The sequence below is a fragment of the Abramis brama genome (assembly GCF_963993115.1).
Source record: "Abramis brama genome assembly, chromosome: 1".
Taxonomy (NCBI): Eukaryota; Metazoa; Chordata; class Actinopteri; order Cypriniformes; family Leuciscidae; genus Abramis; species Abramis brama.
The window spans coordinates 29,015,278-29,148,249 of NC_139963.1; the positions used below are offsets into that span (position 1 = coordinate 29,015,278).

The 132,972-nt window shown below is 38.9% G+C and overlaps 3 protein-coding genes and 2 long non-coding RNA genes across 6 annotated transcripts in view; 2 read left to right on the plus strand and 3 right to left on the minus strand.

The window, feature by feature from the left end:
- syt3 (synaptotagmin III) overlaps nt 1–7,853 on the minus strand; it is a 37,108-nt gene extending 29,255 nt beyond the window's left edge. The window contains exon 1 of one of the 2 annotated variants that reach the window (XM_084117190.1): nt 7,689–7,853. The gene's annotated coding sequence lies outside the window, so the exon portion shown is untranslated. The remainder of the gene's footprint in view (nt 1–7,688) is intronic. The other variant, XM_084117189.1, reaches the window with a different exon arrangement.
- A 17,988-nt stretch (nt 7,854–25,841) lies between these two features.
- Nucleotides 25,842–46,384, minus strand: LOC311083447 (protein kinase C and casein kinase substrate in neurons protein 1). Its single transcript, XM_084114974.1, has 10 exons — nt 46,081–46,384; nt 42,388–42,454; nt 39,653–39,809; nt 37,579–37,814; nt 37,230–37,385; nt 36,256–36,431; nt 36,018–36,138; nt 35,393–35,466; nt 26,328–26,407; nt 25,842–26,235 (listed from the first exon to the last, which is right to left on the minus strand). The coding sequence occupies exons 2-10, from the start codon at nt 42,445–42,447 to the stop codon at nt 26,126–26,128; spliced, it is 1,170 nt and encodes a 389-aa protein (XP_083971100.1). The 5' UTR covers nt 42,448–42,454; nt 46,081–46,384; the 3' UTR covers nt 25,842–26,125.
- Nucleotides 46,385–51,727: 5,343 nt separating this feature from the next.
- Nucleotides 51,728–53,181, plus strand: LOC311089043. The gene is made up of 4 exons (XR_014607616.1): nt 51,728–51,798; nt 52,133–52,168; nt 52,742–52,780; nt 52,992–53,181. It is a non-coding gene; the product is annotated as an uncharacterized lncRNA (long non-coding RNA).
- Nucleotides 53,182–55,872: 2,691 nt separating this feature from the next.
- shank1 (SH3 and multiple ankyrin repeat domains 1) lies at nt 55,873–120,362 on the minus strand. Its single transcript, XM_084124794.1, has 25 exons — nt 119,245–120,362; nt 104,227–104,430; nt 101,294–101,365; nt 101,010–101,118; nt 99,509–99,663; nt 99,253–99,420; nt 98,116–98,232; nt 97,700–97,777; nt 96,937–97,003; nt 96,413–96,582; nt 95,677–95,801; nt 95,340–95,488; nt 93,809–93,922; nt 93,345–93,420; nt 73,957–74,039; nt 73,269–73,393; nt 72,953–73,088; nt 72,779–72,859; nt 66,101–66,127; nt 65,944–66,000; nt 64,671–64,783; nt 64,424–64,520; nt 58,595–62,153; nt 57,189–58,091; nt 55,873–56,908 (listed from the first exon to the last, which is right to left on the minus strand). The coding sequence occupies exons 1-25, from the start codon at nt 119,728–119,730 to the stop codon at nt 56,821–56,823; spliced, it is 7,359 nt and encodes a 2,452-aa protein (XP_083980920.1). The 5' UTR covers nt 119,731–120,362; the 3' UTR covers nt 55,873–56,820.
- On the plus strand, nt 89,115–90,977 carry LOC311089816. Its single transcript, XR_014607758.1, has 4 exons — nt 89,115–89,563; nt 89,744–89,889; nt 90,190–90,269; nt 90,551–90,977. It is a non-coding gene; the product is annotated as an uncharacterized lncRNA (long non-coding RNA).
- Nucleotides 120,363–132,972: the final 12,610 nt, after the last annotated feature.

The window sequence follows — 132,972 nt, forward strand, 5'->3', positions numbered from 1 at the left end:
AACAAGTTTATCTTGGTAAGCTGTTGTTGCTTGATACTCTGAAGATTAAAGGTGAGGTGTAATGTCTACTCCATTAACGATGCTAAACTTGTATTGCTAATTTGAGCTGTTCGACACATTGGCTCAACCAATGGTGTGAGTTTTGGGCGAAATTATCGATTTGATCAATAATGATGGGGTCTTTTTTCCCCAATTCAATTTGTTTGAAGTGTGTTATTTCTGCACCACTAAATTGCATAAATTTTCAGCATCATTACTCCAGTCTTCAGTGTCACATGATCCTTCAGAAATCATTCTGATACCGTTCACTTTATTTAAACAATTCATTTTGATTTAACGCCATTGTATTAGGTTTCTCGTTCAAACAGGATTACATTGTGTTAAACAGACTTGAAATGGTTTTTATTAATGTTTTTACTTTGAAAGAACATGTTTCAATTAAGTTGGTCAATGTTTATTCAATTTACTTAAATCAAGTTCACTCAATTATTTTCAGTCACTTAATCCATTGGAGTTGAGAGTACATAAATTATTTTAGTTGTGTTAAAGTAGCATTATAGAAACTAGGAACAGGATTTCCACTTCCCATCATGCTTTGCACAGGGCTGGATAGGGAGAGTAAATGTTTAAATAAAATGTTATTTTATCCATTTTTATTTAGATGATAAAATTGGGAGACTTGTTAATGTTCTTTTATGTTTACATTTAAAAGAGTTTCTGTTATGTTAGTGTTTTTTTGTTTTTTTTTATGTTAGTGTTTTCATTGTGGTGAAGTGTAGAGCATGTGCTTGGGTTAAGGACCTGCTAAAAGGAATTAAAATGGTTTAAAAACAACTATGGGCATGCCTATGAATGTATCAAAACCACCCTCTGGCTAATACAATAAGAGTCTATACAGAGTTATTCTCATTAGATAACATTTGTAAAAAACAAAACAAACAAAAAAACATTGAATTAAGTGCATTCACTAAATAACCGAATCAATGAAACTGGGTTATTTGTTTTAATTTTTATTAGATATTAATTTTAGGATAATTGAACATTATTTTTGGACAAAATTAAGAATGTTAACCTGATTCAACTAAATGGCATTGAATTAATCTTATGTAAAAAACGTAAAGGTGCTCTAAGCGATGTTGGGTGACGTCACTTCTTGTTGACGTTCGAAGTATTGTTAAACAAAACGAAGGCAAGCTCGACCCTCCCCCTCCTCATGCCTCATTCTTGCTGAATAAAGTTAATTTACTTTAAAAAAAATACTGACCTCAAACTTTTAAATAATCGTAAGAAGTGCCCTTGCAAAAAAGAAAAACAGAAAATAATTAAAGTAAGTTTTTTAACATTGAAGTTTGGTAGACAGTAGACACACTTATCACATTTAAGGTTAACACTGTGTCCTAACAGGGTGCAACACCACAAGATTCAAGTGACAGGCAATTTGTCTGCAAAAATGGGGCGTGACACGACATTGATGTCCTTTTGTGCACAACACAGCCAATAAGAACAGTTCTCACGCTGCAGATGAAGAGCATAAACTAATAAAACAAACCTTGTATTTTTATGCTTTTGAATGGGCAAATTTTGAACCCTCATGTGGAGGATAAAAGCATTTAAGGTTCACGTTAAATAGGCCAATATTCACAACATTTTATTACTTCAACACGACTGCACTAGATGTAGTTCATCATAGTTCATCAATTTGAAATTCCAAGAAGCTTTTCATTGATGGATTAGAATAAAGATCAAATCTACACGGAGTACTGCTACCTGCACTTTTTTTTATATATACATAAAAAGGACATCAATGCAGTATGCTAACATACATCGCTATCTAGTATACAATGATCAAAACTTTATGATTTTTGACATTCCTTTTAAGGAGAATTATGAAGAACCTACAATACAAGTAACGAATCTGTGGTTCGATACATGCAGACGCCATTGAGAAATAAAATGTGTTGTAGCGATTCATCTGTTAAGGTGTATAATTTGTCAGCATGGGGTTCTGTATCTATGAGATCTCAGTATTCTTCCTTTGTTCTGTGCTCATTCTGTCTCACAAAACCAGGTCAAAGCTCCACCTTTCATTTCCATTCTCTTTCGCTCCGTGTCTCAGCCCTCCTCCAAGTGTTTCTTTTCACCCTTCCGTCCATCCTTCATCCCCTCTTTGCATCAGCTAAAACAGTGCAAGCCCAGAAAAACTGTGCAAATCTATCGATATGTGAATCAATTTAATGATTGTGTGCTTTCATCTGAGAGTAATTCATGCTGCCAAAATCGCTCAAGAAGTCCGATCTGTTTCACTGGTTGACGGGACACCTCCTCTTATTGAACCAATCGTCCATCTATCATCCTGATAGACTATCTTTTCATGCTTTTTAGGTCTGTAAAATGTCATTGGTCTTTGGTGGATTGTTTCTTTCCAGCAAGCTGCATCTTTTCCGTCCGCTCCGATCAATCAATCAATCAATCAATCAATCAGTCAAAGCCTTAAGTACAGCTATAAGTCATTCTGGGCAGGACTCAGGTCAAGATGTTCACCCACACACTTGGCCCTCTCCTCTAAGCTGCCTAATCAGCGTGTCCGAGCGGTCTATCACTCTGGAACGTCGTCTAAAGGAAACCCAAAACAGATTGAGGTCCATTTATCTGTCCATCTTAGATCTTTGGTCCATTGTAAAAAATAAGCTTCAGATTAGCCCATAAAAAAGCACCCCCCTCCCCACAAAAAAAACTCCTGTCTGCACTCTTCACCAATGGCTCGGCCTGTAAATCTGTCAAGGTTTGACTTAAAAATGCTGCATATCTCAAAGTGAAAGATGGCCATCTGGCAGCAAACTACAGTGTCACTGTCCAGAAATGCCAGATCGATTCAGAACAAAGTTAGAGAGGAATGGAAACGGGGAAGCAGGTGAGAGAAAGAGCCAATGAAAGAGAAAGCAAGAGAGAGACATAAACTATAAAGCTAGAGAAGAAAAGGAAGTCAGTCACAGAAAAGGGCATATAACATGTGGCATTGAAGTCTAGACAGAAAAAGCATCTTGATGCTAGTGTAAATTTCTAGAGGATATGAATTTACAATTGATATACTGTAATAAAACTACACTGTCGCTCTGGGGTATTATAGGCTGTGCGTCTTGAAAAAAAGCAGGAATAGAATAATGTGGTGGTAAAATCCATGCAAGTGACACCGTCATGAAACAATCGGCCAACAGAACATGAAACCCATCTCAGACATTCCATTGACTGCTGCCCCGGTCTCAATCAATAGCTCCAGGAAAAGCATTATCCCACAACAGAGACCCCAGGAACCTGTATGGTCACTGTCCAATCACACGCAAGCCAGGTGGAATTGCCACAGTCCAATCATGTCATAAAGGCCACAAAAGCCCCTGTCCAATTACACATTACAGATGAAAATCTATAATAAATGCAATGATTACATGGATATGTACACAGACACACACAACCGGAAAGGTCAATGTTCAGTGACATCCATCAAAATGGCAATAATTGCATTGCCATTACATACGTACACATTTGAAGGTTGCAGCTCTGTTTGGTGTCTAGACAATTCACACAACACCTAGATGTCCAGTTTAAACCGGAAAGCAGAAAGACTAGATCAGGTCGCTGTGTCATTGAATGACAGACAACAGAAAGTGGTCCCAAAGCAGAAGAGATGACTTCAAATGCTGACCAAAAACAAAAAGTAAAATAAATTAAAAACATTTTACAAAACAATTTGAACATTTTTCAGATAAATAATAATTCAGATAATAAAGGTCACAGGCAAAGTGGTTTAATCTAAAATCTGCGTGGCCTCTAAAAATGGCTCACAGATTGTCATTTCATTTCACGAACGTGACTGAAAGCGATGATGTCCGAGTGGATTAATTTTAAACTTGTAATTAGTCTATTTCCACCAGTTTGATCCATTCAAGCGGATTTGCAGACCGCTTTGGCGGACATGATAAAGCGTGACAAATGAGGCCATCCTACGATACAACAGGTCCTAATAACCTCTAAATAACGGCAGCTAGCACTCACAAATGTGTGTTATCATAAGGCAAGCACTGACAATGATAATATCGCTGACTGTTCATACATAAGACACCTGGCACTCACTACATAACTGTCAGGTGTCTTAGGTTGAGATGTGTCAGGAGGCTGTCCTTCAACGCCACAGATCAGCAGCAGTCACTCAGGTCACTGCATGTATCTACAGCAGAGAGCAGATGGGTCTGAGGTTCTGTCCTCGGCCCTGAGGTGAAATTATTCAAGCCAATGAAGAATGATGCAATTCGTTTTGTCCCGCAGGCAATGTCCGGTGGCCTATTTAGGTTTACCAGTTTGTAGGCTAATGGTTAAGTTGCTGTAAAGTCTGCAAAAGATGGCAAATCTCAAAATAGCTGGAAGCAGTGTCCTCCATTCTTTAAGAATCTGGCAGAAGATGAAGACACGCAGGATCAAATATATAAACATCACACAAACCATACACATTATGACACATTTTAGTGAGAATGCACACCGATAAAACTTTATAGTGAATACAATTCCTCTATTTTTTGTTTGGAACTCTGCTTCAGTATTGCGGCTCTTTGGCCCGTTTTCCAGTGTCAAATCTAGTGTTTAAAAATTCAGATATATAAATATAATCAAATGTTTCAGTTGCTGTGTAATGGAAATCAGAGCTGTCATGGGATCCTAACTATCTCTGATCCATCTAATCCATCTCCAAATGCAACTTTTAAAAATGATTTGTCCTTTAATATTTAAACAGGACAATTATAGCTTCAAACTGAAAGTTCAGTCATCTGCACATCAAAAATGCATTCAGATTAAGCAATGTTGCTTGGTTTATTTTTTAAAGGAAATAATAATAATTAGAATTATTATTGTTGTTAATAAAAACAATACTTAATTATAATAAATGATGTCTATCTATTGGTAAACCAAGCAAATTTTCTTCTCTTCTTAAGGTCTGAGTCCGAAATTCTCGTCCGAAATTTTCACGTTAAAAAATAAATACGACCTCAGGTTGTGTCAATCACGCTTACACACTGCCTCGTAAAAAAATTTGAATCGGGTTTCATTTTTCTGCATTTTTCGCATCCGTAGCAAGCATTTTGAGAGGTGTTTTGACAATTCAGAGCCACCGAATGACGAATGTGAAAAAACGCATATGAAAATTTCGAAATTAATTAAATATAAACTATATATATATCTATAGTCTGGTTTCAATAGCAGCCTAAATATCAATTTTATCAGATACTGCAAATATTAAATATACCTCAAAAAGCCATTAGGATAAACTGAGAATATCAGGCAAATATGAGGCACATTTAACATTTTGTTATGTACAAAGCATTTGTAGTTTCCACAGTCCCCTGCCTCCTTTTGAAGTTTTCCCGTCTTTCCTCTTTACTCAATGGAAACCTGCCTTACAACTTCCCTTATTCCCCTGAAATTGATAGATGTGACTGAGACTAATTGTAAAATAAAAATGATGGCTAATCCTTTTCTTCTCTACTGAGGCTATGAATTTGAACACTTCTATTGACAAGGGATGTAAATCCATTAAGTATAACCAATAGGATATTAGAGTAATTTCTTAATGAAGCAGTTGTGGTTTTTCTTTCTCTCATTCTTTTACGTTCCCTTTTTTCTCTCACTCACTGTATCACCCCCATGCCTGTGGTCTTATCTGCAATGTCATCGGGAGTCTAATCTGCTTTTGTTTTCTGTAAGGATGGTGTGTTTTTGTTTTTTAAAACCTGTTGGAAGATAACAGTAATTTTCTTTACCCCTCTGGCTTCAAAGCAAAGTGTTTCCAGACTTCCTGCAAAGTGGGAATGAATGAATAAATGATAACAACGCAGTTTTAGTAGACTCATGTAGCAATTTCTCTTCATCTCCCTCCCTCCAATGCTCTCTTGCTTTTCTAACCCTTCCTTCCTCTTTTGTACCATTCCACATTGCACTGGGAGAGGAAACCAGGCTAAACGGCCTTCAGTGCGGCCACAACCTCTACTTAGGAACACTCAGCCAGATCACTGCGTCATCTCATCGTCTTGCTCATATCTGCCACAATGCTGTGAGTTCCTGGACACTTTCTCCATCCCCTCCTGTGTCCAGCGTATTCACTGGCCACTAAACACACATCAAAACTGCGCTGCCAACAGCTGCTGTCATTTACACAACCGGATCTCTGCCACTGGCCAAAGACAGGGGTGATATTACATATCACTGTAAAAAAATGATACCTTGGGCCTCTGCGGCTTGTGGTTGCAAGCTGAGGTAGCTTAGAGCATGCCGTAACATTGTTTTCAGTGTCTAAAAAGAGTTTAGTCCTGTTTCTTTGACAAAAACAGTCTAACCTGCACGTGGCTATTGCGGTGAAACTCTGCTGCAAGTTACCCTCAGGCCCAGATGGAATCTGCAGACTTTTTCTGCATGGATTTTGGGGATTTCTATGGAATACATTCAAAAATAAAGCACAAGAATAATCAAATTAGTCCAAGTATTTAATAAACAAATACGCAAGGGGGGTGCGGGAAGGTTCTAGAATTATATGAATGGTACACATCCCAATTCTGAGTAAACCTGCAGGTTTCATGTGGGCCTGGTTATTCCCTCCCATCCTTAGCCTTTTTTTTCTCTCTCTCTCCCGCAATCCTCTGTCCAGGCCCTCAGAGTATCTAAATCATCTATAACATCACACGGGAAAACACAGGCAAAAGAAAGAGCAGTGAGCAGTGCGAGGAACCCTGGGATACTGGTGACGTTCTGCGCCAGCCCTTAAGATTCAGCTCCCACACAGATAAGAGTGTAGAGGGAAGCTCTCGGCAGCCCGACAGCCAGGCAACGTCATCACCCGCTCCGTCACATTGTGGGGGGAATTAATCGCCCCCTCATATGGCTTTTACGAATGCCGTTATATGCTGTCAGTGAGCGACAGAGAGAGGATTCCTGTGACGGTTCCATATGGACGTATTAATATTTGCATAATTATGGTCCTGTGCCTGAAAGAAGTCCATGTAAGCCTGCCTTTGAAGACTGTGGGGAGGGGTGGGGTTTGGAGGGGAAGGAACACTGATAAGGGGTTGAAGAGGAGGGAAGCAGCTTCATATGTACATTTCACATTCTTGCCTCGTGCATATTAGATATGCATGAGCAGATTAAGCATGTAGAGTAGAAAATATAGAAGTTAAGAACAGAATTACATAAGTGACAGTCTAACTGACTGATGATCATTCTATACATTGTTGCACACACACACACACACACACAAACACACACATATGCACATCTGAAAATGCGAGGTCACGATGCTCAGCTCATATTCATGCATTATTTTGCAACAGATAAATGAGATTATTAAAGCAACTGAGAGGTTTTTGCACGACGATACCGGACAGACGTGCAGACCTATACAACATATAAGCGCGCGCGCGCACAAATAAGACATATTATGGATAACCTTAACACAACAATTCGTAGAGAGTCTGTACCGTTTAAAGCAATGCAGATCTCGAACGGAACGACTTTCTACATTATATGCACACTCTCTTCTTCGAGCTTACATTCATCCAAATATACATTTTTCTCATGCGACGCGTTACAACAGCAACATCATAACATCCGCCCCGCACACCCAAAGACAGATAAAGGCTGAAATACCGCACCTGGGACAGACGGATGCCAAAGAGTAGACCGAGAGGGACAGAGGAGGTGTCTCTCCGCTCCCCTCTTCTTCCTCTCTTTCTGTGTTTTCGCCTGTCTTCACAGCCTCGTTTTTTTCTCTATTTCACTCTCTACCCTCCCTCCCTTCTCTCTCCTTCGCCTTGTGCACGGAATACTAAACGAGCCTCGTCTCCGCTCACGGGCTCCAGTGCGCGTGCAGTGCTAAACACATACTGATGTATGGCGAGAGAGAGAGAGAGAGAGAGAGAGAGAGAGAGAGAGAGAGAGAGAGATAGAGAGAGAGAGAGAGAGAGATCACTAATATACTTGTGTGTGTGTATGTATATGTATATACATGTATATGTATACATGTATGTATATATATATATATATATATATATATATATATATATATACAGTAATACATACACACACACACACACACATATATATATATTTATAAAGAATAACTTTTCATAGTGCACGTTATAAAAAGGTTTTCAAAATTTCCAGTAATAATTAAAGTGAGATTACAAGCTAGTGGTGTCGAATCCTAGTGTCGCTAATCTTATATTGCATTCACAAAGGCTGCATTTACATTAAAAGTGACCCAATGCCAATTTTTTTCCTCCCATGCATGTGGCACAGATCGGATATATGACCCACGAACGTGTATACACAGGAAAAAAGCACATGGATTCCAATATTCTCAGATTTCAGTCCTCATTCATATGTGGAAAATCTGATATGAATCGGATAGGCTTGCGTGCATTTGCGTCTGCCATGTAAGCAGGCAGATCGGATATTCCCATGTCAATGCGACTCGTAGCCTACGTTGTTGAAAAAGCAACTCAGGTGTACACCAACCGTGATCACATGGCTCTTTTCAATGGTGCAATGGAGGAAGAAGGCTCAACCCAAATGTTTTGCGGACTTTTAAAGATGGTGCGGAAACCAAAAGCTTGTATTATCATTTCATCAGCGCCCATTGCAAATCGAGCCGTTTTTAATTCCTTTTCAGCCTAAGCTTTTCCTGGTGAGTTCATCTACCTTTGGTTGTTTCACTTTTAATGCAGATACCAGATATGGGTCACTTTTAAAAGATGATTTTAAGCTGGTCGTCAGAATAAATCAGACATAGCCAACAAATCGGAACTGGGCATCAAGACCTGCAGTGTAAATGCGCCTAAAAGATTAATTCGCTAATTAGTTCAGTCTGCTGGTTACATCGCTGCGCTTTTAGGTGGTGATAAGTGAGTCTTTTAAGTCACTGGGTGAATCATTCACTCAACCGATTCACTAAACACACAGAGTCATTCACAATATACAAAGACGTGTTACATCTACAAATCTATGCTGGGAGTACACTGCACGTTTTTACACACTCGCCAACAGTTTTGTGGAAATCGCAGACAAACGCCTGAAATTTGGAGGCAAATCAGTGCTCGTTCACGTGAGTGACAATTGCATAGTGTGTATTATCAAAGACACAATCTGAGTGCCGATGACCGTGATGCCGGGTAAACTGGATGATTTTCATCGGATCGCTATTCGTTATTCTCCCACTACACGTTATTCTCCCACCACACGACTGTTTGGGGTATCATTTAGTTGCTGCTGTATGCACATAACACCAGTATTTCCCAACAGTGTTCCTGGAGGCACACCAACAGTGCACATTTTTGATGTCTCCCTTTGGGCAAGTTCACACTACAGGACTGTAAGACTACCTGAACTGCTGTGGTGCTCACACTACACAACACGTTTTCTTGTCATCTGTCATCGTCTTGTCATAGCAGCGCGCATACTACACAACACAACGCTGAGGAGGTGCACAAACTACAAGACATTTGGTCAAGAGGCAGTCCTGACCAACAGAGAGGGAAAAAAACTTGTTCTCAATAAATTCACGCAATTGATTATGAGAGCTTTCCATTTACACCATCTGCACTGTGATTGGCTGGATCAGTTCCACCTTGTTGTTGCATTGCACGCACTACAAGATCACATGGTGATAATATCAAACAGGTTTGAAAATATCGCAGTGTCTGTGACCGCTCGAAACAGGCTCAGATCACGTAGCTGGCCTGCTGATCCATAACGAGCATTGGCGACCTCAACGAGCACCGATTTCAAAAAAAGTTTCTCCAAAATAGTCAACCCCGTGAAAGAAAGTCACTGTGATGCACTGATGAGATTATCCTGTCAGTCTAATTTATATAATACCCCTGTATTATATAAATTAGACTGACAGGATAATCTCCTATATTTGGACTCATTAACTACAACATTTCCTATGTAATTATTTCAGATGGGATAACAACGTGGGCTGTATTAATATATCCAACTTAAAGCCAAGGGCGCTTTTGTGATCAGATCAAAATTAGTTTAGGTACAGAACCTGAAGATATGCAAATCACTCTGTCTAAACTGTCCAATATTACAGTCCTCCAGGGGCTTATGAATAATCATTACTAAAGTTGCTATCCTACTAATAAAGAAATATGAGCATCTGTCAACACACAATGAATCCAAATGCCCATACAGCCAATCATTTTGTGCTTGAATGTTTACCGGTCATATATACCGTCATCAGTGAGATGGTGTCAGGATCTCACACATACAGCTGCACTGAAAATTCATACAGTGTGAAGCGCAGGATGCCTGTGCCTTGAAATCCTTCCCTTTGACACCATATAGAAGAGCAAATAGTCAATTTGGAAGGGCAGAAATCCTTTCAAATAATATAGTAGCACATTTATTTAAAGCAGCTATTATAGTGAATGTTCAGCTGTCATTATGAATCCAGGTAATAAAGCTATTTCAGAAACATGAATGCCACCCAATGATTTATGCTCTATCGTATACAGTATTGATGAGGATTCTGTTGAAATAAAGGGCACATAGAGAAGTAGCCTGAAGCAATGAGCACAATGATTGGGGTATAAATGAGTGTAAACAGCTGCCTCTGCTAACTGTCAGAGCAGTGCACACTGAGAAACAGAGGGAGACAACAGGAGAGGACAGGGCAGAGCGAGAGAGAGAGCACAGCAGTAAGGCTATCGAGAGAAGAAGAGGGAGGGAGAGGACAGACTTAAAGACAAACTAAAAGAGAGCAAGACAGGTTAGAGAGAGAAGATCTGAGACAAAAAGGGCTCAGAGAGAGGAAACTGAAAGCTTGGCCTCAGGCGGCTACACTGAGAGCTCATGTCACTGAGGGAACATGTACTGGCACTGCTCCTGTTTCCTACAGGAAATTATATTTACACACACTCATGCACGCAGAAATGTGCATATTCTTGGACACCCATTTCTGGCTGAGGAAATGCTGCAATTCAGCTGTGGAGACGGTTTCATGTGCACAAATAATGAGCCCATGAAAAGCTGCACAGTGGGATTTACACTAGTAGGACGTGTTCCTGGATATTCTAATTCAGAAACTTGTACAAAAAAATACTGGAACCAAAAGATTGTCATGACATTCTGTTCTATTAACTTTTTTTTACGTCTATATTCTTCCTTCAGTGCTGCCCAAACAATGTAGCATGATTCACCAATGAATGGCTTTTGTGATTACAAATAGAAAGACTCTTTTGAGGCAGTTATTTTTAATGAATCGATCAAAGACTCTTGGATGCAGGAGTTCATATATAAACAAGTCTAATGACTAATTGACTGAATCTGTCTTCATGTATTAAATGAACTGGTAATGTGATTTTGACTCTTTTAACTCAGTTCTATTATTTGGCCAAAAAGATCAGTCCTGAACAGTTATGTATATTTAGTACTCATGTGAAGCAGTCGAATGACTCTTTCACTGACTGAAGCGGCCTTCTTCAAGTACTACAATATTGCAATATCGACTTTGTTTTTGAACTGAATTGAATCAACATTGAACTGAATTGAGCTGAATAATGACACCCTACACTGAAAAAAAATATTCGTTGGATTTAATCAATTTTTTATTGTAAGTGGTTGCACACAATTGATTTTACCTACATTTAAACAAATGCATTAAGTTGAACTTAAATTGATTATGTTGAACTTAATGCATTTGTTTAAATGTAGGTAAAATCAATTGTGTGCAGCCACTTACGATAATTTTTTTTATTAAATTCAACAAATCATTTTTTTCCAGTGTAGCTTTTCTTCTTTAGAGCTGCTTATAGCTGACTTGAATTAATTTCATTATTGATGAAATTTACAGTTATTAAACTGAACTTAATCAACATCGAAATGATTTGAGCTGAATAATTGAATCTTCTAAAGAACTGCTTTACAGTAGGATTAGAATTTGTCATATCTGATGAAGTTTACATCATTGATCGTTATTTTCCTGTTCATTACTGTGAAGCTGTTTTGAAACAATCTGTATTGTATAAAGCGCTATAGAAATAATGGTGATTTGACTTGACTACTAAATGAATCGGTAATGGAATTGATAAGGAATGGTGAAATTTCTCACAATTCCCATAACTATTCCTGGATCAACATCCTTTGTTGCTAATGTAACAATATTACTGTCAACCACTATAGCCATAACAATACCTCTAAAATCAGAGAGGAACAAATGGGTGAAGTTGATCCAAGAACATGCCCTTCTTGTACGAATCCCTTTAAGCATGAAGAGCCATCTAAAGTGACGTTTGACCTTATTTTTTTTTATCTATTTTGACTCCTGACTCTGTAAAATCTCGCACCAGACTTGAGAGGTACAGCAAGGTGGCGCGCTGTGCTGATAACATCTCAAGCCTCGGTGCCCAAGTTCACCTCTCTCATCCGCAACAGTTTGTCTGCCCTTCTTCACTGGATTGCTCCTTTTTGAGTTCTCCATTTTATTTTGTTACCATGACAACCGTCTCTAAGTGAGTCGCCCACATCTCTCATTCCCTTTCCTCTTTCATTTTTTACTTTCCTTGCAGTGACTTTCATCTTTCTGTCTTCTCGACTCATTCCCCTACTCTTTCTTGCACCATCATGACTCTCACTTTTCCACTCTTCAGGCTTACCCCCATTTTTTCCCTCTCTCTCACCACCACAATATGTGGAACAGATTTATGTTCAGTCGTCTTCACTACAGTCTGCTATAAAATATTTATGCTTCATTGCAAACATCTCCACCATATACTGTGGAGTTTCAGAATGGTGCGGAGGTTTCTTTTTTTTTTCCTTCCTAGTCCAGTGTGTCTGAAACGGCAAACAAACAGACTTTAATAAAGGCTTATTGTGAGGATGACAAAGATCAGTAAGCAAAAGCTAAAAAAAAAAAAAAATATTGTTAAAATAATATATGTTATACCAAATTACACATTAAATACATCGGATGGACGGATGGATGGATGGACGGGATTGGGATGGATGGAAGGGATTGGATTTTTTCATGCTGTTGTCCTCCAGGAACAGGGTTGAGAAACACTTTACTAGATGTAGTCTCATTACTAGTCTCATTCTAGCATTTAATGCTGAGGATGACTCTAGCCTTCAAGCTTCCAAAGGACTGGTCTAGGAAGGCCACATCCTCACTAGGATACAGACTCCGTTTGAGAACACCCCATGTCTACATGCCTATTAAGGGTATGTTTACACGACAACAATATGCTTAAAACAGAGAAGTTTTTCCTTTGAGTTTTCCACGTACAGACGACACCATTGTCAAAACGATCCCCATTTACACGGATCCGCGAAAACGACTAAAACCCTGTATTCTGCTGCCAGGTGTGATGGATTTTTTAATGAATAAAATAGTAAACTGTATATCAAACTAATCATAACTCTAACATCTAACCTTACTTCTCCTTTAGGCCTAACATTCACTTGAACAAAATGTACTCTGAAGATTGTGTCGAAACCAGTGGAAAATTCTGAGATGCTGGCTAGACAATATCAAAAATATACTGTCTAGAATAGTCTCATGATATATTGAGTAATCAAATGAACTTCTAACCCTTTTCTATTTTTTTAATCATTTGAGATCTAAGTTGCTTCTACCCAGTAACAGAAGGGTTTGCATATGAAGAACCAATCAAATTGTAGGGAAATTATGTAATGTTTAATGTTTCATTTCAATAGTTAATGCTGCGCAGCAAGTTAGTTAGGGGAACAAGTTAGGGATTGCGAACTCAAAGCCAGTCGTAGACTGTAGACGCAGAGCTAGAGTATAAAGATATTATTAAGTGTCGACTGCAGACGCTTGGGTGTCGATTGGAGACACCCCAGGTAATTATGAGTCAGGTACATAAGAAAAATCTACCACAGGCCATTAGATGGCAATGAAACACGTAATACGCAAGTGCATGACGTCATCGTCTTTAGAGATTTGTGTTTTTGTTGTTTACACGGAGACATTTTCAAAAGTTTGTGTTTTCAGGCACTCAAAACGCTGTTTTCGTTTAAATGAAACGCCAAATCGCATAAAAAGTTTTACGTTTTTAGTTGAAAATGGTGTCGTGTAAACAGCCCCTAATTGCACTGAGTTACTGCCATGTGATTGGCTGATTAGATATTTGTGTTAATGAGTAGTTGAACAGGTGTACCTAATAAAGTGGCTGTTGTCTTTAAAACCCCAGCTTCACTATCCAGAAATTTGGAAGTAAAGAAACTACATTTGAATGAGCAACATGAATAAGACACATGAATGACGTAACCATTAAACTATTTGCCCTATGGTGCTAAGATAATATTCAACCAAACATGCTGCTGTCTGGCATTAGTATCATCATCATCACCATCAGGAGGAACGCTGTGAGCCACATTCGAATGGGCAGTCATGAATGAGATACATGAATGGAGTAACCGCAAATCTTAAATGTTAATTGCCATATGGGGCAAAGAGAGTGTTAAAACTAAAAACTTTGCTGCAGAATTTAGCATATAGCCCAGGGATAGTAGGCTTCTGTCTGAGACATTTGCGTGGCCAAGTTTAAAGTGAACGTGCAAACCTAATCGGATAGCAATCCAAATGATTAGAGAGCATGAAATGACATAAGTTTAAATGCATCCTACGTTGCAAAGAAGTCATGCCTGCTTATGTGAATCTCTGAGAAATATGTGCATGGTTACATCAAATTGTGTTAGGACAAATGTGTCTCTAAGACTTATTTGGCATGATCATGTCTCTTTCCTTTTAAGCTGAAGAGAATAGTGATGAATAATGTAAGAAAAAATGATGTGGACGTCGAAGATCTCAAAAATGAAGTTTATTACAGCATAGCAGTGGCAAGATACACTAAGCACCTTGAATGAACCCAAAACATCCAAATCTCAAACCTTTTATCCTGCTACAGTTTACCACTCTTAATATAAATGAAGTTGCTCTTGTTGTAATAGCTGTGGTCTGTATGTTAATGAAGTTGAGACACCCCATTGTCTGAGAAGGTTCTCTGTGTCCTACACCCACTCCCATTCTACAACTGATGATGACCATTTGCTCAGGATGTGATCAACCCAAATGGTGAAGAAACAATATACAGTAATTTCACTTCCTGCATCTTTAATAATAATTAAGCCATTTTTGGGATGAGCTCATTCTAAAATATATTTTGGAGTGGAATCTGGGTCGAGGCAGACTACAATTTCTTACAATATTCAATCCTCCGGCATAATTCGCGTGTGGCTGTTTGCATGGGAGTGATAGAGTGGCTGAAAAAACCCCCCCACAAAACAGCGAGTCCACTTCACCCGAAGCAGTCATCTCCTCAGCGTCTCTCTTCAAAGCAAATACTGCTGTTCACACATTTCTCACACCCCAGGGTTACACTGTGGCAAAGGCAGAGTGGTGGCATAGGGAGATGTCTGCTGATGTTTTTCACCACTGAAACAAGGCGCTCTATATATCACACTTCTCTGGCTAAACTGCACTGCTGTTCAGATGTCCATTTTAAAGCTTGATGCATTGCTGACTGTATGGAGTTGGCCAGCAGGCCACTAAAGCACTCTGCACAGAGAAGAGAATTAGAATTGGGAGTTCTCTGTACGGGTATGAAAGTACATGGGGGTGATTTAAAGGTGACACAGGTTACCAGACACTCAAACACTGCCAAATACAAAGAGATGCAGGGAGGTAGACCAATGAAGAGAGAGGCTGTGTTGCATTCCGATCTCTAGCTGCCTATATTGCGAAGGACAAAATATTTTTATTTCAAATAAATGCTTTTTTTAAACATCCTACTCAAAGAATCCTGAAAAAAAAAATGCTACATGGTTTCCACTTCAAATATTAAAGGGTTAGTTCACCCAAAACTGAAAATTATGTAATTAGTTACTCACCCTCATGTCGTTCCAAACCAGTAAGACTTCGTTCATCTTCAGAACACAAATTAAGCTCTTTCTGAGAGCTTTCTGTCCCTGCATTGACAGCTACGCAATGACCACTTTCAAGGCCCAAGAAGGTAGTAAAGACATCATTAAAAGGAATCCACGTGACTCCAGTGGTTTAACCTCAATTTTATGAAGTGACGTGAGTGCTTTGTTTGCAAAAAACTAAATATTAATCTCACACGCATTCACAAGAGGACCATGCGTGTTGTGTTGACGCTACCTTTCTGGGGCTTAAAAGTGGTAGTTGTCTATGGAGGGATTTCATCAAAGAGATCTTCATTTGTGTTCCGAAGATGAACTAAAGTCTTACGGGTTTGGAACGACATGAGGGTGAGTAATTAATGACAGAATTCTCATTTTAAGCAGCACAACTGTTTTCAACATTGATAATAATAAGAAATGTTTCTCGAGCACCAAATCAGCATATTAAATGATTTCTGAAGAATCATGTGGCACTGGAGACTGGATATAAATCTTATACTGGATGGTTGTCAAACTTTTATGTCAACCGTCCCATTTAACTATAAGGGCCTTGATTTTCTCTTATGAAGTCACACATTAAGTGTATTTGGTATCTATCAGCAACATCACTGTAAAACACAGCATTATGTATTTTCATATAAGCTGTTAAAAAATACAGTGCTATCATGAAATGGGCAAGTCGTTTTTTTTTGTTTTTTTTTACTTATATTTTATTGAACTTTTTGAAACAGAACAATAACAATATTAACATGACTGGGTTTTACATCATTGTTAATTACTTTGCTTGTACAGTGACCAATTTTTCCATTTCCTTTCCAATTGTGGTTCTTGTAGTCTCAGTCTGTATGTCATTTTCTCCATTAGGAATATGTCCTCAATTATAGTTATCCATTGCTCCTTTGATGGCACCGTAGCTTTCCCCCATTTCCTTGTGATAGATTTTTTTGCTGCTATCAACATTATTTTTACCAAATATTCATCACATTTAGGAATAGTACCATCACCAAAATTACACAAATATAAAACCTCAGGTTTCAAACGAATTGTATATCCCAAGACTTGGCACATGACAGTACAAGTATTTTCCCAAAACTCTAGAAGTTTCGGACATTTCCAAAAAATATGTGAATGGTCAACATCTGTCTCCCCACATTCTCTCCGAAATGGGCAAGTCGTTTTAAGCAAAACTGATATGTGTAAACAATGGCATTCAGCCATTAAACTAATATAATGCACATAAAACTACAAAACATACATAAATTAACAAAATGATGTGTCTGTAGGGGGTGGAGGTGGACTTTAATCTTAATTTGCTCTTTTAACTCTGCAGGACTATTTCTCTTTGCATGCACATTAGGTATGAAATATAATCTCTGCTCATTTTTGTGATTACTTGAGAGTTATTTTCTGTCCTTTACAACTGCTACTTGTGAGACAATGCGACATCAGTGAGAAAGCCGAGGCAGACTGCGTGTCATTGGTTATCTTGCACGTCAGACTGTATCAGATACATCGTAGTCAAAACTTTGGTCATGACCGACATCAATTTCTGTTTTACGTCATCAGCCCATGTCACGCATCACTACAATATAGCTACTCACCTGGGAATCGTATTTCCTCTGCTATCTCTCTCCAGGTCCATTCTGGGACACTCTTAGAAATGGCCATATAAACACATCTTGAGAAATGCAGAGAAGAGTTTCTGTTGAACCTGAGAGAAACAGATCAAAAAGAAGGAGATAAAAGACAAACATTTTGATATAAATCCCAATGAGATGGGGGAAGATGGGGTGGTGAGGGACCTGAAGGACTTAAAAAAAAACGGAGCAAATGAAAAAAGGCTTTGTTTATTTGTTGTGTCAGGGATGTTTGGTTTCACAAGCTAATGAGAAGCAATTAGACAGCTGCCAATTAAGCATGACCATTAGACTGTGACTGAGAGGATGGGGAAAGACAGAAATACTGATGAGGGATGGAGCACAGTGACAGGAGACTATTGGGCTTTAGGGGAGAACGAGGGAGGAAAAAAACACAGTAATTATTACAAACAGAAACTTCTGGTAACCTAGCAAAGCCCCAAAGTGTTCATCTCTGCCTGTAAACAAGGAGCCCTCAGGGCCGCCTGAATACAAGCACTCAGTGATATTGGTCAGTCAATGTGAAACCCATGTGCATGATATCTCCCTCAACATGTTTGAGCTGTGGAAACAGAGCCATCACTGAGGCAAATAAGCTACATGCTCACTCAGTCGTTGTGCCTGGCGCTGGGGAGCTCCACTCTTCAGGCGGAACAGTCACACTGTGGAGGAGCAGAAATCTGGAAACAAGTGTGTCTATGTGTGTGTGTGTGTGTGTGCACATGTGTTTGTGTACGTGTAGTCCTGCAGGGGGTGCTACACTCAGTTCTTGCTCTGTCTCTGTGAGGGTTCCACTCAGCCATCTGGCTCTCAGCTGAAGAAGTGATGCTGAAGTAATGATTAACCTCTACAGCGCTCCAGCTCTCTGCTAATGGAAGCTATTTCTCTCTCTCTCTCTCTCTCTCTCTATTTCTCTTGGCCCTTCCACCTCCTGCTGCTACCTGAGACTGGTCACTAAGAGAGATTGCATTGATGGGTGTCTAGGGGTGTACAAGGGGAGACAGGGGCTAGATGTCAGACATGAGGGTGAGTAATTAATGACAGAAATTTAATTTTTGGGTGAACTAACCCTTTAAATGTATATATTCAATTTATTAATTGCAATACTTGTTGACCAAAACATATTTGTTGATATTTCTGTTACCTTTTACTTTTTTTTTTTTTTTGCTGTTTCATGAATCATTTTGTGTTTTCTAAATATTTAATAACTTGACAAACTTGGCTTTTCCAGCTAAAATTATAGATGTATTAATTAATTTTGAGTTTGTTTTTCAAATCTATGTTCTTACATTCAAATACAAATTGTAACTTTGCATCGGATTTGCTACCTTAATTCAAATTCAGGATTTGAACTATATTTGCATTCTCATTTAATTTCTGAATGGTACACAACCTGGTTCAACTGTACCAACTGGGAATTGTATCTTTTTTTTCCGTGGCAATGACAGCTGAAACGTACCAAAGCCAATACAATTAAGGTATGTAGCTAACACAGAAATATTTCAAAATAAATCTACCCTGAGAAATAATTAAAAAGAGATATATAGCCACAGTTTTCCCTGTACATTCATATACACTCACATAAAGTATCCAGAATGTAGAGAATTGCCCATCTAAGCCTTAAGCTTCTCTGAGGATGCACACACACACACACACAAAATTTCAAGTCCCTCTTCTCCAGTCAAACTCTTATTTAATTAGGCTAATTAAGAAGCTAGAATAACCATTTCCTGATTACTCATAATTTTGTTCAGTGTAAGAATTGAGCAGACAAATAAAGCCAGCACAAGTCTGTTCCCTTAACTGACCCAGTAAGCCAGTACACACACACATTTTCTTGCCATCTCACCCACTCACGCTGTTAGTGTGAAGGATGACTTGAAGCTTTCTGTCAGAGGTTTTATATGATGTGACACAGTAAGCTCCTTAACACATGGAGTTAATGGACTCCATATGGGGGAAAACGAAACAACGAAGATGAGTGTCCTATACCGAACCTTGCTCAATTCACAGGCTTTTAGATGATTACACATCTGGATATTTAAAGGATCTGATTGTGTTGGTGTAGTCTAACAGTACTATTACTACTAACTGGTGGGGGTTACTGCATGTTAAAATTAAAACATGGGAGAATTTTTTTTATTATTCCTTAAAAAATAAAGTTTTGATGATAATTTATTTGTTTTAGTGTTTATTATTCACGTATAAATAGTATTTTATTAATAAAATAGTTACCTTTTTAATTACATTGAGACACATCTAAATTCGTCACCAGCAGTGGGGCCGCAGTGGCTCAGTGGTTCATGTAGGTTGTCCACAAACCGAAAGGTTGGTGGTTCAATCCCCGGTTCCACTTGACCAAGTGTTGAAGTGTCCATGAGCAAGACACCTAACCCCAGCATTTACCATTTACCAATTCTACTGTACAACAGTAATATATTTCTGTCAAGTTAAACCAAACTTTAATTTGATGGGTTGCCGTGAAGACATGAAAGCTTTAGCGTAAGTTCTGTTAGGAAGACTCAATCGTTGGGTCTCTTATTACCTCCACATCTAACCAATCATGTGCTAATACTTACAGTATAAAAGATTGGTACTTACACATGTCTGAGTTCACAGATGCTGACGCTGCCAATTACCTCCATCCTCCCCACCTCCACCAAGATGGTCCCTTCCCCTCCATCCTCCCCATCTCCACCAAGATGGTCCCTTCCCCTCCATCCTCCCCACCTCCACCAAGATGGTCCCTTTCCCTCCATCCTCCCCACCTCCACCAAGATGGTCCCTTCCCCTCCATCCTCCCCACCTCCACCAAGATGGTCCCTTCCCCTCCATCCTCCCCACCACCACCAGGATGGTCCCTTCCCATACCTCCCGGGGGTCAGCTGCGCCCCTGCCTTCGTCTTCAGGCAGGAAATGCAGTTTCCACTACCCTCGGATTGCGTGCTACGGACGCTACGCCAAATAACTTTATAAATATTTGCTTACTGGGCTGTTAATAAATATATGCTTTGTTATATCATTCTATCTCCCGAGTCTTTCTGGTAGAACTTTGAGTTTCTGTGTGTTTATGACATGATGATAGTTTTTCTCAAATGAAGCGGTTCAATGCTCATGAAGTGACTTTCAGAGCGGATCTAGAGTCTGGAGATGAAGTTCATGCATTCGTGTCCTCATATAGAAAAAAAATGAGGGCCCCCCCAAAACAATGGTAGGGGAAACACTGCCAGATAAAGGCCATAGAGATGGTACTGGATGAGATATGAAATACCACACCATCACTTGAACAAAGGATACAGTTACAAGAAAAATGTATGCCTTTGGATAAACAAATAACACTTGCATAAAAAAGCAACCATTTTCAAATCATCATCTAAGAAATTATGTAAACATTATAGGGTTGGAAAAGTATGTGACCCCATTAGATTAAAAAACTGGTTGACCTTCAATATCCTCCACAAAACATTTCTTTCAATTGCTGGTCAGATGCACAAAGGTCAGGAGAGATTTTTCACTGTTCCTCTTCAGCTCATCAATAACTTTGGGATGTCTGGTGAGAATCGCTCTCTTGAGGCCATCACAAATTCATGGTAAATCCAATCAATTACAATAAACAAAAAATAAAAACCCCACAAAAGTCCACTATATTCCAAGTGATGTGATGATGCTTCACAGGATGTTCATTTTTTGGGTGAGCCAACTCTTTAAATGGTATTTTCCCTGCCTTAGCCTGTGCTTAAGGTCACTCTAAATGTTGATAAGCAACCAAAATGTGTCCTTGTGTCTGTGCTGACCTCAACCTCCACAACACCGTTTATTTGCACCCTAACTGGGCTAAATGGAATTAGGCTGCAAGTGTGGCATACATCTGTGATTGGATGATGCAACTAGCCATCTTATAACTCTCTGCTTTTTCAGCACAGCCACAGGGTCAGGGTGACTGATGGACTTTATTCTTGGTGGAAAGTTTCTTTGGATGCCAATTTCAGCCAAAAATGTCAGTATTTTTCTAATAATGGTAGCAGGTAGGGGGTCAGGCAGCTTTGTTGCACACCAGTGAAGGCTGATGTCTTGCTCTAAAGTGAAGCTTTTCTTTCAGTTTTTGAAGCTTTCTTATGGTCTTTTATGCATTGATTAGTCACTGTTTTTTTCACAATGGGGTTGCCAGCATATGCTGTAAGGAGGTGTTACAGTCAGCCGATCATTATCGCAAAATAAACCCAGAAAGGGTGACCTGGTATCACCCTGAGGGAGTTTATTTTGTGATAATGACTGGCTGCTGCTGTACATTCTCCCATTTGCCTTCTCACAAAATAAATAAACGTGAAATTTTGAGCAGAGTTAAAATTATTTTATAATCTTACTGCTTATCTTAAAGCTTCCATTAAGGGAAATTGCTGGGCACTGCTGGATCCCTGAAGTAAAACTTCTTTCATTTTCTCCACAAACAGAAATTGATTTTTTATAAATCAATAAACCTTTAAAGACAGACCTGTTGTGAGATCAGAGGTTGTTAATCAATGGCAGCCTATATGCTTTTGTTGAAGCAATCATTCACAACATTTCAACTTATTTTCAAATAATCATGTTTAATAGCATTATGTGTGTAATGTATTTAGGATAGCTGTATAAAATTTAGTATAGAAACAAACACTAAAATTTAAGATATATTTTTCTTTCAAGGGAAAATATAAACTTAAACAGACCTACTCAAATAAGGATATAATCTCCATTTCTCAGTGTGACTGTTTCACTCTCTTGATCTTTCTCGTTTATTTTCACACACACACACACACACACACACACGACAGTGAGGGGGAGCCTATGACAGATTGCTGAATTGCTCATATGCTATATGTACCTTGCTGGAAGTGCGTGAGTCACCCTCCGCACAGTTATTCATGTGCATTTATCAGAGACATGGAATAAAAACCATCAACATACATCCACGCATGTTTGTTTGCATAAAGCATTAGTAGACTTGATGACTTGGTGGTTCAAGTAAACATAAATATAGACCTCCATAATCATGAGGCTTTCTGCACGCGCGCGCAAATCCTACTTAAAATATAATGACTCGCTTCTTAATTGTCTGTTGGTGTGAGTGAAATTAGGATAGCAAAATCAAACTGTTTCTCGGGCTGTGGGTCCAATCATACTGGAGCAAATTTAATCAATTAGAAATACAGCTAGCTAATGCCAATACAATATTTGGCCTAGGGTTTTTTGTTTCATGTGCTAGGCCTAAAATTACCTCTCTGTTTTTATTTATTTATTTACCTTCAAATGCGGCGATTTTCGTTTTCAGTCTATGTCAAGCTAATATTTATGCACGTTTTGGGTACATGTAATCAAGTGTTTGTTTTAAATACATTTTTCTTACCTTTTTTACAAAACAAAAAAAAAGTTGCCCCGATGTCCAAAATAAAACGTAGGTCTTGAAGCCAGACCCAGTTGTGTTCGATGTCAGCGTTTAGGGGTTTAGCTGTTTATCAGCTAATTGCTTCATGAATCAACTGCGCCCTCTGCTGACTGAGACCATCGACATCTCTTACACGACAGCACAACGTAGGCCTTGCCATCTATTTCTATAGAAGTTACATAACAATTATCCACTTGAAATGATAAATAGAGCACATCAGTATTGTAAGATAATCAGCTTATGAGAACATCCGGGCAGGCAAATTCGTGAAATTTGAGAGGCACTTGGTGTACGTTGAAAATAATATCGATCTATAAAAGCATCTAGCATGATGAGTTTGGAATAGGCCTACAATGTTCTTTCTGACAGACAGTAATGTTCAGTAGAACACAGCGTTCACACCATAAATATATTAATTCTCTTTGCTTAGTCTATTATTACCATGTATTCAATTTTGAATGTGAGATGTTCAGTTCTCACTGAATGAATATTTATCTTTGCATATTAATTAATTTCATGAAATGTGAGAGAATTTTATGCATATTAAATGCATAAAATTGTGTGTGTGTGTAATAATTTAAATACATGATACATTTAAAAAATAAAATATATGTGCTCTGTAACTGTAGAACTAATGGTGTACAAAAATAATATGATCTCAGCCAATGTTGATTTGTAGAATCCACAAAGTGTACACGATGCCTTTGTAAAGTCCTGTTCTGGTGGAATTGGGAGATAAGATGGGTTTTATGAGAAGAAAATTACCTTTATTTTAAGTAAGGGATATTTTTCCCTTTCGTCAGAACCCTCACAGAAATGTGCCTACCAGCAGGAAGATGATTTTTTAAAAAGCCTTCATTTACCATCAATATAGAAGCCTTTTTGTACAAATGATCCCAAAATCTGCAAGTGGAGAAGTTTAAAACTCTGCAGTGTCCTGTTTGATGAATGTACCCACCCAAGTAGCAAAAGTGCTGCCAGCACTGACCGCAGAGACCACAGTGGCAGAGGCGCAACATATGGACAGTCAGTAGGGAGGCAGTCGGCCTGGCATCTGGGATTTAAGAATTATGGATAAACTGAACAAAGCATGGGACACTTTTTCACTATTAGGCCTCTTCACTAGGCCTAATACTGTTCTATGGTATGTTTGGCTATAGTTACTGTCATACATGCAATGGGAAAGAGTAAAAAAAAATTGCAAATTGCTTGGTAAACAGTGTGTCTGTGAAAGTTTTAAAACCTGTGAAATAAAAGCACATTTTTGGGTTTCATCATTGACCTACTCACAGCTTGTGCCAGCTTTACTTAGCCTGAGTGTTATTATTTTCCCTGTAAGGTATTTTATGCAGACAGAGAGCAGTAATCAGCACATTTTTGTGCCGTGCTTATTTTTGCTAATGTGAAAGGTTAATGTTGCTCAAAACTGTGGGAAAGGAATTGACCCTAGGAAAATCAAGCCCAGAGTGGGAACATTTCTGACTCATGTACTCGTCATGATGCACGATAAGCATGTATGTGACTGAGAATGTGTGTGACAACCACTCAGGGCAACACACTGAATGATCTGACACTATTAAAAGATGTGCTGCCTGTGGGGTCCAGTGGAGCTGAAATCCTGAGATACGTGAGCAGGCTGACTAATACGAGTCTGCACGCACACACACACACACACACATATATTTGCCTTTAAAGGGGTCTCAGAAAGTGAGGATCAGCCAAAATGTCCTCACTTTACTCTCTTTATCCTCACTCCGATGGTCTAACACTCAATCCGGTCTTAACACACACACACACACACACACACACACACACACACACGAATATTTATTTAAAGCCCCATTTATTTGCACTGGCATGTGGCCTGGGGACAAGCACAGAATGAAATATGGACAGGAATAATAAAATGTATATGATGTATAATAATGTGTATGTGCATAATTGAAGTTTTTCCAAGATGATTAATAAGAACAAGACTCCCAGTAATCTGTATCCTTTTTAATACTGGTATTATTTGCATTTGATTAGTGATGGTGCATAAACTACGGCCCTGATCCGATGTAATTTACCACCACAACTGCACAAACAAACATTGGGCTTATTTGCATACATACTTTTTCTTTGGTTAGAATGACATCTTAAAACACAACAGAAATACACAAGATGAGACCGTAATGGGTCCCATGGATATCATTTTAAAATGGTGTTGATTAATACTGCCTTTGTGTAACTAAAATTACTAAATGTGAGACAAGTGACATTTAATAACAAGATCAAAGCAGATAAAATATAGCATATCATCATACCTATTAACACCTTGCGTGAAATTCGCAGCTGTGAAAGACATCATACCCATCTGGCCCCTTTTACACAGGCATGAGATATAACAATTCTCATCAGAAGAAGTATGTCATTGATAAAATGTAAATATGCACTGAAGTCTTTGGTGTGAGACATTGTCCTCAAAATACTCTGTAGGTTCATGCATACATCAAGACAATGCAGTTCATATTCTCTATATATTAGAGGATCTTTGTACCTATTCATATCATAATTGTATGAAAATCTCTGCATATTTTGATCTAAAGCGTGATGCACAATAAAACATATATGCCCAGTTTCACAGACAAGGCTTAAACTAGTCCTAGACTAAAATGCAAGTTTGAGCTGTTTTAACTGAAATCAACTTGCACTGACGTATCTTAAATTATGTCAGTGCCGTTGTTTTGTCTCAAGATGCACATAAGTAATGTTTTTTTTTCAAAGGCCCGTTTATAAAAGCTACTTAAATGTCCTAATTGAACTAAGGCCTAATCCTGGCTTAATCTAAGCCCTGTCTGTGAAACCTACATTACAATGTTCTCAAGTAAGATCGTAATGAAAGCACTTTGGATGGATTTTCTTGTTCAGATCCCAACTTCACACACTTAATTCAGCTCTAAACCTGTACCTGCACCATCTGTCATCCGCTCAGAGAAAACAAAGCAAACTTCAATAAACATGGCTGTGAAACTGGCTTAAACCTGGGTGCCTGTAGGCAATTATGTACCCCAGAGCGGGAGCTCTGTGTCGTCCTGTGGATCTACACCACCTCCACGTAGTTAGCAGGGTAAAGACCCTCTTTCCCTCCATCCATCATGCCTCTGCACCAACCCTGATCATCCTCATCCTCGATTTTCAGAAACTCCTCACCTGAACACACACACAAACAGAAAGCATCAGAGGTGGTGCACGTACATCATATAGACACAAAATATGAATATACAAACACAAAGACAGCTGACCTGCTTTGAAGGAGAGTTCATCTGTCTCCTGTCCAACATAGTCATAAAGAGCTCTGACTCTCACTCCTCCAATCATTACACTGAGACGAGGAGGGAAAACAGACACAGTCAATCAACTAAGCACTGCATTAAAAATGTTGCAGACCACTCCGACCTTATTATTGAGTTAAAAAGTCTAAATTATGACAAAAACATAAACATGACATAAAAAGTTGAAATTATGAGATTGGTCCCAGACTAAAACGCATGTTTGAGCTGTTTTAAATTAAAGCAACTTGCACTGACGTATCTTAAAATATGTCAGTGCCATTGTTTTGTCTCAAGATGCACACCAGTAATGTTTTTTCTATGACATGTTTATAAAAGCTACTTAAATGTCCTAATTGAACTAAGGCCTAATCCTAGCTTAATATAAACCCTGTCTGTGAAACCAGGCCAAAAAGTTATAAAAACTCGAAATAGACAAAAACATAATTAGGACAAAATGTTTAAATAATAAGATAAAAAAAGATGATATGTGACCCTGGATCACAAAACCAGTCACAAGTCGCACGGGTATATTTGTGGCAATAGCCAACAATACATATGGGTCAAAATTATCGATTTTTCTTTTATGCCAAAACTCATTAGGATATTAAGTAAAGATCATGTTCCATGAAGATAATTTGTAAATTTCCTACTGTAAATATATAAAACATTTATTTTTGTGAGTGAATGCAGCACAATCGCGAACATAAATTTACAACTTTAAAGACGATTTTCTCAATGTTTTGATTTTTTTGCACCCTCAGATTCCAGATTTTCAAATAGCTGTATCTCGGCCAAATATTGTCATATCTTAACAAACCATACATCAGTGGAAAGCTTATTTATTCACCATTCAGATTATGTATAAATCTCAATAAAAAAAAGACCCATGTGAAAAAAACAGGTTTTGTGGTCCAGGGTCACATATTATAAAATTATTATTACAAATTTTGTCAGTTATTACAAAAATATTGACTTTGTCATAATTATCTCTTTTTTGACTTTGTATCTCATAATTCCGACTCAGTATGTTGATTTTGATGTTTTATCTCATAGTTATGACTTAGTATCTCATAATGTTGACTTAGTATTTAATAATTGTAACTTTTTATTATAATTATGATTTTTTATGTCATAATTATGATTTGCCATTGTATTATTTTTTCTGACAGAAACAGGTTTCCATAGTAATACTGTACATCAGAAAAACGTGATCATCTTTTTCTTTATTTCTTATATAAAACTTTTAAGTACCATATAACTCACGAAATTAATACAGTGAAACACTAGACAAAAGGAGGATATCAATGGAAGTTAATGAGGATAAGACAACTTTAGGGTCGATTCTTTCCACATCTGACCAAACAGAATGCCACATACTATAACATTTCAGACTATTACCATCCTTGGACAGGTTTAAACAGAATTTATCCGATACTCTAAAACGTTGCTAGAAAACTTGCATATAATCATGACACATGATTTACTAATTTAACATCTTTTTATTATCATATCGATTCAGTTCATTGAACTGTATTGTCGATAGTAACTGTAGTGAATGTGTTGTAGAAACATTATAGTCTAGATGGAAATAGGGGTCCACGCGCACCCCCCGGCTTTTTTTATGCCACCTGATTTTTTTAAATCTTTAAAGTGTCTATTTTCAGAATCTGCCAGGTGCCAAGCTGAAATAATGTCCCAAAGGCTTCATTTTTAACCCTTTGCTGCACCCGACCAGAACCCGAAAAATAAAAAAATTATATAGAAAGTGGCATAACATTTGAAGTAAACAACATACAGAGACAAATTAACATATTTTCCCATACAATTCTGACCCCAGGAATTGAATGGAATGATTATTTTTGACATTTGAAAACATATTGACCCTATTTCTGGACAAAAATAGCAAAAAATGGCCAAAAATGTGTAGAGGATCAACTATTTTCATTTTCTCAAGCGCATAGGGTGATTTTTTTTTCCACAAACTGTTATTTCTTTATCATTCAAGTGTCTATTTTAAAATTAAATTGGGTACCAAGCTGAAATAATGTCCAAAATGCTTTATTTTTAACCCTTTGCTGCACCCGACCGGAACCCGAAAAATCCAAAAATTATATAGAAAGTGGCATAACATTTGAAGTAAACAACATACAGAGACAAATGAACATATTTTCCCATACAATTCTGACCCCAGGAATTGAATGGAATGGTTATTTTTGACATTTGAAAACATATTGACCCTATTTCTGGACAAAAATAGCAAAAAATGGCCAAAAATGTGTAGAGGATCAACTATATTTTCATTTTCTCAAGCGCATAGGGTGATTTTTTTTTTTTTCACAAACTGTTATTTCTTTATCATTCAGGTGTCTATTTTAAAATTAAATTGGGTACCAAGCTGAAATAATGTCCAAAATGCTTTATTTTTAAACCTTTGCACTAAACCCGAAAAATCTAATGTGATATAAAGTGCCATAACTTTTGATGTAAACAACTCACAGAGACAAATGGACACATTTTTCCATACAATTCTGACCTGGGGAAATTGTTATTTGTTATATTTTACAACATCTTGACCATCTATGGTCAAAAACAGCACAAAAAAAAGCTAATTTGACACCATTTTTATTATACTAATAGCAGCCTGAAATGGGGTTTATTTTAACCTTTTACTGAACCTATCCTGAACCTGAAGAAATTGAAAATAGCTTTACTTTTGAAGTAAACAAAACAAAGAAAATTAACTTAAAAAGTTTGGGAATGTTGGGGCTTTGCAGTTGGCAGTTGGTGGCTGTCGGTTGGTACCTGCAGATCGCCATCTCCCACTGCTCTCTCTTTTGGAACAATTTCAGTACGTATTTGAAACTATAATTAAGATATACCTTTGTAGTCATAACTAAGTCATAAGTCATTTTTCAACAGTTTTTACTATAATCACAGGCTTTCGGAAAGCGAGAAGCTGTCATATCTACACAGTATCCGAGATATGAGACTCTGTTAAGCAGCCAGTTCACCATACCGCATGATGGATATTTGTGAACAGATTCCATTAACATTAGAGGACTTGCCTTTGAATACAATTGGCTATCACCAATACTGCTATAAAAGCTTTACAGGGAAAATAGATTGTTTTACAAGTGCCAAAGGCTTCTACATCTGGAGAATCATCATTGAAAAAGGACTCTCTGCGCCATGTCAAATCTCTGTCAATTCAATCTGAAGGATAGCCTTAGCCTGGGTGCCAGCCCGAACCCCGCCCACAACATTTTTTGGTCGGGAAGTTCGGTCTGGACTCGATCCGTTGAGGAGTAATTATGCCCGACTCCCAGAAGGCCGGGCCAATCAAATTGCCAGGGCGGGCTTTAATCGATGATGGACAGATGATCTGCGGTTACGTAATCACCCACGTCACCAAAGAGCGCTTGGGTTGAACTGGTTTTCAACAAAGACGACTGCAGCAGGAGAATTGAGATGTTTAGATTCCGCTATCGCGTCTGTTATAAAATAAATCGACATTCGCATTCATTTTAAAAGACGAACAGAGAACCGCAATCAAGGCATTTGTCGATCGGAAAGATGTGTTTGCCGTCCTTCCTACGGGATTCGGCAAAAGTTTAATTTATCAGCTGACTCCGATGGTCGCTAAGAAGATGGGACGCAATGAAAACGCTGTGGTCATTGTGGTTTCTCCTTTGGTCGCCCTCAGGGAGTGCTTTATTATTACTTTACTCATTACTTTACTACTTCTTCCTGCGTGTGTGCAGTTGAGCTCTGTTGACAACTATGCGTGGCTCACTGCGTTACTCTGATTGGTTGTAGAGGTCTATCCAATCGAGTTGTTGTTTTTCCTGGTTCGGTTAAGACACGCCTCATAATGAAATCCCTATGGAGCAGTATCAGACTCACATTCTGCCTAGAATATGAGTATGACGAAGTCAGGCTAGGATAGCCTGGAAATCCAGACCTAAATCTAAAAGATTAATGGTCTGGTGTCGACTAATGAAAATCGCCCAGCTCGAGGGGCGGCACCAAGCGTGCATTTGAAAATCTCACTGCACGCAATTGGAAAACACTACGACCAATCACAACAATAAACCCCAGCTACCAGCGGAGCTAACTGGTAGATTATACTCTTACCGTATCCGGTCGGCAAAACAGCAAAAACGTCCTTCTTGCAAAGGAATGATTCGAGCGCCGTTTTCTGTTCCTCTTTTAGATAAAAAGCCAAGTCTAACTCGTTCATTGTAGCGGCCAAAGCTGTTTCAAACAACTGGTATTCATCCATAGCCATCTTGCAATGTTTACTAATGACTTCGACGTCACAGCGCTGTCATCATCTGTTTAGCTCGCCTCTGGCCCGCCTATATCAGATAACCCGATGTGATTGGTGCAGCTCCGATCGAGGGGCATATTTAGTGAGCATCATTACTCAACACCAGAGTAACTCGCTGAGCAAATTCAACTTGTGCTCTCGTGAGAACTCTGGATTACCAGGGTATCTGAAGGAGCTCCAAGAAGGTGTTCCTTCTTGTTTCCCAATCATTGCATTTTCTGTGACAAAGCAAAATCCAAGTTCAAGGGCAAGACTGAAGAGCTTACAAAGTTTCAGAGTTGGAAACACAAGGAACCAGCCTGGAAAGTTATTGAACCTAGGGCACAGGAATTAAAGAAATAGGCTCTTTATCGCAAGGTGTAGGACAAGGACCTTTTTGCAATGGAAGCTAAGTATCATCTATCATGCAGAAACAACTTCAACACAGAGTACCAAATCCATGAGCATGGAAGGGAGAGGGCAGAAAAGGCAGCAGACAATATTGACAGCCTGCAGGCCCAGAAGATAGCAGCACATAACAAGTCGTATTGTGTGGTAAAGGATTACATTCTTAGGAATGTGATTGAATGCAAAGAGGTTGTCCTGCTAAGACCCAACTTGTACATGAAGACATTGGAAAATCAAGGTTCCCTTTCGAGAACGGTAACTTCATATTGCATAGCTAATACTCAGTGGGAAACTCCTTTCCTCGAGAATATTGAAGCTAATAATTTAAAACGCAGTGCAGCTGCACAGCGAACACAGCAGAGCGTCTAGCTCGCCCATTGGCTGTGCTGCGGCAACTGCACAACCTATGGCCAAGCGCCTCTGACGTGATGGGCGCCAAGTCTGATTGGGTCACGTCAGAGCGCGCCTAAATGGGCGTGGCCTTAGTCTATAAAGGAAGCCCATTCTGGCTAAATAGCAGGTTTAAATCGACTGAAGTGACAAATCCCGACAGATTGTAATAGTGCGGCAGGCTACGCAATACTCGTTCCCTTACTCTCAGGGAACCGAGGTTACGTTAGTAACCGAGTACGTTCCCTTTCGAGAACGGTCACTTCGTATTACGTAGCTAATACGCAGTGGGGACGCAATGTAAAATGCCGCACTATTAGCAAGTGGCTGCATACAACTGGATCCTAGGGAAGCACCCCGAGGTTCACAGAAACAAGCCATAACAAACCCCAACATAGTGACAGTAACCAGACGTGAGTTGGGTTTCATGAATAAGGGGCTGGAGTATAAGGGTCGCTCCGAACATAAGTCCCAGGACAATTGTGCTAATGGACAGTAATCGGTAGACTAATAAGATTGGACCCTAGCTGGAGTACTGACAAGTAAACTTCCTGAGGGGCATGCACGCACCTACCCTGAAGGACCCCTTATAGAGAGAGCGCACTCTGGTGTGAGCCGCTCTCTCTCATCATTGTAGAGTCGATAACTGTGCCCATAAAGATTACGTTCTGGCTGGGTAACAGTTTGCTCTTGGAAAAATTGACCCTGAGCCCCAGGCATTCCAAATAGCTGAGGAGCATAGATCTGTCTGTCAATAATTCGGTCTTCGACTGACACATAATGAGCCAATCGTGGAGATAGTTAAGCACACGCACTCCGTTGCCTCAGGGGAGAAAGCGCTGCGTCCATGCACTTTGTCAAAGTACGGGCTGCTAGAGACAGACCGAATGGTATGACCGTGTATTGATAAGCCTACCCCTCGAAGGCGAATCTCAAGAATGGCCTGTGATGGGGCGTTATCTTAATGTGAAAGTAAGCGTCTTTCAGATCCACCGTAAAAAAAACAATCCCCCGTGCGAACCTGCGCGAGGATTTGTTTGGTAGTTATCATTCTGAACGGCCATCTCATGAGAGCTTTGTTCAGATGTCTCAGATCTAGAATGGGGCGAGTGCCACCGTCCTTTTTTGGTACAAGGAAGTAACGGCTGTAAAAGCCTTACCGGCTCAGCGCGGGGGGACTAATTCTATCGCCCTTTTTTCTAGCAGATTTTGCACTTAGGTGAGAAGCACGTGAGCCACGCCGCTTCTCACCGAGGTCTCGATGACCGCCTGAAACCATGGGGGTCTGCGAGGGAATTGGAGCGAGTAATCTCTCTTTATAATGTACAAAACCCATTTCGACACTCCAGGGATGTCTTGTGAACCGCTCTGGATCTCCAGCCAACAGCAGTGGGCGGGCATAGATGGGCGGCAACTGCTTCTTCGAGCGGAGGCAGCTTCTCATAACCTTTTTCTGCTGCGCCATCAACAGAGGAGAGCGTGACAGAAGTAAAAGCGCTCGTGCGTGCTGAGTACGGCGCACGCCATGATTTTGTGAGTTCGTCGTGGACCTCAGGGAAAAAAGGTGCTGGCTTGTGACGGGGGCCTGCTGGCACCCAGGCAGAAACCATCCATCCAGCCTGCTTCTAGGTGGCTCCTCAGGCGAGGCCCATTCGAGAGCTAGGTCTGAAACGGCCGCAGTGAGGATACACAGCATCTCAGTGTCCGAATTAGCCTAGTTCCGGTAGCAGCAGCGCTAGCACCAGACTGTGAGAAGGCGGGGTCAGCTGGGCCTGTCCACTCTTCCTCAGGCGCAGCGATGGAGAGGCTGTCGTCGTGTTTTTCGTGCGATCCGCCGAAGGAGACGAGACCTGTCGCTTGAAGGGAGAGGGGGCATTGGTCTGCCTGAGTGAACAGGACCGGCGAAGTAGAAAGTGAGTGAGAAAGTGAGAAAGCGACAGTGTTGCCGTCTCGACAGAGAGCTAGCCGCGTCCGCAGTGTTGAGATGGGCAGGCTCTTGCAGTGAGAGCAGCCTGCGGCAGAGAGTGCAGCTTCAGTGTGGGTGGGTCCCAGGCACGTGGCGCACTCCGAGTGTCCATCTTCCTTGTGTATGCGTGCTCCGCATGAGGTGCACGAGGGGCGAGGCATTTGAAACAACATTCGCTAAATTTGACTCTTTTAGAACTGAGTGTCGCAGCAGCGAACACAACAGTAGCAGTAAAAGGATATAGCATTTTTCTCGCCGGATGGCCTCAGGAGAGCAGTGACAGAAGAGAAGCGGCTTTGAGGTGAGTTGAAGGCGCTGTCTGCTGTATGCAAGGCTTGCTCTAGCTGTTATTGTTTCGACGGCGAAAGCTTCAGAGGAGGTCAGAGTCGTGAAGAGTCGCTGAAGGAGATAAAATCTGCTATTTGGCTAGAATGGGCTTCCTTTATAGACTAAGGCCACGCCCATTTAGGCGCGCTCTGACGTGCGACCCAATCAGATGACTTGGCGCCCATCACGTCAGAGGCGCTTGGCCATAGGTTGTGCAGTTGCTGCAGCACAGCCAATGGGCGAGCTAGACACTCTGCTGTGTTCGCTGTGCAGCTGCACTGCGTTTTAAATTATTAGAAATAAATTATCAAAAGAGAGAGCAGTGGGAGATGGCGATCTGCAGGTACCAACCGACAGCCACCAACTGCCAACTGCAAAGCCCCAACATTCCCAAACTTTTTAAGTTAATTTGCTTTGTTTTGTTTACCTCAAAAGTAAAGCTATTTTCAATTTCTTCAGGTTCAGGATAGGTTCAGTAAAAGGTTAAAATAAACCCCATTTCAGGCTACTATTAGTATAATAAAAATGGTGTCAAATTAGCTTTTTTTTTGCTGTTTTTGACCATAGATGGTCAAGATGTTGTAAAATATAACAAATAACAATTTCCCCGGGTCAGAATTGTATGGAAAAATGTGTCCATTTGTCTCTGTGAGTTGTTTACATCAAAAGTTATGGCACTTTATATCACATTAGATTTTTCGGGTTTGGTGCAAAGGTTTAAAAATAAAGCATTTTGGACATTATTTCAGCTTGGTACCCAATTTAATTTTAAAATAGACACCTGAATGATAAAGAAAAAAAAATCACCCTATACGCTTGAGAAAATGAAAATATAGTTGATTCTCTACACATTTTTGGCCATTTTTTGCTATTTTTGTCCAGAAATAGGGTCAATATGTTTTCAAATGTCAAAAATAACCATTCCATTCAATTCCTGGGGTCAGAATTGTATGGGAAAATATGTTAATTTGTCTCTGTATGTTGTTTACTTCAAATGTTATGCCACTTTCTATATAATTTTTTTATTTTTCGGGTTCCGGTCGGGTGCAGCAAAGGGTTAAAAATGAAGCCTTTGGGACATTATTTCAGCTTGGCACCTGGCAGATTCTGAAAATAGACACTTTAAAGATTTAAAAAAATCAGGTGGCATAAAAAAAGCCGGGGGGTGCGCGTGGACCCCTATTTCCATCTAGACTATTAGGAACAGTTCTGTTGTTCACTTACACTAATGTTATCACTTGTAATGTCTTTCAAATGAGTTTTTTCTCTTTTAAGTCGACTGTGATCAGCATTTGCCTCAATTGTGATTCGCAGACTCCACAGATTTCCTCACAAAAGGAACTAAAAATGGACTAAAAATGTTTTGCAATGATTTTCACACTTCATTTAAGTATTGTATGTAATAACCACTCAATGTTTGCAACTGTATTTTACTGAAAATCACACTGTTCAAACCCCAATTCATGTCCTGTGAAGCTTGTCTGAGCAACAGTAACCAAGGCAGCTGAGCTTAGCAAAGGTTCAATACACAGCAGCAAACAATAACAAGGCCAGTCCAAGTCAGGTTTGTGTATAACAGTCGGGCAGCCCTGTGCTGTAAGAGCCCCACAGCAAATATCAAAGTAGTAAACTGACCTTCTCTCCATCATTGCTGCTTTCTGCTCCACCTCCTTCTTTCCCTTTTTATGCTTCTTGTCTGGAGTCCACTCCTGAAATAGAAAGAGAGCGAAAGACAGAGTGAGAGAAGGAGTAAATGTGGGTTTTGGCACAACAGAACTCAGTCTATTTCAAGATGTGCCTCTGTTAGATACATAATTAAATATCACAGATAACAACAGAAATTAACTCTAACACTCTAACTCTGACACCCTCAGGAATGCATTAACCTCAGAACAATACTTTAAAACCAACCCTATTACAGCTTTCTACTAGTTAACTACATTAGTTAACATTAAATGATAATGAACTGCACTTCTACAGCATTTATTAATCTTTGTTAATGTTAATTTCAACATTTACTAATACGTTATTAAAATCAAAAGTTGTATTAGTTAACAGTTAATGCACCGTGAACTAACATGAACAAACAATGAACAGCTGTATTTGTATTAACTAACGTTAACAAAAATGAATAAATACAGTAACAAATGTATTGCTCATTGTTAGTTCATGTTAGTTAATACATTAACTAATGTTAACAAATGAACCTTAAATGTAAAGTGTTACCGTGTTTGGAAGTATAAATGTATTTGCAATATACCTGAAATTGAGGCCAGTCAGTGGGCATTCCCGGCCCATGTGTATTCTTCCACCAACGCAAATCCTCCTGCTCGCTGATGGACATCAGAGTGTTATGGAGCTCATTGTACACGGCTTTTATGCTAACAGAGAGAGAGAGAGAGAGAGAGAGAGAGGGAACTTGTATAATTCACTCATTGTGAGTAATACTGAAATTGACTGAAATTGAGATTTTGACCAGAATGACCCTTCTCACACACCTGTCATTGTTGGTGATATCCAAGTGTCTGTGGATGGAAAGGAAAGCCTGTTTGAGGAAACTTATCCTCTTCCTCTCCTCCTCTTGTGATTGGTCAAAGATAGACTCCATTTCCTCCATGTAGCGCGGAGCATAACGCGTCACTTCCTCGAGAACCTTCTCATAGCGGGCTCGCACCTGCACACAGGAATTTGCGGTCAATCAGTCAGATGTGTCGCTCAGTGCTAATGTGACCCTTCAGATTGACTTTCATCAAAGGATCCTAAAACAATGTAGCACAGTTTCCACAAAAATATTAAGCACTACAGTTTAAACATTGACAATAATAAAAAAAAAAATTCTTGAGAACCAGATCATCAGATTAGAATGATTTCTGAAGGATCATGGGACACTGAAGACTGGAGTAATGATGCTGAAAATTCAGCTTTGCCATCACAGGGATAAATATACACTATTCTATATATTAAAATACAAGTTTTACTTTTTTTACTGTATTTTTTAAATGAATGCAGCCTGGGTGAGCATAAGAGACTCATTTCAAAAACGTTAAACATCATACAGAACCCAAACATTTCAACGATAGTGTATATATACATAATTAATAAAAACATATTTATAAAAAAAATTATTTCAAATATTAACATTAATTAAATTACAACCCATGTCCCCTTGAATGCCAATGAAAGATTATGTCACAAGACTAACATGAGCAGATTTACATGTTAAGTTGTCTGTTTTGTTTACTTTGCACCAGTTGGTTTTCCACCTCAGCCCTTTTCTCTCTTCTGTTGAGTGCTGTAGATTTACTCTTGATCATTAAGCAGCGTGACATACGTTGTATAATTTCACTGTATCATAATGCAGTCTGTAAATTTACAGTAAATGTTTTTTTTTTTCTGCTTCTTTTTTTTTTCATTGAAACTCTCCATGATTTTCTCTCTCTCTTTCTGATAGTTTCCCCCACACAACACTCACTTTCTCTGTCTCCTGGTGAGCCAGTTCGGTCTCTTCCTGGATCTTCCTCTGTTTCTCAATGGCAATGTCAGGGTTGCCTTGGGCGTGGGCCTCCCGCTCACGAGTCATGTGTTCCTTGCGACAAGCTTTGTGAAACGCTGTCCTGGCCTTCTCTAACTGTCACAAGAAACACACATTCAGAGTGGTCAGATTCATTCAGTATTGCACACTGTATACATTCATTTTCAATAATTCAGTTCATTACTCGCAGTTATTCCACATTTACCATAGGTATACATTCTTATCTGGAGACAGAAAAAGTGAAATTAGTATAAAAAAAAATATCCCAAATCCCTGCATTGCTTTCTACCTTCTTCAATCTCTTGCCCCAAGGCTTCTGAGCACGTGAGAAACCGGTTTCAAAATCCTGGGACTCCTTGAAACCTCCAAATATCTTCTTATGGAAAGTGTCCTTCTGCCATGTCCGGATGCGATCTCCATCCTCTGACACCAGAGCCCGGCAGATGGAGGAGTGCAGTGAGGAGAGGCGGTCAGCAGAAGAGAGGAAGCACTGCCACGCTCGTAACAGAGAGCCGTAGAGAGGACCTGGACAAAGACAAACATTCATGAAATAAATGAGAGGACCTTTTAGGGTCACAAACAGAAACCTCTTCATCAGATACTAAACTAAAGATGTGGTCATCTCATGTAAAATGCAGGTCACAGAAAAAAAACCTTACATATCTTACATGTTATGTTAAATATGGCACTGCTCATACTATTTTTCAGTATGCAGTATGTAAACACACAACAGTATGCACATTTTTGAATGCATTTTAAGGCATGCATTTACTAAAAGTAGGGAAATACTTTTTTCTTTTTTTTATTGCAAATGAAAGATTACAGACATTAACAGTGAGAAGAAAGAAAGGGGGTATACGGATACCATAAAAGAATGAATTGGGCTACACAAATCAATACAATATTACATTTTGTCAATATGAAAAATGAAAGGTTCCTTAAAACAGACTCAAGGATGTGTGGGAAATACTGTATACAGCAATACTTTTTTTCTCATTATTTACCTATTATTAGACAAAACTGTATATGTAATTTTATATGAATTTAAAAATATTCATATTTATTCCCAAGATGAACTTGTTGAATTAAACAGTGAGATCATGTGACAATATTCTAGCTTTAATTTTTTTTTACATTGGCACACAGTCTACAGTAAGCAATAATATTGTATTATGTTCTAAACATTCAAAATTTGAATGAAAATGCAAAATATTATAAATACTGGACAATACAGTGAGGTCATGTTACAATCATTTAGCAGACAATTAGCATAATTGTAATGTTAAAGTAAACATTGAAATGCATAAATAAAACATTTATCATTATTTACTATTATGCATACTTATTTTTAAATATGACAATAAAATCTACAGTACATACTGCACAGTACGCAGTAGGAAATACGCTAGTATTGCGCTCTACACATTCAAAATTTTACTGAAAATGCAAAATATTAATTTTTATTATTTCTGAACTTATTGAATTAAATAGCATAGTCAAGTCATGCGACAATCATTTAGCATTAAGTTAGAATTGTTGTATGCAAACAATTGACTTTTAACATTATTTACTATTGCTGAATATAGTACATATTGCATAGTAGTACACAGTAAGCAATAAGTTAGTTTTCTATTCAGAACATACAGTTCAAAGCTTTGGGGTTGGTAAGATTGTTGGTACAGTAAGATGTTTTTGAAAGAAGTCTCTGTTGTTTACCAAAGCTGCAAAGCTTTTTTATTATTATTATTTTTATGAAGTTTATTCCTGAATTTTCAGCATCATTATTCCAGTCTTCAGTGTCACATGATCCTTTCAGAAATCATTCTAATATGATCATTTAAAGCATCAAAAAACATTTTTTATTATTATCAATGTCAAAAACAGTTGAGCTGCTATTATTAATAATAATAATATAAATTTCTTTCAACAACAACTAAAAAAAATCGCACTGACCCCAAACTCTTGTACAGTAATGTGCTCTATCGTTCAAAGGTTTGAGGTCTATTTAACAACAAATCCTGAAAAAAAAAATAGTTTACATGGTTAATACGGTTTACACAAAAATACTAAAGTGCACAGCTTTTTTATTTTATTTTTTATATTGATGACAGTAATAGTGTCAAAACAGCATATTAGAATGATGCTGAAAATCACAGGAATAAATGACATTTTAAAAATATAATAAAATACAAAACAGTTATTTTTAAATTGTAATAATATTTCACAATTTTACTATTTTTGATCCAATAAATGCAGCCGTGATGAGCAAGAGACTTCTTTCAAAAACTAAAAATCTTACCAACCCCACACCTTTGAACAGTATAGTACTATCTCCAAGTTCTTGACAAATCTGCAGTACTTACTCGCATCCACTAGGGGTTTCCATTTGGTACTCCACTCACTAAGTTGCTGCGCGTACTGTCTCTCGACCCTGGCCCTCTCCTGGAAACACGTCACTATGTCATTACATGCCTGGAAGGCATCTTCGGTCCTCTTCACTGTACGGTGGTAGTTCCCTGGCTGAGAAAGAACATGGATAGAACTGTAAGGTTAATAGTATAATACAGAGGGAAAAGAAAATGAAAGACTGGCTCTTGGCGCTAAAGGTTTATAGTCTATTTAAAGGTCAAGAATGAGGTATTTACTCTATGACACAGGGAAAATGTCCCTCTGTCATCTGAGCGATTGGCCTCATTTCTTTTCCAGCAGGGTCACTGGGTTTGTTTGCTATGGATTGGACAAGTTATCAGTATAGCGTAAGCTTTGTTAATAATATAAACGGCAGAAGACAACATGTGGTGTGGAAAACCAAAGCACATTTCAAACATTATTCTCCCGAAAAAACATCTGTGACTAGATGAGGACCAGCGAGACGAGAGAATTCAGGCCATGGCAAGTGGAGCATAGCATGGACAGCGCAGTGAAAGGGGTTGATTAACTGCAATAACACGATAAATGAGAGAGAATGAGGGAGGAGAGCGAACGTAATGACAATTTCAGAATGGGCGTTTTGTTTGCTGATGTGGAGCGTGTTCTACTATTTTGCTGGCAACCATTAGTGGCTCCCCCACGATTTTATCAATTCACTCTCTCTTCTACATCTTCCTTTTGTGCCGTTCTTTGTTGGTTCTTTGTCTCTCTCTCTCTCTCTCTCTCTCTCTCTCTCTCTCTCTCTCTCTCTCTCTCTCTCTTAGCTGTGGTTTGCACCACATATTTTCCCCAGTCTTAGAAAAAAGTAAAAACAGCTGAGGAATTTCAACTCCAGCCAAGAGCGGTGCAGAGAAGCACCTGCCAACCAATCAGAGAATAGCAGAAACACAACAAATAACACAATCCCTGTCAAATGGAATATAACATTCAGCTGGACTCAAAGCTGCAGTATTTAAACAGAGCTGTTTCACTGAACAGACAAGCCTATTTAAAAATCAACCCCATTCAACTCTGGCTCAAACTTTCAGCATTTCATCACTGCAATCCTTTGCCAATGCTGTGGTTAACCAATCACAGCGTCTGGGATGAACACAAAAACCCTACTGCGCTCAGTTCTGGTCAGCCGCCAGCCAATTACAAGGTAGGACATGCAACAAAACCCTTGCAGGCGATATCAGTGTGGTTGTTGTAAACTGACTAAACATCAGTGGTCGGAGCATTTCACTGAAAACTGTACCACTGGCCAAGCTCCAGATGGGATGGCAACTCAGCAGAAAGTGCTCAGGCTAAGAGGAGAGCTGAGGAGAATCTTAAACAGCTTCATACAAAGTGGTAGTGGGAGCTCTAGATGGCATGGCATTGATAATAACAACAAATCACCACAGAAAACTAATCAATAAAAACTTACTTAGATGCTAAATTAAATGCATATGTAAAATAATAATTTAACCAATGAAAATATATTTTAAATGATCATTTTTAGATAATTTATCCCAAAAATTATAGTAAAACCTAAAATTACCTACTTTGTGGGGACCAACCAACAGTCCCCAAGAGAAAGTATAAAATTAATATATTTATTTAATAACATTGAATAATGTCAAACAAAAATCTGAAACTGCAAAAAGGTTTTTGTAAGGATTCTGTGAGGCTTAGAGGCAAGAACATATCATTAGTTCAAAACAAAGACATTAATAGAATGATACAGGAACAAGTGTGTGTGTGTGTAACTAACATCAGGTAGCTTCAAGGGGACTGAAATGAGTAAAACACTTTGGATAAACACAACTGCTAAATAACAGCTTGTTATTTGCTTTAAATATAAGTCTGAACATGAACATGACAGTTAACGGTGCCTGTAGATAATTATATATACAATACCATCACATTATTACCATTTTCAGTGTCACAAGAACCTACTGTATTAGGAATATTTTAACTGCTGCAATAGAGTATTTTACACACACACACACACACACACACACGTGAGGATATATGTATATATATATCAAAGACACCTAATACATGAGCAAAAACACCTATTTTTTATCCACATACTGTAGGCATTCACATTTCCACATGTGTTTTAGATTAAGAAAGAAAGCCTCAGAACATCTTAAAAATACTACAGAATTTCTACAGTAGAAAAATACTGTATTACTGACAACTATTCTCACAATGGTGACACAACTAGACAACAAATTTTAAAAGGTTATAAAACTATTAAAAGGCAAGCTACTGCATGATTCCCAGCAGTATTGGGGAACAGAAAAGTAAACCAATTAAGGAGCTGAGAGACAAAAGCTGAGCTAATTAAAATGGGTGGAGGCACAATGGATGAAATTTATAGACGGAAATTAAAGTTTAAAAAAACCTTGAACCATTCTGAAATAGTCTCAAAGAGGTGAAAACACTTGACTTGAATTTCAATCTTAATTTGGCTAATAGAGTGTTCAGTAGCTTTTGTGAACCATTTAACTTAATGTCCGTACAAAATCTTGTCATTTGTTGTGAATAAAACTGTTTAGGTGTTTAAACCCAAGACAAGCTACATCACCCACGTGCATTTCTGGTAACACATACTTAACAAAACAGAAGCGGATGGTATTTCTTAGAGGTCCATCATCCTATCTGACTCATTGCTGTCCTTCCTCCCCCTCTCACTTACCATCCAGAAGCTCTGATTGTTGGCATCCTCAGGGCCTGTCTCTGCCAGGAGGGCTGACATGATTAATCTGGAATAGAGATACATGAAAGCATTAAAGGTGCACTCATTTTCCTCATTAAAAAAAGTTTACAGAAAAATAAATGGTCACACTTTAGATTAGGGTACAATTCTCACAATTAACTATTAACTATGACTTTTTTCCTCAATAAACTTCTATTTTCTGCTTACTAATAGTTAGTAAGGTAGTTGTTAAGTTTAGGTATTGGGTAAGATTAAGGGATGTAGAATAAGGTCATGCAGAATAAGGCATTAATATGTGCTTTATAAGTAGCCTACTAATAAACAGCCAATATTAGTAATATACATGCTATAAAGCAACTAGTTAATAGTGAGAATTGTACCCTAAACTAAAGTGTTACCAAATAAATTAATAGTACTTTTGAAAAATGTTTAAAATCATCTATATTCACATGAAATTAAGATTTTTTTTATTCTATATGGGGTGGGTCGACTCATGGAAGATCACATGACCAGCCGAATACTATTTCACCTTGGTAACCATCCTGTTGTTGTACAACTTCAACTGTGCAATAAATTGATCCTGGCGTCGACAACCAAAACCATGTGTGTGTGTGTGTGTGTGTGTTTGTGTGTGTGAATCTGCATCCAAACCACTAGTTGTCAGTATAAGTCCAAGACGACTGAAGTATCAAACAACACAACAAACAACTGTTACTGATGCACATTTAGAGCAAGATTACTAGTATTTTTTATATATTTGTTTGTTGTGAGTTGCAAAATTAGCTATGAACAATAGAGGTCAATACAATTATAGTTTTGCTTGCATACTTGCAATTTGACATGTCAGAAGGACAAAAGGCTGGAATTTATTTCAAGATTGTCTTTTAACAGGCATACAATACTAAGATATGTGTTTCAGAGCTGAATATCGTACTGTGTCTAATAGCATGCTGGGAGGGCGTTGTCTTTTACAAGCTTTCTTTTATTTAAACTACAGTTTACGAACTGCGTCGGAAAGTGCATGGCTCCAACAAACAAGTTTAATGGTCTTGAAGTCAAGTACATGAAGAAAGGAGGATAGTAATATATAAGGTTATTTACTGAGGATCAAAGGAGTTTTCTGGATTAAAAATGTTACTAGTTAAAGTGTAAAAAAATTTGAAATGGCTAAAAGCAGATGTGAGTGTTGAAGTGGCTTTGAGAGTTGTGGGTTATAGTGAGACAGATAGTGCTCGATATTCTCCACTGCTATCTGCCTTGATCCAGAGCTCTGGGATTTGAAACTTGAGCCATCCCGAAAATAAACAGGGGTGAAAGTTCACCAACACCAATATATACTCAAACACACACGCAAACACACTAGTTCTCTTCTGAAACACATGTTCATGAGCTTGCAAACACTGGTACATGTGGCTGGCCGACAAGCCCACACAGGCACATGTTTGAGCTGCCCCAAACACACGCCATTGACAGCCCAACATGCCTGTGGCCATTTGTTTCTGTAAATGCAATAAACCACATTTTGTCACAAGACACGGAGTGAGAACAAGATGACAGAAGGGAATTGCGTGAACAAGCTGTTATTTGTCTTCTTTCTCTCTCTCAATCCCTCTCGTGGGTCTATGTCCCTCAGTGCATTATCCTAAATGGTCTCTTTCTATCCCCTTTTCCCACTGCAGGGGTCATGGGTATAGTAAATCACCCTATATTTGAACTTTAACCTCACTTCCTGTTCCCTCTCTGTTCCTCTCCCTCCAGACAGCCTTGTGCTCTTAGAGAATATGAGCAGGGAGCACGCACTTAAAGGGATAGTTCACCTAAAAATGAAAATGCTGTCTTTAATTTCACATCATCTTTTTACTCTCTTTGATGTTTTGATGTTGAACAGAGCCTAAAGCTTTCAAGCTTCAAAAAGGATGCAAAAAAACACCATGAAAGAATCATAAAAGTGGCCCATAGGATTCATACACTACATGCCAAGTTTCCTGTAGCTTTGTGTGAGGAACAGACTGAAATGTAAGATGTTATTAAGATGGATCTTTGCAATGAGACCATTCATTTTGTTAGAAAAAAACTGATCTAAATGGAATGTTCATAAATCAGATTGATACATTCCGTATTGTGACTTCCGTACATCTGAGATAAACAGATTGTTGGGTGGGGACTTTTTTTATCTATCAGTTGTTGATTGGACAGAGACAGATCTGAATGCAAGCTTGCGCTGATTGTAAGAAAGAGAAGTGGTTTAAGGGGACTGAATCATTGGAGAAGTCCACAATATGTCACCAGAGAGAAGTCTGCCAATTCACTGGATGATTCAGTTCTAACATTTTGATGAAAAATTACGAGCTCAATAAAGATAAATTTAAACATATGTATGGATGAATCGCAATAAGATCAATACGAAGCATTTAGAAAGTAGACTGATTGGTAAATTTGCATTTCATGCTCACTTTAAGGGATAGTTCTCCCAAAAATGAAAATGCTGTTATCATTTACTCACTCTCAAGTTGTTCAAAAACTGGTTGAATTTCTTTCTTCTGCTGAAGACAAAAGAAGATAGTTTGAAGAATATAGGTAACCAAACAGTTGATTGGCCCCATTAACTTCCATAGTATTTTCCCCAATACTATGGAAGTCAATTAAACCACTCCACTCACTGGAGGGGAAGAATTTCAGTGAATAAATAAAAAAGTTTTAGTCTGTTTTGCACCCAAAACGTATGACTAAGACTTAGAAGAAATATATTGCACAAGCCAATTTTTTTTAATACTTTTATGGTGCTCTTTGACACAATTTCAGTCTGCAATGCATTCACTGCAATGACATGGGGAAAAAATAATCAGCTACATTCATCAAGACATCTGCTTTTGTGTTCTGTGATGATGATTGTTTAATTATTGTTTTTGCCACAACAGTTCCAAAGAAGACAGAAAGTAATACATGTTTGCAGTTACATGAGGGTGAGTATGTGATAACAGTAGTTTAATTTTTTCACTTTTTTGCCAGTTTACATTCAGCCTTTTGTGTAAGGTTAACCTAAAAGACTTCAGAAGAGTTAATTCTTCGTAACCCATCTCTGTGGGTCATACTGGACCCTCATGCAATGTTATGTGTAAGTAAATAAAGGATGAACAAATCTGCTTGACTGAATTAAATCATCACTACTTGGAGGGTGGGGGGATTAGATTGAAGTTTTGAGGTATTGTAAAACACCCCAAGAAACTTAATCTAGATTAGCAGATTACGAAGAATAGCATTTTAGAGAAGACAAAGTGCAATCAAATTGATCAAAAATAGTTTGAAAGGTTCTGTAACTTTTGAGAGAAGGGAATGACCCATTTCTCCGAAAAGATCATCATGACGTTGCTGTGAATCTCTCTCTTCTCTCCTCTTATTTTCTCTTTTCTCCCCCTTTCCAAAGCCCTTCAAACCCCGATACCCCTCACCCACCCTGGCTCTCTTTCTCTCTCCTCCCCCTGTCCCCGTTTTGAGTGTCACACATAACTCAACACACACCCACACACTGAAGAAATATATAGCAACTTATGAATACATCAGACAGAAATAGTCTATGAATGCTGCAGAACTCATCAACGCAATGTGATCTAACTTGACACAAACACATCAAGAATAAATGAAGGGCAGAGAAAAACGAGACAACAAACTCACCTCTATCTTTTCCAGGGAAAGTTTCCTTTAGTTTACACTTTTCTTTTCCAAAGTAACTGACTTTTCCACTTTTAAGACCACCATATGGTTATGGTATGTTCTGGACACCCTCTTTCTCCTCTTCTCTGTCTTTGACCCGCTGTCAGTGTTTAATGATGTGGCTTCCTGTCACTTTCTTTCTCTCCTCTCCTCTCCTCTCTCTCTCTAGTTCCCCCTCTTTCCGAAGCAGCTGCGGACTTTTCACTCTGAGGATCATACTACATGACAACACTCCTCCCTCTCCCTGTCTCTCTCTCTCTCATTTGAGCAGAGAGCTGCTCCTCACAGTATAAAGTAATAATGAAATGCGTTCAGTCCAGACAATTAGTGTGGATGCATTTTATTCAAGAATAACCTAAGAGACCCATATCTGTTGCACACTTTTTACTTACCACCCCTAATTAGGTAGAACTATTTCATTTTCTGTGAATTGTGTCTGTTGTAACAGCCAAATTTATTACAAACACAATGTACATACCTCAGAAATGCCCATGGTCACTCTGAGGGGTTCCACACAACAGTTGTCTGGCACATCCAGTGGTTCTTAAGGAGGGAAGGAAGGAAAGAAAGAAAGAAGGGGGGGGGGGGGGGGGGGGGGGGATAAGAGACCCTCAGATTGAGTTGAACAAAGTCTATGACTCAGTATTAAAAATATGGCAGCTGTTGTACACACTGGCAAGAGCCCATCCCAAATATCTCTATGTATAATCTCATACTAAAGCATTTTGAATTAACCTTCATAATTTATATAATTATACACATAATAATAATAATTAAATTACTTACATATTTATGCTGATACTGGAGCTTTAAATGTATATCACTCTTAATGAACCAAGCAAAACTCTCTAACTAGTGCTGCCTCCCAATTCGCCTACTTATGCTACGCCCTAAAAGTCTCTTTTTGTGAATAAAAATTACATACTTTTGAGAGTGTAGCAAGAGAATAGACAAGCTTTGGGACATACTATCATGTCATTAAATTGCATCTTTTAATGGACGCTCTATCGCAGTTTTACATGCTGTCACTGGCGGCATCCAAAATCGCATAGTTCCCTACTATATAGTAGGCAAAAAACAGTATGTGACAAAAGAAGTGTCCGAATTCACAGTACTCAGGAAAGAGTAGGCAAAAAGTACACTGTAAAAATGAATACGCTATATCTAATCAATAAAATTGTGGCAACAGATAAGACAAGCAATATTATTAATTAAATTTAACAAATTAGAATTGAGTAATAATTAATCAAATTAATTCCTTAAAAGTTAACCATTTAAAATGAGTAAAATTTACAACAATTTTTTTTTTTATTGCCAACATTGAAGACACCTGATGTTAACAAGCAGAATCACTGAAGGAGAAAACTGTCATTTTAAGTCACCATTATTGTGATCAGTGTTTGTTTTAGTTGGGCTCTTGACCTTAAATCATTGACTTTAGATTTTGTTTGGCTGCTGTACCTGAGTTATAACAGCCAGATGAACAAAGAGAAAAGGTGATCTGATGGTGTTGGTTGTGTTTTAACATAATCATTATTTCACAATCAATTAACCTGAACCACTGAACTCATATAGAGCCCAATTTACTTGGGAACCTAATTTACCAATTTAGGTTTACTTTATTAATTATAGCAGCACTGTTCTTGCACAGCATAATATTTTGACCAAAGATTTCTTAAACGTGTCTCATATACAAAAAAGATTTTTTTTTGTTTTGATTTAGTTTTTAGACACACAGACATCAATAATCAGCCTGTGAATCTCAACAATGGTGACAATTATAAAGCATGTTGCAGTGCATTCTGGGTGCAACCAATCAAAACTCATTCATGGCTCCCATCATACATTGCTGCATGAATAAATAATGAGCTTATGATCACAAGTGATCTGTTTGTCACCATTGCTGAGATTCATACGCGAATTCTTGATGTCTGTGTGTGCCTACATAAAAACTTTTCTTTGAAGTTTTTTTTTAATTGATTTGATCATATGGATTTCATTGAAAAGGCTAAAAATATTATGCTGTACAAGGACAGAGCTGCTATAATTAATAAAGTAAACCTAACTCAGAATTTGGGCTCTATATGAGTTCAGTGATTCAGGTTAAATGATTGTGAAATAATGATTATGTTAAAACACAACCAACACCATCAGATCACCTTTTCTCGTTGTTCATCTGGCTGTTATAACTCAGGTACAACAGCCAAACAAAATCTAAAGTCAATGATTTAAGGTCAAGAGCCCAACTAAAAGAAACACTAAAATAATGGTTTTCTCCTTCAGTGATTATGCTTGTTAACATCAGGTGTCTTCAATGTTGGTAATAAAAAAAAAATTGTTTAAAAAAAATTGTTGTAAATTTTACTCATTTTAAATGGTTAACTTTTAAGGAATTAATTTGATTATTTATTACTCAATTCTAATTTGTTAAATTTAATTAATAATATTGCTTGTAATCTGTTGCCACAATTTTATTGATTAGATATAGCGTATTCATTTTTACAGTGTACCCGGATGACCTACTTCTTCTGGCAAGATTCTGAAGTGTGCATAAGATGGACACTTGAGGCTACGGGAGGCTATTTATGAATGGCAGTGAAGCGACGTAACAGAGTGGTTCAGATATGACATCACTTTGTAGGCCAAAACGTGGTTAGCAATTTAGCACTTCCGGTTCCATCGTCCCGAAGTCAATGGGTTTATTGAATGGGGTTTTGGTTAAATGGCTGAAATAAGGTCTGTGGTGAGCACAAGCTCAAGACACTTTCACGTTTTATTCCATGACATAAAATAAATCAATATTACATAATTTTTGAAGCCGTTACGTGTCTTAAAAAAGGCGATTGCTGACAAGTAGCTAAATGGGACTACAGAGGCTGTCGAGGAGATTAAACGTCATCATGCCGAAAAAGTAAGCTCAGTCCGCTGTTACAGCCTCGTTGTGCTCTTGCAAACTATTCTAACTCAAACGTTCTGGGAAAACGTTTTTAGATAAAGACTGAAAGAGTTGTCAGAAGCTTAGTGGTGATGACGTTGACGTCGTGGGACCGTGGTGTAGTTCGTTTATAGCCTATCTTTCAATAGGCTTATAGGCTTCAAAATTCATAAAAGTTGTGTTCATCTGTGATAATTATATTGATGGACAAAACGTACAAGTATCATAAACTTTTGTTGATCACAAAGCTTGTTTTTAGCGATAATCCAAAAGCCTATGGGAAAACCAGTGTGATGCTAACTGCCGGATGGCCTACAAGGTGACGTCATATCCGCACCACTCTACTGACGCTGGTAGGTCACATGATAATGACAACATGGCAAATGTAGTATGTCCAGATTACATTCACACACATTCATACTATTTAGAACGTACTTTTTTGCAGTCGTGATTCAAAATAAGTACCTGAGAGTCTGCGATTTTGCATGCAGCCAATGTAAACTGGCCTGTCAGTAATCTTGTCACAGTTAAAATCCTCCACATTTCATTTAATTTAATTTCCTACTGTAGCTATTGGATAAAAAAGAAGTAGCACGTTTATCTGCCATAGGTTTTCATGTAGAGAACTCTCCTAAAGTGTTTGCATAATGATGCAATAAATGAATGCAATTAAAAGTTAATGGTCAAATGAATCTTTATAAAATCCACATTGCTGCAGATGAAATGTAGCCTAACTTTCTTTTTTCTTTTCTTTTTTCTTTAAATCAGGTTAAATGTTGATTACATATTAGTCACTCAAACCCCTTAATATAGTTTTTTTTTATTTTATTTTTTATTTGTGTATTTAATTCTGAGCCGAATCCTCCTCCAAAGTGCAATGGGTTGTGGGCAATATTAGCTGTTATATCCTGCACGGATCAATATACAGTAGACGCCTAATACATAGACGCCCCATTGGCTGCTTTGGGCCGTTGCTGCAATATGTCAACGAGTCCGACATATTGAACCGGGCAAGACCACTCTATAAACAAATAAACACTTCAGTACGATAAAGGTTCTGTTGCCAATTATTAAGAATCTCGCTAGTTAGTGCTTGAGACTTGTTCATTATTATGTCATAGGATGTGAAGATAACTTCACATCAGCTCAACCTTATTTATCTGAAGCATTTATCTTAAGGCTCTTTTCATTTAATGTAATTTATTTCTATATATAGTTTGGCTCCTAACATTATGCTGCAAGTTTTTTTTAACAATTAACCACAACAATAAATGTTTTTGTAGAAATGTTATAATATAAAAATTGACTTTATTGTCATTGTACATAGTACAACGAAATTCTGTCTGGTGAATCTCAGTTAAAGACCTAAACAAAAACAAAACTTAAAATGAACAACAATAAACAGCTACAAACAGCAGCAATTACAGCAAAATAAAGTGCAATTATGTCACTATAGCTGCAAGGTGTGTCTGTATGTGCAGAGATTGTAATGGAGGTCACAGCTCTTGGAAAGAAGCTGTTTCTCAGTCTGTTTATGTGTGTTTTTCATAGCCCTGTATCTCCGCTCTGTACATTTAATTATCTAGGCTATAAGCGTTTCACTGATTTTTACTGTCAGTAGACCATAGTTATACAAATGAACTAAATGCATTTATTTCCATTCAAATGGATGGAAACCAATAGAAAAGGATTGGGCTTAAAATATTCCTTATCCTGTGGGTTCCTCTAATGGGCAACATTAATATCACAGCTTGGATCCCTAATTATAAGATAGTCTTTATGGATCCAGTTAAAAAAAATAGTACAACTACAGTACAGTACAGTATAAATTGCATGAAATATAAGCATAACATAAGGTCAGATGTAATAGTTCAATACAGTATATGGCAGTTTTCTTCTATAGCATATTATTAGTATAAATAATATTCTTCATAAGAATCATGTGAACTTTATATGATCTCTTCTTTTATATATAAATTATAGTCTATTTTTTCATAACTAAATACCGCAATAGTCTGACTTTGGTGGCCAACTAGCTGTGTCAACATAATGTTATAATGACCAAATACAAACAAAAACAACTGTTCAGATTTACCAGTGAAAGGTAATTCCCCGAGATCTGCTTTGGATTGTACGACCGTTTGTAAAACCTCAAAATAGTCAGGCACATTTTCTTCAGTCCACTTATGAGAGTTACGGCAAGTTGCCCGGACAAATATGGCGGCGCCGTTGACGTACGATCCAGCGGCCAATGGGGCGTCTTTGTATTTATTATGTCTACGGATCCACACTTTGAAAATCGACCGAAAATCGACCTTCCGGGGACTTTTGACATACTCTTTTCAACATACTATGCTTTGGGGCACACTTTTTGTAATCGAATATACTATTTAGGATGGATAGTATGCACATAGAACTCTGGGAATTAGTATGAAGTAGGCTCAACCCATAGACAGTAAAAGAAAGGCTCAACCACAGACTAATATTTAGTGAACAAATTTGGTACAATTGCGGGTACAATAAAAACATTTTTTTTACATTAATTAAACTGATAATACAAACAAAACTTCTAGAAAGATACAGATCACTTTTAAACTTCATGTTTATTACTAGAATCTTAAATTTGGAAAGGCGATATTAATGGAGACCTAAAGGTCCTACTCAGGATATATAAACCGCCACACTGCCAGCGATAGAGTTCTCTTTTCAGTCGGCATTGATAGATGTTGGTGCTGCATGTGCTGGTAAGCGCTTGGGTTTTTGATCGTGTAACTGTTAAATGTATATTATCTGTTTTTTCTGTAATTATGACAAAAGATTACTAGAAGTTAGTTCATAAAATAATTTTCTAGGTACGTTGATTAGTAACTTAGCGCTACCTTCACCACGTGGCGCGTGTAACTGTTAGATCCTCAACGGAAGCGGACAGTATGCGAATTTACTTTAATAAAATACACTATTGTCTGTCAAATGGTTCAGGGTGCGTTTGCACTGTATGCAATGGATCTGTTTTTGAGACAAAAATGGTATTAATGTTAGCCTTACTTACCTGCGGCCATCATTTGCTTTCTTTTGCAGAAGACGTTAAATCAGGGCTGTCACTGCTGCCTTGAGGTGAGAGAAAGCGGCATAGCTTTTAAAATGAGTATACATCTGTGTTGTAGGATTGTTAAACGCTTCTATGATGTTTTAGCACTGGGCTCTGAGCTTATGTGTAGACAAAAGTGCAATTCTGCTCCTGACATGGCAGAGGCTGAGAAGTGTTGAAATGCAATTAAAGACAACAAAGTCTGATCATCCAGATTAAAAGTTTACATTCCTTTGGCATTTAATGTAGTGTTTCCGCCTTGAGCATCTGCACATGTGCATATTTTTGTTATGGTGTATGAGTCCCACAGTTCTATGTGTGAAGAGTTAGATCTCAATCATATCACACACTAATTTTGGGAAAATGTGCAGAAGATGCTGGAAAGTCAAGGAATTTGTAGGATTTTAGCTTCATTACTCGGGACAAAGCAGGAACAACTATCAAAACTAAAAAAAAAGAAAAGAAAAAAAGATTTGAGAACGCTACATGCCATAAAAAAAAACTGGCTAATTTGTGTACTTTTAGCTTGTGGACTAAGTGTAAACATCTGTCATGCGAGTTATTCAGGGCAGTACTAAATCATTTGCTTTCTTTTGCAGAAGACCGAATAAATCAGGACCCATCACTGTTTCCTTGAGGTGAGATAAAGCTGCATTGCTTTAAAATGAGTATACATCTGTTGTATTTGTAAAAGGCTTCTATGATGTTTTAGCACTGGGCTCTGAGCTTATGTGTAGACAAAAGTGCAGTTCTGCTCCTGACATGGCAGAGGCTGAGAAGTATTGTTGAAATGCAATCAAAGAAGAGATTAAATGCGAGATTTATAATAAAACTGGTCTTTTCTTACAGAGTGGAATCTGGTGAGAAGTGAGTGTGGCCTGGTGACGAGTTTCCGCCTTTCTGCAAATGTTTTATCCGTTTTAGGATATTTTTTTTTCTTTTCTTTCTCGACTATACAAATGCTTTGTTTATAGCACTGATTGTTTCCTTCAAGTATGTTCTTTTTTGACAACCAATAAATGAGACTAAGACCCCTCAAGCTCTGCACTGTTTTCAAATTGCATGATCTGAAAAGCTGTTCTTATGAGTTGCTTCAGTTATACCAGGGTTCCCACAGTCAATGATTAAAAATCACTTACATGAACTGACTAGTAAATGAAGTGCCAAGCGGTCATGCTCATGGCAATCTCTGCAGGATTTTGTCCCTCCAGGAGCAGGCCCGTTTCTAATGAGTATTTGTATAGTACTTTTCATATTGCAATATTGCTTCATTGTATGTCAAAATAAGTGTGAAAACCATCAGTAAGCATGTAACAAGGTGACTAGCATGGGATAAAAATGGCAATATGTTTAGATTAGAACACTAAGAACATATCTTCCTGGCAGTCACATAAGATTGTAAAGATGGTAAGGGAATTTAAAAATCTTACTGCCATGCAGAAACTGCACAAGCAATACACATACTTGAGTAGACAAAACAATTTAAGCAGATCATCTAAAGTTTACATCCCTTTGGTGTTTCATGTAGTGTTGCTGCCTTGAGCATCTGAACACTTGCCTATTTTTGTAATCGTGTGAAAGTTAAATTCTGATTCTGCAACATTCTGTACATTTATAAGGTTTAAAATGAATGTCCATATGCCAAATAAATGACAATATAGTAAAAAAAAAACAAGTCACTCAAAGTAATTCCTGCATTTATTATAATTCTAATAGCCTTTATTCATTTCTTAAACATGTGTATATGAATGTGTATAATTGCATACACATATATATATATATATATTTTGTAAATAACCTCTTATCTGTTCATAGTTAATTTTCTTCAATTTAAAAGAAAAGATGCTTTCTGCACACCCTGGACAGCTACTGCATCAATTGCTCCTGTGTGTGATCAGTGACCTCTTCCTGGGTCACATTGTCCAGACCCTTTAATGGCTATGTGATCTTCAATGTGCATGGATCCTCAGCATGATCATGGATAATTCTGTAGCTTGAAAAGCTGTCTGCATACTGTTCTGTTGTTAGAAGTTATATTTAAACTGTCTGGGAAGAGAGAACCATACGACTTTTACTCCACCTAGTGGACAATACAAGAAAGTGAGAATTACCATTCATCAGGGTACAACAGCTGTTATTGAAGCAAATCAGTTCTATGAATTTGACTCTGAAAAGATGAAACAACAGAGAACACAGGATGTGTAGAAAGCATGATTCGATTACACGTTAAACTCATGTTAAACATTTGGAAGACAGAGATTCTTTAAAACTTGGAATCCTTTTTTTCCCATCTCAGAATGATAATTTCTTTCATTGTCCTTACTGTTATCAACATCACTATACTTACCAGTCTTAAACATCAAAAATACAATAAGTTCGTCAATCTTTTTATCCAATATTGATGATTATGCTAAAGTGAGAGCTGTGATGAATGATGCATAAATCCCACACTCATTCTGAGAAGACGAACAGATGCAAGATGGGCAGAGAGAGATGGAGGGGGCGAGATCTTTACTGATGGTCCTGAAAGAGACACAGACAGGTAAGTAACATAAAGGTGAAGGCGTCTGTGGTTTGGACTCAAGGTGATAGCAGATGAAAGGAAGAGAAAAGAGAAAGGAAGTGCAATGTGATGATGAGGAGCCCTTTTAATTGATTGAGCAACTATTTGTGATGTGGGAGATGAAGGCTGGAGGTCACTAGATTTACTTATTAGTTTGGGAAGTGAGGGAATATGAATGTAAAGGGTTTATATACTACCGGAGACAATAAACTCCTTGATAGTCCTTGCATACAAAGTGGTCACATTAATTTTGTGTTGGAAGGGAAAAGCAGGAGGGTAAGGAACATTGTAAGATATGATAGTCTTGTCTCTAATTTAAGTCTTAGAGGTACCAAAGATCTGAACACATAGCATGTTGTCAAAAAAAAAAAAAAAGATGTCAAGAATAAACACCCGTCCAGCATTTGCGCTCAGAAACAAACAAGAAACACTGCAGAATAGCGATAACAGCAAGGACGATGAGAACAGTGACTTCAATAAATAACATTATCTCATGTTAAATCAACAACAGAATTCCAGACCCATTTAGAGTTTAAAAATTGTTATAGGAACAATCATTGTATTAAAACAGATGTTAGCACATATCCCTCACCCATGTCAGAGTGCATGTTCATCTTGCCTTTGCTCCATAGAAAGAGTGTTTTTTGGAAGGAGAGAGGGAGAGTGACTTGGAAAGAGAGAAATACAGGCAGTTTGGTTTTCCCTCTCCCTCTTCTCCATGTTGTCTCCTCTTTTAAAATGGAGCCTTGATATCGTCAATAGGTTTGCTGAAGTCGTAGTCACCTCTATATTTTGAGTCTGTGGTAAAAATGTTGATAAATTTTCAGTATATATATATATATACTTTTCTTTGTACAATGTTGTATGATCTTTCTTCTTTAAAAGATTTTTTGCTTGTTTAAACATGATCTTCATCTTGTATCCATACATTGATATTTTACTGTGTCCCATTATGTTATATAAATAAAAGTATGTTGCTATCAGTAGTCAGAGGATGTAATGTCTTTGCATGTGTGTGTGGTAGAATGCTTGTGTGTCTATTCTGTTGGTCTGGGCACTTATTTTTGCTACGGGTTTGTAATACAGTGACCAGTCTGTATATGTATGCATGTATATATATATATATATATATATATATATATATATATATATATATATATATATATATATATACATACATATAATTTCATTATAAGACATGAGAAGGTAAAGAAGAAGTTCTAGTGAAATAAAAGATAAGCACAAGCCCCAATCTGGCTTCGGCAAAATAGAATCCCTCCATTGGTGAGGTAAAAACACGTAAACCACGGTCATGCCTCTAGTGATAACCTTTCATAACATCATGTACGTACACACACACACACACACACACACACACACACACACACACACACACACACACACACACACACACACACACAAACAAACAAACAACAGGAACCCATGCATAAACACAGTCTTACCAAATAAGTGCCTGCTGTTAAACTGACCTCTATTTTAAGGGCTTCCCTAGTCATGCCAGACAGGAGGTTTGTCAGTACTTGCCCTCCCTGCATTGGTCTCCATTGAATCTGCTCTAAAAACGAGACCGTTAGTAAATATTTGTTGATGATAGAGACTTGGCTCAAAATCTGAGAAAAAGAGAAAAGACAGCAAAGGAGGTTTCAATATCTCTCTTTCTCCCTATCTCTTTCTAAAGAACTACAGAAAAACAACAAAGCTAAAGAGCATTGTGATTGTTTCCCTCAAATTATTTGGCTCAGATATGTAGTATGTTACCTTCTCATGTTGTTCCTCATGGAGTTAGATTCCCCTATTCATTCAATTATTTCCATTTTGATCACCTTGTGAGTGCCTGCAAGCTCAAACTATGTGTTCTGTTTAAATGTTGATATGTACGGATGTGTATGTGGGTGTTCATGTTTTCGTTGACTGAATCAAACATGTAAGTGCAGGCGTTCACAGTTCGGCAGGCCTTCAACTCTCTCTCTTTCTCCAGTATCGCTTCATCTGCAAGCTGGCAGTTTGATATCGAAGTCACCTCTTCTTGCGTTTTTCTTCATTCAGGGAATAATCTCTGATGGCAGCAGTTGTCACCTCATCATTCTTGTTCTCTCAACTCCGGTTGGCCTCATCTCTCCTTCTGTCTCTCCGTTCATCTCGAGGGGAGAGGGCGGAAATGGGGAAAGTGCTAGAAGACAGCCTGATGATAGGGGGGAAGGTGGAAAGTCTTTATAAGGAAGTAAATTTTGTTCTGTTCATCCCCCACTTTCTGTTCTCCATCTCTTTCCCCATGCCATCCTGGACCCCATGCAGCAGCCCACTCCATATGTTCCCAGAAGTTAGCAATCAATAGCATATCAACGTTTCACCTCATCTGTACTAGCTTTATTTCTCATGCACTAACCCTTTCTCACCCTAATCCCTCTCCATCGCTGTCCTCCCTTGCGTCTCTCTGCCTCCCCTTCTTTCTCTCCTCTCACCTGTCCATCACTCTCCTGAGTGCCCTCTCTATGTTCATACGATGGCCAACCCTGGTCACACCAAGGTCCAGGTAGTCGTCCTTAGTAAGAGAGGGCAGGTGCGTGCCATCGATCTCGTTGTCAAGGAAACGCTCTCGGTGCTCACCCAGGTTCAGGTAGCCCAGCCAATCTGCAACATCATACTTGGTCCAGTATGGGAGTGGTTTGGAGGCAAAGGGTTTGGTGGGTGAAGGGGGTGGGAGGTGGGGGTAACTCAGGCAAGTGGGTGGAGGAATGGGGTGAAGAGGTGGGGATGAAGTCCCTGAAAGGAAGTGGGTGGGGGACAGGGAGCGAGAGACCACCAGAGAGGAATTTGGAGGTGGAGGAGCACCCGACTGGGCAAAGAGAGGGGGAGAGGGGGAGAAGTAGGGGTCCCCAAGGGGATTGGCAGGTGAGGGAGGAGTAATAGAACCACGGAGGTCATATAGGCTGCTATAGAGGGGCGTGGTGGGGAGAATAGGAAGAGAAGAGGGTCGGGGAGGGCCAAGCTTGGGCCGGTCAGATGGAGAAATTAACGGGCTGGGTGCTCGTCTGCGCTGGGCATGATGTGACTCTGCCTTCCGAGACTCTCGGCTGGGGATAAATTGGAACTCTAGGGCTTTGGTGCGATAAACGGGCCGGTGTTTGGGCGAGGTGGGGTATGGTGAATACGAAGAGGGAGAAACAGGTGAGTGGGACCGGGGAGGAGGTTGGGATGAGGCAGCAGGGGGCTGAGGGGAAGGAGATCGAGCCCAGTTTGGGAAAAGTGGCTGGGAGGAAGGGGTTGGGGAGGGAGACAAGGCAGGCTGAGAGAGATGAACAGGAGATGGGGAGCTAGAGCGGACTGAGGGAGGACTCAGTGCACCTGTGGAGTCCTCTGAGAACCTGAAATATGAGAAAACACAACACAAATTAAGGCAAAAGAATAAAAGATTGGACAAAAAGAGAGAAAAAGAAAAAAAAGTTTGACAGTAAAGAGAAAGAGAGAGCAAGGAGGTATAGTGAAGCAGTTACCTGTGTCTGATGTGGGACAGACAGATGGACATGGACAGTGCAATAAAAAGCAGAAATCACAAAAAGAGAGGAACAGTTTAAACAGACACAATTACACAATACACACACAGAGTTTTTTGGTGTTTGAGACATTGTTAATAAAAATGGCAGTTACAAAACTATTTTAGAGCACTGTCGTAAATTAACTGTTAGTCTAAATACCCAAGGAGTCCTTTAACTTAATGGCTCAGATTTCCCATGACTTATGGCATCCCAAATCACACAATGCTCATGCAGCTGAGAAACTCTCATGCCACATGCCTCCTTTCAAGGTCACCATGCAAACATTAACATATAGCCATGCACATATACCTATACTGATAACACACAAATACCTATGCCTGCTCAGTGATCTCTGAGCCCCCCAGTTCTCTGTTCCTTTGCTCCTCTGCTGTAATTTGGTGCTTAGTTCGTTGATGATGCTTGCCTTCATACCGGACACGGGAGGATGCAGTTTACGTGCCTCCACATATGTCCCCACAGTCTGGCCCCCTCCCTCTCCCATGGTCCCAGCCGACCCATCACCCCACAGAGGTTTTATCTCTGGAGTGCGGGGACGGTCAAAGTACATTACAGAGGAGCGAGCGATCCCTGGCCCTTCCCTTATCACATAGCCATCACGGGCATTAAAATCTTCCTCCTCTCCCTCTTCTGCCTCATCCTCCTCCTCTTCCTCCTCCCTACGACGGTGGTAGGCAGGGGGTGCCGTGCTGGTTTGGCGCCGAAGATCTCCAGGCCGGCTGCCTTCTCTGTACCTCTGTGTTTTTGGGTAGGTGGATGCAGTGCTGGCGGCTTTGGCATTGTGCATTTCAAAAGTCTGTCCATCAAGGTAGCTCATGTAAGACTCTAAAAAGTCTGCCCCACTTGTTCTGTCAGCCTCGGTTGACCCACCTCTCTCTCCAACTCCTATGCTACCTATGCCTGCTCTCTCTAACCTCTCTCTGACCCCACTACCACTGAGTGCAAGGATGTTGTCTAAGTGATGGTCACTGCTGCTTCGACTGTCCAGCTCCTCAATCCCAGAATCCACCACTGTCTCCTGGGACTCGCCACTCTTGGCTGCAGCTGTAGAGGGTGGTGGACGATACTCTGCACTAGGTCGCCTGCTACCCCCTGTAGCTACTGTGGAGACAGTTGCCATGCGTGTGTGTGGTGTGACAGCGGCAGCAGTAGTAGTAGTAGAAGAAGAGGCAACAGTTGTAGAAGCAGTTGTAGAACAGCTTGCGGTCACAGTTGAGGCACCTCTGAGAGAAACAGAAGTGGCAGGGGTGGATGTTGCTACTGGGGGCCCCCGGTAGGCAGGTGGAGCTGGAATAGAGAGAGGAGGTGGTGTGGGAGAAGAGGAGCGCCCAGTAGAGTGTGTACTGTTGTATAAGTGTTGCGACTGAGATAGGCCAAATGGTCTATGGTAGGAGGTGGGTGGTGGCGGAGGTGATACAGAGGGAGGTGGAGGTGGCCCAGAGGGCTGCAAGGTAGAGGGGGAGGGAGGCGGTAGAGGGTTGGGGGAAGATTGAGAGGGAGACGGGGCTGACTGGGTTAGGTTGGCAACCTCACTGTCATAGGATGTAAGACTGGAAGTTGTGGAATCTCCTGCCTGGGGGGAAGGCAGTGGTGTGTGAGGTGGGAACCCAGCCATAAAGGAGTCTTTTGGAGGGGGAGGAGGTGGTGGGGGAGGTGGTGGTGGAGGATGAAGCTGCTGACGGGCTGTCACATTGTGAGACATCATTGCAGAGTAGCTCAAACCCCGATCAAAACTATTGGCAAACTCCAGAGGTGGAGGGAGAGGATCGACAAAAACAAACTCATCATCTACATCTACCGAGGGAGCTGGGGGAGGAAGAACCATCAGACCTGTGCCACTTCCACCTTCACCTGTGGCTCCTACTGAAGGACGTGTAGGGGCTGCTGTTGAAGGAGGAGATGGTGGTGTTAATGAAAGGATGTACGCCCCAGCCTCACTCTCCATTCTCAAGAACGAGGGGCGTCGAGGCTGCTGGGTCGTTGGCTGTGTAGACTGTTGCAGTGACTGTGTCTGAGCTTTTTCTATTTCTCTTTCTCTCTCTCTTTCTCGTGACCTCTCTCTCTGACGCTCTCTTTCACGCTCTTTGTAGGTGGGTTGATAGTGCTGAGACTGATAGTGGTGCGTGTGGACAGTTTTGTCCTCAGAGAAACGAACCCTTAGGCCTTCTCTGGGAGCAGAGGTGCTAGCAGCCTCCCTATCTGCACGCTCTCCTACCCCTGCTTCCTCACCCCAACCGCTCCCTGCTCCACGCAGGATCCTAGGAGATGGAGGGCGAGTGGATGTGGTGGTGGCAGCTAGTGATGAGGAGGTAACAAGGTATGAGGAGGAGCTTGATGACTGAGCAGCAGAGGAGGTTGCAGGGGAAGAAGAGGCCATTGAGTAAGAGTTGTGTGATGTTGATTGTGCAGTGGATGAGGGAAAGGCCCCAATGCTGGACAATTGACGGCTAAAATGGTGTTCAGTAGTCCTCTCCCTACGTATGCGACCATCATCCTTCAAGGCACGTTCCCGTGCAGCCAATGCCAAGCCTAGTGGGGATGAAGGGTCCAGGACTTTCCCCGTTAATGGGTGAATGAACGTTGTAGTGGAGGCTTGCTGCTGTTGTTGTTGTCGGCCTCCTGCCCCATAGAAGTCAGCAGGTACAGACTTAGGCTGGTAATCCCCAGGAGGAGCAGGTGAGGAGTACTCAGGCAGGCCAAAGGCAGGAGGCATACTGCGTGTGTGGTGGATAAAGGTATCACCTGAGAACATTCCTTCATCTATAGATTTGGATGGTCGCAGGCGTGGTGAAGGCTGGGAACTCAGCTGCTGTTGGGAAGTCTGGGTTCGTCCTCCTGCTCCTCCAGCTCCACCCAACTCTTCCTCAGCAGAAAGAAAAAAGGAGGCACTCTTTCGTCGTGCTTCATGGAATCGCTCTCGATCCCTGCGAGCTGCCCCTACTATGGCAGCACCAAACTGGCTGGTGAAGTCCAAACTCTCTTGCGTACGAAGTGATGGCAGTGATGGGGGTGGAGGAGCAGGTATAGATGGAGGGGCTGGTGGTGGAACAGTGGGTGCAGGTGGGGGAACAACAGGTTGGGGTTTAGAACTGTCACTCTCTCCTGGAGGAGGCGGTTCGGCTTCCACGCTGCTGCCTTGGCTACTGCGACCACTGCTGCTGGTGGAAGGGGCTTTAACAATGATGGTTGGGATAGGAATGGAGCTCTTCTCCACGGACCCCTTCCCTTCCAGTGTGCCCTGGCCCTGACGCAGATCCTCCACCTTTGACTGCTTCACCAAGGGCCCCTTCCCTCTCCGGGCACCACCTTTTGGTACACCACCTGCCCCTGCTCCTGTCCCTAATGCACTGCGGTCCATCCTGGAAGGTTGGCCCTGTGTAGTCTGCTGCTGTTGGGGAATAACAGTAGCGACACTGGTGGGTGGGACTGCGTTGCTGTAGCCCCTTCTCAACACTGTAGCCTTGGCCCCTGCTGCTCCTCCAGCCCCTGCAAGGTCCCCTGTGTACCCAATCACCTTCCTGGAGGCAGTCCTGCTTGGCACGGAGGGATGGGCTTGAGCATGGGAATAAGCGAGGTCCCCAGCTCCGGACCCAGTAGGTGGTCCAGGGGACCTGTCTCGTGGTCCATGAGTGACATGTACTGACTGTGAGTAGAGCTGATAATGTGCAGAAGAGGAAGTGGATTGGGACACAGAAACAGACGGTTGCTGGGATGTCTTGCCCCTAAAGCCAAGAGGAGGAGCTGAGGAGAAAGGGGGCTCAGGGGGAGCTGTAGTAGGAGGAGGAGGTATGTCATCTGGGCCAGGTACTGAAAGACTACGGGCAAACTTCATGGCTGGAGGATGAAGGAACTGCTTCTCCTCCTCAAGAACCCCTGCAGAAAAAGATAACAAAAAGGAGAGAGTTTAAATACATTTTCAATTAAAGTAATGAAGGGAGAATTAATAGAAAGGATAACATGTTACAAAACAAAAAAGGCAAAACAAAAGTATGCTTGAGAGTGAAGGAGAATGTATGACAGCTGGAAGTGAAAAAAAAAGAAGAAAAAAAAAAAGATATATTTCCTAAAAATGAGCAGAGGGCAAACAAAACGGGATACAGAATTGAGACCATCTTGTAGTATGTCTGTCTGTCTGCTTGTCTGTTTGTTACCTTAACTAATCTCCCAGCGTGAACATGTACAAGCCATTCACCTCTCTACTTTTGCAATGCTGTTTTGTGTTAGTGCAGACTTTAGTTACAGTATTAGTTACAGTATGTTATAGAAGGACAAATGCTATACACACACACAATGTCTACCTGATGACACAATAAATTACACAAATACACAATAGCTATAGCTAAAGGCAAGCAAAATAAACAAATGGCCTTAATTTTAATTTTAATATAAAGATCCCAATTGTGTAAGCCAAGAAAGTTGAAATTTTCATATTGAACTTTTACACACAATTTGGCATTGTAAGCTTACACATCCATGGCATGGGACAGAAAGTGTTTCTCATCATACAGATAGTGTGCTAATAATCTTGGGGATTTTAAATGGGCTGTAAATTTTATAGACCAACCAAAACTGAATACTAAATGCCCCAATACACTTCCAGCGAAATCGAAGAACGAACTGAAGTGACATAATTTAGAACAAAATCAGGCCAAAACAAACTTTGTTTGGAGTTCCTTTTGGGAGTTCGAAACAGCTTGCCAAAGCAAACTTTCCAGGAAAATTTCACTACGGCTGTTAAACACCTTTGTACTACCATTGATCTGTGGCGATTAAGTAATAGGTAGGTGTGCACGGAGGCTCCGCCTTCTTTCATGCAGAAATCTTTACTAGTTAGGGTTAGGGTGAGTCCGTCGAGGTCAGATATCCGTGAGTAAAAACATGAACGCACTGGAGAGCCGCTTTTTGCCCGTCTGCTCACTGGCAGCCGAAAAACAAGATCACATCACCCCAATCCTACGTTCTCTGCATTGGCTACCAGTCCGATACAGAATTGACTTTAAAATGTTATTATTTGTTTATAAATCTCTTAGCAACCAGGCCCCCAAATACCTTTCTGACTTAATTATCAGTCATAATCCATCCAGATCACTCAGATCAAGAGATCAGCATCTCTTGGCTGTTCCACAATCTCGCTTAAAACGCAGAGGTGATCAAGCTTTTGCAGTAGTTGGCCCTAAGATGTGGAACACCCTACCACTACATGTTAAATCAGCTTCCACATTAGCTGAAATCAAATCTTTGCTGAAAACACATTTCTTCTCTAGTGCGTTCAATGTACCATAACTTGTATGTTTTCTGTCTTGTTTTGTTTAGTTTTTCTTACTTTACTGTACAGCACTTTGGCTAACCAAGGTTGATTTTAAATGTGCTTTATAAATAAAATTGATTTGATTTGAATTTACAGTAGAAAATACTTCTGTACTTCTGATTAGATGGGACATTGACACTGTTTATATTTAAGATGGTAAAGCTGCTTGATTTTAAGCAATCTATTGTTTAAAGTGCTATATAAATAAACGTGACATGACTTTACTAGAGTGCCGAATTGCAGAGCTCGTGCAAACACATCCATGTTGCTATAATCAGATGCTTTTCTTATGCTTTATTAAAAAATGCTTTTCTCAAGAATTGTTTTCTCAATTTTGTTGTGCGTTTATTTTGTTATTGAGAGGAAAGCGTGCAGCACATTTATACATATTCATCTAAATGCCGTTCTCAGCAGCGTGGGTGACGTCAGATGTTCTCTAACAGTATATCGCTGCCCATGTATTTCGAACTTCGTTTTAGGCGAAGAACAAAAAATAATTTCGTTGAGAGTATATTGGGGCCTTTATGTTGAGCACCAGATGAAAGAAATAACATTCACCTTTGTTATGACAATTTATCTCTTTTGTAACCCAGTCAAACTCCTGACAAGGTTCTTATGGACCGTTTCAACAAACTGAAATGTACAGTCAGTATTCTAGAGCAATAAAGCATTACAGATTATAAGCATTAAAGCAAACCCACAGTTGCACTCTTTTGAGTGCTCTAAACGCACATACCATAGACGTAGAGCAGTATGGCTAAACAGACAGACAGGTGGGCAGACAGACAGATGGACTAACAGACAGCCTCACCGATGGACTTCTGTCGCAGCATACCGTGCGGAGGGCCATGGCCAGACACAAATTGACCACGGTCGTAGCCTAGCCCTGCCCCAGATGATGTCATCCCCATTCCCGATTGGTCGAAATTTGGCTGCCAAAAAACAATGATTTTCATTGAACATTATGGACAAAATTTTTTAAAGTCTGCAAATTTGCTAAAAGCAAAACATAGTAAACCCTGAGCATCAACACCTCATTCCATAATCATCATGATCTTTGTGATAGTAATCTACACACACACCTCATTATAAAAGCCTCTGCCCCGTTCTCTTTTTACCCCCTGAGCCCGGGGTCCTGGAGCTTCATTGGTACTGATGGACTGCTGTGCTGCTGCTAAAATCTCATCCAATTTATCTGACATAGAATAATAGGACAGATAAAAAAATAAAGAATGAATTAACTTACAAACAATTTATTCTTAGCTTGAATTAGTTTGAACTAAAGGAATTTTTCACTCAAAAAATAAAAAATAATAATTTTTAATTACATTTTTAGTGATTTTCCTACCCATATTTTTTTTTAAATCCTTTTTTCCCCTTCCATTGAACAAAAAAGTTATTTTTAGAAAAATACCCAAGCTGCTCTTTTCCATACAACAAAAGTAAATTGTGGTCACAGCTGTCAAGCAAGTTTGTCAATTAATTACTGTAAACCCTTATGCTCAAAAGAATAATTGGTTTAAGTAAGGTAAACTTAAATTAAACAAATTAGTTCAATCAAATTTACTTTTATGAGTATTTAGAAATGTATTTTTCTTTCGATCAGTATATTTCTTTCGGTCAGTATATGCAAGAACACAGAAAAGAAAAAAACGATGATGGATGAAGTGGATGTTCATACCAACAATCAATTGAAACAAAAGGCTGAGGTAACTAAGTGAATAAGTGGCCATTCACAAGGAAAAGGTGTACAGCCACGCTGTTTTAAATTGTAAACATGCACTAGATGTATATTTTTTACCACTGTGCCACGTTTTGTTTTTTATGTGTTTTAAAACATTTAAAACGTGCTGTCAAAAACACATTTTCGTTCATTTACTGTATTGTCGAAGGGTCTCTAGATGTGCATTAGCCAATAGTTACATGAATGGATGAATGTACTGGAATTCATATTCTCAAGAAAATGAAAAATGCTTTCATTGAAATGAAAAAGTTGAATTGAACACCCACTTCCCCCTTCCTGTGCGTACCCTTAGATAAAATCCTGCAGGTGCCCCTGCTATACCCCACACAAAACTATAATTTGGATTCAGAAGACTTGGAAAATAGTTTACAAGACTTGGACTATTGTTATGATGCTTCACAGTGCTTTTTTTGCCCTGGTCTCTATCCATTTTCATTGTAAGACAGCAGCTCAGACATTCTGCTTAACTTCTCTTTGGTGCTCAGTCATACAGGTTTGGGTGAATAAATTATGACTGAATATTCTTTTTTTTTTGGTGAAATATCCCTTTATTTCTTTACTTTATTTATGACTAGACATATGACAATGCATACAACTATTGACCCTCTTACTCAAAGCCATCTGATAAACTGTCCTCTTCTTCTCTGTAGCTTGTGAAGATTCGAACTCTGTAACAGAGGGACAAGTTTCATTTTATAAGAAATATTTGCAGACCCATTAGGTCAAGTGTCTCATACAAGACACAGAGAGTGGAACAAAGAGCTTTACCTGATTTTTTTTTCCATGGGGCAGAGGCTGTGATCAAGCAAACAGAGAGTCAATGTAAGGTGGAAAACCATCTGCCTGTAGTTATACTCTATGAGCTGTTAATGCTGCAATCACATTCCCTTCAACTAACAAATAGGTTAAAGACTTTTTAACATTTTATTAACACTCCTTTACAGGATGCACACAAAATGTACTCCCAAACTTGTACAAATGTAACCTTAGCAAAAGGAGAAACTGAAGTGCCTCTTACCTCTGTCCACTGTGTATGGAATGCCGGGACAGACAAAAAGATTAGGGAGGTTATAAAACAGATTAGTTAGGGCTTCAATCACTAAAAAAACAACCTGTGCAACAAGTGTGAAGGAAAGGTTAAAAAAGCCACAGGTGAGTTTGTAGGGAGTGTATATGTGTGTAATGTCTTCTCCTGTTATTGTCACTTGCACTTCGTGTCACATGTATAGTAGCCTATAGCCTTCTCTATCAGCAGTGAGGACTACACATGTGATAAATGCAGGGAGATAGTCAGGCTGACGGATAAGATTTCAGTACTAGAGACACGCATCCAAACTTTAATCGAGGATAGTAAGAATGCAAGGGCTTTAAATACCGCTTTGGATGCGACTAGCTTAGTGAACTCTGTACATTGTTCAATTCCGGCTGTAGAGCCCGTGCAGCAGGGCAACTGGGTGACCGTGAGACACTGTAGTCGCGGGACAAAACACCGCTCTTCCGTTCCGATTACAACATTAAACAGGTCCCTACTCAGTGAAACACCCACTAAGAATCCTGCTGAATGTGCCCTAGTTATTGGTGATTCTATTACACGGAACATGAAAATAGAAACACCAGCCACCATAGTCACATGTTTACTGGGAGCCAGAGTGACTGACATCAAAGCAAATTTAAAAGTGCTGGCTAATGCTAATCGTAAATTCTCTAAGATTATTATTCACGTCGGCACTAATGATGTTCGACTCCGGCAGTCGGAGATCACTAAAATTAACATTAAAGAGGTGTGTGAACTCGCAAGTACGATGTCAGGCACTGTAATTTGCTCTGCCCCCCTTCCTGTTCGCCGGAGTGATGAGATACATAGTAAACTGTCCTCACTCAATGGCTGGCTGTCTAAGTGTTGTCCACAAAATAAGATAGGGTTCATAGACAATTGGAAAAGTTTTGGGGGCAGACCTGACCTGTTGAAAAGAGATGGTATTTATCCCTCCTGGGATGGTGCTGCTCTTCTCTCTAGTAATATGGCACATAGTCTTAGAGCTCAAACATGATGATTTGGGGCTATATTACCCGTCTCCATACCGGCGTGACTTCGATCTTCAACCAGACGGAACTGGATGATATTCTCATTGTTCCAAACCAGTCTGACTTCTGACCTATAATGCTGCCTGAATCATAATCATACACTGTTCGTTCATTGGCCAGAGGAGAACTGGCCCCTGACTGAGCCTGGGTTCTCCCAAGGTTTTTTCTCCATTCTGCCACCTGATGGATTTTTGGTTCCTTGCCACTGTAGCCTTTTTCCACCTTTGTTGCCATTGGCTTGGCTTGCTTAGTTGGGGACATTAAATTTAACAGTTGATTTAATATTATTGATCTGCCTGCATTGACACTATTATACTATTATAAGAACTGAGCTGGACGATGACATCACGGTTGACTCCAGAGCGGCTATATATATATATATATATATATATAAATAAATATTAACTAATTTAATAACTTTTTTAAAACAAAAATGAAACAGCACTGAACTTACTTAAGCTGGACTATGACGCTATTTTCTTCTGGAAACAAACTTTTTTGCATTATTTTCCTATTATCTCTGTAAAGCTCCTTTGAAATAATCTGTATTGTAAAAAGCGCTATATAAATAAATGTGACTTGACTTGACTTGACTTGTAAGTGTTTCTGTGTGCATATAAAGCTGAGGGATTCTGGGGGAATTAGAGGAGGGCTGATCTTCTTGCCTGTAAAGGCTAATCATCTGCCCTTTTGTCTTCATAGAGTTGTTTCTGTCTTTTTTATTTAACTGCCTTTTTTATAAGGTATAGTACCAGTGCAGCAAGACATTAATGGCAGCGCAATCTCGGATATCTTTAGATCACGGCAGCCAATGAGGTGGGACACTGCCGTGTCCTTAGCTTGTAGCTTGTGAAGATTCAAACTCTGTAGTTTCATCTTATAAGAAATATTTGCAGACCAATTAGGTAAAGTGTCTAGTTAGGACAGGACCCACTTTTTTGATTTTTTTCCCACATTTTTTCAAGGCTTGCACCTTGGAACCTATTTCAAGGTTTGCGTTCTCGAGCCACCAGGCACGGTGAACGGGAACGGTGTCGTGTTAGTGGCCCCTAAGCTAATAACTAATGATCTTTGCAACAGAAGTGAATCAATCAAAACTAACTTTACCTGGATAATAACTTTATTCTAGAGCTGCTGTAAAGCCAAAACAATCTCTGTTACTTTAATTTCCTATTATCACTGTAAAGCTGCTTTGAAACCACCTATATTGTTAAAAGCGCTATATAAATGAACGTGACTTGACTGTACCAGGTGACGAGGTGAGTGCGTAAAAAAGGTAAGGGCTCTTCACTCACATTAAATTGCTGCATCTGATTAGGCAAATGGTATATATAATGGTATAGATGACATTATCTGCACACATTAAACACCCAAAACACCTGGAAATGTTCTTCTAAACTGAGAAGAAACATCAGTAACACATCAAAACCACTCTGATCACGTTATTATAACGGAGTACTAACTTAAACAGCGTTAAATGTAAAAGCACACATGCATCGCTATTATATGCCCTACATTAGTCTAAAGGCTTCTGACATTAACGTCTGGATCTACATAGCACACCAACCACACATTGATTTTCATGTGACACCACAATAATAAACTGGTATGCAACAAAGTGGTAGTTCGTTGAATAAGCTGAATATGAAATGGAAGCTGAATGGAATATTTGGTTCAATATATTTTGATCTTTATAACTGATATATTGGCCAATATAAGATATACAAATGTAGAGCTATTAACCACTGGAAATAAAAAAATTATAAATACCCATGGGCAACGTTCTTTAAAGGTCCCATGACATGAAAATTTCACTTTATGAGGTTTTTTAACATTAATATGAGTTCCCCTAGCCTGCCTATGGTCCCCCAATGGCTAGACATTTTGATAGGTGTAAACCAAGCCCTGGGTATTTTTGAGAAAATGAAAGCTCAGACGGGCGAATCTAGAATCTTCCCTTTATGTAGTCATAAGGGGAAAGGTCACCTCCCCTTTCTCTTCTTTGCCCGCAAAGAGAATTTGTCCCGCCCATGAGAAAATGAGCTGCGCGGGCGCGATATTGGTTTTTCCTCGAGAGACATCATGGCTTGCGAACGAGCGAAGCATGGCAGCTGCTCAGTGTTTGGATGTACAAATGAACACAAAAGTATTTTTTTAGTTCCTTCATCCGAGCCTCTGAAGAACCAGTGGGTTATGTGAATTTTTGATGTGTAATTGTTCAAGTTCAGACAGATAATCTTTCTCTCAAAATCGTTCAATACTGTTTATGCATCAGTAAATCAAGCCAGTGACTAAACGATCAACTTCACGTCGTTTCTCTTAGTAGGATGAAAATAATCTTACTTAAACTGTGATTAATATATACATACAGAAAGCAATCAAAGAACAATCCCTTTCCAATCGCCCAAGCTGTCAATCACACAGCGTGAGTTTATCTGGACACTTGCCAAAACTCGTTATGAAATCAATGACGCTGTTACGCTGCACAACAAAGCTCTTACTGTACTTACCTCATGTTTGCATTGGTGAAATCATTAGTGAGTGCAGAAACTGCGTTGCAATGATAAGATTGTTATTCACGCGATCAACAGGCTGTCATCTGCTCAATGCTCATCACTGCAACCTTTTATGTGATGGGAATAGATCTAAATACTTAAAAAACTTCTCACGATTCGTTAATCTCGATATCTGTAATAGTAAAAACGTATAATAGCTGTAATAGTAAAAGTATTCGAGAGAGTTCCACATGTAATGCTAGCTATTTCATATGCAAGCATGTCAGCCAATCACAGCAGTGGGCATTTACACTAAAGTCTCACACAGACACGCCCCTTCAAACAGAGCGCTCAAATCAGAGGCTAAAATCAGGCTAGGAAAAATGCCTTTTATTTCTAAATTATTAAAAAAAATTATCTTAAAAACATACTAACATTATAAGGGCACCCCAGAAACATTATAAAATAATAAAATAATCCATGTCATGGGACCTTTAATAAAAGCTAAATGGAAAATATAACTTTCATAAATATAATTAACAAGAATAACCAACCAAGATCATTTGCCTATAATTTATTGACTTACACTTCCATTCAAAAGTTTGGGGTCAGTAATATTTTTAAAATGTTTTTGAGAGAAGTCTCTCATGCTCACCAAGCTAGCAAATCAGAATTTTCAGCATCATTACTCCAGTCTTCAGTGTCACATCAGAAATCATAATAATATGCTGATTTGGTACCCAAGAAACATTTATTATTATTATCATCAATGTTGCAAACAGTTGGGCTGCTTAATATTTATGTGGAAACTGTGGCACATTTTTTGCATTTACAATGCATTTATTTGAAATATAAAGTATAAAGTCTGGTGCATTTTGATAACTTTTAGATCAATAGCGTATCCTTGCAGAATAAAAAAATAATAATAATTATTGACAGCAAACTTTTGAACAGTATTGCATATATATTGGGCTATTTTACTTATTGGACTGATATTGATGTGATAGCTGATATACTGTCCATCTCTACTAAATATACATTTGTGTTCATATTACTAAGTGCCTAGAACAAAACTCTGAATACCTTGTGAAGATTCAAAACCATTAACTAGGCAAACTGGCAACATCTAGTTCTTGCTTAGAAGTGTTAGTTTAAAACCTGACTTTCCTGCCAATCTGATTGAGTGCTTTAATCAGCACTCACTATTACTGAATTGCATTACCCTCACACTAACCCTGACTACTGAATTATGGGAACTGGGCTGAGGAGAGCATTGAGCATCTACAGTAGACAGTGCCACAAGGGGCTCTGAGCTCTGAGAATATTGCTGGTGCTGAAGAGAAGGGAGAAGGGTAAAATATGCCTCAATGAACTACAAAGGTAAGGTACCCTACTGGTCTTGATTTTGGTTTTAAAAGTTAATAGAGGAAGGTCGGTTGATTTGGAGGTAGACTGTTGAAATCATCTAGTCTGATTCCATTGATGTTATAGACGCCTGATTGATAAACTAAATGACTGTAAGTGATGGTGACACCTTGAGCCAGTACATACTGCGGCTCTCTAGCAATGCCCATCGCCGCTGTGTTAATAGCGACCCGCACAGTGCTCAGGAACCCATTTCTCTGACAGCCGTAAGGGAGGTGTTTTAGATCGAGGTTTAGGGTTAAAGCTAAGAGGAGTTGAGGAGTTGCAGGTGGAGGATTGAGGGATAAGGTGGAAGGCAGGGGAGATATAAGGGCTGGGAGGGGACAGTTTTTGGGGGGTTACCTGTAGTGGGGGTGCTGGTAGTGACAGTGTGGAACTTCTGAAAGAACAGTGAAAGAACATTCTTAATGCTGTCTCTCTCTCTCTTTTTCTTTTGCTCTCTATCTCTATGCCATCCTGTTCATACGCTTCCCTCCATCATTTTGTACTTCCTTTTAGTGTATCACTGTGATAGTTTACTCTTCGATTCACTCCCATCCCTCCCCCTTCTGACCATTCAAACTATTGCATTTGGCTCTTTCATCCTCTCTTGAATTCCTTTCTTCACTGTCCTCTCTCTTTCTCTCTCCCTCTAAGCCTTCTGGTTCTGTCCTCTAGTGCAGTGATTCCCAACCGAGGGTACGCAAACGCCAGGGGTTACATAAGCAGGAAGTGCTAAAAAAAGATTTTGCTTTTCTAAACCAATAAGACAAAAAATGCATCTTAAAAATATTAGGGCTGTTAATACATTACAATAATTGTTTACAATTATTGTCATGACTTTGTTTTGTACTTTTTGTACACAATAATGCTATATGTTCTATATGTACTTTTATTCAGCAAGGATGCATTAAACTGATACAAATTACAGTAAAGACATTTATAATGTTATGAAATATTTCTATTTGAAATAAATGCTGTTCTATTAAACTTTCTATTCATCAAAGTATCCTGAATTTTTTTTTATTAATTTCTACAACAATACTAAACAGCACAACTGTTTTCAACATTGATAATAAATTACATATAATAAAAACAGTAATTCAAATTGTAATAATATTTCACAATATTACTGTGTTTACTGTATTTTGATCAAATGAATGCAGCCTTGGTGAACATAAGCGACTTTTTTTTAAATGATCTTAAATGATCTTTAAATTACCATAAGCGTCATGATCTTAATGACCCTCAAACTTTTAAACAGTAGTGTATGTGCATAGACTACATAAAACAGCTGACCGAGATAGATTTCGGTGTCACTTCATTAAACCATTTGTGGTTTGTGTTGATGAAGGGGTACTCATACTGAGGGGCTGTAGGGGCCAAAAAAAGGTTGGGAAACAGTGCTCTAGCTTTTTTTTTATCCCTTCATTTTTCTATCCTTGCATTTCACAAGCCTTACCCATCTCTTCCAGTTCTGATGTCATGGATTTGGAGCGCAGAGCAATAGCTGGTGTGCTCAGTCTTTTACTCTGCTGTGGGACTGTGTGGAGAAAAAGAGTCACCAGTGTCATGATCATCACCACCATCATTATGATTCACTGATGTCTTTGCAGTGTGTATTTGTATCTCTTACTTTTCTTTCTGACCCCTTCCTCCATATCAGGATTCCGGGTAACCATGACAACCTTGACCATGAGACTGTTGCCACCTTGCCTGATCATATTGACCACCTGCCTGTGTCCCACCTTAACCACATTCTGACCATTCACCTAGAAAAGAGAAAGAAACAATATACAGAGAGAGAGAGAGAGAGAGAGAGAGAGAGAGAGAGAGAGAGAGAGAGAGAGAGAGAGAGGCCTTAAGTAATAAGGGAAATTCTAGAGAAACATCAAGTAATGATACAGAGGGAAGAACAGAATACAAGTTCCATGATGCAGATCTGCGGACACCTCGATAAGGAAGTCTCCCATTCGCAGACCAGCTCTCCAAGCCACGCCTCCCTCGTCGACAGACTCAAGGTACTGCAGTGCTGGAAAGGCTGGGGTGGGAGTGAACTCTTCTATAGGGGTCTGAGCTACAAAGAGAGGACATTTATACAATCAGTCTAGCGTGCTTATCCAAAATGTTTTATTGAGGTTTAAAATACATGGACAATTATAAGCAAGGAAATTATGAATAATGATGAAAGATGATTTTGTTAAATGTTCTAATTCCAGTTTTGGAACTCTCTCTCTCTCTGTGTGTGTGTGTGTGTGTGTGTGTGTGTGTGTGTGTGTGTGAGCGAGAGAGCGAGAGAGCGAAAGAACAAAAGTGAATGTGCCCTCTCTTATGCAGTGTGTGAATTATTCAATGACTTTCAGGGGGGTCAACTTATCAAAAGAATTTTGGGGCACAGTCAGTTGTGGTTAATGTCACACACAACCCAATTGTGTTTTGCCACAACAACCCATCAACTTTAATAACATTAAAAGAAAAAAGGAAAAAACACAATATTAAATTGTGATCTAATTTTGTGGCTAATAAAAAAAAAAATGTATATGCTTTTAAATCCCCCAACCTGATTTTGACTTTCTCTGGAGGGTTCAAGTTTTAAGGAACCCTGCAAAACCCCCTAATAAATTGTCCCCCTGCTCTTACCCTTGGCTCCTCTCAGGACAAAGCCAAAACCCTCATTGTCTTTTTTCTGCAGGAGGACTGTCTTCTCCTTGATTATGTAGTCACTAAAAGAAAGAAAGAAAGAAAGAAAGAAAGAAAGAAAGAAAGAAAGAAAGAAAGAGTAAAGGATAGAGAGATTGCGATAGAAGAGGCAGATAAAAGAAGAGAGAAGATATGGTAAATATCTCCACTGCATCAGGAAAACACTTAATTCCTGAACAAGCCATCGAATGGAGGAGGTGGCGGGGTCAGAGAAAAGCAGAGTACAGTGTATGAACCATAGACTGTAAAAAATATGTATAAAAGTATGAACGAATACATTGCAGGACAGCCTGTACTGACTCTTTAAAGGTGAAGTGCTAAAACAGTGGGGAAGCACAGATGTCATATATCAGTGGAAAAATACATAAAATATGTATAATGGGTTTGTAGAAGTGACATGGCATTTTCACTGTCACACAAGATAAAAATTAATGTAATTAGTATTGTCATCATTTAAAATGCAGTAAATGGTAAAACATTTTTCTGTCTTGCATGGACCTGTTGATTTCAAAACTGCTTTGTTATTAGATTTTAAATTATTTGGAGCCAAATCTCAAAAGAATGGTGTGACTGTCTCAAGCATGGTTCAATAAATTACAACTTTTATAAATTAAAAAAGCATACAAATTTTACTAGTGTCTATTTTAGTAAATAGCCATCATTTTTTTTCATCCATATATTTCTAAAAGCGTAGGAACTTGAAACATTTTGTCACCATGTCCTCCGGTGTGACACCATATCCTGATTTTAAATAGGGTAATTCCACTAACAAGTTTAATTAGTTGAAGGACCCCATTCAAGGTCATGTTACTGAAGCCCCCTGTGAAGCACATGATTTGTGCACATGATAAGTTTTGTACAAATATGTTATTTTTTTGGAACCACAATAAAAGTGTTAAGTTTTGTTGTCCTTTGGTGCGACACCCCTTAATTCTTAATTATTGCTATGTCACACCATAGGACACATTTCAGTAAAAATGTTTTTAAAAAATAGTGAAAGAATTGACAAAGTTAGAGGCCCCTTATATTTGCTCCAACATCAGACTTCACACAACATAATATATGCATATATATTATATATATATATATATATATATTTTTTTTTAAGTGGTGTAACTACCCATAATATGTATAATATTTTATGCTTTTAATTGCATTTTAAAATGCAGTGATACTGTATGCACAGTCATGTATTATAAATATAAATTAACATTTAAATGTGTTACGTATATATAATATAACAGGGCTCCAGACTGCAACCTTTTTTCTTGCCGGTGTGACCACCATGTTGCCCAAATGATAAGAGCTGCCATTTCTGTTGCATATGAACAGCAACAGAAGCTCAGAAGGTTTACTCGCGGGCCGATCTCGATCACGCAACACCGTTAATACAGAGCGCTGGGAGATCTAGCAGAATTCTCTGTTATAAACCATAGATATAAGATCAAATAGCGCTGACGTGGAAACTCCCCCCAGCGCTAACAAATCAGGTACTGGTGCCTCCATATGTATATAACTTAGTGGCACTGGTGTATAAATATTTTTGTGAAAAAAACATGGTTACTACAGCACCATGAGGTCATCTCCTTCATGGCCAAGGGGAAATGAGAGGGGCTTGAAAACATAATGGTCAAATGGCCAAAATTGTGTTCCGTTGCCTAGATACAGGGGGTGTCTCACATTACCCGATGTCTCACATTACCCCGTTCTCCCCTACTGGATGGGACATTCTGATCGACAAATCTGTTTTTACAACAGTAAACGCTCTTTTCATGTAGTCGTGATGTTATATTGTGTCATTTTTATCAAAATAAAACTGAAAAAAAAAGTAGACCCCACTTTATTGACAGTATAGACCTATGTTGAACTTTATTCTTGTAAAAACAGAAGCAGTACCAAAGTATTAAATAGAAAAGTATCTGAATTGTCTGTGTATTTGACAAATATTGCATTTATTTCACTTCAGATGTCATAAAGTATGCAAACACAGCGCGAGTGTCACTACAAGAAGCACAATGTGTCCGACTTCATTTCTCTGTTTTTAGCTCATGCACGCGACAACTCTTGCCGATCGGTTACATCCAGCTGCAACCGATGTCGAACCATAGACTGTAAAAAAAAAAAAACACGAACACACCTCACATCTTAAAAAAAAAAAATACAGAATCGATACTGGTATTCGATACTAGTCGATTCCGACAGTGGGGCTATTGAGAATCGAGGAATGAGTCGACTACCCATCACTAAATATAATACATATATAGAGTATAAACAAATTGGTAGCAGTACACTTCCTGCTCATGTAATACTGATAGTTCTGTCCCACTAGTGGTCCCACTATTCACAGCAGAGCCCCTCTGACTGACTCCACAGCTTTGTTTACAATACTCTGGCATCCGTGTTCTTGAGTCGACAAGTGCACAGCAGTTCAGAACACAATATCCCATCCTTTAGCTCTGTGTTCAGGAGACTTATCCAACAGTATTCTCTCATTGCCCGAGGACCAGAGGAGAGGGACCAGGGGGACAGACCAAGTCAATGCAAAACACAACAGCAGGTCAGACTGCACATGGCGATTCTCCTTCTCTAAACAGCATAACAAGAACAATTTGGCCGGAAACCAGTCAGTGAGGCTTGATTTGAAGGCTGTCTGAAGTTCATCCATTGGACAAACCTTCACAACATCGTGCCAATCTTGAATGTAGCTCAAACGTCACACAGCAGTGGACGGGGCAGGACAAGTCCACTCACATCAATAACGCAATCTCACTGTTGTGTAGTTGGGAAAGAGGCTGCAGATCTTCTATGTGCTGTTTGCATGTGCAATGGGCACTGCAAGTAAGATGTTGGCGGTTGCCTAAGCAACGGACAGAACTAGATATAGGAACTAGCCAGACTAATATATAGACATGCACAGTGAGTGATACAGTAAACACACTTGGCAGCCATATTGAACAGAATTAGTCATACCAATGTTCACCTCGAAGGGATCTCAGCAACACGCCCAAGCATAATGTTTTCAAAAGCAAACCAGATTATGCTGGGCCAAGTACATAACTGGTCACAGCAAGAATATAAAATAAAATTGCAAATGCCTGGTTGTTATGTCTGAGATCACATCTATATTTAGGCAAAGGACTGTTTGCTCTGAATAGTAAAAGGTTTGCAGATATTTGCACACATACAGACACACATATATACAGTGAGGAAAATAAGTATTTGAACACCCTGCTATTTTGCAAGTTCTCCCACTTGGAAATCATGGAGGGGTCTGAAATTGTCATCGTAGGTGCATGTCCACTGTGAGAGACATAATCTAAAAAAAAAATCCAGAAATCACAATATATGATTTTTTAACTATTTATTTGTATGATACAGCTGCAAATAAGTATTTGAACACCTGTCTATCAGCTAGAATTCTGACCCTCAAAGACCTGTTAGTCTGCCTTTAAAATGTCCACCTCCACTCCATTTATTATGCTAAATTAGATGCACCTGTTTGAGGTCGTTAGCTGCATAAAGACACCTGTCCACCCCAATCAGTAAGAATCCAACTACTAACATGGCCAAGACCAAAGAGCTGTCCAAAGACACTAGAGACAAAATTGTACACCTCCACAAGGCTGGAAAGGGCTACGGGGAAATTGCCAAGCAGCTTGGTGAAAAAAGGTCCACTGTTGGAGCAATCATTAGAAAATGGAAGAAGCTAAACATGACTGTCAATCTCCCTCGGACTGGGGCTCCATGCAAGATCTCACCTCGTGGGGTCTCAATGATCCTAAGAAAGGTGAGAAATCAGCCCAGAACTACACGGGAGGAGCTGGTCAATGACCTGAAAAGAGCTGGGACCACCGTTTCCAAGGTTACTGTTGGTAATACACTAAGACGTCATGGTTTGAAATCATGCATGGCACGGAAGGTTCCCCTGCTTAAACCAGCACATGTCAAGGCCCGTCTTAAGTTTGCCAATGGCCATTTGGATGATCCAGAGGAGTCATGGGAGAAAGTCATGTGGTCAGATGAGACCAAAATAGAACTTTTTGGTCATAATTCCACTAAACGTGTTTGGAGGAAGAAGAATGATGAGTACCATCCCAAGAACACCATCCCTACTGTGAAGCATGGGGGTGGTAGCATCATGCTTTGGGGGTGTTTTTCTGCACATGGGACAGGGCGACTGCACTGTATTAAGGAGAGGATGACCGGGGCCATGTATTGCGAGATTTTGGGGAACAACCTCCTTCCCTCAGTTAGAGCATTGAAGATGGGTCGAGGCTGGGTCTTCCAACATGACAATGACCCGAAGCACACAGCCAGGATAACCAAGGAGTGGCTCTGTAAGAAGCATATCAAGGTTCTGGCGTGGCCTAGCCAGTCTCCAGACCTAAACCCAATAGAGAATCTTTGGAGGGAGCTCAAACTCTGTGTTTCTCAGCGACAGCCCAGAAACCTGACTGATCTAGAGAAGATCTGTGTGGAGGAATGGGCCAAAATCCCTCCTGCAGTGTGTGCAAACCTGGTGAAAAACTACAGGAAACGTTTGACCTCTGTAATTGCAAACAAAGGCTACTGTACCAAATATTAACATTGATTTTCTCAGGTGTTCAAATACTTATTTGCAGCTGTATCATACAAATAAATAGTTAAAAAATCATACATTGTGATTTCTAGATTTTTTTTTTTAGATTATGTCTCTCACAGTGGACATGCACCTACGATGACAATTTCAGACCCCTCCATGATTTCTAAGTGGGAGAACTTGCAAAATAGCAGGGTGTTCAAATACTTATTTTCCTCACTGTATATGTATATATGTGTGTGTGTGTTTACATTATGATCTTTTCACAAGACAAACAATCTACCACAAAACTGTATCATTCATAATTTGCAATATATATTAAAAAACAGGTATATGTGCAAGTAAATAAATAAACAAACAGCTATTTTAATTTTGGTGGTGGGGCCAGTGAAAGCGAGATAGATGTGTTTATCCTCCTTAATGAGTGAATTAAGATTCAGAGTATTCCAGAATGATTCATGAGCAGTCGAAATGATTCACATTTTCTTTTGTCATTATATACCTCACTGTCATTCAGTCACTGGTCTGATATATCTGTGAATGTGTGAAGTCGGTAGTCAGTTATGCTGCTGACACTAGGATGGTATAGGTTTCAGTGAGTTAGATGAGTCAGTTACTGTGTTAGTGAGTCAGTATGGTTGTTTGTCCAACAGTGTCTCTGTCCATGAGTCATATGGCCAGTGATTTCATGAATCATGTGCTGCAGCTCTGATAAATGGCATCAGAAATACTTCCTTCATGCTATACAGCTCCAAACTCGCTGCAGGTATGCACATATATTATCATGTACAGGCACATATATTAGTAAATGCACTGAACGTGAGCGTATTTAACTCACTCTCCTAGAATGCCCTTGGCTGACCTGGGTTGAAAACAAAGGAAGTTCATGGCTTGAATTGTCGTTTTAAATTTTAAAGTGCCCCTATTATGCTATTTTAAAGGTTCCTAATTTTGTTTAGGAGGTCTCCTACAACAGGTTTACATGCATCAAAAGTAAAAAAAAAAAACTTTAATTTTCTCATAATATACATTGCACATCACCACATTATTCAATGATTCTCAAACGACTCATGGATTAATCGGTCTCTCTAAATCCCTGTGTTCCGCGAGCCTGCTCTCCTCTGATTGGCCAGATGGCACAGTCTGTTGTGATTGGTCTACCGCGTACAGTGCCTGTCGGAAGCTAATGCCCATAAGTCAGGGATGGGCAACTTCGGTCTTGGAGGGCCACTGTCCTACAGAGTTTAGCTCCAACCCTGAAAAAAACACCTGCCTGTAATTTTCTAGTAATCCTGAGGACCTTGATTAGCTTGTTCAGGTGTGTTTGATTAGGGTTGGAGCTAAACTCTGTAGGACAGTGGCCCTCCAGGACCGAAGTTGCCCATCCCTGCCATAAGTGAACGTCAGCTCTGTCCTAAGGCTTCCTACAGCTCAGCGATTGTACACACTGTAAAGACAGTAACGATGGGTTAGATTTTACCATATCAATCTGATCGCGAGTCCGATGATGAAACATTGGAAGAACTAGTTATTCAACCCGAACCTCCATCGCAAGGACGACTTGAGCAGGATGTTTCTCAGTCATACGCTACTCAGTTTGAGGTACATTATGAGATGTTGCAATTATAATTCCTCACCATTTGCATTAACAAGAGGATGTCCATCAACAATGTATAATTCAAATTTATTGTGGTGCACATGAGGGAACTGTATCAACAACAGCGCATTTGCTCGCCCAGCACTAACATGAATGACTGATCTAACAAACGTTAAACAAATCTTGCTCCATCCTTTATCTTTACTCAAAGTATTAAGAACGACAGACAATCTGTATTAATAGACAGTTTTAGGTAAAAGAGGCCCACGGCTTATTTCAGTAAGACAAAACTACGAATTTTGAACAACTGATTGAAAATATATACATCAACTATTATTCATACTTCCAGGTTGTGATTCTGAGGATCTAGCTGGTTTAAATAAACTGGGTACTGACTAATATTTCAAGAGCAAGCGTTTTGCGAATCCCGAGTTGAACTCCAAGATTTGAGAAGTTGTCAGTAAAATAACGTTTGAGGGCTGGTCAAGTTGTTCGCGGGTGGACGAATTACAACATAGGCGGGCATTGTGCAAATGTATTTTTTAATGACGTAGAACCGTAAACCAGGGAGATATGAATTAAAAACGACTCATGAAGGCACTTCAGAGTCGATTCTTTCTTTTGGGAGACAATAACTTTATTTATCGTGAACTTTCGACTTTGCAACTTTGCAGAACGTTTACATTCACAAACAGCTATATACTGCATGAAAGGGAATATTCGAAAAACCATAATAGGGGCACTTTAATTCCGCAAGTTCCACATTCACAGTGCAAGAAATTTCTGCATAGATTTATTTGCTGTAAAACAGAGAATTAGAGAATTAGCTTAATACACACAGATGAACAAATAAAATAAATTATGTTATGTTAAATTATGTTTTGACACACTGCTTTTATTTACACAGTAAAGGAAGTGTATTTTTCATGTGTTTTTTCCCACAAACTCAAAACTAGCAGTCGGTGTGTGGTGTGACCAGCAGCTGCTTAGTGCATCTCATCTTCATGGACTGCAGCAGATTTGCAAGTTCACACGTCTGGGGCAACACATGGTTACACGTGGTTTGGCACTGCAAGGACGATCAGCTGTCCTTCCAGTCTCCCTGTAGCACTGTCTTACATTACGGACATTGCAGGTTATTGCTCAGTTTACTGCACATCTGCAGTCCTCATGCCTCTTGCAGCAGGTCTATAGCATGTTCATAAAGCAGATCAGAGACCCTGGGTATCTTTCTCATGGTGTTTTTCAGAGACGGTAGAAAGATCTCTCTAGTGCCCTGCATCTGTGTAACTTATTGTAACTGTGACCTCAATTGTCTACTACTGCATATAAACTGATATGGCCGGTTTCACAGACAAGGCTTAAGCCTAGTCCCAGACTAAAATGCATGTTTGAGCTGTTTTAACTGAAATCAACTTGCACTGATGTATCTTAAAATATTTCAGTGCCATTGTTTTGTCTCAAGATAGACATCAGTAATGTTTTTTTTTCTAAGGCACGTTTAAAAAGCTACTTAAAGCCCTAATTGAACTAAAACCTAATCCTGGCTTAATCTAAACCCTGTCTGTGAAACCAGGCTTTAGTGCAATAATTGTTTATGGTTCACTGAACAAGCATGAAAAACATTGTGTAAACCCTTTCCAATAAAGATCTGTAAATCTAACTTTAATACTAGTATCAAGTAAACGTGCCACTTTGCAGCCAGATTATCTGTCTTCCATGTTTGCTCGCAACACAAGCCTGTGTGAATGCTTGTGTGTGGCCAGTGCCAATCAGGTGCTGCTGAAATATTGTTTCAACTGTACCATACTGTACCCACATGCTGATAGTCACACTGTACACAGGCTCAGCCCTCAACCCACTCCATCTGTTCATTTCTCTCTCTCTCTCTCTCTCTTTCTCCTCTCTTTCTCGTTGAATGCTTCTGAACTCCAGTCTCCATCTAAAAGCCAAATGTAAAAGCTTTCAGTGAACCTCTTAAAGAACACGAACCTGAGGCCAGGGGTCGCTCATATCTCCCTGTGAACTCTTTCAGTTACTCCTCTGTGTGTCACCTCCTACCCTGCTTTCTATCTCAGTCCTCTCTTCTCTCCAATAGTCCGTCCGCACTCCTCCTCACATATATTCCATCGTGCCTGCACAGAGGGATGCCAATGGTGGCCATTCTCCATATCACCCACTCATCCCTGCCCAGATCGAAAACAAGCCAGGAATGAATTGATGTGCAGAAAGTGATGGTCTCGCTTCAAGTTGGCACACCCTTTTTAAAGTTACAGACATCTCACAACCCGCTGAACCTCTCTGCCACACACACCTCACCATCCCCTCTCTCTCTCTCTCTCTCTCTCTCTCTCTCTCTCTCTCTCTCTCTCTCTTTGGGCATTAAGTTCTCCTATGAATTGATACAGACACAGTTAATATAGTGGCCGCATCTGTAACTATTGAAGCCTACACAATCTCAGTGTACAACTATTAAGACATTACACAATCTTCATGGTGACAAAACAACATTTGCAAACCACATTGCAGGCACCGTAAACACCACATGATGAAGAACGGTTGTCTTTGTTGAACTTTGAGAGTTTTAACCAAAGACAGGTCTAAGAGCCACCACATGATAACATCACTGAACATAGCACAAAAAAATGCCGAATGGACACTGTACAAGATCATCAGCACCACATCAAACTAAACACACGCAGCAGGGGTTACGAGAAACCAGCGCAAAAGTCCCCTTGTGAACAATCATTCTTAATTCCTCGAATGTACACATGCAAATCACACACAGTGTGCATGATCACACACACAGAAAACCCAACAGCATCAATCCCTTCCAGTGAAGCTGGAACTCCTCTAAATCAGCAGCTAATAGAGCCCAGCACATTCTCTCTCCATCCCACACACACACGCGCACTCGCGTGCACAGAAACACACACTGGTTTAGCATTCTGTCCATCAGAGCAGTGGTCTATCTAGCTGGAGGCAGACATTGTTTTCTGCAGCCGTTAACAGAGAGACAGAAGCTGCGATTCACACACACGCACAAGCATGCATGCAGCAGTGGAGATGCGTTACGCTGGCTAATGCGCTTGCTCTTCCGCACATAGACACGCACACGTCCGAACGTGCACACACACGCACGCATTGCAACACATCCCTGCCTGTCGATCCACTCCATCACTCCGGCTCGTTCCTTGCACACATGCGGCGCTCTCTCAAGCCCACCTCCCTCCCTCCCAGCCGTGAGAAAAACATGAAAACAGCCAGTACCTGTAAATGAACCAGACGCTGCGATTCATAGGGCCTAGCGACGGCCAGGACGACGAGAGGGAGAGGGAGAGAGAGAGATCCTCCTCTCCGCATCCTCCCATCGCCATTTCCCCCCCCTCCTCCTCCTCCTCCACCTCCTCCTCCTCTTACTGCTGCTCCTCTTCCAGCCAGAGAACAGCGAGCGAGAGCCGCGCGAGGGGAGGAGAGGAGGAGAGAGAGACGGAGAGAGTGAGAACGAGGGCCTAGCTCTCCCAACCCTTTCATACTTAAGACGGAGAGAGAGCGAGAAAGAGAGAGAGAGAGCGATGGTTCACTGTGACTGCGACAGAGGAGGAGGGAGAGTGAGCGAAGCAAGGAGAAAGAGAGGGAGGGAGGGCGAGATAGAGGGACAGAGAGAGAATGTGTGCTTGGAAGACATGGTTTAGCATGAAAGAGGACAGAAATGATGTAATTTGATGAAGGGACAGAGAGAGAGAGAGAGAGAGAGAGAGAGAGAGAGAGGAGCGCGAGGTGACTGAGTTTGTTTGCTGATTAGCTAATGCATGCATTGAATGTAAAGGATGCTAAGAGGCCGTTCACACAGGACACATTTTTGCATTTTAATAAAGCTTGGAATGAAACGCAGGTGCCTCGAGAAGCATTTTTCGTCATGCACCTCAAAAACGCAACAACACTCAGGGCGTGAGATGCTGTAAAAACCCCGCATGTAACGGTCAAAGGCGTCCTGCTAATGTAGGCACATGCCTAATGCGTGTATATGCACACCAGCTGCAGTATAGGAGGGTCAAACCTTTAGGAAGGTGCAATTGAAATGCCAAGCACCAGTTTCACCAGGGTAAGACACCTGTCACACACACACATCTGTCTCTCTTTTACTCCTTCTCATGTACACATCTGCCTCTTCCTCTCTTCTTCAGCACCCGTGTGAGTTGAACAGAGCGATGTTTCTATCACTGCCTCCACTAGTCACCGTTTTCCCATTCATAAAACTGGCAGCAGCGTTTGAGAGGTAGAGAGAGACAGGAAACGAACAAGAGAGAAAGAGAGATAGAGCACTCTCTAGTGCTCTTGTCGGGTAGCCGTAGAGCACTACAGCTCTGAACCAACATCCGCTTATTACATCATCAATATCACAAGCTTCTGAATGAACATTTGTTTTTTTTATTTCTACACACAGGTGGATTTTTCAAAGCCATTGCCTGTGGCCACACCTGATTCACAATCTTCGGATTTATTGTGCACTGATTGACATGCAATACAGCAGTCTGTTTTCTAGTTGAATATATTTTCAAATGTAATATCTTTCTGTGATGGCAAAGCTGAATTTTCAGCATCATTACTCCAGTCTTCAGTGTCACATGATCCTTCAGAAATCATTCTAATATGCTGATTCGGTGCTCAAGAAACAGTTCTTATTACTATCAATGTTGAATAATCTTTTGTAACATTATACATTGTAAGACTGGAAAAACTGTAAGAGAGGGCAACTCTCTGAGAGAACAAAGGAAATTAACATTTGAACTCTCTTGCTATATTACCATCCCCATTCGAGACACGATCGCACTTGAGTTGATCACCTCCCAATTTACACATCATTCCCTTCACCCATCCCTACCTGAATTCACCCAAAAATCTATATGGTTTAATATGATCAATTATCATACAGTATTATACATGTTTGGTATCATTTGAAATGTCTCAGTGCGACTGGTAAAGGTATCATTCCCATAGAAGTAAACCAAAAAGGCAATAAGGTGTGGAGAGTTTAGCAATATCTTGTTAACTGGTGTGGGTGTGCCCCCATGTAAATCAACTTCTGTCCCCAGTAAGTCTGGGACGGTGATTAATGCAAATTCCCACTGTGAACTCATGTTTACATTTGAAAAGAGGTTTCTGCCTTGGTCTGAGTATTTAGGGAGATGCTGAAGAAGGCTTGTGGCGATTTGTAAGATTAGCCCGTGATGCTGAGAGTGGCCGAGATTCTCAGCATCATGTATTTTCTAATGTCAGGTTTGCATCTTTTCTCTTTATTCCAGAGCATTTGATGTTTTGTATTTATTATATTTGAACTGATTATGAAATTGGCATGATACATTTACCTGACATAATAAATTGTTACATTTGATTTTATTCTGACTGACTCTGCAATTGTTTTCCCAAGTAGATTAAACGGATTCGTATGTTCCTGCAAGTTTTAGTGACAACTAATATTTGGCATCAATTCAAGTGTACTTGGTTTGCAAAGACAAGAAGTGAATTTCCATTTAGAACAGCAAATGCTGCTTGACCAATCTAAATTTGGGTGTGCCTTACCTCTGTTTTAATTTAATGTTACTTTCGATAAGTGTACGTGGGAAACCACGGCATGGCCAATCCAAAGCTATTATAAGAGAAGTAATGTTGGTTAAAGTAAAGTTTAATAGTGGCCATACCTCTACTGAAGTAAACGTTAAATTATGCAATTCCATGGGGGCTATACCAAAGTATCTTTGATTGTGTAAACGTGAATGTCACCGATCTAAGGTATATAGCAATTACCTCTGTTTGGTGATCAAAACTGATGAGCTTGTGAACATGAGACCCGAGTTAAACAGAAGACGTGAGGACCTCTGAGCGACATAGTTTCCTAATCTGGAACGGGTAAAATATACTTAAAGAGTTAAAAAGAATAATCAAACATTCGCTCACTTTTAATGATGCTCAGATATCATTAAAACCTTTTTCATTTATGGAGTCAGATGAAATAAATAGGTAATACATATGAGAAAATGTATTTCATTTAATCTTGTTGTGTTGCGTAAAAGGAAAGACAGTAACGCGCAAAAACCTTCACACGTCCTACCGGAAACCCCCATTTGGACCGTTAGTCGGGCTTACAACATGTTTAGTAACATTATAAATGTAACATTATAAAGAAATCTTTTGTAACATTATAAATATTTTTACTTTCACTTTTGATCAATTTAATGCATCCTTGCTGAATTAAAGTATGAATTTCTTCTTAAAAATTCTTACTGACCCCAATTTTTTAATGGTAGTGTATATTGTTACAGTATATGTAACAGTATCTTCATTATATTTGTCAAAAATATCACCTGTAAGTATGCTTTGTACTAGTAATTGTCTTGTCTCTTGTTTTGAAACCAAGTCTAAAAAAATACCTTTCTATTTACATAACATTTACATTTCAAAGAGATCAAGATCATATTACTTAATACATATAATACAAAACATTAACAATACTTTTGTTTATAAACATATTATTTTCTAATTGACCAAAAGCCACAAAATTCAAAACTACTGCAATAAATAACTGAGTAATAGGACATAAGTTACATTCCAAAATGTTTTCTAAAAGCATTAATAAAATAAGTTACTGTAAAACCTTCAAGAATGAAAGGCATTGTCTAATTAAGACGTTAACCTTTAAATGTATAAAAGAAAACAAAAAGTATTTTGTGCAGAGTTAAGCATGACTGATTTATATGACAAAACATGACAATAATAATGACATTAATAATTGAATAAAATAATGAACATAATTACATAAAATGAATTAACCGTCAAAAAGTCATTGGCGTGTTAATGAGCTCAATGTTTGTAATTGTCCGAGAGTCTCTACATGTTAATCAGGCTAATAAGAAGACCATGGGTCAGCGACATTAGCTATGTATGCTACCATTGGTACACAGTTGAGTAATCACTGTCACACAAGCAATAAGAGTAAGAGAGATTAATAATAATCTCACTGGACAGAGCCAAGTGGATCTGTTTACTTACACTACCTACTGTTTATCTCTAACTCTTCTTACTGACTCTTAAAGTGTATGTGGGTATTGCTCTTTTTTGTGGTGTATTTTTCATCCTTAAACTTGTTGCTCTGTTACTGTCTCTGCACCGTGGCCGATGTACACACTTCCACACCCATCTGCTTCCTCTTCTGCCTTCTGTCCATCTGACCTTTGTTCCTTCCTCTTCCTCTGCTTGTCCTCCCACACCTATCACACTCTGTCCCTTTCTGCCCTTTCAGGGTTAAAGCCTTTCTCCCCGATCAACAGTTCTCTTTCCTTCTTATACCCTGAGCAAAGCATTGTTAAACATGAGTGAAATACCAACACTAAAGCCAACTGACAGAAAACCAAAAGATATGGCAACTGACTGGTGATCAAGATTAACATTAACATTCTCCTTAATGCATGTTTAAGCAATAGTGCCTAGATTGTACATTAGGATACTCTAATATCTCTATTAAGTTCACCACCTTTCAGTTCAGTTTATAAGCTGTCAGATGAGACCAAACAAGACATAGTTATACATTAGAACACAGTAGTAGATAAATAGTAGTAGAAAGCACATGTGTCCTGTGAAGCAAATGGTACAGATGAGTCATTGAGGTGTGATCGACTCGAGTGTCCCAACAGTCCTCAACCAGCATATTGATGAAGCCCTTGCACTAAACAGGCATTAGCATACTGTGATGAAGAAGGCCATCGTGCCACGTTTAATTCACATGTACACCTTTAAAGGGATTTCTGAAGTACTAGGGCAGTAAAGAGTTGTACTTATATTCGCTCAGCCTTACCATGCCATCCATTCCCATGCCAAACACTCAGAGAGTTGTCATGACAGAAATCTTATATGGCATCAGATGACTTTGAAAATAGTACACAAGTAGAGCACATTTTTATGAAGTTTTGTAGCTTGACAGCCCCTGGAGCAGTAGTTTTCAACCTTTTGGACTCCACAACATTATTCAAAGAGCCAACACTTCTAGTTTCTGTAAACAAAATTGCAGGATCTAAGAAGTTTTAAGAGCTTGGTTTATGATTTATTGAATAAAGATTAAGAATAATGATTCTTTAAAAAAATTGTTTGTACTTGCAATTTCTACCTGATCAAATATTTTAGATGTTTTTTTTTTTTTTGGGTTAAATTTATGTGACTTTTCCAGGTCTAGAAATCACACTTTTAAAATTAGGCTCACTCATATATCCAGGTTTTTCAAGACTGTGGGAATCCTGGTTCATCAAATAACGCAAACAATTGGCTAGTGGGTGAATTAAAATCCAAAGTATCTTGATTTTTAGTCGTTTTAGCTGATCTTAACTGCAAGTTTTGTCATATTTTAAATTATTTTAAGTCATCTTGAGGCCCCTTTAAAGGTTAGCTGGTGTCCCTTAGTGGACCCAGGCCCCATGATTGAGAACCACTGCCCTACACTGAAAACAAAACGTTACATCTAAATTAACTGGTTTTATCCAAGTCAAAAAAAATTATAAATATCGCAGAATCAACCAAAATACCTACCTAAAATATATATTTTTTGGATTAAATCAGGAAGCAATATCTCTTTAACGTAACAATTTTAGGTTACCACTTTTTACAGTGTAGAGTCCCCATTCACTTCCAAATGTATATGGAAGCAAGCAGCTCAGACATTTAGCTAAACTTCTCATAGGGTTTCTAAACAACATGATGGTGAATACATAATGACAGAATCATCATTTTAGTGTGAACTATCCATTTAAAACCAAACACAAAATGTACCCACCGGACAATGCAAACACAAGAAGGTAGAGAAAGACCCCTCCCCCTACCCTTGTCACCTCCCCCTCCTTTAACAATGTCTGTAAACAAAGCGGAACCTATGAATGCAGGAGGAGAGGGAGCGAGGGAATCGAAAAAGAGGGTAACACAGCCGTGCATCTCCATCGCTCAGGAGGAAAAGGGTCAGGGATGAGATAACCGGGAAGAGAGAGAGACATGAGCAAGAAGAGAAAGAGTAAGCTAAAGGGGAGAGAAAGCAAAAACTCACATCATCTCTGTCAAAGCCTCTTTCGTTGGATGTCGATGTTGGTCCTCTTTGCCCTCCCCCTCCGTCTCCCTCTGCCTCCTTCGCTCTCTACGGCATTGCTGGATCCACAATCTACTGCCTTATTCTTCCTACAACTCTCACACTCTTTCTATCCTCCAGTATGGTACATGGTACTACACCACACCGCTGTTCATTCAGAGCATGTGTGTGATGAAGAGAGTGAGAGAGGAGGAGAGAAAGAGCGAGAGTGAGCAAGAGAGAGGGAGAAGCAGCAGGAATAGAGGGGGTAAGGAAGTGTGGATAGTGCCAGAAGGTGTATGTGTGCTTGTACAGTACAGTATGTATTTGTACACGTGTTCTTAATGCCAGAAAACTTGCTGGCACATTTTCAGTGAAGATCGCACAGGACTAATTTGGTGAACTTTTACCTAAAATTATAATGTATGTCCTTGACCCTATTTCACAGATCACTGTCCTATAAAGAGATCACGTGCGTTGGAAAGGGAAAAGGAAAGTGCTGCAGGGCGCTCAGGGACAGGGGCGCTGGAATTGTGACACAAATGAGCGTGCACGGACCGAAGGAAGACAAGGAGCAGAGAAGGATGATGCAGAGTAGGTTCATATTAATTTACCAATATAAAATGTGTTCATTGTTATTTGATGTTCATTGATGATACATGAACTAATATTAACCTTAAAATGTATTAAATGTACAAGTAGACATTTTGTAGAGTATGTAGAAACATTAATCTAGATTAATAAATGCTGTAGAAGTATGTATACACTTAGGGTCCCCTTGCATGTTAAAAAGGTGCCAAAAAGTTGATAGTTGTCAATAGTTGCAAGATGCTTCTGCATCCATTCATTCATCCATATATTTCTCTCTCTCCCTCTCTCTCTCTTCCTCTTTAGTGTCCTTCACAGTCTGACCTCCAGATGGAGTCACCACAGGAGTGGGAGGGTGATGGAGAGAAAATGAAAGAGTGCAGGGGGTGAGTAAAATGGGAGGAATTAAAAGAGAGAGAGGGAGCGCAAGGGAGAGTGAGAGCGGGATGAAGGGAGCGAGGAAGCCAAAAATAGAGGGGTGAAAAAATACTTAGAAACAGAAAAAGGAGTAAAGAGTATCAATGTGTGTTAGTGTATTTCCACATGTGTGCGAATGGGAGCAAGTGCGTGTGACCCGCGAGATTCAGAGAATAAATAATAATGTGACTTATAATGTGTATATTTGTATGTAAATAATTCGCTGTGCTTGTATTGTGTTGTATTACAGGCTGCTGGGATGAGGTGAGTGTGAGCTCTCTCCATGACTGGGACAGAATGACATCACATGAAGCAGCTTTGTTTACTGTGAGGCGCTAATGAAAAGAGCTCAGTGGTGTTAATTTACCAGCACGCGACTCACAGACAGCTAGACAGACTGAGAGAGAGAATGAGATTACAAAATGGTCATCATAAACAGATATTACAGTCTAAAGTTTCATGGGGCTGTCATTTAAATTCAAAGGGGCTGGGACAATATTTTTAGACCCACCCTACTCCCCTAGGCTACAACATAGAGGACTTAAGTGACTCCCCTCGTTTTCCCAAGCCCCTGAAGATGGCCCTGAGTAGATGACAAATTTTATGAGAACCATAAGTAGATTACTGATGACTTGGGGGCTATTCACACAGAACTCGTCTTTGTGAAGTGGAATGAAAAAAAGACTAGACATGATTTTAAAAGTTGAACTTCTTTTAACTTGAAAACGCAATGGTCAAAAGTAATTAAGTGCACATTTATATACACACTAATTTTCCAGGTCAAAATATCTAAAACAAAAACTTTAGATATATTTAGGATTCTTTAAATATATATATATATATATATATATATATATATATATATATATATATATATATATATATATATAAAATAAAAAACTTAATACGGAGCACCTAGAGATACATTGGCCAGAGAAGAAGTGGCCCCCCGACTGAGCCTGGGTTCTCCCAAGGTTTTTTTTCTCCATTCTGTCACATGATGGAGTTTTGGTTCCTTGCCACTGTTGCCTTTGGCTTTTGGCTTGCTTAGTTGGGGACACTTAATATTCAACAATATTTTTGATCTGCCTGCATTGACACCATTATATGAGAACTGAACTGAGCTCGCTGGACGATGACATCACTGTTTTCTCTAGAGCGCGCTATATACATACAGTATGTAAATGAGGCGTTTGGTGTTTTAAGCCCCCAACGGCGCCTTCCAGGCAGCGAGGGGATGGGTAGGTTTAAGGTTGAGGGTAGGGTTAGCTGCCTCTAAGGAGCCATTGGGGGCTTAAAACACCATCGAGCTGTAAATGAACAAAATTAATAACTTTTTTTTACAACAAAAATCACTGAACTTACTTAAGCTGGACTATGACGCTATTTTGTTCTAGATTTGCCGTACAGCCGAAACAAAACTTTGTTGCATTATTTCCTATTTTCCTGTAAAGCTGCTTTGAAACAATCTGTATTGTAAAAAACGCTATATAAATAAAGGTGACTTGACTTGACATGGTGGTGGAAAAAATATGAGATGGGAGGACAAAATCTATTTCAATGCTTTTGTGTTCTTTTGCAAAACTTTTGCGTTCTCCAAAGAAACTTTGCATTTGCTCACAATACCTATGCATTCCCTTGCAATGAATGCAAAGTTTCTTTGGGGATTGCAAACATTTTGTGAGCCAATGCAAAGATGCAAAACATGTTTTCCTCCCTTTAGGGGCTCTGTAAATTAAAGACTTGTTTAAAATGATAAAATTCATTTTAAAGATTTTTTTTGTTTTTTGTTTTTACTATCTTAAATGGATAGTAACATAAAATAACATACATCTTATTTTTGGGAATATATTTTGAGAAATGCCTCAGTGTTTATTTCCATACAATGGAAGTCAATGGTCACCAAAACTGTTTGGTACCCAACATTCTTCAAAACATGTTTTTTGGAGTTCCGCAGAAGAAAGAAAGTTAAAGTTTGTAACAAAATAAGGCAGTGTGACCATACTGTATGTCCTCTTTTTGCTGGAAATGTCTATCTGGCCAGGATTTGGCTTTGTTTTGATATTGACATGCTCTCTACAGCCCTCATACATTCTAGGGACGCTTCAACATTGTTTTGACCATTCTCTGAAGATCTCAAGTTCTCACACACCACAACTGTTCAATTATATACAATGCCTGCACACTATTGGTCAAACCATTTTCAGTCATTACCCTCATATTAACATATTACACATTACCCTCATATTAACATATTACAGCCTTCATACTAGTAGAATGAGTTGTGCTATGCCACACTTTAACCACTTCAATGACTACAGCACAGCATCTAGATGTAAAGTAGTTTTTTGGGTTTTTTTACAAAATATCTCAACAATCTGTAACCTGTAATTCAGATTTATTCGAGAATTACAATCAATACATGTATCGTACAAATATACTACATGAATTATCCTGTACTTAAACCACTGAAGTGACACATATCCCATTCTTCAATGTCAACCTCAGCTATTTAATTCTGAAATTAATTTAACATAACAGACTCGCATTTGATTTCCAAAACAAGCTTAACAGACCGCAAACATTGCGATGCATGAATCACATTCTGGCATCTCCATCTCCATGCCTGTCAGTCTATCACTCACTCACACACACTCACAGCAGTGCGAGAAAAGGTGCCAAGGCCTCCTCAGGTGAGTCGATGCCAACGGCAGCAGTTCAGAAGAACCGACAGAAAACTCTCCACGTGCACAAATGAAACTCATTCAAACACACAAGACATGCGTGTAAATGATAAAGAATGCACAACCCTTTAGATTGTTGACAGTTGAGAGAAAATAATCTCTAGGTTTGGACATTTTTCAACTACCTTAAACAGCAAGATTTCTTCTGACCACCAATTTTTGTATTTCATACTGTATTTTATGCTTTAGTGAGTATTTTATGCCAGACCACTAGCTAAACCAGGATAAACCAACTCTAAACTGGTCTTCTCACCAGAAAGTCCTTCATTACCAACATAAAAAGTGTAAAATTGTTCTTACCTGGGCGCATCAAAGCTGTCGTAGGATCCAACGGTGTAATGTCGGAAGAGTCGCTTGGCTCTCTCACTGCGGCTCTCTGAAAGACGCAAACACAACCGCATCCACATCATCACGAGTTTGTGTGTATGAGGGTCTAACTACAGCATGACAAGAAAATATATGTCCGACTTGAAGTTTCCCACTCTGACAGAGCGTGGTGGTCCAAACCACGGCGAGTTTAGCCAGCGTGAAATGGCACAGTCGGTCTCTCTCACACTCCAGTAGTGCTGTAAACTATTAATAGTCATCATAGCTGCTCTCCCTCACAAGTCTGACATCACAACTTCATAGAGAAGCTTTGGACAGTCCGACTGTCCTACAACTACATCTGGGACAATCAAAATGACAGCTCCGAGTGTAGCGTGGATGTCTTTGATACTTATAACGTGCGTGCAATGTGTGTGCGTGTGAGAGAGGAGTCTCACCTGAACGAGACTCCAGGCTGCGGTGAGCCACCTCCTCCACGCAGTCAGAAGGGAACCAGCCCGTGCGCCCTCGAACCGTCCCCTCCCAGTAGCCTCCTTCACCCACACTCAGCACTGAGAGAATCAAGAGAGAAACAACAGTGTGTGTGTGTGTGTGAGCAGTAAACATATGAACAGTGTACAGCCACAAATATCCAGTATATAGACCAGAAGCGTCATGACCAAGAAACATTTTTGAGTGGATTTTGAAGGAATCTTTCATAGAAAAGTTTCACGATTATTGTAGGCAAAAAGTGTTTATCTAAAATGCTGTGACAGAAATCACTCATTTAAGAGTTTACGTTTGTTCTGTCCAATTGAGTTTCCACCGATTATTTACTTTAAACTTTATGGCTTTTTCTGTTCATGACTTTTTTCCAGTCATTTTTTTCATACATAGCTGTAAGCATGGTTCACATCCTTTTTGACCATAAGTTTCGATGACTTTTGCATGACTGTTCCATACAGAAATTGCTAGGCAGAATTTCTATTTTTGTCAGACACACTTTTTGAAATTATTTCAACCAAAAATTAAAATTCTGTCAATAATTACTCATGTTGTTCCAAACCCATAAGATTTTCATCTCATTTTTCATTTCATTTTATCTTTTTGATAAAATCTGAGAGCTTTCTGTCCCTCTTTGGGGGACAGCTACACAACTGACACTTTGACGCTTCAAAAAGTTTATAAAGAGATCGTAAAACTAAAACTTTTGAAGCATCAAAGTTTTAGTAGCATAGCTGTCAACGGAGGGACAGAAATCTCTCAGATTTTATCAAAAAGATCTTCATTTGTGTTCTGAAGATGAATGAAAATCTTATGGGTTTGGAACAACATGAGGGTGAGTAATTAGTGACAGAATTTTCCCCTATTTGGGTGATCTAACCCTTTAGTATATTTAAACAATTATTTGTATGAGTCTAAAATGATCAGAGATTTAATTATAGCTCAATGATGGATTTGGCTTTCTGAGCCAGAGAAATTTACATTCCTATAGTTTTACATTCCTATTTATACTACTGTTCAAAATCTTGGGGTCGGTAAATCTTTTTTTTAAAGAAGTCTCTTATGCTCACCAAGGCTGCATTTATTTGATCAAAAATACAGTAAAAACAGTAATAAATAGGTACATGACGCCCCTGATAAACACTCACTGAAACACACACACATTAAATCACAAATCCCATGCAAAGTTCATCACTTAAGAGTTTACTAATGTATGATGGGACATGCATATATGTAAGCTTATGGTGACAGATCTAAACATGACACACACACACACACACACACACAAACTTGCATGCACGTTGACATTTCTCACAAACAGACATATACTGACATACCAACACATATCACCAGAATACATACACAGACAACGTTTATCCACACCTGTGGAAAACATACAGAAACAAACGCACATTTAATGGCACTCTTGTCGACAGACAGTATATCATTGCTCCTGTCCACAAAGAGTCACACACACACATTCACCTTTGACTTTGTCTCCCTTGTTGAAGCTGATCTCGCGGTCCCCCAGGGCTGAGTGCGAGCGAGTGGCCACAAACACACGGCCAGGCACGGCACTGTAGAGACGCCGCCGCTGCCCGCTTGCTGTGCCCTGACTACTGATGGAGCCCGCCCTGTACAAAGGCACACATATCAGACAACAGGGTTAACATTCTTTTTATGCACATTTATTATTACCAGCTCTACTCAGTCAGGTGTCCGTCTTTATATAGAAATGAAGACGTGAATATTGATGACGATTTAGGCATAGAGTTCACTGAATGACAAGCTATAACCCTTGTACTTTTTTACTCTTTCTCACCCTTGTCTTCCACGTGTTTGCCGGCTCCGATCGTCTCTGTCACCTGTTCGGCCACGGGATGGGGAACGGGTTCGTGCTCCACGGGGACTGCTGGAGCTACGCAAGGTGCCGCCATGCTTTAGACCCTGACAGATACACACAAATACAATGAGAAGTAGAGTAACAATGCAAGTTTCTGATAAAATCTATGGGTAAGTATTTTGTGCAAATCAACAGAGTAAAACAATACTGTACACACAGTGTCAAACCAAAGGCTCAAGGTTTGGCTGGTTAGTATGGTCCAGTTAGTCCCTTAACTCCCATTGAGATGAACAGGAATGCTAATGAATAGCTTTAATGAATTTAAATGTATAATTTTCACATTTTTAATATTTATTATAATTAACTGTTTGTCTCTTGATGTCGTCTTAGCTTAAATCACTGATCTGTAAGTGTATTTATTTTATTTTATTTTATTATTCTGTGGATATTGTGCTATGTACAGCACTTTGGTCAGTGTGAGCTGTGTTTAAATGTGCTATAAAAATAAATTTTATTAATAAGTATTAAAAAATTACTTTATATTATATACTACCTTTCAAAAGTTGAATGGTAGTGTACACACACAATAACATTTTGGTGGGGAAAAAACACACACACACACACACACACACACACACACACACACACACACACACACACACGCACACACACACACACACACACACACACACACACACACACAATCATAAATTACCTGCACAGAGACAATGTTTGATCCAGGAGCATTGGGAAAGGCGATCCAGTCTGGTACGTTCATGCTGTTGTCACTGTTGGCCCGCAAGAAGGGGTGAGGATGGGGCAATCCAAGAGTACGTGAACTCTCCCTCCTCTGGGGGGCGTACTTCGGAGACTCCAAAAATGGAACTGACACCAAATTAGAAGAGAAATAGTAATACAGAGAGAGAAGAGATGCAAAAAGAGACAGAACTACACTCCAATTGCCCCAATACTGTCCTGTGAAATAGACTTCATAATATATGCACGTGTCGTCTGTGTTTGATGATGTTGCAAAGCATTACAAATGAAGTGAACTTCAACATTTCCCCTGCTGAGTGTATTGGGAGCAGTGAACACTGCTTAGGGACTGTGTGAATCGCTACACAGCTAAAGAGAGACAAAATTATCAAGCTCCAAATGTCACACAGTTTGCAGTGCAAATAAATTATATAACACAGAATAAAAATACAGGCACAACCAAAATAAATCTCCGCTCCTTACCTACGTCTGATTCTCGATGGTTTTTAATGATTTCTCCCAGCTCAAAATGGCCAGACATCACAGCCACCTAGAAAAGAAGTTCACACACGCTTAATATTTGCATCTGTGAATGACGCACAGTGACGCAAGGCTTGGGAATAACATAATATTAAACAAACACACACACGCATCCACTTTCCACCATATTAAACACAAACGCATGATCACAGTCACAGCTGGGTCTGTGGAGATGGCTGAGGTTAAGTAAAACTATTTGGGCTCGCTGCAGCTTCACTCCACCTGGGACTTGCATAGCATACAAAAATTCTCCACGATAACACTGTGCCACTAGCAACACCAGATGGAAGTGCAAAAATCTAAAAAAAAATGTGTTTACAAGCACAACAAAACATTACATTTTAAAACCTTAAGACTCCAATAAAGAGTTTTTTTCTCCAGTTTTGCCATCAAACAGACACGTGCAATAAATAAGCCGACAAAATGATGACATTTACATCATCTTGCACATTATAAGTATTATTATTATGCTAACGTAGAGTCATCTCTGCATATTTAACTGGAACATACAGAAGGATGTATTTAACATCCAAAAAATACATTAGTCACATTTAAGTTAACTTTAAGTATATAAACAGTATGAGGCTGGAAGAGTGTTTGTTGGAGTTCGGTTTTCTTTAATTACTTGGTTTAAGCTGTTAATAATATGCAGAGTGTTTAAAAACAGACCCAAACAATAACGTGCAAGTGACAGTCTAATAATTACCTGGAAGGGGGTCTGCCCACTGTTATTCTTTGTGTCCTTATTGGCTCCTCGATACAACAGAATTCGGACACAGCTCTCCTAAAAGTAGAATTAGCCAATAACAGCCACAAGACACTGAAGACATCTGATGCAGGCCATAAAATATAGTAAGAACTATTCATAAAAGTTTAGCACCGCAGTAAATATACCACTTGTACACAAAATAATAATATCTTCACGGGGACCTTTAAAGCATCACTAGAAAAACCATGCTACCAGCTTTACCAGTTAGTGAAAAGCATGGCTTTAATTTTGAGGATGAAGAGAATGGCACCAAACCAGCCTAAACCAGCCTGAAAATTCATGCTGGTGTAAGATGGACATTTTTTAGATTTTATTATTTGTCTTGATTTTTGTGCCTAGATCGGCAGTTATACCTTGTTATATAATGCACATATGTGCAGGGCAGTGTTTCCTGAGGCATTCTGGGATGAGGAATCCGCACCATAAAAAAGTAGGTGCTCCAAGTGTTGAGAGTTCCCATTTTGACAAGCCTGGAGAGAAGGAGAGAGACAGAAAAAAAGGGAAAGGAAATAGGATGGATAAAGAACAGCAAAGGATCCACAGGATCGTTCAGAGAGGAGGACAGAAAAAAAGAGAAGTGGATAGGAAGAGGCAGAAACAGTCATTTGACATGAAGGAAGAAGAGGGAGAGAAGAATAGATCTTATACATTGTCAGAACAGACACCTTTGCTAATTAACACCGCAGTGAATGTGTGAGTGAGAGGAAGAGAACGAAAGAATCAAAATAGATATGGAAATGCACACATGCACAAAGAGAGGACAAAGACTCAGCAGAGATTCTCAACCAGTGGTACTTGAAAGAAATTTGAAATTGTCTCTGTTGCCTATACCCATGTTTGTATTATGTTTATGTTTCATTTAAATATGTAAAATTTACAGTGAATTAGACTTTTTTAGCTTTGATGATTACTGCAAATGATTTGATGACTGCAAATGACTTTACTTTTGTTAAACATTTAATCTGGATTTCATTCAAATACCAAGTCAAATACCCCATAAGGACTTTCTCTGAGAAAGTTTCTGAATGATTTTCCCCTAAACTTGAATGGCAAAAAAAAAAAGCAGAAACTTGGCGAGTCTGTTTTTCACCCACTGTATTAACCCACTGTACTGCTGTATTAAAGTAATAATACCCTTAATAATATTAAAACTTATAATGCTAAATTAAATCTAATATAATATGAGTCAAAAGGAACATGTTTCTGGTTAGTCTCCGTGAAACAGTGCTTGAGTCTTACAAACGAAGGTACTGTGGAGGTAACTTGAAAAAAGCTGGGACAATAAAATAATAGAAGAAAAGTTTGGGGCTTTGTTTTGTTCAATGTTTTTGAAAGAAGAATAAAATTGTTTTATCAGCATAAATCACTGAAAATCTGAATTTAAGAAAATATACAAATTGTATGTTTAAAATAACACTCACTGACAATTATGAAACTGCATTTCCTGTATATATATCACACACAGTCTTCTTCTCAGCATTTCTTTGTACCTGATGGGTCTCGTCCCAGCCATTCTCATCACGGAGCCCCAGCTTGGCTCTGTGGTACAGGAGGGTCTCACAGCAGGAGGTGTCGCCCCCTATCAGCACAGTGTGGTAAAGAGGTGTGAGCCCACGGCGGTCCTTATAATCAGGAGATGCCCCCAAAGACAACAGCGTCTAAAAAAAAAAAGAAAAAGAAACCAGATGATTAGATTTAAATATTAATATTTAATTATGAGCATATGTGGTTTTGTATATGTGTTACCAGTAGGGCAGTGTGTCCATGTGCCCTGACAGCCTTGTGGAGAGGAGTCAAGCCATCCTTTGCCCTAAAGTCAATGTGAGCTCCACCCATCACCAGCACCCTGATGTTCTCCCCTCCGCCCGACTCAGACTGCACGGCCAGAGTGAGTGGGGTCTCTGCCACACACACACACACACACACACGTTTACTTGACTTTATTTATCTGCCTAAATGAGGACATTGCATAGACTTCTATTGATTTTATATACAGCTAACCCACACCCTAACCGAAAACATTTATTTATTTTTATACTCTTCTTACAAATGAGGTTTTGTCATGTTTACCTTTCTTCTGGGTACAAATTTGTCCCTACACATACAAGTACCTACACAAGTACATAAACACACCAAAGATCAATTATTTATCTATCAGGCAAATGCATAATTACAAGCAATGTGGAAGTACGTTATTCGTATATTTTTGTGTGTTGATGTGAGAAGCTGTAATGTCAGATTGAACAGACAAACTTCTTTTCAGTCGGATCTATTTAATAAAGCAGTTGATCCATTTCACAAAGATTCTTTCACAAATCAAACTGATCCAGATCTCTTGTTCAACTCAATGATTCGTTTGCAGTGGTTAACAGCTTTATAATATTTTTCAGTACATTATTTAAAATATCTCCTTTTGTGTTCTACAGAAACAAAAATAAAGTTAGGTTTGGAACAACATGAACAACATTATTTTCATTTTTGGGTAAACTATGACTTTAAATGCAACAGAATATCATAGTTTTCCAGATCAGCCTCCTAGTGGTTGCAAAGAGTGCATCAGTTCTCACTCCACGTTAGCAGGGTCTGCTTTGAGAAGTGACTGTCAGCCTGGCAAGCACAACATCAACTCTGTGATAACGCAGACGACACAAACTGTGAACAGCACTCAAGGTAGCCGTCTGGCACGTCACACTCTGCTGCAAACGGACACTAATATTACTCTGCATTGTCATCTGGTCCATAAAATTACTTTCACGGCATTTCTGGCCACGTCTCCATCTCACCAAAGCGCTAAAAACTTGTATTAATGTGCCATAAAAGATGCTGCCCTGTTACATTCAAATTAATCAGTGGTTTTCCTTTGTTGACACGCATTGAACTGAACCACTGAGCTGCAGTAATAGTCTCATCTCATTAAACAGCCCAAAAGCAGTAATTGTGTTTTTGTTTGTTTGTTTGTTTGTTTAGGAAGCAGCCACTGAGTCTAACGTTAACCTTACGCTTTTGCTGCATATAATTCAAACTCCAGATGACTTTTGTTAGAAACTGCATGGATCGCTTGAGAAGATGCAAATGTCCATTCCTGCAAACACTCATTGAATATTCATGCAACCCTATTTCCATAAGCATATAGCATGTGTGGGCCAGTTTATGCTCTGCTGGCAGTAATTCATTATTCAGGCAGCTGCACTAATGGGAAGTTCATTAACTCTCACAGGAAGTAACAGCGCAGTGCCTGACACCTCACCTCCTGTATCAGGGTCGTGGTAGTTGGGGTCAAGTCCTTTGTCTATAAGTTTGGCTACCTTATCCGCAGCACCGGTCTGTATGTATTCCATTAACTTCTTCAGACTGGCCTGTAGAGGGAGACACATACAACTCATGGCTCACAGCCGTTCTCTCCAGGGTCCTGAGGATAAGCTACTTGTCATATTTAACACACACACTAACACGCAAGTAGCACCCCTTGAATGTTCACTATATATTTCTGTTTGCAACCAAGAATAAGATGATTTCTGTGGCGAAGCCTACCTTAGTGTGTAGTTTGGCCAGCTGTTTCTCATCAAGATTTGTCTGTTTGTACACCCTGGTTTTGTAGCGAAACTGTGTGAAAGTAAATCAAAATTAGAGAAAGAAAGATTAAGATTAAGAAAAAACTTCAAGGCCTTTCATCAGTTACATGTTTGTAGTAATAAGGAGGGTTTAAAAGCAGTTTTCTGTTTTCCTTAAACAAATTATTCAGAAAATGGCACAATTCATTTATGGACACTTCCTTTCATAGTTGTGTATATCAGATAACAGTAACTTAAACTAAAACTATTAAAAAAACGTTTTAGGTGATTGAAATAAAGCTGAAATAAAATATAAATATTACATGAAAACCTTTTTAAAAAATTGGACATTTATAAATGTTGCCTTGGCAACTAATTTAAACAAATATGTTGAAGTTGAAGTACTAAAATGACTAAACTGAGAGTATATGCAGAGGATAATTAAGGACTGAATAAGATACCGCTGATGACAGTTTATAACAGAAACAAACGGGCATAATCAGAAACCAAGGAAACCAAAAACTAAACAGAGTAGGGAAACAGTCATTAGTCGTGACAGTACTCCCCCCTCCTGGAAGGTGCGTCCTCATGATAGTTCGAGTGTGGAGGAAGGGAGTGGGCTTTGGAGGAGGATGTGGAGCTGGTGGTGGACAGGGATGAGGAGCAGGAGGAAGCGAGAAATACCATGGTGGAGCTGACGGCAGGAGGAGCCAGGGTGGAGCTTTGGCTGAATCCCCAGGCGGAACCCGGAGACTGACGGCTGGAGGTGGAGCCAGGGTGCATGGAGAAACCGACGGACCAGGGCGACATCCACAGCCCGGAAGCCCAAGGTGGAGCTGCTGGCTCACAAGACCGAGGCAGAGACGGGGGCTTGGCAGGGTGACGATGGAGGGAGTGAGGATGACGGGGAACCCAGAGGGAAGGAGAAGCCTGGTGGAGCCAAAGGGGTGGAGGGTCGAGGTGCAGCCAGAGACCCGGAATTCCGTGGCAGAGGCAGAACGACAACTGACTGAGGCTGAGCTGGAGGGATGAGGGAACCCGGAGGAGTCTTAGGCCGTGTGTCCACCAAAGCGTTTTTAGCCAGCTGAAAACGCCAAGCTATGGGCAGTTTTGGTAGCGCAGCAATTTTTTCAGTTGAGACACTTTGCTTGTTATACGGAATATCTGCGAAAGTGTTACTATTATCTCATTTAACACATATTTTGTTTCATACAAAAACAACATTTTCTCTGGCTCTTGTTTTAAATTATTTTGTTCCGTTATTATGCTTGTTGTTGTCATCTGTTGAGGTTGTACAAGCAGAATGTGGCGGTTGGTCGGTGTGGTATTAGTCCCGCCTCTCCTCCACTGTGATTGGACGGCTGGGTAAAAAGTGACAGTGATCAGCGCTGCATTTTACACAAAGTTGAACATTCTTTAACTCTCGGCGACCAGTAAAAAACACCGGGCGCTCAGCGCTTCAGCGTGAAAAAAAAACGCTCAGTGCCTTGTTACGCTCATGGCTTTTTAAAAACGCGGCGCTCCCATTGAAAACAATTGAAACCCACTGAGTTAGGGGTAGGGGTAGAGCCGAGGAGCAGGACAACACCAGTGGAGCCGACGGATCCAGGGGACGTAACCAGTGGAGGAGATGGGACCAGGAAGACGGGCGGGAACATCGGAGAAGGAATATTTGTGGACAGGTCCGGAGCATCCAGATAGCCGGACTGGACTGGAGGAGAAGGTGCCGATTTGAAGGTGGGGACTCAGGAGGGAACTGGATCCGAGGACTACACATCTATAAGGCAGAGGTCCGCTCCTGGCTCTGGGAACGGGCTCGGTAGCTGTCTCTGGCTCGCAGATGAGGATATGGGAACGATAATCATAGATGGAGTAGATCGAGTCCATCTTCCTGGGTCGATATTTCATCCAGTAACGTTAGGCAGTTTTGATTTATATGCTGTTTGATCGTGTTGATGATCACATTATTTTACATATGCATCTGCTAACATATGCTATCACTTTTTTCTGCTTCTTCTTTACATGTCTTCTGATCTGCAGATTCAGTACTCTTTCAGAAGATGCATAATAGCACCCCCTACCTTATTACAGTGAAAACATGGAAAGTCAGAAATTTCCGTCAATGGTGGGGAAAGAGTTAAAGACAAACACTGAACAATGGAAACACAACCACAGAAGTAAATATAAACAATAATTAACAAAGGACTAAACTGAACAGAGAGTATATATGCAGGGGATAATCAGGAACTACATAATCTACAGCTGATGATAATTAATCACACAAACAAACAGGGACATGATCAGACACCAAGGAAACCGAAACTAAATATGGAAATAGGAACTGAAGGAAACAGAACAGAATATCAAAATACTAAATAATACTAAAATAACTTATTTTGCATCAACCTCAAAGTATCAAGCATTGCAAATGAACAAGCAGAAACGTTGAAACACCTAAATTAAGTTGTTAATCATATTCTGTGATGAATTGTTGTTAAAAAGTATGGCTTTTAAATAGATTTATGGAAGAGGTGTCATTATTTATAGACCCTGGTAGTAGCATTTGGTATCAGATTGAAAAGAAAATATCAACTTCAAATGAAAAGGGTTTGGCTTCTTGTGAATTAATTAGACTTTGAGTTGACTATTGTTGTATAATAGTAATTACCCTGTGCTCTACAAATAATAAAAAAAAAAACATTTTAATCTTTTTCAGTGCAAGACAAATCTCCAGTAAACCATATCAGGGTTATTAGGATTCACCAGAGAAGCCGCTTAAAGAATTATCATCACCTAGGCAACAAACAATTTGAAGCAGCAGTTTCCTAGCACCAACATTAACATTCAATTATGGAACAAACAAAAGTAAACAAAAAATGCCTAAAATAAAGAGGAGAATAAAAGGAAGGGTACCTCCAGGTAGGGTACTCCTTTCTCAAAGGATTGTGGGTACTCGCGGAGTGGCCTCTCTTCCTCCAGGAACTTGGCATCGTGCCCGTCAGTAGCAGGTTGGAAAAGGCCATAGTTTAAAACATCTCTTAGGGATTCGGTTAGACTACACAACACCTGCTGCTTCGCCTTCCATACGGTTGCATCAGGGTTGAACCTCAGACACTTCTACAGAGACAGATGGGGGAAAAAGACTGTTAGATAAACAAAATGATTCAGCTATTTGCATTTTATTATATACAAATCTTATATTATATTAACATAATATACTATAATAATATTACATTTCAATTTTAAATATTTGTTTTTAGATATTTTATTTATATATAGACACTACTGTTCAAAGATTTGGGGTTGATTAGATTTTTTTTATTGTTTTTGAAAGATGTATCTGATTATTTGATACAAAATACAGTGCAAACAGTAATATTGTGAAATATTATTACAATTTAACGGTTTTCTATTGTAATATATTTTAAAATGACATTTATTCCTGTGATGTCAAAGCTGAATTTTCAGCATTCAGACTTCAGTGTCGCATGATCCTTCAGAAATCATTCTAATATTGATGATTTGCTGTTTAAGAAAAATAATCAAATTATTGATTATTGACAGTTCTGTCCAGTGTGCACTAGAGGGAGACATTGTGATTCACTCAGGTGAAACAGCACTGCTTGTCGGATTAGCCAACCCCTGACCAGCAATTGGCCATCAGGTCATTAACATCTCATTTCAGTTAACATCTCAACAGTTCATTTGAGTCTTTGGTCACACTGTTAGTGCTAAATGGGAATGCGAATTGATTAATTAGCCTGTAGTAATAGCTATAATTAATAGCCTGCACAGGTGCCGTAATAGTTGATTATTAGGAATGTCAGGAATTCCGCACGGTTCTTGCTATGACATTGCCTAAAACTCCTTGCAGCCTCCTAGCTTGAGCACTAGCTCCCGGCTAAGGGACATGTTAGCTTCAAGCTGCTCTGGCTGGATTTTAGGACAGCAGCACTGTTCCAGGAACTGTGAAAATGGAACAGCCCTGCAGCGGGTTGCTTAAATCAAATCCCATCCTCTGACCTTGAGGAGTTGCTGTGATTGGTCCATGCATGTGTTTAGGGTTTAAGTCTGAAACAGTCAGTTTCCTGCTTTCTCTACCATGTTCCTCTTGAATGTGTGTGTGTGTACATTCAGTAGCACAGAGAAGTGTGAAATTTCTTCCTCCCTCTGTTATTCAGTCTCTCACTTTGCGCACAGCCAATCCCCATCACCATGGCAACCAGTTCATTAGTGGAGCAAGCTGCAGGTTGCCATAGAAACATCTCAGCAGTCCCTTGGTGCGCTATGGTATGGTGTGCGTGTTTCAGTGTGATCTGACGGAGTGTATGTGCACTGGTTGGGGGTTTCTGCTCGAGAGAGGTCATAGGTGTAGTGGATGACTTCACAAACAATTTGGAGTATCAATACATGTCAAGATCACTCAAATGTCACTCCATACAAGTGAAACATCTTGCATATGCAAGGATATGTGTAAAGGAATAGTTTGCCTAAAAATGAAAATGTCGTCATCATTTCTACACCCTCATGCCTTTTGAAACCCATAAGACTTTCTTTCTGTGTAAGTCAAAAGATGATGGCTGCATCCAAAATCGCATACTCTCTTGAGTAGGTCATTATTTTGAATAAGTAATTACTTCACGGCCGCAAAAAAAGTATGTTCTATATAGGATGCATGTGTGTAGTATGAATGTAATCTGGACATACTACATTCGCCATGTTGTCATTATCATGTGACCTACCAGCGTCAGTTACTTCACGGTCATTCACAAATCCTCTCCCATGGCCTCATGGGATAGTAAAGTGTCCTTCAAATGCACACTTCATAATCTCGCCGGAAGAAGTAGGTCATCCGGGTACTTTTTGCCTACTGTTTTTTTTAGTTCTGTGAATTCGGACACTTCTTTTGTCACATACGGTGTCATGTGCAAAACTATCATATGGCTTCAGACAGAATATAGCGCACAAGTCCTTTGGACTACCTTTATGGTGCTTTATTTATTTATTTATTTATTTATTTTTTGGCACTGGACACCCCCTAGTTCCCATCCACTTTCACTGAATGGAAAAAGCAGTGTGAACATTCTTCACAACATCTCCTTGCGTTTTCCATGGAAGAATAAAAGCCGTACAGGAGTGAAACAAAATGAGGGTTAGTACATAATGACAGAATTTTCATTTTTGAGTAAACTATCCTTTTAACACTATACGCACACAATGCAAATTATTTTTATTTTTTTAAAAGGCACACAACACAGATGCAGATGTGAGTTCATTTGTACCCTTGTGAATAATTTTGTTGGAATGATGATAATCAACCCGGAAAATGATTTATTATAATGATATCTAATTATAGTAATTTAGTGTTAATCTAAGAGCTATTATTTTCAGATCCAAACCACAGCCTTCTTCATAATACTGTCCTCTTTTTTTCCACTGACAATAAGCGTGACATCCTGTGTTGAGGAACAATTTATAGATAAAGGTTCTAAGCAGATTATTAAATTAAACAAAATGTACCTAAATGTCCTTGCTTGCATCTCCTGGACTAAAGGGTTTGTTGATAAAGATTCTGTTTAAGAGCTACATCTCTCCCTCACTTTTCCCTCTTTTGCCTTTTTCATACTTGTTTTTCTCTGTTCTTTATTCAGTTTTGAATCCATTACTTTGATTCCTATTATTTCCCTCTATACTCTATCTCATTAAGCTTAATTGGTTTCAAGAGGTACAACATTCAGTTAAAGTTAAGGTCCAGGGTCACATATACATATTACATACATGAACAAAATAATATTTTTTGCAATTTTGACACTCAGAGCGACAAATGAGTCTTTATCAAATAGCAATCAGGCAAGAATATGCTAATGTTAGGACAGATTTGATGTAGATATAGCATTTTTTTCAAGCTCGTATGTTTAAGTTCAGTAATTTCACTTTAATGACAATTAATAGGTACATAAAACATAAAAATACAAGCTTGATAAAAATGATCATTCTAGAAGGAAATTTCAGATGGCACTTAGAGGCTTTTGCATCTGAAGTCTTCATATACATATATATACATATATATATATATATATACACACACATATATATATTATATATATATCTTACTCTAGATAAGTCTGAACTATAGAAATGCAGTGTGTAGTTGTAGGAAAAATTATTTATATATATATATATAATATATATATATATATTTATATATATATATATAATGTCGACTTTAACAATCTTTGTTTCAGTATATACCAACAGTCAAATCAAATCAAATCAAGTATATTTGTATAGCGCTTTTCACAATACAGATTGTATCAAAGCAGCTTCACAGTATTAAAATAAAATAATACAACAAAGTTTGTTTCTAGTGGAATTTATTGATTGATAGAATAAAATTAAATATCCCCAAAATATCCCCAACTGAGCAAGCCAAAGGCAACAGTGGCAAGGAACCGAAAAAACTCCATCAAGCGGCCTAATGGTGTCCTAAAACTCCATCAGGTGACCTAATGGAGAAAAAAAAAAACCTTGGGAGAACCCAGGCTCAGTCGGGGGCCAGTTCTCCTCTGGCATTTATGAACTAGAGGCCGGATTGTAGTTTGAAACTGTGAGATTAACAATATTATATGAATGCCTGGCTGAAAAGATGCGTCTTTAATCTAGTTTTAAACTGGGAGAGCGAGTCCGAGCAACGAACAGTATCAGGAAGGCTATTCCAGAGTTTTGGAGCCAAATGTGAAAATGCTCTCCCTCCTTTGGTTGATCTGGATATCCTAGGTATGACCAAAAGCCTTGAATTTATTGATCTTAAAGAGCGCGATGGATTATAGGGCGATAGAAGATCCGTTAAATAGACTGGAGCTAAGCCGTTTAGGGCTTTATAAGTCAGTAGCAATACCTTATAATTAATACGGAACTTTATAGGTAGCCAATGTAGTGATGATAAAATCGGTGTTATATGATCATATTTTCTTGATCTAGTAAGAACTCTAGCGGCTGCATTTTGGACTAACTGTAGCTTGTTTATTGAGGATGCAGGACAACCGGCTAATAAAGCATTACAGTAATCTAGTCTCGAGGTCATGAATGCATGAACTAACTTTTCTGCATCAGAAACTGATAGCATATTACGTAGCTTAGCAATGTTTCTAAGGTGGAAAAAGGCTGTTTTTGTAACATACGAAATATGATTTTCAAAAGACAGGTTACAATCGAGTATAACACCCAGGTCTTTTACTGTAGAGGATAAAGTAACAGGACATCCTACGATGTCAAAGTTGTATTGTGAGAGGTTCTGTGGGCGGTTTTTTGAACCGATAAGTATTACCTCTGTCTTGTCTGGATTTAATAAAAGTAAATTGGTCAATTATAAACATTTTCAGTGGTCAAAAACCAAATGTGGGTCACTTTGCATACAGCTGATACTTTTTCTTTTAAAGAGGAATATCTGAAGAACAAATAATGTTAAAACTATAAATGTATCCCATTTCTTTTCTATCAGCTCAATTGCATAGAACATTCCTGTCTTGAGTGCCATATTATTTTTCTAAAGTTTTCAGTGACAGTTCAAAATGACAAAACTTTACAGTGACAGTTCAAAATGACAAAAAGCAATTGTGAAGGCCCTCGACGGTTCAATCTCAGAGATATGGAGATCTTAATGTGGCTCCTTGAGTAAATTGGTCAATTGTAAACATTTTCAGTGGTCAAAAACCAAATGTGGGTCACTTTGCATACAGCTGATACTTTTTCTTTTAAAGAGGAATATCTGATATACACATGTAGATGTACTGTAGGGTTAAAATTTTCATAAAATTTAATCATATCAACAATAGACAAACAACTTTTGCTTAAACAAACAACACTGGAACACACTATGTAAACATTCACAGTGCAGGGTGAAAAAGAATAGATTTAATAAAAATGGATTAATAATGGATTTAATAATAACAATTTCGGTCGAATCCTTTGCCAGCAATAACCATTTCCTGCAAATGCGGATCAGACTCGCAGGAGGTCAAGTGGAATTCTGCACTATGCTGCTTTACAAAACTGTTTCAGCTCTGCAATAATCTTGGGATGTCATGAGTGAGTCACACTCCTATAGTCATTTCAAAACATCTCAGTTGAGGTCAGGACTGGGCCTCTTGAAGTCAATTCTGTTGATGTACTTGTTGAATCAACTTCTGAAAACTCAAAAAAGGTTGAAAAATGGGCAGCTCTGAACGACATCTCAAAATCAGTGAATAATTACATGACATTCAGTAAAGATATATGGAAACCTTTTTTTTTTTTTTTTTTTGCAACCTGTGATATGAATAACTGAGCTAATCATTAGGAGACCACAATTTCAATATTATCATGAAAATATGATCAAAAAAATAACTATCCCCAATGATAAAGAAGGAAACCATTGCTGTAATCTGAAACGGTCTCATGTATGTAAATGTTACATTATGTTATTGGGTCATTCCGCGTCAAATCAACCAGAGGTCCCCAGCTCAAATTTTGTTAATATTTTTTTCTGTAGAAAGACAAACATAAATAGTGATGAAAGCCAAAATATTAAATGTCTCATGTATATTTTCTGAGTAATCCGTTATTTTGTAGTGACAAAATGACAATTTTCACGTGAGATTGAGACAAATTAGACGGGTGTAAAAATGACTTTAGAAAGATGGCAGCATCATTATTTTATTTTTACACAGAGATTAATAGGTATATTAGTAAAATATGTCGACTTTAACAATCTTTGTTTCAGTATATACCAACGGTGACAGTTCAAAATGACAAAAAGCAATTGTGAAGGCCCTCGACGGTTCAATCTCAGAGATATGGAGATCTTAATGTGGCTCTGTGAGTAAATTGGTCAATTGTAAACATTTTCAGTGGTCAAAAACCAAATGTGGGTCACTTTGCATACAGCTGATACTTTTTCTTTTAAAGAGGAATATCTGAAGAACAAATAATGTTAAAACTATAAATGTATCCCATTTCAGCTCAATTGCATAGAACATTCCTGTCTTGAGTGCCATATTATTTTTCTAAAGTTTTCATCTGTTCATTCCCACCCCTGTAACTCTAAAAATATTCAAGATATCTTAATATCTTTCTGGATTCTCATTCTTAATGAACTTTTCTTTTGGAATCTTCATTTTTAAGGCCCTATATAGTTCAGTCCCATAGATATGGGGATATCAAAGCGGCTCCATGTTCAAATAGTTGAATTTTATCCATCTTTAATAGTCAAGAACCAAATGTAGGTAACTTTTTAAACAGCTGATAGTTATTTTGTTTAAAGAAGATTGTCTGAAGAACAAATAACACTGAAACAAGAAATGTGTTTCCCTGTTAAAGAAGTGTTAAAAATATCTTAATGTCATTTTAGATTCTTGTTCTTATGAAACTTTTCTTTTGGAATCTTATTTTTTAAGGCCCTATGGTACAATCCCAGAGATATTGGGATGCCAATGTAACACAGTTACGATACTGCACATTTTTTATACGCTTGGTAGCTTCAGAAGCTGTTAAAACAAACAAAATCCCATCTTCCAAATATCCCTAAAACTGATTCAAATATAGATTCTTATAAATACACTTTTGAGAGCAAGTTAATGTGCCTCAACCATTTTCAGTGGATTTTTGGTACTCAGATATTATGTTTTATGCAATTCATTTGATAGAGGGAAACAAGATAAATTTCTAGTTTAAATGTTATTAATTATTCAGACATTACTCTTCAAATGCAATAAGTATTAGCTGTGCACAAAGTGAACCATATTTGGTTTTCGATAACTGAAAGAATTTGAACATGGAGCTGCTTTTAGATCCCTGTATCTATGGGACTGAACTATAAAGGGCCTTGAAAATGAAGATTTCAAAAGGAAAGTTTATTAAGAATGAGAATCTAGAAGGGTATTAAGAAATATCTTGAATACTTTTAGAGGTACAGGCATGCAAACTTTGGAAAAACAGGTGTGCAAATTTATGGCACTCAAAAAGTAGGCCTATGTTCTATGCAACTGCGTTGATTCCTCTTTAAAAGAAAAAAGTATCAGCTGTATGCAAAGTGACCCACATTTGGTTTTTGACCACTGAAAATTTTTACAATTGACCAATTTACTCAAGGAGCCGCACTAAGATCTCCATATCTCTGAGATTGAACCATCAAGGGCCTTTAAAATGAAGATACCAAAAGAAACATTAAGAACCAGAATCTAAAAGGATATTAAGATTTCTTTATTATTTCTTGAGCTACAGGCATGCAAACTTGAGACAAAAAACACAAAAAGTGCCTTTTTGAACGTCACCGTTCTACCGTGCAAAGGCACAAGACCGTTCTTTGTTTTTGGTCGAAAATGAGTTATTGATATTTTTGGCACATTCAAGACCTCCTTTATCATGTGGATAAGTATCTTGAGTCAATTACGTTGTTTTTCGAAAAAAAACAATGTAATTTATATGAAAAAGCGAAGTAAACTATATATTAGTACTCAATTCAAGCGTGTAGAAATGAAAGCGTAAATATCAACGTTATAAAATTAAGTAAAATTACTAAACTTTTCTCATACTGGTGTTCCCATCATGCACTGGGCCTTGAATAATCAATGAGGTTGGTTTTTCACTGTTTTCCAGCTGTATTTACACTGTTTTATCATTGCTTTTTATGTTAGGATTAGTAACTTGCCATTTTGTGACATTTGGAGTTCATTTTCTACTCAAAATGACACATTCAAACACCAAAACGATCCATCAAATGTTACCGTCATTGTGTATTGTCTACCAAGTATTGAGGTCTCTGTGTTCACGTAATGCTTAGCTTCTGATAGATATGGTGTCTCACACAATATCTATTGTATTTATTACTTAAATGTTTCTAAGTAAAGCATATACTTTAAAAGTGTGGTTTAATTCAATGTTATATTATTTGAGTGAAACGTATTGCAAAGGAAACTTCAACTAAATAGATATTATTCAACCTAAAAGTTAAAATTACTTATTTTCTTTGTTACTTTCATTTAACTTAATTAAGTAGTTTACTTAATACCATATGTGAAATTTACTTAAAAAATATGTGTGCAAAAACTTGCCAAATAAAAATTAAGTAAATTTACTAATTGTTTTTTTCAGTGCAGGCCCATTTCTGCAGGGCAAGAGCAGGGGGGATTAGTAGTCTTTAATGAGACCTATAGGGAAATAACCTTCACTGCCTCCTCCTCCTCTATCTCTCCTTCATTGCCATCTTAATGACCACTCACATCTAGTCTTCACATTTCCACAGACTTTATTTTCACCATTTTCCTCTTCCATTGGAATAAAAAAAAAAAAAATAATAATTCTGAGAATTTTTGTTATTGACAAATATTTATTTATTTTATTTAAAAAATAATTCTAACCAAATTAACTGAGGTTTATGCTTAAAGGGTTACTTCACCCCAAAATGAAATTTCTGACATAAATCAGTCACCCTTGTGTCGTTCAGAACCCGTAAAACCGTAAGACGGAAAACAAATTAAGATATTTTTGATGAAATCCGAGAGCTTTCTGACCTCTCCATAAACTGCAATGCAATGACCACTTTCAAGCCCCAGAAAGGTAGTAAAGACATCGTTAAAATAGTCCATGTGACTCCAGTGGTTCAACCTTAATGTTATGAAGCGACAAGAATACTTTTTGTGTGCAAAACAAACAAACAAAAATAACGACTTTTTTGAAGAATTTCTTCTCCTACGCTGTTCACGTTGTAAACACGTTGTAAACCCGGTTCTACGTCCGGGTTCTACGTCAGTATGCCGGCTTTGTATTGGCCGGATCCTGTATCAGCATCACACGTGTCGTGGTGCTCACGTAAAAAGCGACGGCCAATTCCGCAAGAACCCGGAAGCGCTGCACTGTGTTTACTATGTAAACAGTGTAGTAATAAAGTCGAATTTTTTTAAATTGAAAGTGATTGATTGTTGTGGGGATCAGAAAGCTCGGAACAGAAATTTAAGTTTTGGGTGAACTATCCCTTTAAAGTAAACTCCAATGGAGTAATACAAACCAATGTTATTTAAGATATACATTATTGCCTATATACATTCAAAAGTTTGTGGTAAGATTAAAAAAAGAAAGAAAAAAGAAAAAAAGAGTGAAATATATACTTTTATTTAGCAAGAATGCATTAAATTGACCAAAAGGCAAAAAAGACTAATATTGTTACAAAAGTATTTCTGTTTCTATTCATCAAAGAATCCTGGCAAAAAAAATTATCACGGTTTTCAAAAAATATTAAGCATCACAACTGTTTTGAACATTGATAATAATAAGAAATGTTATTATCTTGAGCATCAAATCATCATATTAGAATGATTCCTGAAGGATCATGTGACACTGAAGACTGGAGTAATGATGCTGAAAATTCAGCTTTGCCACCACAGGAATAAATTATATTTTATTATAAATGCAGTCTTATAGTCAGTATAGGAGTCCTCCTTAAAAAACATTAATAAATCTGAGTGACCTCAAATTTTGGAACAATAGTGAATTCTCTAAAAACAAGTTGTATTATTTTATGGAAGTTTGGTTATCAAGTACAGTAGATGTATTTTGTTTGAAGGATGTTATGATAGACAAAATACTGATAAAGATTTATTTTGCAGTTTAGTAATATTTTTCCTTCCTGCCTTGTCCTATCCTCTTTCCATCCCGCTCACTCTCTTTCTCCCTCCAATCCATCTTTACTTCTTTGCTGTTGCTCCCAGCTCTCAGCGATCACTAGTTCACAGACCTTCAGGCAGACTCTGTGGTTAATGAGAGTGAGATGCAGGGTTGCTCTGTTACTGCCCTGATGCCCCTCAGGGTTCAGCGCCCCACACTGCCAACACAGCTGTTCCACTAAATAAAGTCGCATACACTTAGACAATTATCAGCTTTCCTATTTTGTCACGTTAATCATTTTGCTTGCAGCTGCTGTGCAGTTTGTGGTAATATTAATACATTTCAATATTTGATTTCAAGGACATTTTGTACGATAAACTGTTTTGATGTCCGATGTAAAATCTGTGTCCAAAAGCGTTTAGTGCATTACAGGGTGAGTGGGCATTCCCGCGGCCCTACATTTGCTCGGTTGTGTTTGTGCACCTCCTGTCTCTCCCTGAACTCATTAAACCACAATTAACGAGCAATTGAAGTTTATTGAGGGTGAATTAGCTGGTATGTAGAGCAGGCCTAATGTACTGGGATTATGCGGACATATTACTCCACACAGAGGAAACAGAGAGAGAGAGAGAGACTCAAAAGAACATGGTTTGAGGCAAAACAGAAATCAGGAAGACATAGAGAAAGACATGAAACAGAATCTGAAAGATTTCCTTCTTTAATGTATACAGAGAATCAATAACAAATTCTTTAAAGTCGCAATATAACGGACGTAGCTTTTCGTCCATATGTGAGGCATCTGAGTGAAACGAATTATCAAAAAAAAAAAAAAAAGTAGGGTGGTAACTTGGTTCTATTGTTGGTTGTTGATTGGATGAAGGCAGATCTGATTGCAAGCTTGCGGTCGATTGTAAGAAAGGGGCAGCTAAATTATTGGAGAAGTCTGGCATACGCCAGAAGTCTTTCGTTCCACTGGAAGATCCAATTTGATTAAAAATGAATAGGTAAAATTTCAAAAAATATATGAAACATATGCATGGCTGAATTGTTCAGAATAACATCAATAACATGCAAACAGAAAATAGTTAGGGATAATTCAAATTAGGGCTGCACGATATTGAAGAAAAATGCGCTATGCGATAACTCATTAATGCGATATTCAATATGCGATACGATAATGCTTAAAGTGTGTGAAATAAACTTAAATTAGCTTAAAACTATATTTTAAATTATATAGCCTACATACGCGTTTCACATTCTTTTTGAGACAAGAAAACATCCCTACAACTTCTGAAAGTGAACATCAGTGTTTTACTGTAGCATAAGAAGTGTTATTTTAACATCAGTGTAAACCACTGGGTTTAGGGTTTCAGGTTATCCTACATTAGGTTTATTTAACAACAGAAACTGAATAATCAAATATAAAAATAAAACACTCCTTAGTTTTCCCTGCATTAATTAAATATACTGATTCTTATTAAAGCTACAAACGTTATTCAGCCAAGAGCAGTGAGTGATTTTCTCTTTGTCTTTTGTTCAAGACCCCAGTTATTGCAAGCTGTTGCGATATGCATATCGCGATATACATTTGCGATATTTTGATAATTTCGATATATTGTGCAGCCCTAATTCAAATCAAGATACTTTAATTCAAATCACATTAAATTAAATTATGTTAAAAGCTGTTTTTAATACTATAAACTGCATCATGAATGCATTGCTATATTGCAGCATTTGAGTCAGTCATATCATTTCTGCACAGGCAGGTGTTGCAGATGGGCTAAAAATCACAAGAAACATGTTTGGCAGAGTGTTTCGATCCAGCTCATATCACCTCCAGGTGTTTCACTGTCATCTTGTTTCATCTATCTACCAATCTTATACTAATTACAATTTGCTAGTGGCTTGTTGGACTAAATAGGCAGCTTTGGATAACTGAAACAAAGAAATAACCACTCATTGTCTCTCTCTTCCACTCGCACACAAACATACACGAACTTCCCCCTCACAAACACACACACACAAATGCACAAACACACACCTACATTAATTCTACAATCCAACAATAGGAGAGAGGGGAAAAAGCAAAGCAGATACTGTTCAGTTTTTCCAAAAACTAAATAAAAACTGAAAGACAGAAAGAGAAAGGCTGCCAGAAACCTTAAATATGCTAATATTTGCTTAATATCCAGCCTACTAAAATACCTCCATCTGGTCAATATTTAAATGCAGATATCCCACAATCCCGTGCTTGTGGTTTGGCAGTTAGTTGCAAGATTAAAATCCTGTCCGACTGAGTGATTTAAACAAACAAATTTAGCCAGATTGTTTTTATTTTTCTAGAAAAAGCATTACTTAAATTATTAATCTACCAAGAAAGTCTCTAAATATTTGCTTGGTTATGTCTAAAGCTCACAATCATTAATTCTACGATGCATCATTAGTGTTGTTATCATTATACATCATAATATCATTATATTAACTAAAACTATTAAAAAAACATTTTTGTTAATCGAAATAAAGCTGAAATGAAATTAAACAAACATTAGATATTACATATTAAATGTTGCCTTGGCAACTAACTGAAATAAGTTTAAGCTGGAGTACTAAAATTACTAACTGAAAAAAAAAACCTAAAACTGATATAAAATGAATTAAAACTACTGTATACAGAAATATATTTTTTAAAACGTATAAAAAATTTATAAAATGACAAAAAAACAATTGAAATAAGTTTAAGCTGAAGTAATAAAATTACTACATGAAATAAAACAAACTAAAAAGGAAATAAATCTAAAACTATAGAAACTTCAACAAAAACTAATAAAGCGATAAAATGGTACATAACAAAATTTCTAAAAATAATCTCATTCAAAATAATAAAAACTATGTTAGTATATAAATAATTCTAAAATAACACTGGTTATATTATGGTGCCAAATTATATTAGTGCCAAATAGCAAGTAATAAAAACGCTATCTCAGTCATTGGTCGACTGGGCTGTGAAGAGGCAAAGCAACTTCAATTTGACTTCCATTGAAAGAACACTCTGGGTCCAGGTCTACCAACCATTTTAATTAAATTATCAAGCATAATCATATTATTCATGAATCATTAATCTTTTGCAACTTCCCACAGTTATAGTGTGGGCTGTGGAGCATGATAGAACAGTAAACCTCATTACTGACATTCGAAGGAGTGAAGCACAACTATAAACACATCCTAGATGCTGTCATGTATTTCTGGTCTGGGAGGGAGCAGAGTCGTCGTTTGCATCTCTCTTGGCAAATGGGTCCACAGTGACTTTAATTAAAAGTGCCTGCTTTAATTTGTAAAATACAATAAACGGTTTACAGCAGTGGTGATTTCATTCCTCGAATCACTGAACCTCTTAATCAGTCTTGTAAAAAAAAAAAGAGCTTCACTTGAACCTTTTCATTAGGATACTTTAAACCCAGATCTTTTTCCCCTCTCATTCTCTCCATCTAAAACAGTTGAGGTCACCTTGAGTCTGTTTCCATTTGAAAGACATACAGTTGTTTACAGGATTTTTGTTGGGGTTTTTATTATTTGATGTTTGACTAGAGTCCCTTTACCTACTTTCCTTTGTTCTTTTATCTTCTCTCTCTCTCTCTCTCTCTCTCTCTCAGAATTTTGCTGACATTTGTACATCTGCATGGAGGACACGTTTGGATAAAAAAATACTCTCACACACACACACACGCACGCCGTTCGAGTGTACACTGGGGGGGGGGGGCATTTCAGCAGATCCAGTCAGCGTCAGCCCATATTTAAATATAAATTCCTGAGCTATCAGAATCCTGTAAAACCATAGTTTAAGAGTTCAAAGTAATTGGACAAGTCAGTGATTTATTAGAAACTCGTCAAATTTGTTGGATCACTGAGCCACTAATTACCACTACTGTTCAAAAGTTTGTGATGATGGGTAAGATGTTTTTGACAGAAGTCTCTCTCACACCCAGGCTGCATTTATTTGATTTATTTTAAAGGCAGGGTAGGCAATTTTTTTATTAACATTTTTTGTTGGTTGAAACTCTTCACATCCTGATAGCAATCAGTAATAGAAGTGGTCTAAATATAATTATTCTTTTTTTAAATATAAAAAATATTAAAAAAAATCTAATCACTGATACAATGTCCTACCCTCCTGTCAACATATGTATTTCCATACCTCCGCACACCCTGTTCGCGCATACAACACATCATCAGCGTGTTACGCAAGGCTATGCAGAGTTTTGGACAGCAGCCGCCTTTAACAGTTCCTCCTGAACCAAAACAACAAGCTTATGCTGTGTTCATGCCATGTCATAACCGTAATTACGAGATGACAACCCGTGGCGTTCTACCAGGAGCTGTTCACATCCACGGATTTATGCATTTCTATGGCAACACTATCAACGCCAAAGTAAGTAGCACAAAGTAAGAGCTCTGTAAGTTGTTTACATTCATTATTATTGTAATGTTATGTGCTTTAAGACATGAGGTAATTCATCACCGTCTCTCGTGACGCTTTGCAGACTCTGCTGTGTGCGTTCATGTGTTTTAAAGGAGGCGTGGCTTTGGAGACGCTCTGAAGGGAGGGTGAGATCTTATGCTTTCAAAGCTAGCTTGCTATTGCTAGCCTCTCTGAAATTGCCTACTCTACATTAAAGTAAAAACAGTAATACTGTTTACTGTTTACTTTGACTTTTGAGAAATCTGGAATGGTGTTTAAGCATGTAAAAAAGATGAATTATTGCTTTAGTCCGACAGAAATCCAACATTTAAAGTGCATGTAAACAAACTTATTGAAAGTGCTAATGACACCTCTGCTTTGTGGTGATAGAAGCAGCATTAAATACGTGTTTGTTGAGTGTGTGGCCCACCGCTCTGGGATCTATTTCAAAGTCAATTCATATTTTATACATGTATAAGGTAGCAGGTCTTTTGTGCAGCAAAGGTCACGTGTATTGACCAAGAAAACGTCTGGCTCTGTTGAGGGGAGAGCGAGGTCTGACCTGCCATAGCAGAACACACGCTCCAGACTCTTTCAGATGTTCACACTGGCACTGAACACTTGAGAACAGCTTTTCTAAGTCTGTGTAATTTATTCCTGCCCCTTTTTTCAGATTTCACCTAATTGATTTTTTGAACGGTGTTTGGCGGCGCTCTGACTGCCTGGTTAATATTTATGCTGTGGGCTCAACCAGGCATGGTTAGCAAAAGATGGATATTGCACAGAGTATGAGTGGGTAATTGGGAAACAGGTGTGGGATTGTGTGTGTGACTAACCGTCTGTTTGATATCAGGAATGCCAATCCGAAAGACCATCATAGCTATGTGTGTGTCGTCAGGTGCGTTGCTCGAGCTCCGATCTCGTAGCTTTCGCTGCTGTTGCTGCTGCTGATTCGCCGGCGTTTGTTGGGTGGGTCCAGAGTTGGACGAATAAGGGTTGGCCGCATGGCCCGGGTTGCCAGGTCGTAGCGGTCTGTCTCCTGGGAGTCGTCCAGCCATTGTGCCTTTTTGCCTGTGCCCCTCTTCCCTGCCTCCTCTCAAACGCCCTGGTCCACGCCTGATGTCATCTTCCTCATCCACATCCTCTTCATCATCCAACTCCAGCTCTCCATTCTCCTCCTCGCCTTCCTCGTCCACGCCGTCATCGTCCATTTCCTCTTCCTCCTCCTCTTCCTCTTCCGCCCCTGGATAAAGGTGTTGACTGTTTCCCAGCATCCTTTGCTGCTCCTCGTCGCTGGAGAGGGGGCTGAGCGGCATCGTCATGGCGACAGGGAGAGTGGCACCAGCGGCAATGGCATCATCCCCAGAGACACACTGTGAAAAGAGAGGAGGAGTGCAGGCATGAGAAATAGCGAGAGGTGGATGATGAGAGGAGGAGAGAGCAGACTGAGAGAACAGAAGTAGGAGTTCGAGAGAATATATAAAAGAACAAACAATCCCACATCACTCCATCACTCAGTGGCTCCCACCAAGTTGCAACAGGCCATTCATGCCAGACGTATTCTTGCATTTCGGCATTTTTAAACATGCACTAGAGTGACATCTTTGACTGTCACAACATGTCTCTGTCTCATGTCAGCGTCTTGTGCCACAAGCATTACATTTTGAAACTCAGTGGAATGGAACAGAATCAAGACAAACTTCTTTTAACTTCTTAAAACGTGGCGCTCACGGCAGGACTTTGAAAAAATAAGTGAGATTCGTTGCAATCATTACAGATGTCCGCTTAGTGCATGTTTACAGAGAAAAACAATGAACAACAGCCACGAATGCTTACAGAGAAAAACAATGAACAACAGCCACGAATGCATCTAGTTTGAACAGTCCCTAAAAGGAACTGTACTCCCCAAAATTTTCTTTGTTCATTTATTCTCACAAAAATTCAGTCATCATCATCATCATCCTGTGCACCAGCTTCACAGTTCAGTCCAGTATGTGGCAGAAATGTGCAGCTGCACACTAAATTCACATTTAATTTTCTTGTGCTCAAATAAAATTAAAAGCTGTAACACTGCTTAAATATAGGGTTGTTTTTCTGTTATGCAGATTTCTTAAAATATTATCTGGATTATTATTATTATTTTTTACTTTTTATTTTAGTTTTTACCATGCATACCATAAATTGGTGTAAAACATTTCTTGACTTTAATATTGGGTTGTTTTTTTACCTAAACAGGAGCACTTAACTGACCCAGTGAGCCTGCATGTAGTTGTTTGCTGACATTCTTGGGTGCCTTTTTAAGCATTAAAGTTAATCATGATGTACTGCCATTGTATTGAATTAACAACCAGATATTCTTTTGTGATTTAAAGTAAAAAATAAAAATAAAAAAAAATTAAAAAATAAAAAGTCATACAAATGTTTTATTCCTTATAGAACATTTCAAATTCTAAAGACACCTACATTCTGTTCCATTCCCGTCTAGCTGGTAATGAACGCAAGAACAATCTCCGTGGGAACGGCCCCTCGGCAAGAAGCCAATTCTCATTCACAGACTACAACCCCTTATGTCCCACTTGCCCTTATGCAAAACAAACACACTCCTTACAATGATAAGAGTCAACTGTCATGAACAGACACTCAAGCACTGCTTGTTTTACAACAGAGAGAGGACATTTGGCTTCCACCGGCTCTGTCTCCCTACAAGCATGCACTCTTGCACCTCTCGTATTACAGCACAGACGGGACTCTTGCCTCCACACACACACACACACACACACACACACACACACACTGACACACACAGACAGACAGCACTCAGCACAGTGTTGTAACTCCTCATATGTCCCAGATCAGCAACAAAACCACTGTAGCCCAGGACTCTCAGGCACTGAGAGTGTCTCTCCTTCAAACAGACCTCTTCAAAATAGGATTACTGTGTTTAGCTGAGGGAACAAAATACTCCTCTGTAGTGCCACTCACACCCAGCAACTGTAAGGGCTCAGATTCTGCACCCAAACGTTAGATGTGGAGGATATCATATGACAACGTGTCTTGTTCTTGTGCCAATCTGCCGTGGTTCACTATTATCCATTAAATAAAGTTTTTCAAATATTTTGATGCCAAGGACCCTCTAATATGATGATCCCTGATATAATGTGATGCGATATGATGCATTTTCCAAAAATAGCAAATCATATTATATAGGCAGCTGTATTTATACTGTGAAAAAAATATGAAGTATTACATTATAAAGACAACAACAGTTTTCAAACTTAAATAATTGTACTAAAGCAATTTATTAAAATATTATGTGAAAAAATATTTACTTTTTATATATTTTTGACAAAGTTTAAGTTTACCGATTCTTTTTACAAAACTATATGCTGATTTCCCTAAGAAAGTTTTTCCAGATATTTTAAGAACTCTGCACATAGTTATGTGTGGTGGTGGTCCAGATATTATTTAAAGTTTTTACAAAGTTTAAATTGACTGTTTTCCCCAAAACTATATGCAGATTTTTGTTTTTGATTTCTTACTGTTTAAAAACTAGCATTGCTATTGCAATAACATAATTGCAATTATCTTATGACGTCAGTCTTCAGAAAGCAGAATAAAATAGCAATTTGATAATTTTGTAAATGTAAATGTAAAAATACAAATCATTACATTTAACACATTATATATATATACACTCACCTAAAGGATTATTAGGAACACCTTTTCAATTTCTCATTAATGCAATTATCTAATCAACCAATCACATGGCAGTTGCTTCAATGCATTTAGGGGTGTGGTCCTGGTCAAGACAATCTCCTGAACTCCAAACTGAATGTCAGAATGGGAAAGAAAGGTGACTTAAGCAATTTTGAGCGTGGCATGGTTGTTGGTGCCAGACGGGCCGGTCTGAGTATTTCACAATCTGCTCAGTTACTGGGATTTTCACGCACAACCATTTCTAGGGTTTACAAAGAATGGTGTGAAAAGGGAAAAACATCCAGTATGCGGCAGTCCTGTGGGCGAAAATGCCTTGTTGATGCTAGAGGTCAGAGGAGAATGGGCCGACTGATTCAAGCTGATAGAAGAGCAACTTTGACTGAAATAACCACTCGTTACAACCGAGGTATGCAGCAAAGCATTTGTGAAGCCACAACACGCACAACCTTGAGGCGGATGGGCTACAACAGCAGAAGACCCCACCGGGTACCACTCATCTCCACTACAAATAGGAAAAAGAGGCTACAATTTGCACGAGCTCACCAAAATTGGATAGTTGAAGACTGGAAAAATGTTCCCTGGTCTGATGAGTCTCGATTTCTGTTGAGACATTCAGATGGTAGAGTCAGAATTTGGCGTAAACAGAATGAGAACATGGATCCATCATGCCTTGTTACCACTGTGCAGGCTGGTGGTGGTGGTGTAATGGTGTGGGGGATGTTTTCTTGGCACACTTTAGGCCCCTTAGTGCCAATTGGGCATCGTTTAAATGCCACGGCCTACCTGAGCATTGTTTCTGACCATGTCCATCCCTTTATGACCACCATGTACCCATCCTCTGATGGCTACTTCCAGCAGGATAATGCACCATGTCACAAAGCTCGAATCATTTCAAATTGGTTTCTTGAACATGACAATGAGTTCACTGTACTAAAATGGCCCCCACAGTCACCAGATCTCAACCCAATAGAGCATCTTTGGGATGTGGTGGAACGGGATCTTTGTGCCCTGGATGTGCATCCCACAAATCTCCATCAACTGCAAGATGCTATCCTATCAATATGGGCCAACATTTCTAAAGAATGCTTTCAGCACCTTGTTGAATCAATGCCACGTAGAATTAAGGCAGTTCTGAAGGCGAAAGGGGGTCAAACACAGTATTAGTATGGTGTTCCTAATAATCCTTTAGGTGAGTGTATATATATATATATATATATATACACACCATAGACTGTAAAAAAAGATGGACGACGCCCCTTCGCTCTCTTCCATTGATGAGAACTGAAGCCGCCAGAGTCCCGATATGGCGCTGACATATTGGAACTTGAGTCTGCGCAGTAGCGATCTCGGGACCAGACCTGCGCAGTAGTGAGCAGGAAGTAAAGCCGCGAAATCAACGCTCCGCCCTCACTCTCGCAGAATGCACTCAGGGAGAGTGGATTCTGCACACTTTTTAAAAAATTGATTGCAGTACGTCAAGAGGCTTGTTAAAATAAAGTAAATACAATCTCCTCAGTCCTCCGAAGATCCCGAAAAAATGTCCGTTGGTGCTTCAGTGACTACTTCGCTCGAGAACCTGTCAATCACAGCTGTCAGTCATGACGTTACACCACCGCATCACGTAACTATCTAAAAAACAACTTATTTTTGAAACAGACACTTGAACTAACATCAGCATGATAAAAACGACAGCAAATGAAAGAAACCACCTTTGGAAAAAAGATATTTGAAGTGTAATTTAATTGTTTAGTTGGTCTCACGTCCCGTTGAATAACATGGGGAGGCGGGCTTATGACCTATACTAGGACCAGTCACCGGGGGGCGATCGAGACGTTTTGGCTTCACTTTTCAGGGCTTGTGCGGCACGCTTGATACACACACACACACATTTGGAAAAACAATTATTTTTAACCTTAATTTTGACCCTCTGGCTAAAATAATCAATTTTTATGGGGCGGCTCCTTTAAGGCTTGTCAGTAAACAGCCACTGTTATGATTGGCTAACATCATTGTATATGAAACTGTATCAATGCACACCTGCTATTGCACGTGAGTGCGTGTTTTGAAAATATTATCCAAATAAAACCGTCATTTACATACAAAGCATTATGAAATCGTTTACTTACGATTTGCGATGTAGCTGCTGTCAGATCCAATACAGCCGACTGCTTCATCTATCAACAGAAGTTTCTTTGCGAACTCATTACACTGTCCCTCATTAACAAAATCTGCTGTCAAATTCTCTGAACAAACATAATCCTCCGACGCAATCCAGGATGTCATTAAAAATAAACAATCTACTTGTTTCTGACGCTGGGATCCTTCTGAAGTCTGTACAGAGACGCAAACAAGCTTCTATTTACTCTTCCATTAGAGGGCAGTTGTGGCCTAATGGTTAGCCAGTCAGACTGCTAACCCGGTAGTTGTGGGTTCACAAAAAAATAACTGAGCTGCCCTTGAACAAGGCACCAAAAATGGCTGTCCACTGCTCCAGGTGTGTGTGTCCATGGTTTGCAATGTGTGGGTTCTACTCCTAATGTGTGTGCACTAAGGGTTAAATGCAGAGGACAAATTCTGAGTATGAGTTACCATACTTGGCCTTGACATGTCCCTTTCACTTTCCATTTGTCCTCTTGTCAGAGTACAGTGAAAAGGCAGTGTATCCAGTGTAGACAGCATAAGTGATTATAATGTGCTCTATTTGCTTTTAACGCTGCGCTCACCTCCGGTGTAGACAAGTGTTTTAGGTGGCTGAACGATCATCAATGTCTTGCTCTGGAGGCAGGCACATGCAAATGTATTTGCCCATGTGACATCTCAAGTCTGGTTAAATAAATGCTTTGGTTATGAAGAGGCAGTTTTAAGCTCTGAAACTAGCAGGATATTTTAATGGTACAAAGAACTCTTATATGTCACAAGATCAAGGCAAATTTGATTTCTCATTATTTAATTTGATTTGATTTCAATATAAATTACCCCTTTAACTTTCACAGCCATAAAAATACATTGTCTTTTTTTCTGTCTTAAATTTTTCACGGACTACTCCAGGATGCCCTCATGGCACCTTAGGGGTCCCCAGACCCCCAAAGTCCACGTCTGCCATCACCTCAACTGAGTTTTCATTAGAAGCTCTGTTTTACCTCGGAAAGATAGGAAGCGATTGAAGCACTGAGCAAGACATCATTGCCTGCCCGCCACCAGGGTTATTGACTCAGTACTGGAGGGCAGCTGGTGTTAATGTCTCTGCAGACACTTAATTCAGAAGCTGTTCCTGGAGGTACTGTAACATAATATCATTTCTTTGTCTCACATGCCCATATCCTCAGCACAAAGTAAACTATTAAAAAAGATAGGAAAATAGCCCTAGAACAGCTTAGCTGCATGAAGAATTTCAGTCATTCAATTAAGAAAAAAAACTGTAAAATATACAGCGAGCGGCGCTATCAAAGATGACAATGTGCCAAATACAATTACACCCAATTTGCATCTTCAACAAAGCACACAAATCATAATAGCTGTGAGCCTGTGGATTTGTTGTGAAGTGCCCACAGTCAGTGAAAAAGATAGGCTTCCTGACAGAGTATCTTAATACTTGTATGTTGCAACTTGCTTAAGGACTTTCCTTCGAGTTCAATGCAATATTCTTCTGACCCTTTAGATTGTTGACCATCAGACATATAAAGCTCGAATATGTTTATGAAAATAGAAGTCGATTGTGTGTGTGTGGGTAATGCAGTTACAACACTGATTGCCTTTTATTTTCTCAGAGGTTCATATGTGTTTATGCATGAGCATGATTCAATTTCTGTGCGTGAATGAGTTTTATGCTATTTATGTAACCTATCACTTGCAGTGCAAAGTGGCAGAGGAACTGCACCTATAGTAGTTTATATACTATTTAGCCGATGTTAAGACCAATAGCACGATATCGTGACTTTGTTTTATGATAAATAAGAAGTTAATATTGTATGACTTACATTTTATACATAGTAGTGAGTTACTTGTCTATTTTTGCCCCACAAACGAAAATATATGAATAGATGTGGGCATCATTAAGATTTGTAATGTCTCATGCTCACCAAGGAACATATTTACGGTGAATTATTATTACATTTAAAATAACTATTTTCTATTTTAATATATTTTAAAATGTAGGCCTACAGCTGACTTTTCAGCACAGCAGCCTTTACTCCAGTGTCACATGATCCTTCAGAAATCATTCTAATATACTGATTTGGTGCTCCATTCTTTTTTTTTTTTACTGACAATTCTTATTTTTCTATGGAATATTGCAGTATTTATTATAAATGATTTATCCGTTCATCACATTAATGTTTTTAATTCATGTGCCCTTGTAATCTTTAAAGGGATACTTCACCTCTGGAAAGATGAATGTGTATTTAAAAATGGGTCATTTATATAGAAGAAATGTGAAATTATTTTTGAATTTGGAGCTTTCTAGACTGAAAAAAAGCCAGAAAATTTATTTTTGGCTTATGTGGATGAAAGACAACAACTCCCAGAATGCACTTGCTTCGCTGCCCTAGGAGGCCACTCCCAAGCCACGCCTACCGGTAAGAGAGTGCAGTTAAACAACAAAGGTAGGCTACTAGTGAGTCTCCGTGACGAGTCTGCCCGGGATTTCAAGATCGGCCAAAATGTTCGGGATTTTGCTTTTGCGTTCTACAGTCGCCATTCATTATGTTTACTGTGGCGAACAGGATGAGACTGAGGGCCGTGGGAGAACGATGAAAGGCCGGTGGCGTGATTACTGATGAGCGACACCTGTGAGACGCACCGGTCTCGTATCTCTCACGGAGGAGCGGGAATTTTCTTAGCAATGTTAAAACGCACATCAGCGATCACTTGTTTAGCGTTCATGTAAACACTAGATTCAGATTCACCAATCGGAATGAATTCAGTTAGATTGTAACAAAAGGTGTGCATGTAAACAATGAATGGCGACTGCAGAAAGCAAAAGCCGAATCCCGGACATTTTGGACGATCTCGACGGCCGGACAAGTCCGGGAAAAAGAGGATGGTAACCCCTACTGCTCAGCTTTCTCCACACAACAAGAGCCTGCTAGCTTAGCTTCCAAAGAAAGATGGCTGACACTATGTGTACATTCTGTGAGTGAGATCCCACCCTCTATGGGCGGGTTGAAAACATGCGGAACAGCCCCTACTACTGGCTGTAGTCTTTAGCCTCTGACCCAAAAATCCTCCGATGACGCAAAATGACGATCTTTGCGTCATCTGAGGATTTTTTCCAGACAAAAAACACATAAATCTCTCGTCTCAGGGGTATATGAGGGTGGAAAGCACGGTAATTCGAAAATACTACAGGTTTTCTACTAATACAAAGCTTAATGATAAATCCTGAAGTATCCCTTTAATCAAAATAACTTCACCTCCTTGCAGCAACATCTCTTCTCTGATGACGTGTTTACTGGCTCGAGGGCGGGATCAATCTGTCACTCACATGACGTCACAGCAGTAGCAAACCACAACCATCCAACTATCCAATCAATTTCCATTGGACAAAATCAAGTCCTGCCCTACATTATTTCTTGTTTGAGAAGCCATTCACTCGGATATACATCACAATAGAGAAGAAAAGACTATATCAACTTCTGTTTCATTCTGACTTCAACGTGGCTGATTAAAGATGCCTTTAGAGTGAAAGGTGACTGCATAAAATAGAATACAAAAACAGAGAAGTGTTATGGAACGGGGCATGTTTGATGCATAATGACAGGCCTGACCTGATCTGACAATGAGTGAGGGACAGAAAGAGGTGGAACGGCGATACATAATGGAGAAGATATGGGTGCACCAGAGGGATAAAAAAGGGTGAAAAGCTGACTGAATATGGGATGGGAACATTAAAGGGTTGTAAAAGAAATAATATGACTGTCAGAGAAAATAAATGGCAATGGCAGAGAGAAGTGGAGTGGGAAAAGAGGGTAATATGAAAGAAATACAATAAATGAAACGCAAAGCCCTCTTATTTACAACCAATGATCAAACTAATGCCCCCTTGGCAAGCTCTGTGAAATTGTGCCGTTGTGCAATCCTCCTTTATCATTACTGGCGCCCTAAAACCAAGAAACAGAACCACAAATGGTGTGCGATTTGGGCAGACACACTGACCATGTTCATGATACTGGCCACCCAGAAAATCCCTGTTCAACAGAGCAATGAAACACACCTCACAAAAACATGATAAATTGAGTAATGACAGTACAGAGAGTAAAATAGAGGAGGTTGGAAAAAGAAAGATAAAAAAAACACAGTATCGTTCAGAGGTAGAGCAGCTGGCAGAATCTGAAAAAGCATATGGATAAGGACAAAATGAAAGAGTGGGGGGAAAGAACAAAGTATATTTTTTTCCTGCTGACTAATCACAGATGAGGGGGGTTGGAAATGAGTGGAGGGGAGGATGGGAGGGAGCTGAGATAGAGGGCAAAAAGAGAAGGGTGGAGAGAGCTGGGGTGAGAAACTGAACAAAAGATAGAAAGAGTGGAAGGCCAGGATGGTGATAGAGAGGGATTAGTCTCGGCAGGTTTTGGATCCAGGGAAGAGGAACTCTGGCACAGCATGAGGAGAGAAATGTGAATTGAACAGATAGATTAAAAAGCAGAACACTGAGGAGCTAAACTCACATGTGGAAAAAGGTGTATAATGGCATGCAGGGATGTATGTGAGAGAGAGTTAAAATAGAGAAAATTAGGAATGAAAGAGCTAAAGGGAAATTTAAAGAATCTAAATTCTTCATTTACTCACCATCAAACCTGTGTGACTTTCTTCAAAAGGAGATGATTTTAAAAAATGTCATGTTGTTCTTTTCAATATAATGAAATGAGCTGAAAGCACTGAGTACTACAAAAGAGCAAGACTTTTGAAGCCTATGATAGGCTGAACAGAGCAAAATTAAATATTATTCATTGATAATTTTCATGCCTGCATTTACCCTCCAATAATATTCAAATGAAACACAATAAAACATAATAAATATTTTTTAAAAATTATTTAGTTTTTGTCTTTTTCAGTGCTTGACAACCCCAGTTAGTAAACATTACGTAAGGAATCATTTACGATTGGCCGTGCATATAATACACACCCGAGGTGGTAGTGCGGCCACAGCGTGAAGCAGAGTTTTTATCCTATTGTTTACCATATTTATTTGCTTGGTCAGTGTCGTTGTGGGTTTTGGTTCTTTTGCTGTTGTAAATTGCAAGGAGCTTTGAAATAACTGAAATCATTTGGCGAAGTAAAATGGAACTGTAATGCGGTCAAGACCAATACTTTAGCCGTACGTTTCCCTGAAAATAATTGCACACTTTAGAACGTTCATCAACCAATCAGATTCAAGCATTCAACAGCCTCATACAGTACATGGGTTTGGAATGACATGGAGGTATTGGTGCGTTCAAGTCTTCCTGGGAAGTTCGTACGTACGTGGTGGGAAGTCGTGTATACGACGGCAGGTGCGTTCAAGTCACTTTCGTCGGAGTAAGATGGCGGAGTACTTTCTCTTAATTAATTACACAAAAGTACAGTAAGGTTCTTAAACTCTTGTACTAGAAAATGAAGAACAAAGAAATGTGCATCAGGTGTACTTTGTTTTTTTATGTTTTCAATTAATTTATGAAGCCACTGACAACTTTATCGTTACATGTTGCATTGTTATATTATAATGCCTTCATATTCTGTGCAGGCAGTTAGCTTACTGCGCTGTAAATAGAAAAGCCTGACAATTTCACTGCTAAATACCTTTAATTATTGTGGTATTCCACTATGTTTCTCAGTGACATGCCTCTTAGGGGCTTAGAGAAAATCCCAAGCTCCCCACTGGTATTTACGACATTTACACTCGTAAATACGATCTATATGCGATGACTTGAACTAGGGCTGGGTGATATATCGCATGACATTGTTATGCGCATCTCGTCAGTAAAGCCGGTTCCTTGATTAGTAGTAAATCGCCATCACCTGCTTTCAAATGGAGCGGCATTTACTACACAGAGCCGTAGTTCACTGACAAGCTGAGCCATATCCCATTAATTATCGCAGGCGATACGTCCGATAATTAATGGGATATGGCTCAGCTTGTCAGTGAACTACGGCTCTGTGTAGTAAATGCCGCTCCATTTGAAAGCAGGTTATGGCGATTTACTACTAATCAAGGAACCGGCTTTACTGACGAGATGCGCATAACAATGTCATGCGATATATCGCCCAGCCCTAACTTGAATACACCATATGTAGAGTAGGCAATTTCAGAGAGGCTAGCAATAGCAAGCTAGCTTTGAAAGCATAAGATATCACCCTCCCTTGAGAGCGTCTCCAAAGCCACGCCTCCTTTAAAACGCACACAGCAGAGTCCGCAAAGCAAAGGTCCGCAAAGGTGATAAATTACCTCAAAGCACATAACATTACAATAATAATGAACGTAAACAACTTACAGAGCTCTTACTTGTACCACCTGACTGCAGATTCATTTCATTTCAACAGCTCTGGGTAGAACGTCACGGGTTGTCATCTCATAATTACGGATATGACATGGCATGAACGCAGCATAAGCTTGTTGTTTTGGTTCAGGAGGAACTATAATAGGTGGCTGTTGTCTACAACTCTGCATAGCCAAACATAACGCTCTAATGATGTGTAATGTCTGTGAAATGTATGGAAAGGTATGGAAATACACAGGCAGGTATAGACATCCTATTATTGCATTTAGACCTAATGTAATGATTGAATGAACATTTTTTGGTCCTCCTGAGACTTCCACAGAAGATATATGTAAAAAAAAAAATATATATATATTTTAAAAACATTTATATAGTTTTATACATACATATACATATACACACACATATATATATATAATAAAAGAAAAAATATTTAGACCACTTCTATTACTGATTGCTATCAGTATGTGAAGAGAGTTTCTATGTTTATGAAAAATTTTTCCTGTAAGGTCTCGATTAAACTGAAGTAGCGACAGATTATTTCTTCTGTATCGTGACATACATCAGAGTGAAATGAAAAATGTTGGTTCTTCTATCCATCAGCTGTTTATTTTGAGATGTGGGTGTTGCACTCAAAAATGAATGTGAACTTGAAGTTGATTGTGGAGGGATGGGATTTAAGTTGACTAAATGATTGGAAAATGTTTGGTACATGTCACCAGACCGAAGTCTGTCATTTCACAGTAAGACATTTTGATTAAAAATTACGAGGTCAAAACAAATAAAAAATAAATAAAATGTATGCATGAACCGCTCACAATAAAATCTATAACACACATTTACAAGATAGGGTGAATTTTCATTTCATGCTAACTTTAATCTTTTTTGAATAAAATATGCCGCATATGGGTTTGGAGCGACATGGAGGTGAGTAAGCAGATAGATTTCTAATTTTGGAGTGAACATTTTCTTTAAGGACAGAGTTGGGAAGGACATGAAAGATGTCAGAGCACACAATGAACTGAGCATATCTCAATTAATCATCAGCAAAGGAGGAGAGATAAATGAAGATAAAGGAAGTGATTGATGCCCTCTATAGGGCAAGAACGAAATACTGTAGAGAGCGATAACAAGTGCAAGATAACAGTATCTCTCTACAGTATCTTTCTTTTTTGTTCTCCTCCCATGGGTCCCTTCTCTCAGTTACTCTGTCCAAGTGAACTTCCACTTGACTTTGTATTTCTACACAATTTTAATAGGCTTCAAGGTTATGGTGCCTGTTGAGCGTTTTACTCAGTATCATGGTTTCTAAAGTTTGACGTAGCACCTCAGGTTACCATCATGTTATGTAGTTTAGAGTCTTTTTTTAAAGACAAATCTTGCCTTTCCTGATTTTTTTTTTTTTCTCTTCAGTTTTAATCACCAAATAGGATCCAATCAGAGTTGTTAATGATGAAATGCATTAACACATGCTGTGGAAAAAAGCAATAACATTTGATCAGCATACAGGAATATTTAAAACACAGATTCAAAGAAAATGTGAATTACTTTGAATCTACAATATAACATGTTAGATTGACAATATTCCCCTAATTGTTGCCCCAAGTAGCATCATTTTACTCACCCTGATGTCTTTTCAAACCTGTATGACTTTCTTTCCAATATTTTTTTGTAACCAAACTGTTTTGTTTACAATTGACATTTTATGGATATTTCTCAAAATATCTTCTTTTCTACAGAAGAAAGAAAGTGACACAGTTTTGAAACGACACAAGAGTGAGTAAATGATAGCATCATTTTCATTTTTGGGTGAACAATCCCTTTAAGAATTATCTAAAACCATTCATTTTAGTATTTTAAGTGATGATTTGCTGAACAAGCTATCTATATTTGTCTTGATAATTTATTGACTAAATGAGACATTTTGCATTTACTGTAATTAATATTATTGTTATTTTAATTGCAAATTCCAATGCAACATGGTGCTTTTAAAAAAATAATTATTATTTATTCTTTTTTTTTTTTTTACTTTTTCTCAATTGATTTTTTATAGTATTGAGACTGAGAAATGGCATTTATATCCCCAAAAATACAAAGAGATGTTTAAGATGTCTGTTTAAGTTTATGTTTAAGAACTTTTCAGCTGATCAGACTGGGAGAGCACGCTTAAACCGGCTTAAACTAGCTTATAGTGATTGTTACACCCCTGGACGCACCTGTCAGTCATCAGCTCTTGAAGTTTATTTTTATTCACCTACTGCAATAGTCAGATGTACAGGACAACTAACTGGTCATCTCTCACCATCAAGACCTCCTGTGAGTTTTCAGCTGGAAAATCTGAATAGGCCTTCCGCCATCCCTAAAATGGCTTTT

What these genes read in the sequence shown, in the direction of transcription:
- shank1 (XM_084124794.1), bottom strand. Translation starts at nt 119,730, where the DNA reads ATGACGATGCCGCTCAGCCCCCTCTCCAGCGACGAGGAGCAGCAAAGG. An exon ending in CAAACACGTGGAAGACAAGG is followed by an intron (nt 95,489 to 95,676) that starts GTGAGAAAGAGT and finishes GCCTTTGTACAG; the next exon opens with GGCGGGCTCCATCAGTAGTC. An exon ending in CAAGGGAGACAAAGTCAAAG is followed by an intron (nt 93,923 to 95,339) that starts GTGAATGTGTGT and finishes TGATTCTCTCAG; the next exon opens with TGCTGAGTGTGGGTGAAGGA.
- LOC311083447 (XM_084114974.1), bottom strand. Translation starts at nt 42,447, where the DNA reads ATGTCAGCCCTCCTGGCAGAGACAGGCCCTGAGGATGCCAACAATCAG. An exon ending in ACAATCAGAGCTTCTGGATG is followed by an intron (nt 39,810 to 42,387) that starts GTAAGTGAGAGG and finishes GTTCTTTCTCAG; the next exon opens with CCAGGGAACTACCACCGTAC. An exon ending in CTGACTGGCCTCAATTTCAG is followed by an intron (nt 35,467 to 36,017) that starts GTATATTGCAAA and finishes TTTCTATTTCAG; the next exon opens with GAGTGGACTCCAGACAAGAA.